Source organism: Panicum virgatum, chromosome 9K (assembly GCF_016808335.1).
Source record: "Panicum virgatum strain AP13 chromosome 9K, P.virgatum_v5, whole genome shotgun sequence".
Taxonomy (NCBI): domain Eukaryota; kingdom Viridiplantae; phylum Streptophyta; class Magnoliopsida; order Poales; family Poaceae; genus Panicum; species Panicum virgatum.
Genome location: NC_053144.1, coordinates 59,549,052 through 59,669,791, shown reverse-complemented (window position 1 = coordinate 59,669,791; position 120,740 = coordinate 59,549,052). Strand labels below are relative to the sequence as shown.

General features: G+C 49.3%; 15 protein-coding genes, 3 long non-coding RNA genes and 1 pseudogene across 25 annotated transcripts; 12 read left to right on the top strand and 7 right to left on the bottom strand.

The window, feature by feature from the left end:
* Positions 1 to 4,664: 4,664 nt before the first annotated feature.
* LOC120652872 (AT-hook motif nuclear-localized protein 19-like) lies at positions 4,665 to 6,840 on the top strand. Of its 2 annotated transcripts, none has more exons than XM_039930806.1 (2): positions 4,665 to 5,838; positions 6,532 to 6,840. In XM_039930806.1, the coding sequence occupies exon 1, from the start codon at positions 4,972 to 4,974 to the stop codon at positions 5,785 to 5,787; it is 816 nt and encodes a 271-aa protein (XP_039786740.1). In that variant the 5' UTR covers positions 4,665 to 4,971; the 3' UTR covers positions 5,788 to 5,838; positions 6,532 to 6,840. The 2 variants fall into 2 exon arrangements, with proteins under 2 accessions (XP_039786740.1, XP_039786741.1); XM_039930807.1 differs by lacking the exon at positions 6,532 to 6,840 and adding an exon at positions 6,064 to 6,520.
* Positions 6,841 to 14,243: 7,403 nt separating this feature from the next.
* Positions 14,244 to 21,111, bottom strand: LOC120652871 (serine/arginine repetitive matrix protein 1-like). 4 transcript variants are annotated; one of them, XM_039930803.1, is made up of 15 exons: positions 20,913 to 21,110; positions 20,701 to 20,790; positions 20,471 to 20,593; positions 19,693 to 19,860; positions 18,944 to 19,030; positions 18,689 to 18,813; positions 17,927 to 18,220; positions 17,498 to 17,836; positions 17,302 to 17,418; positions 17,049 to 17,189; positions 16,860 to 16,934; positions 16,646 to 16,768; positions 15,287 to 16,202; positions 14,789 to 14,935; positions 14,244 to 14,683 (listed from the first exon to the last, which is right to left on the bottom strand). In XM_039930803.1, the coding sequence occupies exons 1-13, from the start codon at positions 20,931 to 20,933 to the stop codon at positions 15,467 to 15,469; spliced, it is 2,439 nt and encodes an 812-aa protein (XP_039786737.1). In that variant the 5' UTR covers positions 20,934 to 21,110; the 3' UTR covers positions 14,244 to 14,683; positions 14,789 to 14,935; positions 15,287 to 15,466. The 4 variants fall into 4 exon arrangements, with proteins under 4 accessions (XP_039786737.1, XP_039786739.1, XP_039786735.1 ...); XM_039930805.1 differs by having other exon boundaries at positions 17,996 to 18,220; XM_039930801.1 differs by having other exon boundaries at positions 17,498 to 18,220.
* Positions 21,112 to 22,520: 1,409 nt separating this feature from the next.
* Positions 22,521 to 30,060, bottom strand: LOC120652867 (annotated as a pseudogene).
* A 474-nt stretch (positions 30,061 to 30,534) lies between these two features.
* Positions 30,535 to 31,450, top strand: LOC120652870. Its single transcript, XR_005666667.1, has 3 exons — positions 30,535 to 30,610; positions 31,008 to 31,147; positions 31,244 to 31,450. It is a non-coding gene; the product is annotated as an uncharacterized LOC120652870 (long non-coding RNA).
* Positions 31,451 to 43,630: 12,180 nt separating this feature from the next.
* LOC120652868 lies at positions 43,631 to 45,933 on the top strand. The gene is made up of 2 exons (XR_005666666.1): positions 43,631 to 43,711; positions 45,239 to 45,933. It is a non-coding gene; the product is annotated as an uncharacterized LOC120652868 (long non-coding RNA).
* On the bottom strand, positions 45,116 to 48,160 carry LOC120652866 (ent-kaurenoic acid oxidase-like). Its single transcript, XM_039930800.1, has 8 exons — positions 47,855 to 48,160; positions 47,249 to 47,726; positions 46,907 to 47,170; positions 46,162 to 46,251; positions 45,994 to 46,072; positions 45,795 to 45,901; positions 45,542 to 45,663; positions 45,116 to 45,371 (listed from the first exon to the last, which is right to left on the bottom strand). The coding sequence occupies exons 1-8, from the start codon at positions 48,148 to 48,150 to the stop codon at positions 45,269 to 45,271; spliced, it is 1,539 nt and encodes a 512-aa protein (XP_039786734.1). The 5' UTR covers positions 48,151 to 48,160; the 3' UTR covers positions 45,116 to 45,268.
* Positions 48,161 to 51,758: 3,598 nt separating this feature from the next.
* LOC120652865 lies at positions 51,759 to 53,848 on the bottom strand. Of its 2 annotated transcripts, none has more exons than XM_039930798.1 (2): positions 53,416 to 53,848; positions 51,759 to 53,348 (listed from the first exon to the last, which is right to left on the bottom strand). In XM_039930798.1, the coding sequence occupies exon 2, from the start codon at positions 53,324 to 53,326 to the stop codon at positions 51,920 to 51,922; it is 1,407 nt and encodes a 468-aa protein (XP_039786732.1). In that variant the 5' UTR covers positions 53,327 to 53,348; positions 53,416 to 53,848; the 3' UTR covers positions 51,759 to 51,919. The 2 variants fall into 2 exon arrangements, with proteins under 2 accessions (XP_039786732.1, XP_039786733.1); XM_039930799.1 differs by having other exon boundaries at positions 53,514 to 53,842.
* A 5,093-nt stretch (positions 53,849 to 58,941) lies between these two features.
* On the bottom strand, positions 58,942 to 60,430 carry LOC120652864 (translation initiation factor IF-2-like). Its single transcript, XM_039930797.1, has one exon. The coding sequence runs from the start codon at positions 59,892 to 59,894 to the stop codon at positions 59,379 to 59,381; it is 516 nt and encodes a 171-aa protein (XP_039786731.1). The 5' UTR covers positions 59,895 to 60,430; the 3' UTR covers positions 58,942 to 59,378.
* A 3,798-nt stretch (positions 60,431 to 64,228) lies between these two features.
* Positions 64,229 to 66,824, top strand: LOC120652861 (RNA polymerase sigma factor sigB-like). The gene is made up of 6 exons (XM_039930794.1): positions 64,229 to 64,586; positions 64,711 to 65,244; positions 65,510 to 65,740; positions 65,833 to 65,973; positions 66,089 to 66,286; positions 66,382 to 66,824. The coding sequence occupies exons 1-6, from the start codon at positions 64,392 to 64,394 to the stop codon at positions 66,673 to 66,675; spliced, it is 1,593 nt and encodes a 530-aa protein (XP_039786728.1). The 5' UTR covers positions 64,229 to 64,391; the 3' UTR covers positions 66,676 to 66,824.
* Positions 66,825 to 67,308: 484 nt separating this feature from the next.
* LOC120652860 (protein TOC75, chloroplastic-like) lies at positions 67,309 to 72,125 on the top strand. Its single transcript, XM_039930793.1, has 7 exons — positions 67,309 to 68,702; positions 69,079 to 69,300; positions 69,438 to 69,545; positions 70,115 to 70,309; positions 70,400 to 70,648; positions 71,019 to 71,273; positions 71,446 to 72,125. The coding sequence occupies exons 1-7, from the start codon at positions 67,431 to 67,433 to the stop codon at positions 71,683 to 71,685; spliced, it is 2,541 nt and encodes an 846-aa protein (XP_039786727.1). The 5' UTR covers positions 67,309 to 67,430; the 3' UTR covers positions 71,686 to 72,125.
* Positions 72,126 to 72,141: 16 nt separating this feature from the next.
* On the top strand, positions 72,142 to 74,214 carry LOC120652862 (pentatricopeptide repeat-containing protein At5g59600-like). The gene has a single exon (XM_039930795.1). It carries the CDS (start codon positions 72,494 to 72,496, stop codon positions 73,901 to 73,903), a length of 1,410 nt encoding a protein of 469 aa, XP_039786729.1. The 5' UTR covers positions 72,142 to 72,493; the 3' UTR covers positions 73,904 to 74,214.
* On the bottom strand, positions 74,190 to 77,492 carry LOC120652863. The gene is made up of 6 exons (XM_039930796.1): positions 77,239 to 77,492; positions 76,971 to 77,116; positions 76,355 to 76,405; positions 75,187 to 75,408; positions 74,996 to 75,098; positions 74,190 to 74,901 (listed from the first exon to the last, which is right to left on the bottom strand). The coding sequence occupies exons 1-6, from the start codon at positions 77,322 to 77,324 to the stop codon at positions 74,367 to 74,369; spliced, it is 1,143 nt and encodes a 380-aa protein (XP_039786730.1). The 5' UTR covers positions 77,325 to 77,492; the 3' UTR covers positions 74,190 to 74,366.
* Positions 77,493 to 78,043: 551 nt separating this feature from the next.
* On the top strand, positions 78,044 to 86,130 carry LOC120652858. Its single transcript, XM_039930792.1, has 3 exons — positions 78,044 to 78,393; positions 78,529 to 78,695; positions 85,847 to 86,130. Exons 1-2 carry the CDS (start codon positions 78,082 to 78,084, stop codon positions 78,661 to 78,663), a joined length of 447 nt encoding a protein of 148 aa, XP_039786726.1. The 5' UTR covers positions 78,044 to 78,081; the 3' UTR covers positions 78,664 to 78,695; positions 85,847 to 86,130.
* On the bottom strand, positions 79,048 to 84,905 carry LOC120652859. 2 transcript variants are annotated; one of them, XR_005666665.1, is made up of 5 exons: positions 83,526 to 84,905; positions 80,705 to 81,321; positions 80,590 to 80,644; positions 80,425 to 80,505; positions 79,048 to 80,180 (listed from the first exon to the last, which is right to left on the bottom strand). It is a non-coding gene; the product is annotated as an uncharacterized LOC120652859 (long non-coding RNA). The 2 variants fall into 2 exon arrangements; XR_005666664.1 differs by having other exon boundaries at positions 80,590 to 81,321; positions 83,526 to 84,898.
* Positions 86,131 to 88,157: 2,027 nt separating the features above from the next.
* Positions 88,158 to 89,597, top strand: LOC120652857 (E3 ubiquitin-protein ligase RDUF2-like). The gene has a single exon (XM_039930791.1). It carries the CDS (start codon positions 88,379 to 88,381, stop codon positions 89,213 to 89,215), a length of 837 nt encoding a protein of 278 aa, XP_039786725.1. The 5' UTR covers positions 88,158 to 88,378; the 3' UTR covers positions 89,216 to 89,597.
* A 3,542-nt stretch (positions 89,598 to 93,139) lies between these two features.
* LOC120652856 (aspartic proteinase PCS1-like) lies at positions 93,140 to 95,267 on the top strand. The gene has a single exon (XM_039930790.1). It carries the CDS (start codon positions 93,675 to 93,677, stop codon positions 95,004 to 95,006), a length of 1,332 nt encoding a protein of 443 aa, XP_039786724.1. The 5' UTR covers positions 93,140 to 93,674; the 3' UTR covers positions 95,007 to 95,267.
* Positions 95,268 to 96,892: 1,625 nt separating this feature from the next.
* LOC120652854 (E3 ubiquitin-protein ligase SDIR1-like) lies at positions 96,893 to 101,719 on the top strand. 2 transcript variants are annotated; one of them, XM_039930788.1, is made up of 9 exons: positions 96,893 to 97,047; positions 97,283 to 97,469; positions 97,579 to 97,636; positions 97,728 to 97,780; positions 97,917 to 98,145; positions 98,233 to 98,368; positions 98,527 to 98,575; positions 99,032 to 99,145; positions 101,322 to 101,719. In XM_039930788.1, exons 2-9 carry the CDS (start codon positions 97,389 to 97,391, stop codon positions 101,445 to 101,447), a joined length of 846 nt encoding a protein of 281 aa, XP_039786722.1. In that variant the 5' UTR covers positions 96,893 to 97,047; positions 97,283 to 97,388; the 3' UTR covers positions 101,448 to 101,719. The 2 variants fall into 2 exon arrangements, with proteins under 2 accessions (XP_039786722.1, XP_039786721.1); XM_039930787.1 differs by having other exon boundaries at positions 98,527 to 98,605.
* Positions 101,720 to 102,336: 617 nt separating this feature from the next.
* LOC120652855 lies at positions 102,337 to 105,549 on the top strand. The gene is made up of 3 exons (XM_039930789.1): positions 102,337 to 102,605; positions 104,468 to 105,105; positions 105,200 to 105,549. Exons 1-3 carry the CDS (start codon positions 102,514 to 102,516, stop codon positions 105,259 to 105,261), a joined length of 792 nt encoding a protein of 263 aa, XP_039786723.1. The 5' UTR covers positions 102,337 to 102,513; the 3' UTR covers positions 105,262 to 105,549.
* Positions 105,550 to 108,121: 2,572 nt separating this feature from the next.
* On the top strand, positions 108,122 to 114,171 carry LOC120652853 (probable tRNA (guanine(26)-N(2))-dimethyltransferase 1). Its single transcript, XM_039930786.1, has 12 exons — positions 108,122 to 108,471; positions 110,567 to 110,833; positions 110,932 to 111,019; positions 111,109 to 111,230; positions 111,785 to 111,924; positions 112,015 to 112,087; positions 112,247 to 112,335; positions 112,442 to 112,547; positions 112,657 to 112,869; positions 113,133 to 113,327; positions 113,439 to 113,516; positions 113,626 to 114,171. The coding sequence occupies exons 1-12, from the start codon at positions 108,379 to 108,381 to the stop codon at positions 113,929 to 113,931; spliced, it is 1,770 nt and encodes a 589-aa protein (XP_039786720.1). The 5' UTR covers positions 108,122 to 108,378; the 3' UTR covers positions 113,932 to 114,171.
* Positions 114,172 to 120,740: the final 6,569 nt, after the last annotated feature.

The following is a 120,740-nucleotide window of genomic DNA, read 5'->3' as shown; positions in this document are numbered from 1 at the left end:
AGTTGCATGACCCATGGCGGAACAACGTATTCATCTTCCGATAGATTTTAGCTTCCACAACATCCACTGTTTGAGATTCGCACACAACCACGACCTTTAGATCCACTTCAAACCCTAGTTTATTCTCTACTCAACCTTCTCCTTTGCCCCCACGGCTGCCCCTGCGCCCTGCCTTGCCGCTGTGCCACCACGCACCTCGCCGGAGAAGATGCCCTGTTGCCAAGACGCAGTGTTGCCATTTTTAATATTTCAAATTCAACATTTTGTGCTTCCAGTTTTAACATTTTGTCTATACAATTTCAATATTTTGATCGTTAAAGGGTGAACTTGTTTAATAAAAATATTGAATTAATCATATTAAAATATTAAACATTCCTTGTAGAAGTCTACATTGGATAATTGAACCAAAGTGGACTTTAAAAAAAGATGTCTTATCTATCTTCCACCATATAGGTACATATATAGTGATTAGTGACTAGTGAGTAGCCAGTCCCACCGTGTGAGCACCCGAAGCATCGTCGTTGGTTGAAAGAAAGAGCATGGGGTAGCGCTAGTGAAGATTTTAGAAAAGGCAAAAGAGGAGGAAATAAAATTGGAGGCGGCATCCCAGTCCCTTTCAAAGCACCACCCAAGTGGGGAGCAGCGTAGAACAAGGTCAAACATCCAAACCGACCAACATTGTGTGGCTCACATTTCCCGTGGAATTATCCACGAGTTTCTTGGTAGCATACAGGATCGGATCTACTTGCCCTGTCCATTTAAAGAAAGTCAATCTGGTCAGCGACATACTCCAATGTAAAACCAAATTAAAGACATATTAAATTCGTCACACAAGACTTTGATAAACAATTACTCCATGATATATTAGTTCCATGACAAAAAAATCATATTAATAGATTGTTGTATTAAAAAATACCTTTCTATGGATGTACTTTTGTATCACAAAAATTATATTGATTGTTGGTCAAAGCCTTATTTTAACGAAACGAAATACACCTTGTAGAGAATAAGAGAAACACCAGCCAACCTACCCGACGCCTATGTGGTCACCCCTGTAGCTAGACTGCAAGATCAAGTCATATACTATAATTTATTTTACAAAATGTACTGCAAGATCAATTCAGGTAATATTTTTTTGAGCAATTTGTCGTATATACTATAATTTCTTTTACAAAATAGACTAAGATCAAAAGTCTTATAGTATAATTTCTTAAAAAATGTCCAGTCGCACTCGAACAGTGCTCCTATCAGATATTTTCACTGAATTTGTACGCGCCTACGAATACGAAACTATCAACACTTTGAAATCCAGGTAGGAGTACATGACATCTGATCTCGACAAAGCAGTGGCGGAACCAGGATTGAGTTGAACCCCGAGCCGAGTTTTAAATATAGTTGTGACAAAAACCAGACGTTGACAAACTCATAGTTCAAAAGATACACGAGAACATAATAGAAAAATAGAAAACATACAACAAGTGTCATCGCGAAGTAGTATATTTATTCTTCTTCAGCAATTTTTTATGCTTCTTCAGCAATTTTTTGGGCCGAACCCCGGGCCATGGCCCGGTTGGCCCGGGGTGTACATCCGCCACTGTCGACAAGTAGTACCACCGCTATCCTTTGCTCCGCTGGAAGTCAAACACAGGTATATGCATGCATGCGCATGGCAACTTGGAAAGCTATAGCCAGCCGAAACACGCAAGCGTTCGTCAAAACTTGTTTAAAGAACAAGTCTGCGGACCACGCACGACGTCGCTGAAGACGTTCGAACTGACGCCGAGCATGTGGATATACACGAGCATTATTTTGGCGCCACATGGTAGAGCGGCCGGACTTGATAAGTTCGTAGCTCCCAGCTCGACAGCTCGGCGTCGTCGTCGTTGGCTCGACGCCGCCGCGCGCGCCAGTCGCGGCGATCACCGTCAGGCAGCGTAACCTCTGATGTCGCCGATCGAACATATGGATTGTACTCCGGCCGGGGCCGGTGCGCCGCAAAGTCTGAACATGCCGGATTCGATTCGTAAGCGCGGCGGCAAGGAAGAAGCAGGGCGACGACGACCAAGTGCAATAAGGCGAGGCAAGTGGCAAGAAGGCAGCTCAAAAAGTCTCGTGCTTGGCGGCCGGCCGCCCCGACACGGCGGCGTATGTTCAGCTCAGTGTCCATGGATGATCCATGCCGACGTCGGCGGTGCGGACATGTTTGTCAACCCCCGTGCTCTCCTTTGCTTCGTTTGCAAGGGAAGCGACGAGCGAGGCATCGATTCCTCACTTAGTGCCTGCGCTGAAGGCAGAGAAATCTATAGCTCGAGTTCACATTCTCAGGTGAGGAAAAAAATTGGGAGACAGACAGTCATGGAGCCATGAGTGGCTACTGGTCTACTGGGTTTTAGTGGGGGGTGGGGGGGGGGGGGGGACAATCAACGATCCTGACCTCCTCATCAATCAGGACCTAATAAGATTCAGATCTAAAAAGGAAAAAAAAGGATAGAGGTAAGACCTTTGCAGGTGAGGGTGAGAGCGAAGCATCTGATAGCAGTCTCTACGGTACAAGGCTTTGGTTGATGACAATTATGACCTAAACAGCTTTTCCGCGTAACAACGGAGGCTAATGGCCCCCGCGTCTGCTCATCGACGGCTACGGGTGAGTCATCGGTCGAGAAAAACCACGGCCGGTGGCGGCCCCACCAGCGACAGCGAGCCGCTCCCCCAAAGTTCGCGAGCGACGGCGACCACCGGAGATGCATGTTCTTCCCGGCGGGGGGCTGATTAATTTCCTGGCACTGCACTGCACTGCACGGCCCGCCGGAAAATCAAACCATTAAAAACTACGGGGAAACGAGTCAAGGTCGAGGCGTCACGTCGGCGATGGGGGTGGATCGGCGGGCATCGGATTAGGCGCGGGATCGGGGGCGCGCCGCGGCAGGAGGCAGGGGCCCGCGCGCCCCATCGCCCGACCCCGGCCGCCGTCGCTGTCGCCGATCGCGACGCGCCAGCTAGCTAGCGGCCCCATGGGCCGTGGCGCTTGCCGTTTGGTTTTGGCCATGCGGCGCGGTAACGACGACGCCGCCGGGCGGCACGAAAGCGAGCCGCCGCTGCCGGGCGTGTTTGTCATACCAACCCTAGCTAGACCATCAGCCCGCGCTAATTGGTGGAGTAATCAGTGGATTGCTAGCTGCTGCTTGTTGGCCTGCTTGATTATTTTTTACCCGGCAGGAGGGATGTCACTGTTGGTTGCTGTGACTGTCAGCAAGCATTCCAGTTGGATTACTCTGCCCGGTGTCAGTCGTCTATCGCAATGATCACTCTCTGATTAACTGACGATTTATCGGTGCTTACATTTATACACATAAAAAATTGCGAGTAAAAGATACTGGATTTCTTAATTAATACTAATAACGGGGGAATCGAATGGATGGATGGATGGATGGATAGAGGGACAGTGTGTTTGTCCTCGTCCTCTGTCCTCTTTAACCTGCGGCATGGCAGGTCTTTTAAAAAACAAATCGCGGCAAGAACGGGTGGCTAGCGAAACCTAATAGCATGGCATGAATGCGGACATGCACCACCGGTATGGCAGCGCCCTGTGCCCAGTAGTCCCCGCTGCGGAGTCCCTACCATGACATTGTTTTCGGCCTTATCTTTCCAACCACGAGGCAGAGACCGTGTGGAGCGTTTTGTGCAACTGCTCGTGATTGAATGCCATGTAACAACCCATGAATTCGCGCAGGAGGAGGTTCTCAACGCCGCCATGTGTAAAGCAAATTATTTCTCAGGATTGTAATTTTGTTTCTGAATAAATAAAAGAGCTCTCTTTTCCTCGAAAAAAAGAATGCCATGGAAAAAAATTGTTCTACGAGCTTCGTTGGATATCGTAGTCCGTCCTAATCTAAAAAAGAGCATCAGTTGTATGTACTCCGACAGGGGGAAAAAAAGAGCGACAAGACAAAATCAGGTGGGCCATTTCTTCGTGCGGCTGTAACCGAGTAGTAGGCAAGTGTGTCAGCGTCACGCTCCGTCCGCCCGTAGTTCGGATCGCGAGGGAACGGCCACTAATTAACACTAGGACACTGCGGTACACCGTACACGGTACACGGGGTTCCGGTGCACTACACACGCGCCTGATGATCACGACAAGAGATGGAAACGGTCGTGGTCGCGTCCAAAGGCGCACGTGGTTTTCGCGCCGCGCGATGCATGATCGATCGCTGACGACCAGTTTTCAAACCCCGGCCCATCTGCGCTGCGGCGATCGGCAGACTAGCCTTGCCGCGCCGCGCCGCGCCGCGCCATGGGCAGCACCGGCCGGGCCGCTCCGTAACCCCCGCGAGCCTTCCCCGAACCTTCACCATCTCTGCTGATTAGCGTAATTGCGTACTCCCTCCGTCCCAAAAAGTCATTCTAACGTTCAAATTTTGTCCCAAAAAATAAATCATCTTATTCTATTTAGAAACTGTAAGTGCATACAAAAATCAATTAGTGCTAAATATAAATAATAACTAGAGGCAAACATTGTCATTTTATTTTCTTATTAATTTGTCCTAAAATCTCTAGAATGACTTGTTTTGGCGCTACAGATAGTGCAAAACAGTTGCAGCTTCGCCACCAGGCATGAAGGGCATCCACTCTGACCGTACCGTGTATATATGTTGTCTCGGTTGGGGACGGAGGCCAGGCCTTGCTAGCCTAGGAGTCGGTCACTTGATTCTCCGATCCGTGTAGCGCGCCCCGGAAGGTTTCTCAGAGTGGAAACGAACAGGAAAGCCGCGGGGAGAAGTGCATTCATTCCAGAGAAGAGATAGGCATAGATAGCCACGCGCGGCGGAGAGCGAGCTAGCTAGCAACGCACAGGCTGCCTGCTTCGATTCCTGGTTGCCGCCTCGCGTCGTCGATCACGCGGTGTTTCTCACGGCTACCAAGATAGTAGGGCTGGCAAACCGGTGGCCGGCCGCCGGCGCGGCGGCCGAGGAGATGGGGAGCCTCGACGGCCACGCGCTGCAGGGCCGCCACCACGGCTACGCCCACTCCCATGTCGGCGCCGACAGCGGCGGCGGCAACAACAACAACGACGAGGACGACGCGTCGCCGCCGCCGGCGTCGTCGGGTGGAGGAGCGGGGGCGGGCCCGCGCCGGCCGCGCGGGCGGCCCCCCGGGTCCAAGAACAAGCCCAAGCCGCCCGTGGTGGTGACGCGGGAGAGCCCCAACGCGATGCGCTCCCACGTGCTGGAGATCGCCAGCGGCGCCGACATCGTCGACGCCATCGCGGGCTTCTCCCGCCGCCGCCAGCGCGGCGTCTCCGTCCTCAGCGGGACCGGCGCCGTCACCAACGTCACGCTGCGGCAGCCCGCGGGGGCCGGGGCCGCCGCCGTCGCGCTGCGCGGCCGCTTCGAGATACTCTCCCTGTCGGGCGCCTTCCTCCCGGCGCCGGCGCCGCCGGGGGCCACGGGGCTCGCCGTGTACCTGGCGGGAGGCCAGGGGCAGGTGGTGGGCGGGAGCGTCATGGGCGAGCTCATCGCGTCGGGCCCCGTCATGGTGATCGCCGCCACGTTCGGCAACGCCACCTACGAGAGGCTGCCGCTGGACCAGGACGCCGACGAGGGCGCCGTGCTGTCCGGGTCGTCCGAGGGCGCCGCCACCGCGCAGCAGATGGAGCAGCCGCAGCAGCAGAGCAGCGGGGGCAACGTCGTGCCGCCGTCCATGTACGCCGTCCCGCAGACGCCGCCACACGACATGTTCGGTCAGTGGGGGCACCCCGCTGTGACGCGGCCGCCGCCGACGTCGTTCTAGCAAGCAAGCGCTTGCTGCGCCGCCCGGCCGGCGATTACCTTTATTTGCTAGGTAGATCTCTACTTCTTCCGTAGCTGCAGGCTAGTTGTTTGAGTAGCTCGACTACCTTGTTAATTAATATGCTATGTCATGCTGCATATGTGTGGATCGTCTTTTCATTTCTTCTCTTCTACTTGGAAGCCTGTTGAATTAATGTACGATTCCTGCTAGTACTTAAGTGTGTATCAGCAATTCAGCTTCGACCATTGTTTACTGGCCTAATCAGTCCATCTGCAGGTGGCGTCTCTGCAAGCATGCATCAACGAGCCATGCGATCGATTCAGTTTCATGTGAACTGCTAAATTAATCTTCATTCTTTTCATGACCGCTACTCGAATCAGTTCTGCTGTATATCTTGTGTGGGAATGCCTACACTACACAAGTTAGATGCCTTACAATATTGGCATATGGCCATGAACTGATCAGATGTGCATGTTTTCTTTGCTCTTCATCATACATACCTCGATTTGGCCCGTAGGTTTGATCATTTCAATGAACTCAGAAGGATTCTGAAAATTCAAAAAGTAATAGTACTATGTTCTTTCAAAATAAACTATGTTAATTGCTGACTTCTGAACTTTACTGCTGTCAGGAGATCTACTGATCTTGACATTCCATTTTGCTAGTTTATTATTTCTTTGATCACTCTGCCTTTCCGCTGACTGATACATCTAATGCATATAACTGTGCCTACCATTATTTCAGCCTCTGGTGTTCTTCGCTGCCATGCACCCTAAACAAGTACACTAGTGCTTTACAGATTAAGCCATCTACATAAGTCAGAGGTACATGTGATTGCTCAAGAAGTGGTGAAGAAGGTACTTATCGAGTACGTAGCACGTGTTGAGAAGATGTGGCGGAGGTTATATTAGGCGTCCGTGCTAGGTAGGTTTAATTTCGAGATGGTAATGGCATGCGCATTGCACGAGGTGGTGACCAAACAGGTGGAAACTTTGTGATTTCGTTGTATCTCGATGAAATTCGGGCTTCGATCTCCGTTATTTTTTTTCCTTCCATATGGTTTGGATGTCTCTATACAGATGGGTAGGGGTGTGAAGAAGGGAACGCATGCTGATGTGAGGTCACCAAAAATTTTCAACTTCCATTTGAACGCATGTATGAAGTACTAAATATAATTAAATAACAAAACTAATTACACAGTTTGAATGTACACGACGAGACGAATCTTTTGAGTCTAATTAGTGCATGATTAGCTATAAGTACTACAGTAACCCATATGTGCTAATGATGCGGTCAAAAACCTCAAAAGATTCGTCTCACGGTTTCCAAGTGAGTTCTGAAATTAGTTTTTTAATTAGTGTTCGAAAAGCTCTCCCGACATCTGGTCAAACATTGACGTGACACCCAAAAAATTTCACCAAAAGTAACTAAACGCCCCCTAAGTGCACCAAATCTTAGAAAACTCTTGGTATATATAGTGCTACGATGGATGCAAATAGTTACAAAACTGTGTACAGGTATTTCAGTTTCTGTGTGGTATAAGACTAATGACTAATGCACAATCATCTGACTATGGATTGTACGACAGAGAAAAAAACTAGACAGCAACTGCTGGCTGACGAAATTACCCAAGCAAGGCAACGCACACGCACCTGATCAGTATGCGAAAAATTGACGTAGTACTAGTAGCTAGACCGTCTTAAGAAGCAAAGTACAACGATCAACAACGCAGTGGCAGGACAACAAATTTTGCCATTTTTAGTTTTTCACGATGCTCCCGAGCACAAACTGGGAACATGATCGGGAGAACCAGAAGAAAAGGGTGCAGCCAAATTCGCCGGTCTGCAAAATTCCAGCCGCTCCGAATCCAGCGCTGGTGCTGCATTCTTGTCTGCCCCCAGGAAAAGACCCGTCCCGTCACGAGCTTCCCCTCCACTCCACTACTGCTCGCCCCATTCGTTCCCTCCCCTTTTCCCATTTCAGTTCACCCGGACAGGAAGAAATGCTCTCATCTCAATCTCATCACGGAACAGTGGCAGCAGCACCGGCTGGCCGGGGTTGGTTGGAACTTGGAAGGGGCATGGCCGCGTGGATGGGCAGGTGGCGCCATGGGGACGGCGACATGGCGCGGCACTGTGCCCTGGCCCCCCACCGGACACCGGGTCGGGTGAGGTGAAACGAAACGAAACGAAACGAAGTGAAGTGATGGGTGTGTGAGTGCGTGTCTAGCTACATGCATGTTCCAAACCCGCACGAAACGAAAGGGATCGTTCCTGTTCGCTGCCCTTCTTTGGATGCTCGGAGGACATGGCACTGCATCGCCTGCTCACTCTCTCACGGCGTCTCCAACGCAACGCAACGATTCTGCGGAAACGAACCTTCTTCGTTCCTGCTGGTGCTGTGATTTCGTGCAGGAATATCCCAACACACACTCTCTCTCTCTCTCCAAAGGCAAAGGCCAAAGGATGGAATTGGTAGGGTGGGTGTGACTCCGGTAGTCCGGTATGGGCGGGCGGGCGATGTGTCTGATTTGATCTCTGAAGTGTGATCCAAGTTGGCGATGCCTGTCCCGTACTCCCGTCCCGTTGAGAAGGAGGCGGCTAGCGGTGGTTGGGCTTTGGGCGCAGGCATTCACATCGAACCTGACGCTGTCCTGCACGGCGGCCGCGCCAGCGGGGCCCTGCGCCGCTGTGCGCGCGCCCCGCCCTGCCTGCCTAGCCCGTTCAGGAATAGTCTCTCCCGAATCAGGTTTGACTCTTCCACGGATTTTTTGACCTCACCAACTCCACCGCTGGGCGGCGCACGGCCGAGCTGCAGTTCCGCAACCACGACGCGGCGTGCGCTGCTGTGAGCCTGTGACTCGCGGAGACAGCACGGGGGCACCGGCACGGGCACGGGCACGGGCACGGGCAGGCGCGCGGCGGTGAGCATGGGGTAAGGCTATCCACACTCATCTTCTTCTATTTCTCTTCTTTATAAGAATATTTCTAATCTGATCATCGAGATATTCTCCTCTATATTAAATTTTTCAGCATCCATACATCCTCTATACTAACTCCCAGCCACAGGTCCCACGTGTCAGAATTTTTTATACCCTCACCCCCACCACCGACACCTCCTCCCTCCCATTCTCTCTCTCCCCACCACTCTTCCCCGCAGTCCTCTCTGCCCGCGCCGCCCGCCCGCCCCCTTCCTCCTCTCCGCCGGCGCCCCCAACCTCGCCAGATCCAGGGCCCCTCGCCGGTTCCATGGCGGGCGCGCGGTGGTGACACGCCATGGCCGCGGCGCGCGGCCGTCCTCCCTCCCCCTCCCCCCTTTCTCTCTCCCTGCTCCCACCCCCGCTCGCTCCGCCGGCCTCCCTCCCTCTCCGCCCCGCCGCCGGCCTTGGCTCCCTCCCTCCCCGCGCGTCCGCCGGCCCTGGCGTCCTCCCTCCTCTCGGGCCGAGCGGGGCCATGGTGGCGGTCGGATCTCGCTCCGGCGTGGGGCCATGGCGGGCGCCTCGAGCTCGGTGGGGTAGCGGGGCCGGCCGGCGGGAGGGAGGAAGGAGGAGCAGGGTGCGGGGCTGGATCTGCGGCGGCCATGGCGTGTGGGCCCGGGTCCTCGCCGACGCCATCCTGCCGGTGATGGCTCGGATTCTGCGGGGCCTGCAGCCAAGCGGGGGCCATGGCGGTGTGGAGCGGAGGCGCGAGGCGGGGCGCTGCGGCGGTGCGGCCTCTCTCGCTGGCGCGCGTCCTACCTCGCTCCTCCTATCTCTCTCACGGCGGGCTTCCATGGCGGCGGAGGAGCAGGCGGACCTCCACGGCCGCCCTCCGTGGCGGCCTCCCTTCCCTCCTTGTCGGAGCGGCCGGCGACGGGCACGACACAGTGGGGCGGCGACCGTATGCAGGCGACCAAGGCGGTAGCCCGTCCTCCGCTCCGGTCCCTCTTACCTCTCTGGGTGCGAAGGCGAGGCTGCTGGAGCGGGCACGCAGGCCCAGCCCGCCACGCTGGCCGATTGGGGAAGTCCTGCAAGTCCCCTATTCCTAGGGAAAACGAGATGTTCCCTTGGCTAGGAGATGCTTCAAAGTATGGTGCTGCAGGCTTTTTTTTTGGTACAGGACTCCTCTAGGATCCTTTAGAGGATCCCAGTGTGAACAGCCTAAAGTCACCGAGGCGCGCGCGCCGGGAGTTTTCTCCCGTCCCGACCGTCGGCTAGCGCGGCGGGGCAGCCGGTGTACGCGCGCGAGGCACGGAACGGGACGGGACGGGGTCGCGGGACCGGCAGCGCACGCGCGCAGCCCAACCTGCCCACGTGGGAGCAGTCGCGCCATTGAAGCCGGGGCACTGTTCGCCATCGGCAGGGGAGGGGACCCTCTGCGACGCCGACTATGTCCCAGAGGATCGGTGCGGATGCAGGCGGGGATCGAGACTGGCGTTTGGCCTGCGGGGGCGAGTCGCGCCCGCGGCGTTCAATTCGGAACAGCAGCTTGCCAGCTACCACGGACAGCTATGGGTCAGCGTCGCAGGCGCTGTAAGACAGTGAGAACGAGGAGGTCCGGTTCGATCCATCCCTACCGGGCACGACACGACGTGTCCCGGTGCAGCGGTGCTACGCATTCGCGCCACGCCACGGCTCCGGGTCCAACCGGCTCTCGCTTCCGATACAAGGCACGATCCGAAATAGTCCAACCCAACTTGGCATGCTGCTGCAAGTTGGGCTACTTGCAGGGCGCGCGACAGGAGCCGTGACCGTGACAGAGCCCGCGGCCTGAGAATATAGCGGGCGGAGCGGGGGGACTCTGGCTGGCAGGGCGACAAGGTCCAAACATAGCTGGGACAAAGCGGCCGCTGAGCACAGCGCCGGGCGTCTGCGGCTCTGCGCGGGTGCTACAGGGGACGATGGGTTCTTTGGGAAGCAATCATAGCACCGGATGCCACCAGATATGGCGAGGCGTGCGACGGCAGGCGGAGCAAGCGTCAAGCGTGGCTGCTGAACGCAGCCACAGGTGTGGTGCAAGGGCCAAGCGCTACGCAAAAAGGCAACGGCAAATTTGCACTGACGGGGAGCGGTTTCCCTGATGGAAAGGGACACCAATGATGGCGTGGCTATCATACAGGTTTTGAGCATAGGTCACGAGCAGTTGTTTGGCCAAACAGGAACCATGTCTACCAGCATCAAAAGAACAGGGCACCAACACTAGGCCCCAGCCCGGATATAAGATATAAAAAAACGCATTTTGATAGACAAAAATATGTATGTACCGTTCACAAGTGTCAGCATGCCGGCAAACACAAGTGTCACGTTGTGATTGTGATTACAAGATCATCATGGGATACGATTAGTGGCTCGGCCAAATAAGAGGGGCCATCTTATGTAAGTATTGCGAACTGGCTCACAAAAGAGGCGGGGAAAAGTGTCCGAAAAGGAACACAAATATCTGTTCGACGGTTGGACGACTTAATATTTTGGGGCACAGCACATAGGTTGAGGGTATCCAAAGAGTGAGATGGGTTAAGTACATTACACTATAACGAACTTTAAAATAAGAGAAGGATTCCACATTAAATTGCATTGCCAATTGAATCAAATTGAACGTGAGGGTATTTTTGTGTGCGGGGGGTATTTCATTGGTAGGTCATTTGGGAAGCCAAAATATACCTTACATTTTCAGCATCATTGGGGAAAAAAAACAGGAGAAGAGAACACCTGCGACGGAAAGAGATACGCAACTCGCTGGCAAAAGGAGAGTCCTGTTACAAGCCGAAAGACGACCACTGATCGTCGATTAGCCCCACCATCAAACAACATACTTGCCAGTTACCTTGTGGCCATTGCATTCCCGCACTGCTCCTCGTAGCTACGCCCCTCTACTGCCCCCCTCCATCTGAGGGACAATTGGGGACTAAGAGTGGTGCATGACACGCAAACCACATATTTATGAAAACGACGGCTTCCTTTAAATTGAAATTGATGGTGACACCTACAACACATCCAGGCTCCATTTACAGCCATCCAACGCCATCCAAGGGGAGGAACCCATGATGGGGAATGACGGAAGCAGTGGAAACACCACTCGACAATTAATTTACTAGCACCACGAAGGAGAACGCCAACAAAGCAAAGACGCCAGAGGAGGACATTTGCTGAACACGATAGCAGCCAATGGCCAATGAAGAGTTAGGAGAATGAGACATGTATACCGGCAGCAAGCAGCAAAGATATCCAAAAACGGTGCCTACAAGTAGGGAGCAACATCAAAGATGTCGTCGCCGTTTGCTCAATAGAGTAGGGTTTTCACATGGAAATCTTGCAGGAGGAGTACGACAACGCCTTCAAGATGCCGCCGTCGTTGTCAGCGCAAAGAGACAAGCATAGCTTTCACCAAGCTCTCATGCCCCGCATGACACCATCGTCCGCGTTATCACCGCCAACACCGTGCACACGATACATCTTCGGCGGTAGGGCTGATAGCCGTGCGCAACCACCGCCAGCATGAGGAGCCGACCCTGTGAGGGTGCCTGGGCTGCTGCAGCGAGACGAGTGCCCCGATGCGACAGCCAGCGTGACTAAAGGAAGCAGGGTCGGGCGTCGTGTGTGCGTAGGAGACAGTGATAGAGCCCAGCGACGGTGTACATGAACACCAGACCAGTAGAGCGCTGGTAGGGCAACGTGCCCGCGCGTGACATCGGCCACCCAGGGCAACACTCTGATGCAGGAGGCAGGACGGCTTCGCACTGCAACTGTGACGAGTGCCTCGACATTGCACGGCCAGCGGCATGGAAGGACACCAAGGAGGCATAGATGGCCCCGAGCCGCCAGTGTAACTGTCCACGGCACCGTTGGAGAACGAAATGCACAGACTCGGAGAACGCCAGCCCACAAGCCGCACCAGCCACCGCGCCCCCGGGCAAGGGGCAGCCCCAACACGCCACCAGGCAGGGGGCAGCCCCAACAGTCCAAGAGGTGCCAAAACTATGACTACCAACATCAGATCTGCGCACCGCCAGCAAAAAGGACAGCAGCGACCACCAGCCGACACACCAACCCAGCAAGAAGAGAGAAGGGGCCCGCCGCCACCCTCATCGCAACCGAGAGGACTTTCAGCTACAAGCTCCGGCGGCGGCGATGCGAAGAGGGAAGGAGGGGTGCTCGGGGTGAAGGGGCAAGAAGCCATGAATTTTAGTACTCCCTACCCACTAGCTGGAACCAAGTACCGAGTTCCACGCCCTGGAGTAAACATGACACTAAGTTCCAGAATTTTCAAATCTTTCCTACTAAATTCTGGGGCATTCCCTTACACTGTTGGGTGGCCACATCATCCCAAATCACCTCGGCTGTCGGATTAGCCGATTCGACAGCCACAAATAGTTGGGACATAAATTTTGCAAAATCCCCGAGAACTTTGATGAAATCAACCCGCAGTCCATGAGTGGCAATTTTGTGAAAGAGTCCTCAAAACTTTGTGAATGTTAATTTTACAAAAAAACCCTGAACTTTAACAAAATCAACAGACTCTATTAACAATAATTTTACAAAAACCCCATATATTTAGATAAAATCAATCAGCACTCTGCCTACGTTGCTTTCACATAAAACCCCCTAAACTTTAGCAAAATCAATTTGCACTCCATGAACATCAATTTCAAAGGAAACCTTCAAGACTTTTGCAAAACCCACCCATTTAGTGTGTATCGGTGACAGGTTAAATAGTCTCCCACACTTACACGCTGCATATACCACAGCATCAACACTTATGATGACTTCCACGTACATGCTTTCTCTCTACGGACACATCGACGATCCATAGACATTTTAACGCTCCACACCTCACACACTTACATTTGACAACATAAATCAAATTTGATCAAACCCGCAACAAAATTTTATAAGCACTAATATATATGTTCGTGATGAAACTCTCGGGCCAGAATTTTCAAATGCCTATGTTCAAATTAGTTTCATTCTTTTCAAATGTGAATCCATGACTAATCACAGCAAGTCGGAAATCTCTATCACAACCCAAGATTTTCTAAAATAAAAGACTTTGGTCACAGCAACATGAATATAATAGCACCCCATAAATGCTACATTTAAAATATACCATGATTAGTATGTCTACAGAAGACACTTGTACTCTAAGTGTGCTAGTGTCGGTAGGATGCCACATCCTAACCAACATAGAGAAGGGAACAAAAGTTCTTGCTACACAGCATAAATGGTGAAAAGAGTAACCTTAGCAACAGTGATCCGCAAACCAATAGTGAGCAGATGAGATCACGATTTTGATTACACATTTTCTGCCAAAAGCAGTAAAGGATCATGTACACAACTAGTATTGAATTGGGCACTCGGAAGCTCTACCTCTTAAAAGAGAAACAGCACTACAAGTCTAGAACCCTATACATGTTGTCAGTTAAATATACTTATTCCCCTCAGTTTTGATTTACTGAGTACTTTAGAAATGGGCAGACTGACATTTAAATTCACAAAACCAATATCACGAATTCTCTTAACTGGGTATACAAAAAGTTTGCTAGATCCATTGTTAAGATGAATATATGGGAAAGTAATAAGAAACACTCAAGGCAAAAGGAAAAGGGGAAAGAAACCATGGTATTACCAGTCAACAAAGATTCTATAAACTCAGGGCACTATTCAACAAATGGAGAACAGGAAATTCCGCCTGTTTTTTCCTTTTCAATAGAGCACGCATGGTCATGCATCATCAGACAGCAATAGCCTAAGTTGGTGAACTAAACTTGGAGGCCATTAAATTCCTCTGATGCTATGGACTGTTGCACTTCATCCCATGTGGAACATGGATTCGGCAGATACTGTTTGTAACTTCAGCTGATTTGGTGGTTCCATATTCCAAGCATAAAAATTTTGTCATGGTACTTTTATTTTTCACTTTCCCTTCAGTCAACGTTAAAAGTTAGTTTTGGAAAAGTAACGGCAGCTATGGCATCCATATGTACTTGCCTGAGCAGAACATAGCAATATATTGGCTACTGCACAAACCTGAAACTAAGCAGCACTGACCAAACAACTGGAAAGAAGGAATGCTTTAGCAGACTTTCCAATCAATAATGTTACCAACTTGTTTTTGTTGAGGCGCAGATCATATCATCCTGAGGAACATAAAAAGCCTGTGCACATGGTGCTAATCTGCCAATAATCCAAATCCGAATCAACAAAGTGGCAAGTAGCAGGAAGGCGTCCACAAAAGTGGAAAAAATAATAAGCAAGTATCATTACACAAACAAGCCCACGACAATTCTGTCGTATCCAAAACCAATCTTATTACTTCCCAGTAAATGATTAATTTAAGAGAGCTGTGCTAGGGTTCAATAATATATTTTTTTTTTAAGAAATTGCACAATGTACGCTAGTAAAGAACTTATCAGAATATCGATTTCCAGTTAAGTAAAGGAAACAAAGACAAGCAAATGTTCACAAAACATAAATATCTCCATTTCAGTGTTATGGTTCATACAAATCTGTAGAAGCAAACATTACCAGATAACTGGCAGCTAAGCCTGAACGCAGCTGCATCAAGGAAACAGATCAGGAATCCTCAGATCAACTGCCACATAAACATACAGAACATTAAATAGGCATCATATAAGCACACCTCCATAACATTGAGATAAGCACTTGAAAATAGAAACTCAAATGCGTCAAAATAAATTTCTCAGGCTAGTTGTTGATGGCTTTCTTTGCTCGAAGAGACTCAAGGGCCTTCTCACGAAGCTCAATTTCAAGTTTCTTCTGATCAGACTCTTCTCTGCCAGCAGGTGAACCTCTTTTCCTAACATCAACATCTGAATTAGAATCCCGATCCTTCTCAGAATCTGAGGGCAGTGCATCAGCATGAGTCTGCTTCATTTTTTGTTTGCTGGCATGGCGTTCTGCCCTTCTGCGATGCCGCTCTTCACGTCTTCGACGTCTTTCTTCTTTTCTGAGTCTTTTTTCTTCCTTCCTCCTCCTCTTTGCCTCTTTGCCATCTGACTCGGTATCAGACTCAGAACTATCATCATGTTTCCTCTTATGCCTATGAGCCTTCTTGTGCCTTCGCTTCTCAGAGTGGGATCTATGTTTGTCAGGTTCTTCAGACCCTGAACTACGAGAATCAATGTGGCTTTTAGTATCTGTTCTTTTCTTGGGCTTTTTGACAGGACTTCCATCTTCTGATTGGGAGTCCCCATTGACTTCAGAGATAAATTTCTTTGCCTTGATAGCATCATCAGATTCATCACGTGAATCCATCATGGCATGCTCACTTTCCCTCCCATCCTTTGGGTGCAAGTCATCCTTTTCAATTCTAGGTGGGGAACGCTCATCAGGAGAATCTGTTCTGTGGCTTCTACCAACAAGGTCATCTTCCGATGATTCTGATAGTTGATCAGGGTGTTTCTTCAGGACACCCTTGCCACTGGATAACAGAAAACAATATCATACAATTGCTGAGAAGATGCACATTGTGCTACAGTGAAATGGTACACTCTGATAGATAGATAGAAAAACGCACATGCATACAACTAGATCAAACTTATTTTACGATACATCACCATGGTTATTAAGCGAATTATATAACAATAATGAATGGCACATCCATCAAAGCATGTATAAAATTGTCAACTGCATGCCATATACTCAAAAAGGTTAAAGAAGGCACAATCAGGGTGTAAATTTTCATCTGAAATTTATCTAGTACTATTCAGTTTTCAATAAGGAATTAAATTAAAACATTTTAAGAAGCTATATATTAGGGGAAAAGGCAGTGTTGCAAAGCGGTGAATACTAAGGAGCACACAGGAGTCTAGTGACCATTCAATTCTCTCAAGAATCAAAAGCAGTTTCAGAAGGGAATCCAACCTCTGTATCATGAATGGTGATTTTTCCCCAGGGCTTGAGGCACCAGCTCCAATTTTGTTCAGTCGCCGATCTGCGGAATCCTTAGTTTTCCTACGTGCTGAATTTGCTTTCCGTGCATTCTCTCTGAAACATAAAAAGAGAAACACCATTAAATATGAGAAAAGAGAAGGAAAACAATCTTGCAAGCGCAATAGAGGAAACTATGGCAACCTACCTAGCACGACTGCCTTCCTCCTCATCTCCACTTGCATCTGTGCTGTCCTGACTAGGTAATTGTTTACCTGAGCTCCTGAAAGAGATGCATAAATGTTTACGAGGCCTTTCAACATTCAAATATGTTCACTGATGTGTGGGACAGAATATGGAAGAAAGAATATACAACACAATGCGGAAGAATACACACCTATCACATGTGGAGTTCCTTTCTTCATTGTTAGGCGACCTCAAGGATTTTAACAACCTATGTTCGGAATCTGTGGAACGACCATCGCCAATCCTTGCACCATCCCTATCATTATCACCATCTGATCTTCGTTCTTGGTCCCTAAGACAATATTGGCTGTAAGGTAATTGTTTCTGAATACATCAAAAGAACATATCTAGAAATAATCTTTAGTTCCTGATAACGTGTCTCTGAATAAAACACCGCATATTACCTTTCAGGTACAACTCTGTCCTTAATGGAGGGGGTGCCATCTGTTCTTTTGTCAGCCTCTATACTCAAACTCCGGCGAGAACGATTAGGACTTTTGCTACTGTACGGACTGATACCCCTGCTAGTATTAGTATATCAGAATTGGTGGCTGATTCCATGCAGATAGAGGTGGAAAAGGAAGTAACACTGCGCTTTACCTTCTCCTCTGTGGAGACGGACGTCGATTTGCATAACGAGTTCTTGGTGATGGGGATCTCCTCCGGCGTTTTGGAGATGGGGACCGACGTTTTACTGGAGATCGAGACCATGGCCTATGTCTTCCAGGAGACGGGGAGTGTGGTCTGTGACTTCCAGGAGATGGGGACCGTGGCCTGCGCCTTCCCGGAGACGGCGACCGTGGCCTGCGCCTTCCTGGAGAAGGCGACCGAGGCCTGCGCCTTCCTGGAGATGGGGAGCGTGGCCTGCGCCTTCCCGGAGATGGGGATCTTGGCCTACGCCTTGCAGGAGATGGAGATCGATGTCTACCTGATGAAAACCTGCGTCGGACAGGCGACATTCGACGTGCAGGAGATGGTGACCTCCTTGACACATGAGCTGGCGAACGACGATGGCGAGGAGAAGGTGACCTTCGTGACCCAGACGATGGTGATTTTCTGCGAAGAGGAGATCTCCGGCGTGAAGATGGGGATGGATACCTTGGCAATGAAGGTGAACCTCTCCTTGAATAAGGTGATCTCCTTCTTGGAGAATGCCTTCGGGGAGAAGCAGAGCGTCTAGGTGAAGTTGAACGCCGTGACGATCCACGCTGTCTATCAATTGAGCGGGAACGCCTGGAAGGAGATCGAGGACGCTTTCTGGGAGAAATAGATCTTCGCCTACCACGAGGCGACAAAGATATGCTCCTGGATCTGCGACTTCCCCTGGAAGAAAAAAAAACAATAAGCATATAGTCCACAGTAATTCCACTTCCACCTACAACAACCCTACAACGTAATCAGGCTATTTGAGAAAATGTAAGTCAATGTAATTCCACCTAGAACGATTTATCTTAAATATCATGGCAGTTTAGGGCGATTTCAGATCCTGATCTAAACACCCTTACTGAACATATTTATTTAAATATAATTAGCTATTTTACTGTTCTCAGAATTTATACCAAAACATTCAAAAAAATGTGTACTTAGTGAGTGGCCGAAACTTTGATTTGTAAAGACAGCTTCTTACATACATATGTTACAAAGGGTGGCAACCGACAAGCTGTCACAACAGGCAAAACACTAAGATTGGAAGGATCTTCTAAATATAGGCACACATTGATAGCATAGTGTGAAACATGCATTAAGACGTAGTTAAAGCCATTAAAATTATCTGAGAAATTAACAACTGACCGGTTCTTTGTTCTTGAGCTGCGTTTGAAGTCCAAGTCCATTTCTTCCTCAGCATTGACAGTTGTATTATTTATAGCAGAGCCAGTTGGATCGCCAGAGGATCTTGAGTTGCCAGCATTACCATCCTACAGTAGTTGAGGTAAAGAATGATATGAACCCAAATAATCGGAGAAGCTATCTGAATACCATCAGAAACACAAAATGTCACAATATAACCAAAAAATCAATGATACAAAAAATGGTTGAAAACCTCACCATCCTTTTCTGCTTCTCCAATTCTAAGTCTCTTCCCTCTTTCTCCCGCTTCTTTTGGATCTCCTGTGCAATTCTATCATCCTCCGCCTGTGTTGAATAGAAGACTTTAAAATGTCTCAAAACTGAACTAATGACTAACATTTCGAATGATGTCTGAAAAATATTCTGGTATCATGGGACCAAAGATAATACAAAAGACCCTGCTAAACACAAACTATTCAATAGTCTTAGAAACCGCATAAAAAACTAAGAAAAATAATGTCCTAATTGCCTTCCACAGTATTCACTCAAAATAGCCCACAAAAATATACATCCTGCCATATAAATCAACATCACTCTTGCACACACAATGCTCAAGGGCCCCAAAAGGCCATAAACACCAATATCAGTGGTCTGAATTAACTGAAAGGTACATTGCATATCTGCCACTACTTTGATCCTCTAACTTGAATTTGCCATTATAAAATTGCAAATTTGCCATCAAAACCAGGCTTGCTGCCCTCTGTCTGCCACTACTCCATTGACAATGCATCCGCTTGTGAAAACAGCATGGTCGGACAGAGGGGGGCATTTTGTGTCAGTCAAACAGACATCATGAGGTGCGGTCGTGTGGAGGTCCAATGGCAAGTTTAATGTTTGACCAGCCCATCCGATGACAAATATGTAATTGGCCTTAAGTGAAAATATCATATCCAGCAAGTAAAAGCCAAATCGGTGACAGTATAGTAGTATTGTTTAGTCAAACAAACCTTTCTCTGCTGTATTTCAGCCTCCTTTGCATCTAGAAACTGTTGAGGTACCCCACTTGCATTCTGTTGCGCACTTAGGAGGAGGGTCCAGAGCTCCTTCATGAATTTCACTGTGTTCTTCTCCATGAACCCTGTCAGCTGGATCTGAATCTTCTTCCCATCCGCCTCCTGCCATTGAAAAACACACCTCAGCGGCATCAGTTGTCATCTATGTTACACGTGAAATAATATTAAACATTACAAAAGAAAACAGTAGAGCTGTACTGTACTTGATTTTGGATAACATTAAAAAATTAATTCTACAGCTGAGCAACATTGGAGTACATAGCAGCCAGAAATAAAACTTCCCAACAGAAACATTTATCATTAGGCACAAGCAACTGTTACACTTGACCAAAAGGCATAACTGAATCCATTTGGAATTTTGTGAAATCAGAAATTGGACAGGATTATTTTCACATGATTGGTTGAGTTCCAAGTTACTGTACAAACAAGCATGCCTGTGTTCTCAGGTTTGAGTCGACTCCTAAACTGCACCATAACACCAAACAGTGTTTCAGTTTTAACTCCTGAACTAGGTCACAAAATATATGCTCTTTAGTTTCTGAGCTACATTACTCGAGCTGATTAGAATAAATCCACATATCCTACAGGTACCAAGTAGGAGAGGCTGTTTTCAATGAAATTCAATCAAATTTGTTGCACCATGCACACAATTTAGTAAGGAAAAAATAAACAAGCGACATTGCTAGACATGAATAAACCGTGTAAACTTCACCTTCTCTTCGAGGAGGCCATAGATGAAGTTGATGAGCACTTCGTCCTCGAACCCGAGGAGCTCAGTGACCCTCTTGGCGATCCAGGGCTTCATCACATCCATCTTGACCTTAGACATGTCCACCTATCACAAACCCCAAGCACAAAATCCCCGAATCAGAGCAAGCTCTTGCAGATAACAGCTACATCCCAAAAACATTATGAAGAGCATGAATGGACGAAAGAACTAACCAAGTGGTCAAGCTCAGGCGCGAACTTCTGTGTCTTGAGCAGCTTCGCCTGCTTGTTGGAGAAGCGCGTGTCCTGGTCAGCGGACGTCCCCTGCGAAAAAAAAACGGGGAATCAGCGCGGCCCTTCCCAGTCACAGATCCGACGACCCCGAACAGCGACGAGGAGACGAAGCGCGAGACAGATAGATAGAGGCAACGAGTTGGGCAGCTTACCCGGAAGAAGCCGCCCGACATCTTCGCTGACGCCGATGCCGCAGCCGCAGCCGCCGCCGGGGGCAGGAGGCGGCCGGGGAGCGCAGGGGCGGCGCGGGTGAGGGGTGACTAGGGTTCGAAGGGGTCTGCCGTCTGCGCGTGCCGCTTGGGTGGGTAGGCGAGGAGAGTCAGAAACCGACTAACCGACGGAGGGGTGGCCGCCGGCCGCGGAGTGGGGGCTGCACGTGAGATATAGCCCGATCCAGTTAAGCCATCTACTACATGGGCCGCAATGCTGTGGGCCATTATAGACCGCCTGAGCCTTTCTAGTTCTAGCCCGTATGGCCAGTTCAAAAAAAAAAAAACAAGTTCGAGACCGTTGCGTTGCGTCCCGTTACGTGATTCGTGTTGTTGTAGCAGGTTATAGGTTTGATAACGTTTGATAACACGCTTGGGCAGTGTCAGTTCAAGACTCAGAAAAAGCCGAAAAATAAGATTCAAGAGTTATTTACAATTATTTCAATTCAAGAAATAGTCATTTAAAAATTGGGGGGGAGTCATGAGGCATTTGCAATTATTTCAAAAAAATCACTTTGTTGATGCCTTTTACGGACCAACACACGATCGCGCTAGGTCGCGCGACGCGAGGAGGAGCTCCTTGCAGCACTTCCTGCGTGGAGCGGTCAGACCGGTCGCCGTGCAGAACGGCGACGATCTTACGAACGCTCGCCCGGGAGGGACCCCGTCGGGGCAAGCGCGTGTAGGGTTGCCCTAGACTCGGCAAGCCAGCTAGGGCGTCCTCAAACGCCATGGAGACGAGAGAAGAACAGCATGTCGAGGTTGGAAAAGTAGGGTAAAGATAAAAAAGATAAAAGATGTGTTTTTGATAGATTCGATTGGGTTCTTCCTTCAATCGACCGTGACCCTTTATATTTATAGGGTGGGGAAGACTTACCCCGCAAGAAATCCTGTTTACAGATCTAAATCTATTAAGAACTCTAATTGTACTCGGACTCCTAGACGGGTCAAACCGGTCTGACCGTCTACAAACGTCTAGACCGGTCAGACCGCCTAGACACACCGGTCAAACCGGTCTGTTCAGGTTACTGCCAATTTTGGTCGTTAACACACTTACAATTTGGATATAACTTCATCTGCTTTGTTCGAAGGAAATTCAATTTATTTATGATGATGCAACAAAGCAAGGACATGAGTTCGGGAACGCTAATGCTAATGTCATAATTGAGAATCCTTGTCACATGATGTTCAGACAATGCAATGCATTTTATTTATTTATTTGCAATTACACAGTACAACTCAGACGTTTACAAAGCACGCACACTCATCCTATGAACGCATGTATACAAACTCTACCCTTACGAGCATCTTCGAAGTTTGAGCCAGCAAATCCTCGAGATTGGTGAAGCCACCACAGGTGTCTCGCTGTCGACGGGAACATCAACAACGTCACCTATCACTGAAAACATAACACCGTTAAATCCTATAACATTCGCTCCTATGGGAAGTCAAACTCAGGATTTGAGGTGCTACAGCTCAAACATAAAAGTTGATTTTACAGAAAATCCTTATTTTTACAGAAAGTCCTTATGAAATAGTTTGATACAGGCCTTAATGTTCATCAGAAACTTCGGTGATCTTTCCCAATCAATTGTCCCACGGTCTGGGGTGGGGCAGGTATCTTATCCGGCAGCTTGGATTTCTCCTGGTGAGCCTGCGAGCAAGAAGAAGAAAAACACAAAGACAACTTCATTTGAGCATTTGGTAAATTTACATTTGGATAAAGTAACGCTCATTTCTTGACCATGAATTAGAAAACCAGAACGCTAGATCTAGATGCGAGCCTGGGATTACTATTGTTTTCTGTATAAACAGCTTACTTGTAACCAAGGAGGAAATGGTGGAGGAAGACGGAGATCTCCAACTTTCCAAGATCATTTCCAGGGCACAGTCTGGTTCCAAGTCCAAAGGCAAGGAACGTGCCAGGTCTCGGCGAGTTACCCTGAAAATAGTTCAATAAAAACTTCTAGTTCAGGTAACTTATTATCATTAACAAACAAGTTCAGCATTGCAGTTTGATGATTCTTGGATTACTAGTGGGAATGAGCGTCATATGTAAATTGAAATTATATGTACCTTCCATCTTGATGGGTTGAACTTCTTGGGATCAGGATAAACTTCAGGATCCATGTGCACACTTCTGTACCACAGCTGAACCTTCCAACCCTTGGGTATCAAGTAGTCTGTTGTCATATGTAGCTAGTTGAGTTGCTGATTTTATTATTTAGAAGTGTTCACTAGAGGAAGTGAACGTGAGATTTCTTAATTAAATGCACCGTTCACAAAGATGTCTTTTTTCACTTCACGGAACGAAACGAATGAAATGTTGACAAAGCGCAGCGTCTCATCGATAACCTTCAGCATATTTTATGTGTCGAGAAATGTCAAGGCGAATTGCCGCTTAAAGTGTAGGGAGTATTTTGTTGAGCTCGGGACTACTGTACCTGGGAGAGGTACTCCATCTTCCTGAAGTCCCTCAGGCTAACCCCCTTCTGTGTTGGTGGAATGTTCCGAATAATCTCCTCTTGCTCGGCCTGAAATTGTACCACACAACTATCAGTTGAAAAACTCAACAAAAAAATTGTGCATCCATGTATGGATGCATTTCCCTTTCGTTTCTACAAAAAAAAGAATTACAAATAGCTTAACGTGAAAAAAAACATATTTTGCTTACCTTTGCCATTGCAAATATTTCTGGATTTTCCTGCAGGAACACCGTAGCCCACATGGAGATGTGTGCGGAGGACTCATGCCCCGCATTCAGGTACATGATGAGGATGTCAATGATGTTGGCGCCGGCTGCCGGAATGGCTGCGCCGACGGCGATCGACAACGCTCAAGGATCCGCGGTGACCGCGAACGCGACGTCGCACGGGGAAACTCTACCTCACATGCACGCGAGAACGAACTGGATCACACCGAAAATGGCGTCGCCAAACGTTGCGTCGTGCCCGCCTAGAGCGCAGGAACGTTTCATGCGTGGCGTGGCGAGAAGTCCGCTGAGCCGCACTGTGAACGCAGCACGGCCCCGGCTCTGATACCAAAAACAACCAGAAAAGGTCGCAACGTTTGGCGACGCCATTTTCGGTGTGATCCAATTCGTTCTCGCGTGCGTGTGAGGTAGAGTTTCCCTGTGCGACGTCGCGTTCGCGGTCACCGCGGATCCTTGAGCGTTGTCGATCGCCGTCGGCGCAGCCATTCCGGCAGCCGGCGCCAACAACTGGCATCAGAGCATGGTTCATGTTCTACAGCGGCTCGGTGAGCCCACCTCGCGAGCCCTCGCGGTAGAAGCACGTGACCTCACGCGGAAGACCGGCGGCGGCGACCTCGGAAGAGATGACCGGCGAAGACTCATCGTCGAGCTCCATGGTGGGCGGCTCGTCAAGCACCATGGCGGGCGGCGCTCGTGAGAGTTCTCTCATGTGGCCGATGCTAACATGATCGAATTACTACGAATGGGTAATGTTGATGCAGTGCAATTTCGAAGCAATGGAGATTTGGGAAGCCATTGAGCCAGGAGGTGCCGGCGTCAAGCGCTCCCAAGATCGCCAAGCCATGGGGGCGCTCCTGCGTTCTATGCCCAAGGAGATGTGGGCGACGCTGGGGTCCAAGAAGACGGTGAAAGAGGCATGGGAGGGCGTGAAGAGCATGAGGCAAGGTGCAGATCGGGTCAAGGAGGCCCACGCACAGCACCTGCTGCAGGAGTTCGAGAACTTCGCCTGCAAGGATGGCGAGCTGGTGGATGATTTCGCGATGTGGATCAACACGCTCGCGGCGGAGCTTCGGGTGCTCGGTGAAACCATGCCCGAGAACAAGGTTGTGAAGAAGCTGCTGAGAACACTCCCAAAGCGTTTCAGCCAGATCGGGGTTTCGATCGAGACATTGCTGGATGTCAACACCATGACGATCGAAGATCTGGTGGGGCATTTGAAGGCCGCTGAGGATCGGCTCGACGTCGACTCCGTCACGGAGCGAGCCGGTCGTCTTCTATTGTTTGAGGAAGAGTGGCTGTCCAAGTATCGCCATCGCCTGACTCCTAACGGGTCGTCATCCGGCGGCGGCGAGAAGAAGCATGGTGGTTCAGGCAAGCAAAAGGGCAGTGCGCGCGGCGACAAGAAAGAGCCCGTGGTGAAGTTCACGTCAGAAGGTACTCCTAGGCGCAAGGGTCGGTGCAGGAACTGTGGCATCTATGGCCACTGGAAGGAGGACTGCAAGAGGCCTAAGAAGGAGCGCAAGGAGGAAGCACACCATGTGCAGACGGAGCAAGAACAGCCGCCATTGCTGCTGGCCACCGTGAACGCCGTGGGCATTCAGAAAGGGGCAGTTGGAGCTGTGGTGTGCGCGACAGGGCAAGTCGTGCACCTAAACGAGGAGAAGGTGTACCCCGCTGATTGTGATGCAGATGGTGATGTTTGGGTCCTTGACACAGGGGCTAGCAATCACATGATGGGGCGACGTGAAGCACTGGTGTCTCTGGACATGTCGGTCCGCGGCACGGTGCGTTTCGGCGACGGCTCTCTCGTCGAGATCGAAAGCATTGGATCGGTGATGCTCCAAACAAGAAAACATGGGCACAAGGTACTGACTGAAGTCTACTTCATTCCCAAACTTAAGAGCAATATTGTCAGTCTAGGCCAATTGGAAGAGGGAGGCTGTAAGGTTGTGCTTGAAAATGGTTTCTGTAACGTGTTCGACGCCGAGCGTTCCCTGCTGGCAAGAGCACCGAGAGTTAGGAACCGTCTGTACCTATTGAAAGTGCATCCGGCAGCTCCTGTCTGTTTGATGGCTAAATCAGATGACAAGGCGTGGCTCTGGCATGGCCGATATGGCCATCTGAATTTCCGGGCGCTCCGAGAGCTCGGCACGAAGGGAATGGTGGAAGGTCTGCCCGTACTAGATCGAGTGGAACAATTCTGCGATGGCTGTGCACTTGGCAAATAGCATCGGCATCCGTTTCCACAGGTAGCAAATTATCGAGCCAACAGTCCTTTGGATCTGCTCCATGCTGATCTGTGTGGTCAGATAAAGCCGAAGACTCTGGGGGGTAAGAGCTACTTTCTGCTCATTGTTGATGATCATACTCGGTACATGTGGATAGATCTTCTGACGAGCAAGGATGAAGCATTTGAATGCTTCAAGCGAGTTAAGGCGCTGGCAGAAACGGAGAGTGGTGGCAGGCTCAAGGCTTTTCGCAGTGACCGTGGAGGAGAGTTCAACTCTATTGAGTTCAAGGAGTACTGCGATGAGCATGGCGTCAAGCACTTTACCACCACGACGTACACACCGCAGCAAAATGGAGTGGTGGAGCACTGAAATCGTACTGTCGTCGAGATGGCAAGATGTCTGCTTAAAAACAAGAATGTACCGGGAGAGTTCTGGGGAGAAGCAGTGACAACAGCAGTATATCTGTTGAACCGTGCCCCAACAAAGAGTCTTCAAGGGACGACACCCTGTGAGGCATGGTACAACAAGAAACCGAGGGTGCACCATCTCAGAACCTTTGGTTGTGTTGTTCACGTGAAGCAAGTAGGGCCAGGCATCTCCAAGTTGTCAGACAGATCAACACCAATAGTGTTTATCGGCTATGAGAAAGGAACAAAGGGTTATCGGGTGTATGATCCATTAGCCAAGAAACTTTACATATCTAGAGATGTCATATTTGAGGAGGCCAGGGCTTGGGACTGGAAAGAAAAAGCTCGGCATAATCCTGTGGCATCAGTGTTTGATGTGGAGTTCTACACTGTTGCCGGACCAGGAACAGTAATTGGAAATGAAGCAGCACAGCCTGCAGATCAAGATCAGGGTTCACTTGCCCAAGGCCAGTGGTCAGTCAACACTGGCTCAGATGCTGGATCAAATCTAGCAACACCTCCAGTGAGTCCTCCAGCACAGGCAGTAAAATATGCAACACCACCAACTGGAGATGCAGTGAATTCAGAAGGGGTGCCAATGAAATTCATAACACTGTCAAACATCTATGACCCCACTGATGAAGTTCAGAACTTTGAGTATAGTGGGTTGTGTTTTCTAGCTGTAGAGGAGCCCAGGAGTGTGGATGAAGCACTGAGTGAGAAGTGTTGGAGAGAAGCCATGGATGATGAAATGAATTCAATTCAGAGCAATAAGACTTGGGAGCTGTCTGCATTACCTGCTGGACACAGGGCAATTAGGCTTAAGTGGGTTTTCAAAGTGAAGAAAGATCCAGAAGGCAACATCATCAAGCACAAAGCTCGGTTGGTTGCAAAAGGGTATGCTCAGCGTGAGGGGGTGGACTTTGATGAGGTCTTTGCCCCAGTGGCAAGAATGGAAACTGTGAGGTTGTTATTGGCTCTAGCTGCACAGAAAGGGTGGCAAGTGCACCACATGGATGTTAAATCGGCTTTTCTGAATGGTGACTTGAGTGAGGAGGTTTATGTTCAACAGCCTCCTGGATTTGTTGTCGAGAATGGCAGTGGAAAGGTGCTCAAACTGAAGAAAGCTCTCTATGGGCTGCGTCAGGCTCCCAGGGCATGGAATGAAAGGTTGGACAAGGAGTTGCTGAAACTTGGCGTTGCAAAAAACCCACAGGAGCATGCTGTGTATAGAAGATTTGATAAAACAAGCTTGCTTTTGGTGGGTGTTTATGTTGACGATCTTATAATCACTGGGTCAAGTAGAGCAATCATTGATGCATTCAAGAAGGAGATGATGGGCAGTTTCAGCATGAGTGACCTAGGACTGTTGAGTTACTACTTGGGTATTCAGGTTGAGCAGAAAGATGGAATGACTATATTATGTCAGAGCTCTTACACTTTGAAGATTTTGGAGCAGGCAGGAATGAAAGGCTGTAACCCCTGCAGTGTTCCAATGGAGAACAGACTGAAATTGAGCAAGAAAGATGAGTCATCCCCAGTTGATAAAACAAAGTTCAGAAGCATCATAGGAAGCCTGAGATACCTGGTGAATACAAGGACAGATATTGCCTTTGCTATTGGGATAGTGAGCAGATTCGTGGAAGATCCGAGAGCAACACACTGGGCAGCAGTCAAGCAAATTCTCATATATCTGGCAGGGACAGTGAACTATGGCTGTGTTTACAAGGGGCCGAGTGTTGGTGATCCTGAGTTGGTTGGATTCAGTGATAGTGACTTGGCTGGCGATGTTGATGACAGAAAAAGCACAAGTGGTTCAGTGTTTCTGTTGGGATCAAATCTGGTGACTTGGGTGTCATAGAAGCAAAGAGTAGTGGCACTCTCATCTTGTGAGGCTGAATACATTGCCAGTACAAATGCAGCTTGTCAAGGGATATGGCTCAGTCGGCTTCTTGGTGAATTGCTGGGAGTCCAAGCACCAAAGGTGAGGCTGATGGTTGACAACAAATCGGCAATTGCTTTAAGCAAGAATCCAGTTCATCATGACAAAAGCAAACTTATCGACACTAAGTATCATTTCGTTCGAGACTGTGTTGATAGAGGGGAGGTCGACATTGATCATGTGGGCACTGCTGAACAGCTAGCAGACATCCTGACCAAGGCGCATGGGCGTGTCAGGTTTGTGGAGCTTCGCCAGCAGCTGGGAGTCGTCGAAGTGCAGCGAGATTAGGGGGTGAAATGTTGAGTTTAATCTCGTGCATTGTAATCATGTAGATGCATGTTAGGATCGTGTTTCATTTTCCTTAGCTGCATGTTTTGACTCGGTGTACAAGGCCAGAACCGTGCTGCGTTCCCGGTGCGGCTCAGCGGACTTCTCGCCACGCCACGCATGAAACGTTCATGTGCTCTAGGCGGGGCACGACGCAGCGTGAGCAGGCGTGGCGGGGTTCTCGGATCTTCGATCGTGGGCACTGATGAATAAAAGGGAGAAAACAACCAGAAAAGGTCGCAACGTTTGGCGACACCATTTTCGGTGTGATCCAGTTCATTCTCGCGTGCGTGTGAGGTAGAGTTTCCCCGTGCGACGTCGCTTCGCGGTCACCGCGGATCCTTGAGCGTTGTTGATCGCCGTCGGCGCAGCCATTCCGGCAGCCGGCGCCAACAAATGATCTCCTCATCGTCCAGCCTCTTCCCATGCTCATCCTCGGCCTCGTTCAGACGATCCATCATGTCCAAGTTCGACTTGGGGAGACCCTTCGTCATCGCCACCCTCCTGTTGTTCAGGACACCCTGCAGCACAGATACGAGCTTATTGCGAGCCTGAAATATTCGGCGCTTCTGTTAGCTCCGCGCGTCAATGTCCATCGATGTTGCTAGCAAAGATCGGGCATTAGCGACCTTGAAAGCCTTGTGGAAGGCGAAGCCTGGAAGGTTAATGGCCATGGCTCTAATCCCGTAGTTGAGGTCGGTGTAGCTCCTCTCCAGCGCCCGCATGGTGGCGTCATCGGCCGCGGTCAGGAATATCTGCACGATGACTTTGAACGTCACCCGCCGCAGCTCCGTCAGGAACTCGATGTCGCCAGCCTGCGACCACCGGCGCAGCGACTCCGTCACGGTGCGGTCGATGAAGCCCAGGTATGTGCTGAGCGCGTCAAAGCCGTTGATGGGAGCGGCCGTGAGCTTCCTCAGCCTCTGGTGCTCCTCTTGAGGTAAGGTGAGGAAGGACTTCCTACCGATGAGCTCGACGGAGGCCTTGGGCCACCCTTCGGTGAAGCTGTCGTCGTCCATGAGCACCCACTTGCACGCGTCCGGGGTGGCCACCAGGATCGTCGGACAGCTGAACATGAAGGCCCTGTACATGCCAACGTGCCCGAACCTGCAGCATGGCGAACACCACACAAATGCAATCGATGGTGTCTCATCAGGGAGGTCAGACACTTATGGATAATGCCACATGCAGCGACGGCCAGCCAATATTCATGCAGGAGACGAGGAAGGACAAGGTAGGGTTCACCGTTGGATGAAGGAGTCAGGGTTGCCGGACTTGAAGGCCCGGAGGAACGCCCACATGGCGCCGACGACGGGCCACCCCATGTCCCCCGGGGGAAGCCGTGCCCGCCTTGCGGCGCGCCGGCGCCGAGGCAGGCCTCCCTAGCCCACCAGTGGGCCCTGCATACGACGGCGTCGATGGCGACGACCAGCACGGTGACAACCGCTTCCCACAGGCCCGGGCCTGCCATGCCCTCAAGGCCGGAAGGCAGAAGAGCACAAGGACGAGGAACACTGTCGGTGGCTGGTTACTGGTGAGAGTGGTGCTGCGGTGAGTGGTTGACAAAATGGGAATTTTTTTATTTTTAACCTTTTTTAATAATATTTTAATTTCAACCCGTATTGGTTTTTATTTGCAGGAAGTAGCCCGTTTGGTCGCGCCACTTGCCCTGGCACGACAGATAGCCTCTGTCGCGCCAGTGCATGTGGCGTGACAGGGAGGTCCACGTCATCGCCGACGCGGCGCAGCGCTGGCTCGGGCCGCCAGCGTGGCCACCCTGTCGCACCACATGCATTGGCGCGACAATCTTGTCGCGCCATGCGGGCTGGCGCGACAAGGCCAATGTTCTGGGCCCGCGCCGGCCCCTTCTCCCCCACCCTCCCTTTCTTTCCCTCCTCCTCCCCGACCAGAACTGCAGCCAGGGCGACGCCGCCGCCCGCCGCCGCCCAAGACCCCCCCCCCCAAATCGGATTTTTTGAGAGGAAAAAGTGCGGGGAATCGTTCCCCATCCTTGTCCGAAGGTATTGCCCCTAATATCTCATCGTTTAACGTGCATTAGTAGTTATTGGTGGTTTTTTTGATTAGGGTTAGGTTCTTGATATGAGAAATGGTGGTGTTGTTGATAGTTTTATCATGATTAGGATTTTAGATGATACGTAGATGGTACTCTGCTCTCGATTTGGACGTGAGGTAGTACGTGCATGCATCGATTAATATGATTTCTAGGATTGAGTGGTGGGGATGTTAATATGAGTTACATGTAATTTTATTCCATAGTTTTAGGAATGTACATATTATATTTTGAGCGCTGGTATATTGTGCTTAATTAGTATATACTTTGTTTCCATAAATATTTTCTTTTTGTTTACATAAGTATTTTGTTTATTTCACATGGCAATTGAATTTATGTATCTGCAGTGCACATGGCAATGAGCGATGCCCGGTACAAGCTGCTTGGTGGTGGACAGTACCCATCCGAGTGTGATGAGGATGCCCCAGTCCCTCCTGCCCTTCCAGTTCCATTCTGTCGTTGTGAACCGGGCAATCAGCTGGCAGAGGTGAAGCAATCGAGGCATCCCAAGACGGCCGGTAGAGCATTCTACATATGCAAGTGGAATGATTCATTGATTCCTTGCCACTGCTTTTTCTTTCAGTGGATCGATGGTCCGGATAAGTTCGATCCTAGAATTCGGCTGTTCCCTTATTATCGGTCAGAGTCGTGGGCGTACAATGAGTTTAGACGATGGGTCCCTCCCCCACCAAATCCACCACCTATGACAGAGGAAGAGAAGCAAGAAGCTGCTATATATCGTGTGAACAATCCTCCCAAATGTCATTGCGGTGTTCGTGCCAAACTTCAATGGCCTAATATTGGTGTCCCTCCAAAGTTTACTCCCTTTTTTAGATACTCGCTAAAGACTAGAGTAAGTGTCATGTACCGTAGCATTGATTCTTTAATTTTGCTGTAATTATGTGGCTAATGTTATTTGTCATGCAGGATGGATGGCCAGTATGTGACTTCAATGAGTATATTTATGGTCCTAGATCTCATTAGCCGACAGAAGAGGAAGTGCGAGAATTTGAGAGTGGGAAGAAGCCATGGCCATGTACAACTACTCCTAGTCTTCGATGCAAGTGTGGTATTCTGCCCACAAAAGGCATAGTTCCTTCTGAGCTTGGCTACGGATATTACTGTGGCAATAGCTACGAAGAGTATTAGGTTCGTATATTAACCACAAAGTTGAAACTCCTTATGATTCTGTCATTGTGCTAGTATTTGGTATATTAACATTTCTGAATGTTTGGCTCTCAATAATTTTTTAGGAGGGAAGGACATGTGATTGGGAGTGGTTCGAAGGCCGGTATGAGCTAATGTTGCAATTGGGCAGAACAAAAGAGCCTTGGAAATCTCGAGACACTTTAAATAGAAAACTGAAAATAAGGAAGGATTACCAAGTTACTTTGCCCCTTGAGTCATTTCTGTCAGGGCCTGTACTCCAAGACCTACGGCGTGAGTATGGAAAGAAGGCAGCAGAAAAGGCAACTCTTGAGGATTGCATTGTTTATTGGAGGAGGAACCGAAGCAAGTACCCACGGCCCCTCACAGATAGGGAGGTTTTGGCAAATTATGAGAAGAAGAAGGAGGAGGAGGAGATGGAGAGGCAGAGGTTAAGGGAGGAAAGAGCAAAGAAAGGTTTTACTGTTGATCCGGAAGCTAAATACCCAAAGGGTTCATAGGAAGAATATTTTCAGAAATTGGAGGCTAACAAGAGGATGGGAGAAATGGAAAAGATGGAGGATTTAGCTCAGGAGGATCAAATGGAGGCAATGCAGGCCTGTGACACCTCTGGTGTCAGTTTAACCAAAGCCAGGCAATTAACATAACTTCACACACAAATGAGCTAAGAAAACTTAAATAAGAATCCTATATCTAGTTTTTGCAAACTTGTGTGTAAATGTATGAGTGCAATGTGCTTGAAAAACAATATTTGGTATACTTTTAAACTTAACTTGACATGTGTGGTAATAAGGTAATAAAATACACATTTCATAATGATCTATAAACTTTCTCTGCAAATCAAATTCAAACTGGAAAACCATCACATGAAATGATTAATGGAACCATTCTTTGATTTGTGAAGATCTACTAGTTCAAACAAAATAATAAAATGAGGCCACAAATATTCAACGCACAAGTATTTTGAAATCTTGAAATTTCTTTAAGGAAGAGAAGAAATAAAACATACTTACTTCGGAGGTCTAGTAAGAAAATATTTAGTTCTTCCTTAAATGACAAATTGGAGTTGTGAACAAACTGAAATTTTGAACAAGGGACCATAAACATTCCTTTGGCTCATGATAACAAAGATTTATACAAAACACTAATGCATCCTTGTATAAGAGTATGTGTGGATATAAAACTTGTTCCTTTAATATTCTTGAACTTTCATGCTCAACTGGTCATAAAAATGTAGAACAAAGACACACTCATATTTTTGTGACACATAGTTTAATTTAAAAGACTTTTTGGCAAATTCAAGATTTAAACAAATCAAATAAATAGGAGTTCTATTTCTAGTGTTAAGGAAGTTAAAATAACTTCAAAACAATGCAAGGAAGCCTATGAAAATGAATAGGCATATTCACCATGTCATGATAAACAAAAACCTAGTTGAAGCCTAGGAGTAAAAGTGCCAAAATTCACATGAAATGATAAGTACTTTAAATGGCAGTTGTTGAAATAATTAAATAACTCTTAAACCGTTGCTCGAATGAAAAAGTACATAACATGAAAGTTGTAGATCTCGAAAAACTGAGCAAAAGTGGTATTCAACACTTTTTCATTTAAGGTCAAGAAGAGGGAGAAAATTTGAAATTACAGAACTGATTTTGGAACTTTGGTTTATTTACGAAACTGCCACCGCCAGCACACCTCTCTCCTCTCACGCCGTCCGTACTCCGGCGACGGCAAACCGCCCCGGGAACGGCCGTAAGGGCCTGCGCGCCCCTGGTTTGGCTCGGAACCGCGTCGTCCTGGCTCGTCCTCCGCTTGCCACGCTCCCATGGTGACCTGGACGGCCGCCACGACGCCCGCCATGCGCCACGCCGCCCAAACGACGTCGCCGCTCGCCGTCGCCTACCTCCGCCCCTGCCCGGCCGAATCAACCTCCCCCGGATGGCGCACTGCACTCCCAGGAGCTCCCTCCCTCTCCTTCACCGCCTATAAAACGACCCCGAGCCCCCTCGCGCGCCCAGACCCCATCCACCGCGGCCATTGGCGCCGGCGAGCTCGAGCTCGCTGTGGAGCCGCCTCCACCGCCCCGCATTGCCTCCTCCGACCCCGTCCTCGCGCTCCTCGTTGACTGGTGGTGCTCAAGGACCCAAGAACCGCCACCCTGAGCCACCAGAACCCCCTCGCCGGCGGCCACCGAACACGAGTTCCGCCCCTCTCCATGGAACCGTCTCCTCCGTCCACCTCCCGGCGAGCCAAGACCACCATTAGGTGCGGCGTGAACCCCTCTCCCTTTTCCCCCTGTTTCCCCTCGCCGCCGGCCATCCCCATCGCCGGGAAACGCCGCTTCCGTTCCCTGCTCTGTTCTGAAGTTCCGCCAGGGACCTCATTTGAGAAGAACCAAAACTTCCAAGGACTAATCTGCAAAATGTGCTTAAACATAAAACAGCAAACTTAAAAAATGCCTAGAAAATCGTATAAAAATCAGAAAAATACAAACTAAAATGTTTTGGAATCCTTGAAACAAGAACTACAACTTTTGTTACAGTCACACGTTCATATTTTGCTTTTATTTTAATCTAAGAAAAAGACTAGTTTAAATGGCACATAAATGTTCTAGGAGTTTAGTTCAGAAACTATGCTTTATTTTTGTATATGTTGAACGTAGTACTGTTATAAGAACCTGGTAAAAATATGAGCTCTGTTTGAAATCTTTTGCTTGCTCAAATGATCAAGATTCCTAAATCTATTAGTATTGCTCATGTATTAATTTTGGTAGAACTGTTAGTGATCTGTGTATGAAACTTTTTCTGTGTATGAATGTTACTAAATCATTACTGTTGTGAAAGTTTGAGAAATTATTGAACTAATTAACTATATATTTGAGTTAATGCTTGATAAGTAGGCTTTATTTGTGATATATAGTTCCTTTGCTTAGAAAAATCTAGTTTTATTTCTGAAACCTTGTTTTAGTCATGTGAACATGACTGCAAAGTTTGAGCACCATTTACTGAATATTCTTACAGTTATAATCCATGCTTGAGATATCATGTTTAGTTTTGCTATTTTTGTTCTGGAAGAAATATGTTATATCTGGTATTCATATTTGGATATGTTACTAGTTTGAATGAGTTCTAGCTATGGTAAAAGTTTCACATGCATTACTAGTCATATTAAAATCCAAATGATTATGCATGTTCATATATAGTTTAATGCATGAGTAATTCATATTCCAGAAATAATGCCTGAAAATTTTACTGAAGCATGTTTAGTTCATGTTTAGGCTCTGGTAAAATTTTGAGAAACATAACCTGTGCAGAACTCCCTGTGGAATTTATTCTTAATGCTAGCATGTTACTTTTGTTAATTTTATAACTCCGTTTTTATGAGTAGATAAAATCTGGAGAAATTTCAGTACTGAGTAGATGCTTTTTTTATGCTCCCATAAAATTTGTAGCACCAGAACCCATGTCAAACTTTCGGTGCAAAAAGGTGAAGCAACTAGAGTAATCTACTTCATGCTTTGTATGGTTAATTACTTTATGGTTAGATGCTGAAAACTATACCATAGATGCTAAAGTACCTGATCTGAGTTACTTTAGTTTTTCATCACTAGCTCATGAGTAAATGGGTTGCTATGAAATAGTGAAAGTCTGCTATGTTCTAATGATAAGAATGAAAAACTAAACACACAGCTCTTTTATGAAGTAAAGTGAATTTAAGAACTACTCTATAAACGATTGCCCAGAAAATAAAGTTAACTAAGACCACCACAACAAACACGTGCTATTCTGGACTACAACTTTATAGTGAAGGAAAGAAATATGTTTATATCATGTTGTAACAATATCATTTCTGCATGCATATAGAAACGGTAAATCTACTCGACGGTGATTACGAATTGGTGTCCGCGAATACTACCACTCCGGAGGTTGTCTCTCTTATTTGTACTGACTTGAATCAAGACCCGAACCAATGTTCGGAAGAGCAAAAGGCTACTTTTGAACAGTGCCCAAGAAGGCAAGCCCCGGTGCATAATCCCATTATTTTACGCATTATATTCATCTTACTATTTGTGTATGTTGTAATAATTTTATTGCGCATTTACGTTTTCTAGGAGTTGATCGAAAACCTTAGGTGCATGATCCCTAGGTACCTATGGTTGTTATCCGGATCTTTTTCTCGACTAGTTGCCCCGCTAACTAGGTACGGTAGAAGTCGAGGGGTTTCCTGCCTCTCGCGAGCATATAGGAATTTTACTGACTTTAATTCCTGCTGAAATATAAGGACAACGGGCGGGGTTGTGTAGTTGTGATACCCCGCTGGTGTAGGCAAAATGGCTAAGGTCGCGGTGTGTGGCTCATTTCGTTAAGCGTTTGAAAGTACTAGCCACATGCCGAGAAATATGGTAATCGGTAAGCTGAAGTACCTGATTGGACCAGCGAGTGGAACGATCTCGCACCCTCTTGGTAGAAGTAGGTTTTATTTTTTTTGTCCGGACGTACGGGTGCAGAGACGTCGGGCTCTGTAGTCGGGGAGGGTGTTCAGGATCCACGGACTGGAAAGAAAGGGGAAATGTTGTGTGGGTGACTTGGTTCCCATACGTGTGGTCTAGGTTCCCCTGACCAGGTTGAAATCCGATTCAGAATCGTCCGCCTCTCACGGCATGAGTCTGCTTAATGTTTTCGGTCACACAGAGTAACAAGTGGAACATGATGATGATAATACTGCTGGTTGATTAAATGATTGCTCTACCATGTTTGTGTAGAGTTAGTTGCAAATTAGAATGGTTAATCCAACTAGAAGATGGCTAGATAAAATCTGAAAATAAGGACCAACTCTTAGTGGCATTTTTGGCAAACAAACCCCACAAACCAAAAAGCCTTGCATGTCTAGTTATCGGACTATGTTATATCCGGTGACGGGTCAGTCTTGCTGAGTATTAGTATACTCAGCCTTGCTTGTGGCACTGTTTTTCAGGTACTAACTTCGAAGATCTGTTTGCAAGTCTTGCTTGGCCGTGTACCTTGCCTCCGGGCTGGTCTTTTGAGTGGGATGGTCCTTCAGCTAGTGCTAATCACCCTCCTGCTGAGTGACGCTTTCGTACGGGCTTTATCGATGCGTCATGTTATTTCGCTAGTTACCTTTTAATGCTTCCGCTGAACTATGACACTTGAATAATTTGTGTAGTTTGGAACTCTGTAGTACTTCGCTACTCTGAACATGTTTTGTAATAAATTTACTTTCCGCTGCAAACTCTGAGATGTATGAAGTGTTCTGTGTTGTAATCTCTGGGCTCACCTTCGTGTGAGTGTTGTCTGCTGATCCTGGAATAGCGTGGCTTTAATCGAGGCTTCACTCGAGGAACTACCGGTGCGTGCCGATTTGGGTCAGAGTTGCCTAGCAACAAATATCAGTGCACCCGGGCCCAGTTAGTTTTGGTGGTTCCGCCACAAGGCCTTAGTTGCCGATCTGCCACACAAGGTGCCCAACGTTGAGAAGGATGTGTCATCCGCGAGCACGGAGGTTTTGGGTGTTAGAGCTACTCAAATTGAGGCAATGAAGACACTTGTAGGAGACTTACCTACCCAGGATCACCCGTCTGACAGGAAAGGAAAAGCAGTGGACACACTTGTAGTCCATAACCAAGGGAACAATGCAGTGCATGACAAAGGGAAGAGTGCTTCTAAGCATGACCACGTTCCTGATGATGGAGATGATGACGAGTGGTGGTCAATGAATGCAGTGGAAGTAGATGTCATAGTGTCCCAAATTGAGGTAAGAAAGGGGACATAAATATTTATTTAAAAACCTTGGATGCATATAGTACCTGATTTTGTGTGAGGCAGTCTAGGTCGTCCATGTAACGCATGTACCGGCGCAAAGGATCCCCTCTGACAGCTCCAATGTTCTTCCAGCAAGCAATGGTGGGCCTCGACTCAGGATCATGGTGCGGCCACGCCTGCAAAGGGAGGCATATTAGGGTTAAGAACAACAAATAATGTGCACTAAACTCAAAATTTAATTGTAAGCCAAGAATTACCTCTAGTTCACTACGGTATGGCCGGCCGACTGGAAACCGTTCCCAAATCCAGATTTGCAAGAGGTATGCACAACCTCCTAGGTTCGAGTCATTGCCAGCATGCCTACATGCGTCACAAAGCTGCCGGTAAAGCCAACCTAGTGCTGCCGACCCCCAGCTATACTGAGCGATGTTCTCCCACTGCTGTCCAAGAATTGGAAGGACCATCCGTGAGATGGTGTTTCCAGAACCATCGGGAAACAGGAAGCCCCCTAACAGGTGCCACAACCACATGCGAGCATACCGCTCTACAGCCTCCTGAGGTGCTCCCTGAGGACAATGGTTGAAATTCTGCTTCAACCAAGCCAAGCTAACCCCTGCGGTCTTCCTATCCTTGACTCCCTCGGGTGGTTTTGGAGGTCGAATCCCAATGTGTGCCTCCACCATATCCCTCCGTCCATCAGTCTGAATCATGCCGATCACTGCATTGCCCTCTAAAGGTAGCCCGAGAATCATCGCCACATCTTGCATACTGATGTTGACCTCCCCGCAAGGTAAATGGAATGAATGTGTTTCCGGCCTCCATCGGTCCACAAAAGCAGTCAAAAGAGGTGCATCCATAACTGGGAGCTCCGCACAGACAACACGCGCCAGAGGAAGCATCCCGGCCCGGTGAAGGTACGGCACGTACTGCTCATCCCACCGAAGTGGGGAGTGGGTACGTGGGCGGAGGGGCTGAAGCGCCTGATATCATAACAAACGAGTCGTTACAGGGCAGGAAAAATTTTTATAAATGAAGGTGTGCTCGGTAAAACAAATACAAACCTCACCGCAGTCAACTAGGATGTGTGCTCGGTGGTTGGAGTCATAGAACGTCTCCAGTAGGGGGAACCTGGGGTGCGCCATCCTGCAGTGACAAATCAAAACATGATCAGTTAGAACCAACAGAAAAATGAACCAAAAAAGTATTTACAATGATCATGGTAATTAAAACAATAAATATAGACAATCATTAAATAATATTGCAACAACGATTACTGAGTAATACTGAACTCTATTTAAACTTGTATTGCTAATTATTATTCATACTAAGCACAAACATGTGTGCTATGCCTTTTTCTCTTTCTCGGGGTAGGTTGGGTCGTTCTTTTTTGTTTAGATTTCTTTTTCTTCTTACATTTGCACTGAGAACAAAATCTATGGCACTTGGAGCAACAGTTTTGGCTCTTGTCCTCATCAAAGTCACCGGTTCCGTAGTCTACACTAGCCCGACCTTGCGCCTCATCCATATCACCTTTGAGCCTTTTCTTTCGCCTCCTTCCTTTCTTAGGTTTCAACAGTGACGCATCCGGCACGTACTCTACTCCCTCGTACTCCGGCCATTGAGATGGATCCAGGTAAGGTTCAAAACTAGCCTCCCATATTTTGATTGTGTTCGACCGAGCGTAGTACGGACTCAAGTAAGTGGGGCTTTTGAAACAAAAACCGCGGGCCCTACATGCCGTTATTATGTGCGAGCATGGAAGGTGTAACAATTGTGGAGTCATACAGGTACAGTCTCCAGGTCTGAGGTCCACTTTGTAATGGCGTCCTCCATGACTCTCACCTCCTATATTTGTACCACCTGCTCCTCTAACACCATAAATCATTCTTTCAGGCCCGTAAGGCGCTACAAGTTGGTTCACCGATCTATTCTCGGCATCCCCAAGGTGTTCATGCGCTATTAGTCCCCACTGTTGACCCTTGTCCAACAAACTCCGAGCTTTCCCCCATCTATCGACGAAGTACTCGTTCAACTTTTCGAAAGAGAACTCTACAATGCCAGCAACAGGTCTTGATCGAATACCTTTGAATATATTGTTCACTGACTCAGCGTTGTTTGTGGTTATGATACCGTACCGCCTCCCCTCGTCATCAAAAGCAAGAGCCCATTTGTCCTTGTCCACCATTTCACCTTTCAACCACTCCTTGGCCCTCTCATTCATGTCCTTTTCTAAATCAGCAAGTTTTTCTTCAAAAGCTTTCTCCGTGTGCACTGAACACAACAACTTCAGTTTCCCAATTAGTTCTTTCTTTTTCTGACGCCTCCACATATTTGCTGCAAAGTGTCGCATGCACCACCTATGCACAAGAGGTGGAAATCCATCCATGTGCTCTTTAACACAGTTTAGGAGACCATGGTGCCGGTCAGATATCATACAAACTTGCCTCGAGGGACCCAACACATACAGCCGCACCAGCTTCATAAACCAAGATCAGCTGTCATTGTTTTCTCCTTCGGTCAAAGCAAATGCTAGAGGGACTAGTTGCCTATCAGGGTCCACGGCAACAGCCATCATTAGTGCCCCCTTATATTTACCCGTCAGGAATGTGGCGTCCACGAGAATCACAGGTTGGCAATGCTGGAATGCTTCAGCACATTGGGGAAAATACCAGAACACCCTTTGTAAAACATGCTTGTACACTCCGTTATGAGGGAGCATCATGTTTCCCGTGTACGTGAACCATCTTATGCCTGGATTGAAGAGAGACATGCCCGTCAACACCCTGGGCACCCTGGCATATGACTCTAACCAATCTCCCCACAACAGAGCTATAGCATGTTGCTTTGCACGCCACGCTTTGGAGTACTTCACCCGGTAAGAACTTAAAGAGAAAATAGACTCCATAAAGCGATGGAACTGAGGTGTCGCTGTCCTTCTGAACAATACCAAGGATCCGATGAGCAAGGTAACGTGCGGTGCACTGTGCATGAACTTGCTTCAGCTTCGACGATGCACATGTGTGAGGCTGTTTTACATTGGTGATCTTCCACTGACCGGTGCCACTAACGATACGTGCCCAAACACCCCAAAGGCATCCCTGCTTGCATAGCACATCGTAGCATACCCTCTTGTCTGAATGAACCACATAAAATGGTCGGTGGTGACGCACTGCATAATCAGCCAAGAAAAACTGCAACTCTGGAAGGGAATTGAACTTCATGTCCTTTCGAATCTCCGGACAGTCACTATCAATTACACACTCACTTTCAAAAATAGTTGAGTCACAAATGGCTCTATCGATCCTGCTAAGGTCCTTAGCATTTGATACCGCAGTGACTTCAACGTGGGCTAACTTCAACATGCGCAACTCCTCGGTGGTATAAATAAATCGTTGATCATCATCAATTGCGTTGGCTCCATCGCCGGCATCATTTTCCTGCTCTACTTGGGCCTCTACACCATTACCCTCCCGTTCTTCTACCCCGGTGTCTTCACCATCGTCGTCCTCATCACTACTATCGTATTCACTGTCCTCTGAACCTAAAGAAATATCATCATCATCTGCAGCATCCATGTCATCTTGTGCCTCGAAGCTATCTGGCCCCAAATGATCGGAAGCGACTGCCATATCGTAATCCGAAGCACAAGTGAGATTTGGGACATCTTCTACAAAGGTTGACTCTTGAGTCATATTCTCAATAGGAAATGGAATTTCATCTACTCTCCCAACTGGTTCTTCTAATCTTGTTCTATGGGTTAATTCAACAACCACCTCCAAACAAATCACATTTGCACGAGCTACTATATCCTTGTAATTTCTCCAATGCATCTCAGATTCCAATGTCATCAAAACATAATGTGCTCTAGCTTTACCACAATCAAATCTACCCCTCAGAGATATTTCATCAATTCCACATGAATGTTTGGAAACCACCCGGTCTACCAAATCCTTTAACAATGGAGGACTATCGAACAGTTCGATATCCTCTACCATATTCTCAAACTCTCCATTTTCCTTAACCATACCACCATGAAAAACCCGAACTAATTCGTCCATCTACAACAAAAAAGAAATCGGAGTACCTTCATCACTTATACAAAGAAATCAACTACAAATACAATTCTTCACGGTGCCTAGTATCCATGAGTGAAACCCATATTAACATCCCCACTACTCAATTCTAGAAATCATATTAATCGATGCATGCACGTACTACCTCACGTCCAAATCGAGAGCAGAGTACCATCTACGCATCATCTAAAGCACTAATCATGACAAAACTATCAACTACGACATTATTTTTCAAATCAAGAACCAAACCCTAATCACCAAGAATCGCTAATATCTACAAATGTGCATGGTTAAAGGAGGAAAAAATGGGAGCAATACCTTCGGGGAAGGGTGGGGAACGTTTCCCCCACTCCCCCCCAAACACCGGATTTGGGGGGGATCTGGGAGGGGCGGCGGCCGGCGGCGACCCTGGACGCGCTCTGGTCAGGGTGGAGTGAGGGAAGGAAAGGGAGGGTGGGGGAGAAGAGGCCGGCGCGGGCCCAGGACATTGGCCTTGTCGCGTGCCAGTGCATGTGGCGCGACAGGGAGGGCCACGTCATCGCCGACGCGGCGCAGCGCTGGCTAGGGCCGCCAGCGTGGCCACCCTGTCGCGCCACATGCACCGGCGCGACAGAGGGGCAAGTGGCGCGACCAAACGGGCTACTCCCTGCAAATAAAACCCAATACGGGTTGAAATTAAAATAATATTAAAAAAGGTTAAAAATAAAAAAAATCCCAAAACGGGTTGTGTTGCTCTGCTTGGTTTGGGAGACGGATGGCAGCTCTGCATATATAAGGGAGCGTTGTTGTCATAGACATAACATCTTTTCCTTATCTTACTACGTCTTACTAATTGAGGCTCAAAAGCTTCCACATGAAGTCATATAGAATGTTAGGTGGACACTCTAAAAATAGAGAAATTCTATAAATTCTCACAAACATAAGAAATATTTATCCATTAATCCACAACTCTAATCATAATAGTTATTGGATATATTATTCTTTTTAATAAACTATCCAACTCTACCATTATAAAATAGACTAACCCCTAAACATGTATTTAAATTACCCACCTTCGCCATTATAATAAAAGCTAAACTAATCCCCTAATCTTAGTATAATTAAATTACCACCTATGCCATTATAAAAATAATGCAAATAACCATCTAAATTTGCATATAAATTATCAATATCATTATTAAAGGTTAAAGTAACCCTTAAATCTGGAACTAAATTATGTAATTATAATAAATATTAAAGTGCACTAATATAAAATTCTAAATTACTATTTCTATCATTATTTATGCTATTTTTATATAAAAATACTACCCACAATATGTATCACTATGTATTCATGTATGATGGAAGAGATAAGAATAGCAATTTACAAATAAATAGTTCAATTAAATATACATCAAATACACATGGAGGTGTGATGCAAAATAAAATCTGTTGCAAATAGATAATGATAAATATGTATTTTAGAGTATGGTTTAGAATCTTTAATAGATGAAAGAGAGTGCGAGATATAAAATTATAATTATTAGCAGCTATAATCTTTATTTTTATACTAATTCTAATTAGCCCGTGTAGGAGCACCAGTTCCAAGATTAGTTTAATTAAACCTCGGTACACTTCTAGTTTTAGCTTACGGATTCCGACTTATCTTCTCTACGCAGAAGAGCCTGAACAATTCCATAACAAAAGTTAAACGTGGCATAGTACGTCTGCGGCGCATCCACTCCCTAATTACGCTAGGCGCGTCTTCAAAATTGTTACCATGCGCGTCATCCCTGTCTCTGTGTGAGGAACCGACAAACCGTGGCGTAGCTGCACGGGCATGGTATCTGCGTCTGGCATCTTCTCATGGACACATCGCGGGATTCGCGGGGTCGCCACTCGCCCCTGCTGGAATTGAAGGGCCGAGCGCTGCCTTTCGTTCAAGTTGTGCAGGAGTGGGTGGGTGGGTGGGTGCTGGGTGGTGGCTCTCGTCATCCGCGAGGCTTTGTCTGGCAACTGCGGAGCACAATCCAAGATAGAATCAACTGCGAGGTATTGGGTTGATCCCCTTCCATGCTGAGGTTTTATCCGTTGTGTGATCGTATCATTTGGCATGAGTTGGATTGACGAGGTTTGTTTTCTGACCTGTGAGATAGCCATGTCTCTACTCTCTAGCTACTGGATGTCTACTCGACGACGTACTGCAGTAGCATGCATCTTCGTCTCTTCATGCACTAGAAATACAGCAATTTAAGATTCACATGTTTGAAAACTACAGGGCTAATTCAAAATTTTATTCGGTGCCATGATCTGAATACAAGATATGAAAGGCATAAGTGCATGTATATCTCTATTTTGATCAAATATGGCCACCTGTAGATCTGTACCATAGCAATCGAGCATGCCAATAATTTAGTAGTTAAGTACAGAAATATGGATACTTAATATTTCTGAATCTGATACAAGATATCATCACAATATGTTAAGCCTGTTAGGAGTGTTTTTTCCTTGACAACTTGGCTTGTCTTGAGCTGGGATAAGAAAGACGGGGTGTACGTGTGTGTGTGGAATGACGCCAGGAAGAAGAGAGGACCAATAGGAGAAGATAAAACACTGCAGATGAATTTTTGTGAATGTTCATTAGTGTGGCACCACGTGGCATGCCACGTCGGCGCTAGGAGCTCGTGTGTCATGTTTGGAACCTGGATGAACCTCTATACAGCTAAGGGACCTAAATATGTATTTTAAAAATTTAGAGACCTAACTGACACATCAATACAAGTTTGAGTACCTGGGGTGTATTTTTCTGTTCTCTAATCTAAGTTTGCATCTATTGGGAGAAAAAGAGAAGCAAGGTCGGCCCATCTTCAGCAAAAGGGCAAAATCATTCAGCTATTCTATACTGCTATCTATAACATCGCTCAAAACAAAATGGACTGTCAGCTTAGGTGTTGAGTATTGCTAAGGTAGAACCCTCAGTTTTATTGGTCATTGGTCTTCCATCCACCCGCGCCTGGAGCTAGCTCCCGCCGTGGGTCGGCCTCCTCCGCGCCCACCTCAAGCTGGGCACCCGCCTCCGCCCACGATTCAAGCTCCCGCCGCCAGCCAGCCACCTCCGCCCACGGTTTGAGCTCCCGCCGCCGGCCATCTGCCTCCGCTGGCGCTTGCAGCTCCCGCGCCCGCCGGCCACCTGCGGTCGAGCTCCCGCGTCGGCCGAATGCCTCAGCCCGGGCCTCGAGCTCCCATTGCCGGCCGATGCTGGCCTTCATTCACACCACAACATGCCCTTCGGAGGTCAAAAACGGTAAGCAAGGGGGCTATCCCTGTTTAGGAGGGTTTTGCCTGAAGCCGCTAAGGAGCCCTTCCAAACGGGCCTGACGAGTTGGAGACAACTTCAGCTAATTTTTTAAAGGAAGTTCAGTTTATTTGTGATGATGAAGCAAAGCAAGAAAAAAGTTCGGGAATGTCTTAGAATCCTTGTCATAGCCTCATGTGAGGCTCATCACGGCTCAACAAAGCGCGATAATAAAATACTATGCGTTTATTGCTGACAAACATAAAATGTGTTTTTTTTTACAGGAAGCCACATGCCATAGTTTGATCCAAGCCTTATTGTTCATCAGAAACCTTGGTGATCTTTGCCAAGCAATTGTCCACCGGCCTAGGGTGAGGGAGGTATCTTATCCGGCAGCTTGGAGTTGTCCTTGTGAGCCTGTGCGCAAGAAAGGAAAAAAAATGACACAGACAACTTCGATTGACATTTGGATATAACTTTCATTCGAACAAACTGACGATGATTTCTTGACCTTGCATAAGACTAGATGCAAAGCAAGCCTGGGAAATTACTACTATTAGTTTCTGTCTAGAGTCTAGACAACCTACTTGTAACCAAGAAGGAAATGGTGGAGGAAGATGGAGATCTCCAGCTTCGCAAGATCATTTCCAGGGCACTGTCTGGTTCCAAGTCCAAAGGGAAGAAACGTGCCAGATCTCGGCGAGTTACCCTAAAAATAGTTCAATAAAAGCTTCAAGTTCAGGTAGCTTGTTATCAATAACAAACAAGTTCAGCATTGCAGTTTGATGCTTCTAGGATTATTCAGAGCGGCAACCCTCTGTAAATTGAAATTATCTGTACCTCCCATCTTGATGGGTTAAACTTCTTGGGGTCAGGATAAACTTCAGGATCCATGTGCACACTTCTGTACCACAGTTGAACCTTCCAACCCTTGGGTATCAAGTAGCCTGTCGGCATGTGTAGCTAGTTGAGCTGCTGATTTTGTGATTCAGAAGTAATCAAAGAGGCAGAGAACGAGAGATTTCTGAATTAAGCGCACCGTTCACGAAGACATCTTTCTTCGCCTCACGGAATGAAACGAATGAGATGTTGACAAAGCGCAGCGTCTCATCAATAACCTTCAACATTTTTTGTGTGTCGATAAATGTCAGTGAGAGTTACTGCCTAGAGTGTAGGGAGCATTCTGCTGAGCTCAGGACTACTATACCTGGGAGAGGTACTCCATCTTCCTGAAGTCTCTCAGGCCAATCCCCTTCTGTGTTGGTGGAATGTTTCGAATAATCTCCTCTTGCTCCTCCTAAAATTGTACCGCACAACTATCAGTTCAAAAACTAAACAAAAAAATTGTTGCTTCCATGTATGGATGCATTTCTGTTTCGTTACAAAAAGCAGAAGTACTAATATGTATCTCCTTGTCAATTGATTGAGATTTAGTTTTCCATTAGTCACCCTTTCATAGTCATTGGATCTAAATCCAACCGTCCTGATTTACGTTCTCTCTATTATCTTTTTCTCTCCTGCATCCACTCGTTTTCCTCGCAAATCGTCTTCCTCGTGACTCCCCCGCCGCGTCCCGCTCGGCTCCGGCGGCCTCCGCCGCCTCCGCCGCCGCCCTCCTCCACGGCCCAACACTAACCCATTCGGCCAAGACGCCCCCGCCGCCTCCATCGCCCACCGGGGACCCTCCATCGCTCGGCTCCGGTGGCGCCATCGCCGCCTCCACTCGATCTGCTGCTGTCTCTCCCGCCTCCACTGCCTTCCGGCGAACCGCCGGAAGCTCCCTCTACAACATACAACCTGGCATCGAGGGTAGCCCCAAACCCCCAACTCTAACCTGAAATCTTCATCTTCATTCAATTTTTAGTATACATCTTGGTGTTTGATGGATAACGAAGATTTCAGTCGATTATTGACGAGGAGTAAATCTGAAAAGGGAACCACATTTTGCTTACCTTTGCCTTTGCAAATATCTCTGGGTTTTCCTGCAAAAACACCGTAGCCCACATGGAGATGTGTGCGGACGACTCATGCCCCGCGTTCAGGTACAAGATGAGGATGTCAATGATCTCCTCGTCGTCCAGCCTCCTCCCATGCTCGTCCTCGGCCTCGATCAGGCGATCCATCATGCCCATGTTCGATTTGGGGAGACCCTTCGTCGCCGCCACCCTCCTCTTGTTCAGGACACCCTGCAGCACAGATACTAGCTTCTTGCGAGCCTGAAATGTTGGGCGTGCTTCTGTTAGCTCGGCGTGTCAATGTCCATCGATGTTGCTTAAAGATCGGGCATTGGCGACCTTGAAAGCCTTGTGGAAGGTGAAGCCGGGAAGGTTAATGGCCATGGCTCTAATCCCATTGTTGAGGTCGGTATAGCTCCTCTCCAGCGCCTGCATGGTGGCGTAATCGGCCGCGGTCAGGAATATCTGCACGATGATCTTGAACGTTACCCGTTGCAGCTCCGTTAGGAACTCAATCTCGCCGGCCTCCGACCACCGGCGCAGCGCCTCCGCCACGGTGCTGTCGATGAAGCCCAGGTACGTGCTGAGCGCGTCGGAGCCGTTGATGGGCGCGGCAGTGAGCTTCCTCAGCCTCCGGTGCTCCTCGCGGGGTAAGGCGAAGAAGGACTTGCTGCCGATGAGCGCGACGGTGGCCTTGGGCCACCCTTGGGCGAAGCTGTCGTCGTCCATGAGCACCCGTTTGCAGGCGTCCGGGGTGGTGACCAGGATTGTCGGGCAGCTGAACATGAAGGCCCTGTACATGCCGATGCGCCCGAACCTGCAGCGTCGTGAGCGATGGTGTCCCGCCATCAGATAGGTCAGACACTCGCGGGTAATGCCACGTGCGTCGATGGACGGCCATGGTTCGTGCAGGAGAGGAGGGAGGAGACGGCCGGCAGCGCTCACCGTCGGATGAAGGAGCCGATGAAGGAGTCGGGGTCGCCGGACTTGAAGGCCCGGAGGAACGCCCACATGGCGCCGACGATGGGCCACCCCATGTCCCCCGGTGGCAGCCGGGCCCTCCTTCCGGCGCCGAGGGAGGCCTCCCTGGCCCACCCGTGGGCCCTCCGTACGATGGCGTCGATGGCCACGATCACCACGGCGGCAACCGCTGCCCACAAACCCGGGCCTGCCATGCCCTCGAGGCCGGAAGGCAGAAAAGCACAAGGACCACTGACGACGGTTACTGGTGTCCAAAACATGTGTTCCTAGTAGCTTGTGTCGAGAATTGGGACCTGGGAGACGGTGGCAGCCATTCATATATTTGGACTTGGGAGCGTTGCCACAGACTGAAGGACGCAGCGTCGTGATCAAGTGTTAGTCCTTAGTTTAATTTCCTTGTTTAACTTTGGTACACTTCAAGTTTTAGCTTACGCATTGAGACTTAATTATTATATTCAGGCAAGAGCGCCTAAGCAATTCGATAAAAGTTAAACGTGACACACATCTGATGCGCGTATGCTATGATCCTCTTCCTAGTTACTCGACTTGCGTCTCAAAACCCCAATTGTTATCAACTTATCATGCTCATCATCTCTGTCTGCGCAGTCAAGAACGAGCAAAGGGAGAACCGCCAAACCGTGGCGCAGCTGCACGGGCATGGTATCTGCGTTCAGCATCTTCTCGTGGACCTCGCGGGATCGCCACTGCTGGAGTTTTCAAGGACCAGACGCTGCCTTCCGTCCAAGTTTTGGAGGGCCCGGCGGCTATAGCTCACCCGCGTCATCGCCTCATCGGTGAGGGGGACACGGACAACGGGACAAGGACACTGGACAACAGGACAAGACACGCTGGCATGGAATCTACCGAGAGGCCTCCAACGAACAGTTGGTCTTCATTTTTTGAGTGCCTCACCTAGGTACAAATTGTAGTATCTGAACTCACTCCCTATCTAAACACCACACGCACTCCCTGACTAACTCGACACTACAACCCATACACACACGCACTTCCAGAGATGCAAGTTGAACTTTGAACTCTCCCTATCTAAACACCACACGCACTCCCTGACTAATTCGATATTACAACCCATACACACACGCAACCCATACACACACGCGCTTCCAGAGATGCAAGTTGAACTCTCCCTATCTAAACACCACACGCACTCCCTGACTAATTCGACATTACAACCCATACACACACGCCTTCCAGATATGCAAGTTGACGGGCACGTCATCTCATTATGATTCATAGGCGTATCTAAACACCACACGAGCTTGAGGCTCCCAAAGAAATTCTGGGGATTAAACCCCGGTGCAGCACCCAGGAACGTCACAGCCGGGGATCGAACCTGGGCGGGTGGGCTCCCAACCGGAGACTTCCACCACCGCGCTACGCGCGCGTCTGCGTTGGTCTTCATTTTCGTTCGTCCTAGATGCGCCAAGGTAGCTGTGTCGGACGATTGGTTGCGTTAACTTGGACGTGCCCCGGTGGTTGGAGCACACGTATGCAAGGAGAATATTAGCATGATTACATTTTGGGACTGCAGGAATTTGTGCCGCGTCTTTATAATTATTTCCTAGCGCACTAGCCATTTAATTTTTTTAAATTACATAGTACAACTCAAACACTCATAATGCACGCACACGCTTATCTCTATGAATGTATATACGTAAGTTCTAGTCCTATGCTAGCAAATTCTCAAGATTGATGAAATCACCACTGGCGCCTTCCTGTCAATAAGAAAGTCGTCTACCACTGAAAGCACAACGCCGTTACATTCTAAAATATTCGCTCTCATGGAGAGTCGAATCGCAGAATCTCTAAAGTGCTACTGAGGCTCTTGTAATCACTAGACTACACGTCTTTTCGCACTAGCCACTTGAGCTTGAACGTGATTGAATATGAGACTTTGTAACAACGAGCACCACGAGCAGCTCCTACTAGAGTAGGACTGTATATATCTTCCTAGTTACTTACTTTACTTTTTTTTAAGGAGAGTTACTTACTTTACTTTATCGGGTGGGTATGTACAGTATCTACATGACTACTTCAGTTCTCATGGCTGGATCTAGCGGTGGGGTAGACGAGGCTCGAGCCCCCTACTGTCTTCTAGGCAATGGAGCCTTTCTTAAGCCCCCCACAATTTTTGAAGAAGAAGGAAGAGAAAGGGAGAGAAAGAAAAAGTGAAGGAGAAAGAAGAAATTGGAGGAAGAATGAGCCCCTCCTTGACTCGTTGGCCGGCTCTGCTGCCATTGTCCCTTCTCAAATATATAACGTGGACAAATCAACCAATAGACGTCATATATGTTTAAGCGCGATGAAAGGAGTTTTTTTTTGGCAAAACTATGTTCACCTTTTTAAGAGTGTATGATATGATTGGTTACTTGGTTTATTTCTAGCATGGCTAGGATCTAGGAGCTATGTACGGTCAGCCTAAGCCAAGCTTACATAGTATTACGATTTGTTTGGTTGGCTGCTTATCTTGTCTTGACCCGCATAAGATTTTAATTGGATGGGTGTATTGCTCCCTGTTGTAGCTACTAGCTAGGATGGCGCCAAAACTTGGCCAGTCGGGGTGTTGTGCAGCCTGCACAATCAGAGACGAGCCTTATTTGTGTTTTCCATTATGCAAATTGTACAGAGCCATTTGCACAACCGGAGTCTGGCTAATGGGCCTATTAAAATTACCAAACATCCAAGTCTACATTATGCAGGTCTGGATAGTCTCTTATGCAGCTTGCTAATCACAACCTATATTTAAAAAAAGAAAAAGACAGTACATGGACAAGATGTGCAAAATTTAATTTCGCCAGGCGGGCCGGTTTGCATTTTTTTCTTTGGTCTGCTTCGTTATCAGGCCTTAGCTACTGGGCCATCGCTGCTTCGTTCTCAGGCCGAAATGATGCCGCACCTTCACAGACCAATTTTCAAGCCCATTCGGTTTCTATTTGCTGGGCTGACTTCCATTAATTTTTTTTCTTCATCTAATCAGTCGCCACACCAAGCATAGCATCTAGCTGCTACTGGGAAGAAGAATAGGCAAGGAAAGTCATTCGAACTTCATCAGAGGGTCTCGATTGGATAGACCGAAAAGATTAAACCTATAGCATCTTCCAGAAGAAAAGAACAACGCAGTCCTTATGTTGGAACTAGCTCATCAGAGACCGGTACAAGATGGAAAGATTGGGGAACAAGTTATTGGCCAAGTTCGTTGTTCTATCTAGGTTTTGCATTTGCTGGGAGGAAAGAGAAGCAAGGCCAGGCCAGGGCATCTTCAGCAAAGGGTCAAAATCACTCGACTAAAATTTGAATCGCTCAAGATCACTCGGTTCTTCTCTATTGTTATGCATAGCATCGACCAAAACAGCAGGAACTGTCTGCGTATAGTTGAGTATTTTGCTAGGGCAGAACCCTCGATTTTCTTGATCATTGGTGTCTTCCATCCAAAGGCTACACAAATTTTCTTCTTCCAGCCGTTCCATGTGCTCGTTACTTTGTCCCTGCTCGTGGTGCCTATACCCTACCACAGCGGTCAGCGTTCTGGCGGAATGTGTCGGGTCTCTCCAGGAAACCTCACCGCTCTCGTCGCACCACTCCCGCCACTATCTCCCACCGCCCTCATGGTCGCCGTCGTTGGCCCCACCCACAGGATGTCCTCCACGTGCAGTTCCGGTTGGCAGCGATCCGAGTTGCATTGGGAGGCATGCTGCGGAGCACCAACCATGGCTCCAAAACACCCGAGCTTCTTGTAGGTTCGACGAAACAGAAACATCAATTCAATTGTTTATACTGCTCCATCTATTTTAAATTATTAGTCGATTTGATTTTTCTAGATTCATAGCAGAAGTCATAGCAGAAGTCTATGTATTCAGCAAGGTCAAAATGAATAATTTTGGATGGAATAATTTTTACAGATGGCTCGCAATAATTTTCACATGTAGTTATATATACAGATGCCTCGTAATAATTTTTCACACACACTGCAATACTGCAATCCACGATCCGCCGCTCAGAAATCAGTAGCGGCTACTCGTCGTCCCAGTCCACGGACTCTAGCCGGCGCCGCTCATCGTCGTACCAGCACACGCAGCTGAGGCGGACGAGCACGTCGACGATCGCGGCATCCGCCTTTCTCCGGTCAGCGAAGTGCAGCGTCTGCACCATCAGCGCGCGCGGCTGCATGCTGAACCGCTGCCCCTGCTCCATGCTGCGCTCGTCGCTCCACCGCACGGTGTCGTGCGCCATCGGGCCCAGCCACCGCAGCACGGCCTCCGCTTCGCCCCTCGACGCCGCCGCGGCCTCCTCGTCCACCGCCCGCCCTCTCCAGCTCTCCCTCAGCTTCGCGTTCACGGCCTCGCGGATGCTGACGGGCAGCATCTTGTAAAGCCCGTCTCTCTTGGACAGGTCGATCATCCCTTCCTCGCCGTCACCTGCCGCCGGCCTCAGCGCCGCGAGCAGCGTCTCCACCGACAGGATCACGTTCGCGTACCGCAGCTCCATGCCCGAGCCGCCGACCGTGCTCGCTGATGGCTTGATCGATTCCAGTACGGACGTGGCGGCGTCTTTCTGGCCCAAGATGGGAGCCGAGTGCCGGAGCGCGGCGCCAGGCGCCGCCGACCGGTGCAACGGGCCGGACGAGCGGCCGAGCGGCCACGTGCGTCCCGCCGTCAAAGGCGGCAGACCTGGGACGAAAGCGCCAAAGGCAATGGAGATGCGCGCGAGCACGGCGAGGACTGACTTGGCCATGAGCTTCGCCGCCTTGCCGGCGTCGACGCTCCAGAGCGATCCCTTCATGAGCCGTCGCACCTTGTGCCGCTGCGCCCTGAGCGCGCGCATCAGCTTCTCGCCGGACTCGGCTGCCGGCTTCTGGCCCTGCGCCGGCTGCGCCGGGATGGGGCCGCTGTGCTGCCTCCAGTGCTCCATCCGCCGCTCCGACGCCTCCAGCTCCCTGAGCGCGTCCATTTCCTCGTACAGCTTCGCGGCCGCGGCGACGTGGCGCTCCATCTTCCGGAACAGCTTCCCGGCGGCCCTGGAGAAGCCGACCGCGGCGTCCAGCTGCGCGAGGCGGCCCCGCTTGGCCTCGGCGTAGAAGCGGTCGAAGTCCCGCAGGAGCGGGGCCGGGGCCTCCGAGCAGGCGCACCGCGCGCCGAGGCGCGCGACGGCGCCGGCGGCGCGGTCGAGGTCCGCCGCGAGCTCGCCGCACGCGAGGCGGAGCAGGAGGCTCTGGTCCGCGGACGTCAGGCGCGCGACGCCCTCGGCGCGCAGAGCGTCGGCGCGGAGCCTCCGGAGCTCCGCGTCGGACAGCGTCCGGTGGAGCGAGACGAGCCGCGACATGGTGGCCGCCGCCTCGAAGGCCAGGATGCCGAGCCCGTCGGCCCTGGCGCCGGCGCCGAGCCGCGACCGCAGGTCGGCGAGCCACGACCTGGCCGGCATGGCCGGAAACCAAACCGCTCGCCTGTAGTACGTTAGTAGAAATTAAATCCCAAGAAAGAAACAAGCAAGCAGCTCTGTATGCAGTTGACCTTAGCTGCAGCAGCAGCGGCGGCGACTGAATGGAGGTTTATAGTTGGAGAATGGCGAGAGATCATACGTATGAGATGAGGGAGTCAGGAATTCTCACGTGGACACAACGCGTTTAACAGCAAAGAGCAGCAGCAGAGCTAAGCAAGCGAGCAAGCTCCCACGCAGCAGGCGAAGAGCAGACGGGCAGTCGGCCGCCCGAGCGCGCGACACGGCCGGCAGCGGCAGCCGCAGCCCGGGTCAAGAAGCAAATCCCAGGCGGCCATGTGCGCGCCGGCAGCGGCCCGCTGGCCGGTTCTTCGAGTTCGACCGCATGCAGATGCAGGCGAGGCGCGGTGCAGCACAGCTCCCCCCTACCACTCAGCAAGTCTTTCTTCCGGGTTACTATAAAGAAAGAAGCGACGGGGCCGGCCCCGCCGGAGACTGACTGGGATCCGCCGCGCAAGTCTTCGGCGACGGCGACGCTTCGCTCCCCCCGTCTCGAGTCTTTTCCTCGTCTCGCCGGAACATGTCCGATCCGATCCACGTCCACGACCACGACGCGTCCCTGGCGCTGGCACTGGAGCAGCATGTGGAGGGGCGCATGGCGCGTCCCGACATGTCGCCTTGGTCACGAGTGATGGCCGTCGTTTTCTCCCCCCTGCCTTAAGTGCGCTTTGGAAAAAAGAGGCGCACCGTGCAGGGAGCGCTGCACGGATTCTACCCACTGGAATCGGGGGAGACCTTTTCGTGCACTTCCATCTGCAGTGCACGTCAATAATCGTGCGCCGCAGCGGGTGCGTTGCGTCGCCCTTGTTGGTGCCGATGGACGGACGGGATCGAGCCAGCCAAAAGAGAGGCGCGCCACCAACAGGCGTCCCGTGGAAGTGGAAACCACCCGGGGTCCGGGCGCGTCGTCACTTGGGAAAAAGAAGGGCCAGGGGCTGCCCGCCCTTTTGAATTTTGACCACACCACCACGTACGTAACGTAGCGTACCTTTGTCCCCATCCCGGCCACGGGGCAGCATGGTCGTGTCCCGTGCTTGCTTTTTGCTCGCCCAAAGTCACGGTCAATGTGTTGTGCGTCGTCCTTGGGTACGAGATGTTCAACCCAGGAGTTTCATGAGATTTTCGCGCCGTTCAAGCCAGACAAAAAAAATGTTGCAGCGATTTAATATTGTCGTGGTGCTGCAAACCACAGTCGGGTGGAGGAAGGCACCCGCCTAAGTCCAGAGGGTGTGTACTCAGGGGTTAGCTAGTCCTAGTTCGATCTCGCTCAAGAACACGATGAACACAGCGGGATTAGAGTGGTTCGGGCCGCCGGAGCGTAATACCCTACGTCCACTGTGTGTTGTATTGCCTTGCATCGAGAGAGTTCGCGAGGGCTTGTGTGTGTCTGGAGAGCCTCCCTCTGTACAGCGAGCCCCTTTTATATCTCAAAGGGGGCGCGTACATGGCCGTTGGGACCCCGACAGGTGGGCCCAACGATGCAGTACAAGTTAACGTACTGTTCATAATCATGGCGTCGCAGGCGAAGGAGATCCCTCTTCTGGATTCCATTGCCGGCTCCCGGAATCCTTCGTCCGGCGTGTCCAGGCGCTGTCTTGTCGGAGCGGCGGCAGGCATAGCTAGCGGCGTTGTCTGCCACGTAGCTGAACGGGCCGCGTAGCTTGCGGCGTAGGAGGCATGATGGAAAAGTGCCGTGCCGTCGTATCCAATTAATGCGGCAGACGGGCTCTGCGCGGGTGCGGCACAAGCGGCTACACTGTGTACCTTGGTAATACGCGGTGCACAGTGAGGCCTGACAAAGGCTGTCCCGCGTGCTGTGGCGACAGAGCACGCCTCAACCATCTGTCTTCCAGCGGAAGACTTGCGCACGAGTCCGCGCCCGTGCCTCCGGGCCACGTGGCGGCTCCGGACCTCCACGCGGGAAGGGAGGTCCGGATGGAGGCAGGAGGTCCCGGACCTCTATGGGGGGTCCGAGGCCTCGGCTGTCAGCTCGGAGTTTCCTTTTCTTAGGGACATGTGGCTTCTCCGGACCCATACCCCGGCGGAGGACGGGTCCGGGGCCATTGGCTTGGTGAGAAAAGAGCCTGACCCGTGGGGCCTGGCTAATCCGTCCTTTGTGCGCAGTTACGAATAACTACGCGGGTCCTATCTTCCCGCAGTAAGAGTGAGTATCTCTGTTACAGGTACCGACAAATATTGAATATCTCGATTCCCGTAGAGACGTGGAAAAATGTTTGCGACCAAAACAATCTCACATAAGAGAAGATGCAGATTTTTTTACACTATTTTGGAGAGTTTCTATGCATCATGGAGGGACCATATTATTATGTATCACGAATCCTTGTCATGGATGCATTAGGCCCGATAAGATACAAAGAAACACCGATTGCTGAATCCTAAATTTATGGGCCAGGGCGAGCAGGATGTTGCATTGGGCCTTTACGGCAAGAAGTACCAGATTGATTTAGCAGAAACCATTCCATTTCCACTCAAAAAAAAAAGAAACCATTCCAATTCTAAAAAAAACAGAAACCATTCCACAAAGTGAAAAGAATCAAACTTATCGTCTATCGATGTTTGAATCATAAATAAATAAGCATGGCTTCTTTGAAAATCTGCATAACGTTGTTATGCAAGAAGGTAAGCACTCAAATGGACATGAGAAGGTTCTGTTGAGAAACATTGTACAGATTCTGCTTCGATAACCTGATAATTGCATTATTTTCTGCAAGCCTCAGCAATGATGTGCAGTTGCATTATATTTCTGATGTATTAGAAATTTACGAGTGCACTCTCTTTCTGTGCAACGGTAATGTGTTCCAGAGTTTCAGTGATACTCAGCTTTGTATCTCATTATTTGCAGAAATTGAACTCTGAATATGAACGCACCAACAAGCAGGATTATTAGAAATAGGAGGCCTGCAAATCTGAGTAGAGTGCCCAACAGCTTATGCAAATCATCATGGATAGGTAAAAAAAGAGAAAAGATCCTAAAACTCGTTTCCAACAGCCTATGCAAAGTCATGGCGTCGCTATCTCCTCCGTCCCGGCTTTCCCGGTAGGCATCTTTGCTTATGCCTGCCGTTCGCCATCATCCTCCTGTTCACGCGTGGCCCACCCTTTCCCGCACGCCTGTCGTCCTCCCGGAGCTAGACCCGCGGCGGCGGAGGTCGCGCCCGGCGGCGGCCGCCGGCTGCTGAGCTCGCTGCGGGAGCTCGGACCCGGACCGGCGGCGGAGCTCGGACCTGCCGGTGGGGAAGCTCGCACCCGCCGGCGGCGTCGCGCCCGCGGCGGGAGCTCGGAACCGGACCGGCGGAGCACGACGCGGGCTGCAGCATTTGCGGGATCTCGACGAGAGGGTGGGTACGGGAGGGGACGGGAGGGAGGTGATTTGAAGAGCTAGTTTAGATAAACTGTTGGTTTTCCTACTCTTTGAGAAGCTATTTATTTTTTTACATAGTTTTTTACCTTTTCATTTAGCTAGATTTTTTACCTAAGCCAGACATGCTATTGCCCGGCTCCATATGTGTAGGTGTCCAAATGACGATGTTATACATATGTAAAAAGGTATACAGATGGAAGTTTTTTTTGGAGAATAACAGATGGAATATTGATGCTTGAAAATAATCGTTTTTTTTCAGAAGAGACTCTTTCTAGTGAAAATAGCAGAATGCGAGATTGGGGGATAATCCAAAGTAATAGATTGGTCAAGAAAATTTCAAATTCAAAATGTAACCTTGAACCTCTGTCAAATGCGGCCCCTATAAACATGTCCATATAAACCAATAGCAAATTAAAGATGATATCAACTGATATTTACGTGTACTTTCATTTTATCACGTGCAACAAGCGGCGGGTGAACAAAACACTTAGAGAGTAAATTGCATTCTAGGTCTCCAAACTTGTCCCGAGATTTCGCTTGGGTCCCTAAACTCTCAAATCGTGCATCTGGATCCCTAAACTCTATTGAGCACTTTTTTTTTGTTAACATTGTTATTGTTAAGTGCTTATAGAATTCTCCTTTTTTTCGCGACCGTGTTTGAGCACGTTTTTCATTAAGAAGAGAGAGAAAAAGTTACATAAGGCCAGACTTCGGGGAGAAGCCGGCCATACAAAAGAGTTCAAACAAAAAGACTATACAAGTACAAATTCGCGACCTGAGGGCACTAAGGAACCTGAGAAAGCCAGCTCTAGCTGCTTGTAACCCGCATGAGACCAGCTGTGATCTCATCTATAACACGTACCACGCCCCCATCTATCTTGCTAGTACTGCGATCAAAAGTTATATTATTCCTCTCCTTCCAGATCTGCCAGCAAATGAGGACAACCAAAGAGTCAAAACCACGTCTATTAGATCTGGGAATTTGCTTCCTTATATCGGTCCACCAGGTTGTAAATTTTTCAGTTTGCACATTGGGCACCGCAAAATCCCATCCGACCTTGTGCAAAACCTTGAACCATATCTCTCGAGAGAACGGACAGGTAATCAACAGATGATCAATAGTTTCTGAGGATTGGGCGCAAAGCACACAAGAGTCGTCATCCTGCAGGCCATGCCTTTTGCGCCTAGCAGCTGTCCAACATCGGTCATGCAGTACAAGCCAAATGAAGAATTTGCATTTGGCTGGCGCCCTAGTTTTGTGAAGCAGCTTCGCTCCCTCGATCGGGTGTTGTCCAATGAAGAAGGCTGAATAAGCAGAGGAGGTGGAAAATACCTTATCGGGAGTCCACTTCCAGCAGATTTTATCAGGTTGATTCTCCAGAAGTTGAATTTCCCGCGTTCGATCCCAAATGTGCAAGTACTCCAACAGGATTTGCACGGTCAGAGCCCCAGATATATCTTGAATCCATTGATCACCTTGCAGCGCCTGAGCCACAGTTCGTTGCTTTTTAATTCGAGCACCAACAGCATTACAAAGGCACGGTGCCAGGTCGAGTAGGGATTGACCCTGCACGGTACCAACAGCATTACAGAATTCTCCTTTGAAATGAACAAAATTGTGTTAAATCAGTTTTGTACCTCAGTACATGTATAATTTGAACGGTTGAGTACTCTCATATGTTCCCCCGCTTCCTCTCGTCCCCTGCAACAAAAATGCACTGTGGGTTGTGGCTGCCTCCCTCCATGCCCAACACCAATTGGAATCAACGATCCCCCCTTAGCAGGGACCGTATGCCTTCGACACCATCACTTGGTGACTCTTTCTGCTCCCACATCCACCCTGCTCCGCACGGAGGCTTTGAGAATGGAGGGTCATTCAGGTTTGATGCACGAAGGATGCCACCGATTTTGTTGAATCCTGAGGCAACTGTCCCTCTATATCCATTCTGGTCACTGCTGCTTGTGATGTTCCATGTCAAGATTCATCTCGTCCTAGATCGGTTCCATGCATGTATTACGTATGTGATGCACTGTTGTCAACTGCTTGTGATAGCAGTGCTAGTTCGTTATGAATTTCACTCTAGTTTTGCTGTTACCTGTAGTATGTTCTTGCCATGAGCTGACGTAAACCTGATATTTATATGGGGAATCAACGAAAGGATTGCAAACCGATTGTCATTTCTCTGATGTTTGAGCAATACTGGAGCGCGAGCAGCAGCCTGTGTATCGTGAGACGATGGCATGGCTCACTCCCCTCACTTAACTGTGAAACCTGGCACTACATAGACAGCTTGGGAACTACCGTTGTACGTGCCCTTAGCTGAATGCCAATGCTTTATTAGATCATGTCAACAATGGCTAAAATGACTAAGCTAGAGAAGCCATGTCAAATGGACAATTTCCCAAACATCAAGCCATCGCCGAAGCCAGAGAGGGTTGAAGTATTCACAAAGGGCTGCAACCAGATTGTACAGGCAAAGCTAGGGGAGAGATCACGCCGCCGGCCAAGACGAGAGAGCCGGCGGTGGCTTCATCGTCGCCGCGGCTCCTGCCACGAGAGCGCTTGTCGTCTGGTGGTCGAGCACCCGCCTTCCTTCATTGCGGCGCGTTGCGCGCCTCCACCGCGCACTGCGACTTGAACAAGGGCACGAGGGACGCCGGCTCCGCAACCGGCGCCTGGAGCGCCGGGTGCCGCCATCCCCCGCCGGCCGCAGGCGCGGGCGCGGACGACCTGGGGGACGCGTCGTGCGCCTGGCGCTCCCCGCCGCCGCCGTGCCGGGCGGCGCCACGCTGCTGCTGCTGCTGCTCGCCGCCGTTCCTCCCGTCGGCCTGCTCCCCGCCTCCCTCCCTCCTGCCGCCCCCCGACCGGTCCGCCTCCCACACCGGCATCGCGGGCGACGTGACGAGCGGCGACAGGAGCGGGATCGCCGCCCTCCCGTCGCCCCACGCCCCCGCGCCCGCGCCCGGCCCCGCGCCGGCGGCGCCCTGCTCCAGCTGCAGCGACGCCGGCGCCTGCTTCTGCAGCCGGCTGGGCGGCCGCTTCTTGGAGCCGGAGGCGGTCGGGGACGCGCCCCGCGCCGCGTCGCCTGATCCGGACACCTTCACCTCCATCGATCCGCAGCGGGACGGATCGCCGCGACGCGATCCCCTTCTACCTCTGCCTCGGGCGGCCGCGGCGAGACTCGCGCTCTGTTCGGATCGCGCGGGGGGGAGAGGGGCTTGGCTGCTTGCGTGCGTGCATGCGGGGCGCGTGGATGGCTATAAAGAGCGGCGCGGTGGCGAGTGGGCGGCCGGGTTTGGAGGCGACGCGGGGGCGGCGTGGACGGTGGGGAGCCAACGGCGCGGCGGTTCCCTTGTTTAGCGTGTAACGCTCGCTCCGTTCCGCTCGCTTCCCGCGAGCCGTTTCCGTTCCGCAGTTGTGAGGCTCTGACCGGATTTGGGATCGACGACCAGACTCGGGATGCGTGACAGCAGACTGGCGATTTGATCCCCTCGCCGAGATGCTAAACATGTCGCCTGTCACGTCACGTGCCGGTGCCGCCGGCGGCGTGGAGGTTCCGGGACGTCAAAACTTAGCCGAATTAGAAATTGCTGGGGCTGTACGACTGACTAGTGATGAGCCTTTGGTTCACTGAATTGGAAGCGCAACTGGGGAAGAAAAAATAAAGAGGGGTTGCAGTGCAGGGCAAGGTGGTGGGTTAGGTTAATCATCGCAAGTGCCCGTGCTATGTTCAATTTCTTCGCGGATACTTTTAACACGTCCTTTTCCATGCCATGCGAGAGTAGTTTTGTGCGCTACTCCGTAGAACTTGGAGACGCGTAGCCGATACGTCGTCAGTGTCGTGTCGGCGTTCATGGACAAGGTGGCCGTACGTCCAGACGTCCGCATCGGCAAGAACTTCCGCGGACGTGCCCGGCGTCGAGGTGCCACTCATCCTCGGCATGACGGGCGGCGGCAAGGGGCAGGGCAAGTCGCTCAGATCCAGTGCGAGTTCGTCTTCGCCAAGATGGGCATCAATGCACACAAGATTCGTTTATTCCTCCTTCTCTGCCTGATCCACGATTGTTGTGCCGCTGTGCGGATGCGATCTGGAGACCTATCATGATGAGCGCCGGGGAGCTCGAGAGCGGCAGCGCCGGGGAGCCGGCGAAGCTGATCAGGCAGAGGCGCCGGCAGGTGGCGGACACGGTCCGGAAAGGCGTGCGCTCTTCATCATCAACGACCTCGACCTCGACGCCGGCGCGACGCAGTACACGGTAAGCAACCAGATGGTGAACGCAACGCTGATGAACTCATGAACATCGCGGACAACCCCACCAGCGTGCAGCTGCCGGGACAGTACAGCCCGCAGGACAACCAGCGCGTGCCCGTAGTCGTCACCGGGAAAGACGTGTCCACGCTGTACGCGCCGCTCATCCGGGAAGAGGGTACAGCTGGCGGACAAATACTTGCGCGAGGCTGCCCTTGGAGATGCCAACAAGGAATGAATTACTCTAGGCAACAACATTTTTTTCCGAACAAATTCAGGGGGGGGGGGGGGCGGGGGAGAAATCCCCACCTACTATTTCATTGATCGAAAGAGTTCGAGACGGAACCGTTACAATGACGCTTATAAAGATTATCTCGGCAAGTCGAGGGAGAACAACATGAGGTCGGCTAGGCTGAAAAGAGAGAAAATACAGGAGAGGTTACATGGAAACATCACAATTCTAATGCAGCTCAAGAGTACACCAAATGTATTCTACCAAACGTCCATGGGACCAGCGCCGAACAACTTGCTTGCTAGGTTCACCGCAGCCAAAGTGCCACCACAACACCCCTCGCAACTACGCCGCTCTGTGGTTACCCTCCAACGATTTGGGAGGGTTTACCAACCGAATGGCGGCTAAGGGTAAGCGGGGCATCCTGACCAAAATGTCACCGGAAACGACGACTAGGGCTGGAAACGAGCCGAGCCGAGCCGCTCGGCTCGGCTCGCCGCGGCTCGGTCATCCAACGAGTCGAGCCTGGCTCGGCTCGGTAATTTCACGAGCTGTTGAAAGAGGCTCGGCTCGGCTCGTTATCGGCTCGCGAGCCACATCTAGTTATTGCATATTTGCATCACAGTTCACATATTCACAGATCACATACAAGAGTGCAACCACATCAAGATTTTAACAGTACTACATAAAGATTTTAACAGTACCATATCAAGATTTTAACAGTACCATAGCCACAACAAGGTAAAATGAAGAGAAAACATTTTAAATTACATGACAATTGACAAGTGGTCCATAGGTGGCTCAGCTCGCGAGCCGGCTCGCGAGTCAGAGCGAGCTGGCTCCGCTCGGCTCGGTATTTTAGCGAGCCGAGAAAAGAGGCTCGGCTCGGCTCGTTCCAGGCTCGCGAGCCGCTGCGAGCCGAGCCGAGCCGAGCCGCTCCGAGCCCGAGCCGGCTCGCGAGCCGCGAGCTTTTTTTCCAGCCCTAACGACGACCTCCCTTCAAGCTGACGGTACTACCAAATGAGGCACATCCAGACGCCGCATACCGCCATCCAACGCCCTTCGAGGGGAGGAAGCCCCAAAGGAGGGAAGGCCGGCAGAAGTGACGACTGGCATTTGATTTTGATATCCCGTCAACAAGGAGAGCACCGACGAAGTAGAGGCGCCATCATCTGGTACTTGTGGAGCAACAGCAGAATTCAAAAGGAACACCAACAGGCTTGTAAAATGGTTGCAGACATGAAAGGGGGGAGTGGTGGTCTTCCAAGGGAGCCACTGCCAAGATACTTACTTGGCAGGTTCACCATAGCCAAAGTGCCACCACCACACCCGTCGCGGCTACGCCGTCTTGTGACCACCCTCCAACGAACTGGGAGGGCTTGCCAACAGAATGGGGGCTAAGGGTGGGGAGGAGCAGCCTGACCAAGATGTCACAGGAAACGACGACCTCCCTTCGAGCTGATGGTAATATCAGTGGGGGCACATCCGAACGCCGCATACCACCATCCAACGCCCTTCAGGGGGAGGAAGCCCCAAAGGAGGGAGGGCCGGTAATGGCGACGCCCGGCATTTGATATGGTATCTCCAACAACAAGGAGAGCGTCGACGAAGTAGAGGCACCAACAGCGGACACTTGTGGAAGACAGCAATGGAGCAACGATCGTCACCAGTGGCAATGGCGCAAGGAAGAGGAGGCCCTTTGATGATGCCTTCAAGAAGGAAGACGGCATCCCGAGGACATCATCGTCATCGGCCCGCACAGGCAGAAAAAGGCTTTCGCCTAGACCTCAATCCTCAATCCTCGGAGGACGCACGGTGTGCAGGGAGACGACCAGAGCGGAGGTGGCGTGGAGGATGTGCGGCGCCCCTGCGGTGGAGCCACCAGCTCGCCTCCGGCGGCGAGGGGAAGAGTGGAGGGCCTAGCCGCGCACAGGACCGACGGTTGCAGGCCCCTTCGAAGCAGCGTGGCGGCGGCACCAGCCACCGCCGGGGGGCTGGAGCGCATCCAGCAGGACGTTCCAGGAGACCACTGTCCAGTCCGGCATTCCTTCGAACACCTTCCGCGCGTCACGCACGCGGCTGAACCGCGCGTAGGCGCGGACCAGGGAGGTGCACGCGTGGACGTCGGAGGCGGCCCGCGGGACGCCATACTTGACGAGGAGTGCGTGGATCTTCTCAGCCTCCGCCGCAGCGGCGGGCAGGCGCGCGCAGGCGCCGAGCGCTACCACCCGCGCGCGCACGCCGGCCGCCGGGGTAGGAGCCGGTGACGGGGAGGAGGCAGCAGCGCCGGGCTTAGGGACGGCGCGGGGTGGGTCCAGGCACCGGCACGGGTGACGGAGGTGGCGCTGGAGTAGGGGTGGCGGTGGGGGTTGGCGACGGCGGCATATCTAGGATTTGCTCATATGGGGAAAAGGTGAGGAGAAGGGAGAAAACGGGCGCGGGGCCACTGACCGCCCCGCCGCCGCCTTCCTGGCGGCCGCCCGGACTTCCGGCGGCCGCTAGGGCGACGGCTAGGCTAGGTGGGGGGCGGGCACGCGGAGGGTGGCAGCACGGTGGTGGGAGCGGCTCCGCCCGAGTCGCCCCTGGGGAGCCAGACACGGTTGCACGTGCCTGTTACTCCAGCTGGGACCGCGCAAAATCTCCCGTGGTTTCTCTAGGAAACAACATGATAACTAGGAATGGAATATTTATGTATGTTCAACGGTATAAATGCAGAAGGGGTTGATCGATCCAAGGAAAAAAAAATGTAAACAAACACGGTAAGGAACTCCTGGGCCGTGTACCAATCGTGCCGGACGGATCACACACAGCCTGGTCTTCTCGGCCCGGCCCACAACGTGGTCGGACAAATCATAGCCTGCTACTCTTGGCCTGGCCCATAACTTGGCCGGCGGCCGCGGCTTGGCCGCGGGAGGTGGCCGCTTCCTTTTCCGCCCGATCCCGTCCCGTCCCCAGCTTCTCTTATCCGCTTCCTCCTCCCGCACCCCTCCTCCCGCTTCTGAAACTCCTTCCCCGCAGCCTCACCGCGCCCCTGCTCGTCCACGCGTTCACTTTCACTTACGCCGCTCGGCCGCGACCCCCTCGACGCACATTTGCCGAGAGGCTGCCTGCTACGGGCCACCGTCGATGGCGTTCCTCGCGCCGCCGCGGTTCAAGTGCCCCACTTCCACCCGCGCGGCGGTGTTCAGGGAGCCCGCCGGCGGCGCAGGCTCCCGCCCCGGCCGTGTAAATTGCTCCGTGACATCCACGGCAGTCGTCGATGCGGAGCTTATCGAGTGCTTATCCGTCGGGTCGCCGCCTTCGCTTCACCGAACACTTCCGGTAACGTTAATCTCCATGACTCCGTCTCGTCTGATCTCTGCACAAGGAGATATGGGTTGGACTGGGGCATTCGGCATTCCTAAACTGTTCTTGTCATCTTCTTTCCTTCGAATGCGGCAACCAGGGGGGTTTCGGTGAGGCGCTTCTCAACAAGGAGGCCATGGTGACGGCCGCAGCCGCGGAGGCCGTCGCTCTAGCTCGAGCGGCGGCCGAGCTCGCCGGAGAAGTAGCCCGGATGGCGCGAAGGGACCACCGGACAGACTCGCCTCAGCGTGATGACTCGGAGGACGGCTTCTTGGCAAGAGAGGTCCGCCGCACCGAGGCGAGGTGGGAGTCCAGGCGCGCCGGCCTCGAATTGCTGGGGGGCGAAGAGTTCAGCAGCATTTTCAGCGACGAGTCCGAGGATGAAGGCGAGTGCACGGAGGGCGTCGTAGCGGTGAAGTCGGCGCGCCGGTCCGAGAGAAGGGCTCGGAGAGTTAGGGCAGCGATGAAGGCGGCTAAGTCTTTCAGCAAGGGTAAACCCGGCGGAACGTCCTCCTCGACCTCGAGTAAGAAGCGGTTGAAGGGTTGCCGGAATCCTCTGGGGTGCTTCTATAAGATGACCGGCCCGAGGCTTCTGACGGCGAAGCAGGAAGTCGAGTTCTCTGAAGGCATTCAGGTAATGAGACACAAGTTAAAACCCAATTTGCAGTATTATCCTGTAGTCTGTGCTCTGTACTCTGAAGTTCTTCTGAATTATGATAGCGAAATGCAGAGTGTTGCAGCAAGGTGCTGCTGATCACGAACTGACCTTTTTTCCAACTGAGGAAATCAACAAACCATTTTCTTGATTTTCATCACGTGTTTCTGCCAATTACTGTTGTTCTGTTGCTACCATACCATCAGGCTAAGCTTATCATGTATGGCGCAATGAACATATGCAGGACCTTCTGAAACTGGAGGCAATCCAGAAGGAGCTTGCACACTACAATGGTGGTGAACCAACATTCTCCCAGTGGGCAGCAGCAGCTGGAACCGACGAGCGCACTTTGCGGAAACGCCTGAATTACGGAGTTTACTGCAAGAACAGGATGGTGAAATCTAATGTGCGACTTGTGATCTCAATTGCAAGGGAGCATGAAGGCCCCGGAATGGAGCTTTCTGATCTTATTCAGGTGCTTCACATGTGCTTCTCCAGAAATAAGCGAAACATTCCTCATTTGTTCTGTTTGAATCTCACATTTTGCATTCCATTTCTCCATGGCAGGATGGGATGCAAGGCTTGATACGAGGTGCGGAAAAGTTTGATGCTTCAAAGGGTTTTAGATTCTCGACGTATTCTCACTGGTGGATCAAACAAGCAATACGCAAGTCTGTTTTAGAACAGACTCAGATAATTCGGCTGCCAGTATGTTCTCTTCCTCCTCCTTGAACTTTCATCTTTGGATTTCTTGATGCTGCTCACAGCTCAGTTTAATTTGGTGTTCCATGATGCCCACAAATTCTCTCATGCCGTTCCGCAGTCGCACATGGCCGATGCAAGTTCCCGAGTGAAGGAATGCTGGCGCCGGCTCCACCGTCAGCTGAAACGGCTGCCCAGCAACGAAGAGATCGCGCTGGACACCGGCATGCCGATCCGGCGGGTGGAGGCGGCGATGAGCCTCCCAAAGTACACCGTCTCCCTCACCGGCAAGGTCGGGTGCACGGACGTGACATACCAGGTTCGTTGTCCTCCTCCTCCTCCGATCCATGTCGTGTCGACGCTCTAGTAGAACACGCGATGGCAGCTGAGCTCGCTTCACGGACACTGCGGCAGGAGATCATGCCGGACGCCAGCGCGGAGACGGCGGAGGAGGTGCTGCACCGGTGGCTGATGAAGGAGGAGGTGGAGAGGGCGCTGGGCAGCCTGAGCCCGCGCGAGAGGCAGGTGATGCGGTACCGGTTCGGCATCGAGGGCGGGCGGCCGCGGACCCTGCACGGCATCGGGCAGCTCCTCGGGGTGAGCCGGGAGCGGATCCGGCAGATCGAGCTGGGCGCCTTCCGGAAGCTGCGGGGCAAGGACAAGGTGCGGTCGCTGCAGCACTACCTGCAGCCGGCGGAGAGCTGGTAGCGGCAGCGGCCTTTTCCTGACGACTATACGATTTCTAGTACGTGTATAATCGTATCATTTTTAGTACGTGTATAACTAACGTACATAAGATGTATATACACCATCTTTTTGAAAGGGATTTAACGTATCATTTTGCTGGTTCATGTAAAGTACGTAAAGAACGCACATAATTAAAGTACATACGATGGAACCGGCAGTGGTTTCTGTACACTACAGGTCACATACGCCCACCGCGGTGAGCAGCAACCTGCTCTGTACTGCACACAATGACACAACACACTGGAAATTGCTTCCAAGTCATGGCATCATCAGCAAAGAGCAAAGTTTCGAAGATTGTTCTGGCAGTAATCCAACAAAGGCACACACAAGGAGCACGCGAAAAAAAAGGAAAGAGGAAAAGAGGAAAAAAACCCCCCTCAAATCTGAAGTGAAGTGTTCAAACCGGTAGGGCGTTTTTTTGCAAGCCGCAATACGTACACGCCAGCACGGGCCGCCGGTGAAGGCACGCCGCCGCGCCCACGCATCGCGGCACACGGCGCGCGTCGCGCCGCGGCTAAACCCTCAACAGAAAACTCGAAAACGGGGGGCAAAAGATAGGTGGGGAGACCCAAACCCTTACCCAGGCGCCAGGCAGGCGAGGAAGGCTGAAGGCACCACCCCTCCCTGGTCTCTCTCTTCTCTTCCTCCTCCCCTCCTCCGCGGCTCCGCCTCCTCTCCCCACCCACGCCCACGCCGACACCTCCCCCTCGCCCGCAATGGCGCTGACCTCCCAAGGCATCTCGCTGCGCTCCCCGCCCGCGGGCCCCCGCGGCCAAGGCGGGAGGCGCTCCTCCTCCTCCGTGCCCGCCGCCGCCACGCGCGGCTTGGGGCAGCCCCCCGCGGGGCAAGCCTTATCCATCTCATCCGCCAGGTACGAATCCATCTCGCGGCGGGGAGGCGCATCCTCCTCCGCCATACGCGCCGCCGCTTCGACCGGCGCGCAGCCCGGCCGCGACCAGGTCCCCGCCGAGCCCAGAATCGAGCTCCCCGCGGTGTTTACCCTCTTCTCCGAGGCCGCTAAGACCGGCGCCGCCTTCTTCATCGCCTCGTCTGGCGCGGCCTTCCTCCTCGGCTCGTTTGGCGGGTTCGGCGGCGGCGGCGGGGGTCTCTTCGGCGGCGGCGGATGGGGCGCGGGGGGCGGCGGTGCCGGCGGCGGCGGGGGTGGGGGCTTCTGGTCCCAGTTGTTCTCGGCCGGCGCGGCGAACGCGGACGACAAGTCGTCGGGGGATTGGGACGCCCACGGGCTCCCGGTCAACATGACGGTGCCACTCACCAAGCTCAGCGGGCTGAAGAGGTACAAGCTGTCTGAGCTCAAGTTCTTCGACCGTGCTGCGAGTGGGGGCGGCGCCTACACGGGGCCGGAGGATTCCTTCTTCGAAATGGTCACCCTACAGCCTGGTGGTGTGTACACCAAGTCGCAGCTGCTCAAGGAGCTCGAGACGCTCGTCTCCTGTGGCATGTTTGAGCGGGTTGATCTGGAGGTGAAGCCCAAGCCGGATAACACCATTGGTCTCACTGTCTCCTTTGTGGAGAGTGTGTGGAGTGCCGCGAAGCAGTTCAAGTGCATCAATGTGGGGCTCATGTCCCAGTCGGGGCAGGTTGACTTCGACCAGGACATGACGGAGAGGGAGAAGATGGATTACCTCCGCAAGCAGGAACGCGATTACCAGCAGCGTGTCCGAGGTGCAAAGCCCTGCATCTTACCGGAAAGTGTACGTGGGGAGGTACTGGGAATGATGAAGAAGCAGGAGAAGGTGAGCGCCAGGATGCTGCAGAAGATCAGGGACCATGTCCAGAAGTGGTACCACAACGAGGGTTTCGTATGCGCCCAGGTGGTTAACTTTGGAAACCTTAACACCAATGAGGTTGTGTGTGAGGTGGTTGAAGGAGACATCACCAAGGTGGAGTACCAGTTCCAAGATAAGCTTGGAAATATTGTTGAAGGGAATACCCAGCTTCCTATCATAGACCGAGAGCTGCCGCAACAGGTATATTGGCTACAACCATCACTAAACATGTTATGATGATAAGCTTCTGGTAACCCTTGCAACATTCTATTTTGAGTTTTTGACTAATGCAACTCATTTACGAGCTGCCCTCTAGGAAGACTTATATGGATTTATAATGAAAACGGCCTGTAGCATGCAAACGTACTTACACTTGATGTTAGTCGTTAGGTTTGCTGCTTCTGGTCTTCAAGAAAAGGATAAAAATCTTTCTTGTGCTCACTATAATGTTTTATGTCGTGCATCATATTTAATTACGAGTCTCCGTATACTCATTGCCCTGACATGAATTTTCTCTTGTGTTTGTGACTTCAGTATTCAATATGTAATTACTCTACTAAGTACTAATCTTTGACAGCTTCGACCTGGCCACATCTTTAACATCGGAGCAGGGAAACAAGCTCTGAAGAATATAAATTCACTTGCTTTGTTTTCCAATATTGAAGTGAACCCACGTCCTGATGAGACAAAGGAAGGGGGTATAGTAGTTGAAATTAAGCTTAAGGAATTGGAACCCAAGTCAGCTGAAGTAAGCACGGAATGGAGTATTGTACCCGGTCGTGAAGGCAGACCAACTCTGGTAATGTACATTTTGATTTGCAAACATCTGTTCCTTCTGGAATCTTTATATGTAATTTCTATACAAAAGCTATTGGAATAAAATACCTCTTGTTAATTCCGTTGTGAACCTCATATCTTACGGCTACTTCCTTTTAGGCATCCATTCAACCTGGAGGAACTGTGTCCTTTGAGCACCGGAATATCTATGGCCTAAACAGATCAATTGTTGGTTCTGTTACCTCCAGCAACCTACTGAACCCTCAGGTTGGTTGGTGATGAATTTTCTTTTGTGAGCTAGGTTGTTTCCAGCTTTTGGTTACTACAACCTTCGTGACTTGGTGCTATCTACTTGTAAGAGGAACATGTTTAACAACGAGCGAGTCCAGTGTGGCATTCTTGATAATTTATGTTAGTTTTTCTATTTTGTTAGACCGCCGTATTTAAATGTACATGTGTCATTGTTTACAAGTTCATGTCTAATTCATAAACAATTAAAGCATCTGAAAGGAATTATATTTATTTAACACTTGTCATACAGAAGCCTGAAACTTCATTACTTTTCTGTTGAAATATGTTTAAGCAATATGGGCCTTAATACCATTCCATTATGATGGAAATGTAGCACACTGGCAAGCGATGCAGTTCTCTAACAAAAAAACAGTCACTGTTACTTTGTCAGCATCATTAAGAAGTACCTGTGTGTTTGTTGGTGACGTACTCTATATGTGCTGGATAGGCTAACATCTAAGTGTCTTGTTGTTGGGTTTATACTAACACATTTATATATAGTTTTTGCTCTGTGCACTTATCTGTGTTTTTTCTTTGATCTATAGGATGATCTTTCATTCAAGCTTGAGTATGTCCATCCTTACTTGGATGGTGTGGATGACCGTAGTAAGAACCGCACATTCAAAACTAGCTGCTTCAACACCAGGAAATTGAGTCCTGTCTTTGTTGCTGGTCCCAACATGGATGAAGCTCCACCTGTTTGGATTGATAGAGTTGGATTCAAAGCCAACATAACAGAGGTTTGCACAACATTATGTCCACTCAATCTTATGCATGGTTCTGTTCAAGAAATATTTGTAACATGATGAACCTACTATTTGGATTCTCAGAGCTTCACGAGGCAAAGCAAATTCACATATGGCCTTGTGGTTGAAGAGATTACAACGCGTGATGAAACTAATAGTATCTGTACCCATGGTTCTCGAGCAATGCCTAGCGGTGGTTTGAGCATGGATGGACCTCCCACAACCCTCAGTGGCACTGGAGTTGATCGGATGGCATTCCTACAGGCTAATATAACTCGAGACAATACTGAGTTTGTAAATGGTGCAATTATTGGAGACAGATACATTTTCCAGGTACACTATCTATACCCTCGTGGTTTCAAGGACGTACATTACAATAAGCTTTCAAGGCTCAATCATTTTTCTTGTGGCTCTAAGTAAGACTCTTTTAAAATAAGACCCAATGTTACTTAATTATTTGAAAAGAGACACATTATACCTTCTTTTATTTCATCTTTTGATTTTTTTTTCCAATTCAAGACTTGGTACAGTGCACCAAATGTTTTGGTGAAAGCTTGCAATTAAATATTTTTAGCTCTTTTTTGGCTCAATGTTCTAATTGTTTGTGAGCCTCTATGTTGAACTATGCACTGGTTCTTATTACTGGCTATTAGAGTTTCTCATGGTAAAATACATATACTAATTTTTTTCCCCTTGGCTGCAGTTGGACCAAGGTCTTGGCATTGGAAGCAAAAACCCATTCTTCAACCGTCATCAGCTTACTCTGACAAAGTTCATCAATTTAAATAAGCAAGAGAAAGGTGCTGGCAAGCCACTACCAGCTGTCTTGGTTCTTCATGGTCATTATGCTGGGTGTGTGGGCGATTTGCCAAGCTATGATGCATTTGCACTTGGAGGGCCTTACTCTGTTAGGGGCTTTAGTAATGGTGAACTGGGTGCTTCTAGGAATATTCTTGAGGTATTCATTACCATGGAATTCTTGAATTTCATATCATGCATCATTCCAATCACTATAAAGATATCTTTGCCATACATTTGTTTTTCATCGCGTTTGAATTCGTACCTGTATTGACACTTGGGCATCGCAATGCGTTGCAGTAACTAATGTTTGTATCTGTTAAACTATGCAGCTCGCTACTGAGTTGCGCATCCCTGTAAGGAACACCCATGTTTATGCATTTGCTGAACATGGCACTGACCTTGGGAGTTCTAAGGATGTGAAAGGGAACCCTACAGAATTCTTCAGACGTGTTGGTCATGGATCTTCATATGGTGTTGGCGTCAAGCTTGGGTTGGTAAGGGGAGAGTACATTGTAGATCACAATGCTGGTACTGGGACCATTTTCTTCAGATTTGGTGAAAGATTTTGAGTGCACTTTATTCCGCCACTTGGGAAGTTACAGATATTTGAGGCATGCCATTTGACACAGCTGAATCCTGAAGAGAGATGCTTGTGGAATGTGATAGAATTCAAATGGCATTGGTGCTCTGCTGAAATAATGAAGCTCTGTTATTTTCTGAAGAAGAGGGATAGAGGGATAGCATAGTGTGAGATGAGTTTCTTTTTTTTTTTATGTAGGATGTAAGGTCAGTTATTTAGGAGCTCGGAGCTCATAAAAAAAGATGAATGTTCAGAAATATTGATCATGTCTCCTGTTTTTACCGTCAATCTGGCAGCGCTTCTGTCACATTGCCAAGTCGTTTTGCCGTGTACCTTTTGTTCAGTTGGTTATTAGAGTTTTGCTCCATTCTCGGATTGTGTATTCTAGCCACGCTATGCCTTGTGTTGGATGATCTGAATGTTGTCATTTGTCTGCGGCTTGTTTATTTTTTCTAAACCAGGATTGCTGAGTACTGGCTTCAAATTCAAACTCAGAACAGACAAGAATTGTGTTGCATAGTTATGAGTATGATTATTTGGTAGAGCTGTGATATTATAATCTATTTAGTGTCAGAAATCAACTTGTGTATGTTAATTTGGTTGCCTGATGCCTATTACAGTACTTAGGAAAGCTACAGCTGCAGGGCGAATTCGAGAAACAATTACAGCAGAGATCAATTTCACTGGAACATTAGGAGTCTTGGTACCATTCACAAGAGGAACGTCAGTTAAGATCGGCTTGCAGTTTCCCGTTCGAGTTCCATGGATGAACGCGAACGGGCGTAGAGGTAGAGCTCATGTGCGCAGGCGCATCATCCAACAGTCCATGGATAAAGCAGCTGACGAGTGCTTCCCGGCAAGGCCACCACGGCCGCGTCCTCCACCTCTTCTTCACCCGCCTCCGGCCCGGCGACCGCGGTGCGGCGGACCCGCACCCCGCGGCCGTCCCCACGGCACTCCGCGCCTGCGCGCGCCTCGGGGACGCCTCCTCCGGCCGGCTCATCCACGCGCTCGTCCTCACCCGGTTCCCGTCCCTCGCCTCTGACGCCGTCGCCGCCACAGCGCTCCTCGACATGTACGCCAAGTGCGGCCTCGTCGCCAGCGCCCGCAGGGTATTCGACGAAATGCCCCGCGGTGACGACCTCGTCGCCTGGAACGCGCTGCTCGCGGGCTACGCGCGCCACGGCCTCCCGGAGCGTGCGCTCACGCTGGCCATCAAGATGCGGGGCCAGGGCCTGCGCCCTGACCTGGTCACATGGAATGCCGTCGTGTCCGGTTTCGCTCTGGCCGGCGACGACCAGATGGCCGAGGACTTGGTCCGCGCCATGAGAGATGACGGGTTCCGGCCGGACGTGGTCACCTGGACATCCCTTGTCTCCGGATCGGTGCTGAACTTTCACTACGACAGGTCGCGCACACTGTTCCGGAGAATGGTGACCGCCGGCACCCGCGTCCTGCCAAGCTCGGCCACGATTGCCAGCATCCTGCCTGCCTTCGCCAATGTCGCCGACGTGAAGCGTGGTAAGGAAGTCCACGCCTACGCAGTCGTAACCGGCATCGAGCAGGACCTCACAGTAAGCAGTGCTCTGGTCGACATGTACGCGAAGTGTGGGCTCGTGCTGGAAGCGCACCGGCTGTTCGACAAGATGGTAGAGAGAAGCACGGTGACATGGAACTCCATGATCTTCGGCCTGGCGAATTCCGGCCACTGCCAAGAAGCTATCAGCCTCTTCCACCGGATGCTGTGCGACGGAGCATGGCCGGACCACCTGACGTTCACCGCCGTTCTAACGGCTTGCAGCTATTGTGGCATGGTGGAGCTCGGGAAGGGCCTGTACCGCGCCATGAAGGAAGAGCACGGCATCGAGCCGAGGCTGGAGCACTACGCCTGCATGGTGCATCTGCTTGGCCGAGCGGGGATGCTCGCCGAGGCGTACGATTTCATCAAAGCCATGCCCCTGGAGCCTGACTGCTTCGTCTGGGGGGCGCTGCTGGGGGCATGCCGGAGTCATGGCAACGTCAAGCTTGCCGAGCTGGCAGCGTCCCGCCTGCTGACAGTCGAACCGTCTAATGCAGCTAATTGCCTGCTGTTCTCAAACGCGCTGGCGAGCGCAGGCAGACAGGATGATGTCCTGAAGATGAAGAGGTTGGCTAAGAGAAGGCGCATGAAGAAGCTCGACGGCTGCAGCTGGTTGGAGTCTCCATAGGCGAGGGCGTTATCATTCGTCTGACATCAGAATAACAGAATTGATTGATCATAGATTTACTTTGGGTTGACCCTAGCTTCGCGGTTCCTCAGAATGGCAGAAGCAGACGCGCAGAATTGATTGATCATTCATGGACCCCAGGTTCGCAGAAGCAAATGCGCAGGAGGGTTTTGGCTAACCTCGTCTAATCCCCCTTCCTAGATGACTGTATTGGATGGTACCGTGACTATTATGGAAAGAACATGCTATGCAGACTTCTGAAATTAGCAGAAATGTTTACTCAACATTTAGACACAACATATTTATAACCACTGAAGTATAGCGTAACTGGGAGTTACTATACAAACATAAGCAACACCGAGGTAATGTCGGAACTGGATGCTATTTACTTATAATTTACAACGTAGTAGTATGATCCCGGCTTCCTCTCTCATGCATGGTCTACCTCCAGAACGATCGATGACTAGTTTGATCCACCATCTGGAGCTAGACCCAAAAGCAAAATCATCCCACCCCCAGTTTCATCTCCTGGGTCTGATCTCTCAACAGGGGGTGCCCTCCTAGCAGAAGCTTGGCGCATTGGCTCGAAGAATCTACCAGCCACATCAGGAGGTTGCTCGAAAGATTCCTCCCCAGGCAGAACGAGGAGTCCTTCATTCCGGAGCATGGATGGTTCATTGTAGCATGCGATCCACAATGAGTCAACAAGGTGCCTCTCTTCCTGTGCAGCATCCAGATCTTCAGGAGTCATCATCCTTATTCTTTCCATGCGTCTCCGAAGAAGCCATCGTAACCTGTCATGCTCTGCTAGTAGACTCCTATTCCCCAGTGTTGTGTCCCTTGCAAGCTCAAGCAAGCCCCCTAATGCTGCTTCTCTAACACCAGAGTCATCGCTGGATGCCAAACGCATCATAAGGTGGGGGAAACCTAATTGTGCAAATACTGAGCAATCTGAATGGCTTTCGCTGAGCAGATAATGAATCAGACTCAATGCTTTCCTGCAAAAAAAAGAACAAACATCTTAGTCAAAGAGCATGTTGGCAAGGCATTTGCTGAAAAAAATATCGCACAGAATCAGATCAATTATGTTACCTCTGAAACCTTGCACTCTCTGAATTCAATGCATCTCTGAGTCCTGTATATCCATTGGCTAAACGAAATGCAGCAACTCCTGGTCTGTTGTTGCGTATCAATGCTGAATATTAAATAAAGGACACCATCAGACAGAAAATTTATGATAATAATATACCCTTACCATCAAAAAACGTGGACAAAATACTTACAAGATAGTGCACCGAGAGCCTTTGTGCGAGCAGTAAGGTCAGGATCTGATCTGAAATTGGATAAGAGGGGCTCAAAACCACTAGCTTCCATGACCAACTGCTGGCTGGTTGGATTGTTCTGAACAACTGTTGTCACCACATCAGCTGCTTTTGCTCGGATACCGGCGTTAGAATTTCTGAGGTACTTGATAACTGGAACCAATCCACCAACAGCGTGCAGGTCTAGAACGAGAGCAAAAATAAAATAAGGAATTCAAATAGCAAATCATTAGCATAAAATTATACAGTTTCACGTAAATAACATTTTAAATTAGATCAATGGATACTATTGCTTCATTGTAAACAGTCAGTTCATCACCAAGTCAATTTTATTTTTTTTAACGGATCAGCTCCCTTGAACCTTAATAGGAGCGCTTGGAGACTAGCTATCAATGTGCCTGAACCTTGAACTTATTTCTTTCGGGTTTCATCTCTAGCCTACCCCAACTTGCTTGGGAAAAAAGGCTATGTTTTTGTTGTTGTTGTATCAGCTCCCCTTGAAAATTTGTATGGTAGCATATTGAAAGGGGAAGCTGAGAATTCACCTGAACTGCAATATTCTATTGCCAATAAACCACTATTAGCTGCCTCCATCCGTTTGTTTAGCCACCTCAACAGAAACTACTAATGCCATTGAATCATCCAATGATGTGAATGCATTCAGTTTGACACCAGTAATGCATGCCTCCAAGTGCTACCATGGTCTCCTACAGATGGAATTGTAGATTCACTTAAAAGCAAATAAATTTGAGTTCATGTATGTATAAGTGCAACATTCATAAACCTTAATTCATGCAGCAATTACCAACTGATGCTATTGGAGTTCTAATGGACATACACACATTACACATATCAGATAGTTCCCAAAGATTTTAGGGTAAATGATGGGTAGAATATTGCGCAAAGATGTGATCCCAATGAGCCATCCACATCAAGGACACTCAAGAATCCCACGGAGGTACCATGTTATATGCCACAATTGGAGCCATATTTAGGCTAGGGTGGGGGTCATACTAAGATTATAAACCAGAAGTTGATTGCAAAATAAGATACCAAACATGTAATTCTGTGAAGTTTACTTAACGATAACAAGACATGGGAAAAAATTAAACATGAACCTGGGGCATACCATTTGCCATGTCGATAGACTCAACATGAACCTGCAGCTCACTCAGCAAACCTGCAATTTTCAAAGCACTTGGATTAGTACCAACCAGGTATGAGAACACCATCAGATACATGCCTACAACCCTCAGATATCTGATGCCAGTTCTTCAAACATCCTATATCAGGTACTAAGATTAGAAGTATGACGGAAAGGTGAAACTGGAATATATCTCTACCAACCTAGAAAAAGGTGAAATTGGGAATAGCAGTGGTATTTGATATCTCGAACCACAGAATATTCAAAGTTAGGGGAACAACAGAAAGACATATAGTAAACTCTTTTCCGTTTCGAGAGGGAGGATCATTCCAACCTATAAGCTCCTAAAGTAGAATCGTCTATTCGTTACTGTGAGCTTCAATTTAGGATTCGAAGTGTGCATAAGTGAGAAATACCGCTATTATTCCAACCTATAAGCTGCCTAAAGAAAAATTGCTCGCCCGATTATATCCATTACCCATAACTGAGACTCATCAACCAAACTAGAATTTGACCACTCGAATCGACACTTGTAATTCTAAAAACCAACACTAGCATACGTGCTCAGCGAATCCCAGCCACCGGTAGTTGACGCTCGTACCTTCGATGTCGTCGTGGGTGATGCCCTGCGCCTCCAGGACGGCGTGCGGCGTGCTCATGAGCAGCGCGATCTCCCGCATCCGGCTCACCACGTCCACCATCATGTGCCGCTCCACCACCTCCGCCAGCCACTGCCGCTCCTCCTCGCTGCCGACCGGCGCCACCGGAAACCAACACGCGCTTCATTCAGCCACAGGCCACCCACAACCAGAAGAAGAAGCAACGGACACACCCCGCCTTCCCACCACCAACCGAACGCCCCACCTTACCTGATGGCGCGGGACGGCCCCGCCCCGTCGACGTAGGAGAGGCTCCATTTCAGCAGCCCCGCCCAGCTCAGCCTATCCCCAGCCATCCCCCCCCCCCCTGTCCTCCTCTTCTTATCCTCCCTTGATCCCGCGGCGCTGCCGGTGCCGGCGAAACCAAACCACCGCGCGTCCGCTGCGGTTGCTCCCTGCGGTTCCCGAAGCCGGTGATGTGCGTGCGTGCGTCTCCCTCGTGTCGGTCGCGTGCGTTCGTTCGCGGCGATGCGAGATATTTCCGGTTCTGGATAGATCACACAGCGATGACGACTCGGGGGGACAAAACGCCAAACGGACGCCGAATGCGGTGGATAGGGACGGATACTCCTGCTAATAGGGCGGGGTTTGATGGGTTTTTTGGGTGGGTTTTAATACGGGTACTATTGGATGGGTGGAAACGAGTGACACTATGAAATGGGTTGGGGCGAGTTGGGTTGACGACATAGACGGGTTGGGACGGGTTGGGGCGCTATGGTAGTAGATCGGCACGTAAGTCGCATATCATCTTCTATCGTGACTTCGGATTGGGGCATTGGGCCGACGGGGTGGGTCGGGGCGGGTGGTAGTTAGGACTCTTGAAATATGGGTAGGGGCGGATTTGGGGTGGGTTCAACCCCATTAGCAAGCGTAGGGACGGATCTCTCTGGAATTTACTCGGCTGTTCGGGCCCACGCGCAGAAGCTTAGTGGGCCCGAACGGCCCGTGTTGGGCTTGGCCCAGGCCTAGGTTTTCTGATACGGCCCAGGCCTTTCTTCCACCCATATCTCTTTCGACCGTTCATTCGCTTCGACGGGCGCGAGGGACGGGATAATGGCGGCAGCGGCAGCGGCAGCGAGCTCGCTCTCCGTGCTGCCCCTCGCGCCGCGGAGGCGCGCTGCGAGGAATGTGGAGGTAGGAGGAGGGGGAGGGGCTCCGAGGCCCCTGCGCCTCGCGAGGTTGCGGCTGCGGCGCGGGCGCCAGGAGGCCCAAGCTGCTGCCGCCGTGGCCGGCGACGCGGAGTTGCCGCTGGAGGAGGCGGAGGCCTCGATGAGGGTGGCGGCCGACGACGACAGCGTCACCGCCACGGTGGTGTCGGCGCTGCTCACGCTCGCGTTCGTCGGCCTCTCCCTCCTCACCCTCGGGGTGCGTGCCTGGGCCTCCACGAGTGCCGAAATACTCCTATTGGTCATGTTGCGAGCCGGTGTGGTGTTGGGATGGTCGGTGCTGATCTCGCCAGGCTGTGTTTTTGGCTGGCTCTGGTTTCTTTGTGCAATGCAGGTGATCTACCTGTCGGTGCAGGACTTCTTGCAGAAGAGGGAAAAGGAGAAGTTTGAGAAGGAGGAGGCCGAGAGGCAGAAAGAGGAGGCCCGGAAGAAGAGGGCCAAGTCCAGGAAGAAGAGAAGAAATTATTGATTTCTGCCTCTGGTTTGTCTGGCCACCCCAATGTGAGCGCTTGTTCTTCTCTTCCGCTTTAGCTTCCTGTAGCAGCAGTGACAGTGTAGGCAACATCGCACATTTAGTTTCACTTGCTTCCTTTTGCACTTTAGGTTAGACTAGGTCTGTGCCCGTGCGTTGCTACGGGTGATAAAAAAAATTCATAGCAATACATAAATTATGGAAAATATGGTGTTGATAATAACATATTGGTTGCATGTATGATACACCAGCATGTGGATACATCACATACAAGGTACAATACGATAGTCTCTTATTTAAGAAGTGCAGCAAACAAAATAAACGGTCTGCGGTGAATTCTCCCCACTAAACTATCACAGGCAAATAAGGCTCCCAGAGAAAGAGCCAAACACTTACACTCTATGCAGGAATATGTATAGCTCAGTTAAGAATATAGCAAACTCCATATACATTTAATTTTTCATCAAATAAAAGATTGCTCCATCAGGCCTTCCTAACTTCCATGGAACTGACTCATAATATATTGTTTATTACATCATTAGTTAGAGCACCATCAGTATACAATTGTTAACTCTTGGTGGATGAATAATCTATTTTCCTCAAATATAGTATCTCAAATTGTGGAATTTTGTCATTGCAACTCGATACATCTTGATGAATTGGCGTCACCTCCATCAGCTGAATGACCCCTAGAAAATATATTGGCTTGCAATGATTTAGATGACACAAGAGAAAATCTATTGGCTTGCAATGATTTAGATGGCACAAGAGATAACCCGAAAGAAGAGAAAACATACACTCTTTCTAGTCTTTTTTTTTAGTAAAACACATGAAAAAACGGCATGAACCACATGCTATTGGGCATATGTGCATTCAGCCAAAGAAGAAAATGCTTAGTTCCAGCTTCGTAAACAACAGGAAAAAGCATGTATGGAAAATATGCCAAACATTGTATTCGATGATAAGCTCAACTTGAAAACGACACAATGATGCCACAGTCAGATACATTGCATGAAAATATATGGAGATTTGCAGCTTAAACATTTTTCTTGCTAGGGTGGAAACCCATTTCAAATATCAGTATATTCAGAGGTACGGCAAAACTCTTGCAGAGTTAGTTGTCAGTACAGACACAATAAGTTAATCAAAGTTTAGAGTATGCAAAGTGAGATTGGAGAATTTTTTTTCAAGACTTCTTAAGAAAGCAGGTGAACCATGATCATGCCAGGACTCTGAGTAAGCGAGTAATAAGTGCACAATGTCAATATATAACAGAATAAATGGACTTAGCGGTAATATGAAAAAGAATTGAGGGTCTTGGCTCCTTCCCTATGATAAAGTGATCTGCATTGGTGAGCCAGAACCAAGAAGCCTAGACTCATGTCTTTTACTATAGCTGGGCACCATCGAACTATAATTAGGAAATAAAAGGACAGGATATACCATTGCAATTTATTCAGCCATATCATGGTTTACTTCTTCAAAGATGTGAGTCCTTGTTTCGTACTCTCATCCTGTGAAAATGGAGTTAACATAGTCAAAAGCATCTCGTGGCTTGTATTAACTGGCAATCTGGCATTGATATATTAGAGCAAGTCCACAAATGGATAACAAATGTTATTGACATTTATAATCTGTAGAGAACTCATAAACTACTTTTTGAGATAGGGATTTGTAGAGGACTCATAAACTACTTTTTGAGATAGGAAGAAATGCTCATGCTATCCATCGGGTATATCCATCATAATACAAACTAACCTGAAATCATCGGCTGAAATTTGAAAAATGAAAATATGGATATGCCATCCATCAGTTCAGTCAATTAGAACACAAACCAACCTACATAATAAAAAAAATATGATTGAAGGAACACTGACGAATACATTAAATCCAGAGTCCATAACTTGGCAATTGTCTTTGTACCTCGAAGCTACTGCATATAGCATAATCCGCCTCCAATCGTCAAAATGACAGTGCTCTGCACGCAAAATGCAAAAAAAAAAATGTTGCAAGTCAAAAGAGGTCTATTAACTTTTACCAGAATTTGAATTAGGTGGGCGACGAATAAATCACAATCCATATTCTGCAAAGAAACACTTTCCCGCAACCATCCAATCGAGCAATATTATCACCAGCCACCCATTTAACATCAATGAGAATACACGTATATTTTTCATCCCTTTTTCTGTACATTGAAAAAGAAACTGAAGAGCTTATAAGCCCAACTATCAAACAAAAGGAAGGAATCCTACATTAGCAAACCAAGCCAGTTTTTGGCCAAACCAAATTTCACACTACTCAGCACTGGTGCACACTGCAGAATATTATGACTGAACTAAGACAATGATAATTAGGCACACGATAAAACCCAAGAATTAGTCCCTTGAGTATACCTATACTTAGCAAAGGCCTCTGAAGCAACCGAGTATAGAATGCATTTTTGTCCTCAAATTAATAGGCAATCTGAGCATAACTCAAGGGACACAAGTAGTTCTTAGCCAATTGCATCAATGTACAGGCCCACTGGTAAGTGTTAAACAATTTACAACTTGCACAAAGAAAATATTAGGCAAGAAGAGAAATAAGTCACATAACTGTCCTGTCCACCATCGGATAGTGTGTTCAGTTCACTTAGTACCATAATTGATAATTCTCCTAAAAGGAGAATAAGTCACAGACATGAGCAGTGAAGTCAGAAATCATAGTTTGCACATATGTCTAAATCCAATGTTCAAAAAGGCGGAATTCCGCGGCCGCCTAAGCGCGCTTACGCGCTGGGCGGAGGGGTCCCGCCTAGCCTAGGGGGGTAGGCGGTCCCCTAGGCGCCCCATGGTGGCGGCGGAGGTCAGGATGGGCGGCGCCGGAGGAGGAGGTTGGGGGCAGGTGCGCGGAGGAGGAGGCCTGCGGCGGCGGAGGAGGCAGGGGACGGGCGCGGCGGCGGCGGAGGAGGTTGAGGCAGGTGCGCGGAGGAGGAGGAGGAGGCAGGGGACGAACCTCGGCGGCGGCGGAGGCAGGGGCGCGCGGGCAGAGGAGGCAAGGGCGAGCGGCGAGGACGACGGGGAGGTGTCGTCGCGTCGAACCAGGTGACGGGGAGACGACGGGTCACGGGTGGAAGATAAGGTGGGGGAGGTGGGCTGGTGGGCTATTTGGGCTGTTTTGGATCTTTCTTTTCCATTCAAAGCCCACTAGTTCCTTATTTTTTCTTTTCTTTTTAGAGTATATGGTGAAGTATACGTATTATATTGTACCGCCTAGAAAAACGCCTTGAAACGCCTAATCCCGCTTAATCCCTAGGCGGTGGGTCACCGCCTAGCGCTTTTTTGAACATTGTCTAAATCTATGTTAAACAGATGGCATTACCTAAAAAGTACAGTGCACATTGACAGCGTTAAGTAGTATTTAACAAAAAAATTGGGTTCATGCCTGGAAGATCAACCATGTAGACGATTTTCTTAATACGACAATTGATGGAGAGATATAGGGAGCAAAAGAAGGACTTGCACATGGTCTTCATTGACCTTGAGAAGGTATATGACAAAGTACCAAGAATTGTCATGTGGTGGACCTTGGAGAAGCACAAAGTCCCAACTAAGTACATTACCCTCATTAAGGATATGTACAAGGATGCGACGACGTTTGTCCGGACATGTGATGGCAACACCACTGATTTTCCTATTAACATAGGCCTACAAGGCCTACACCAGGGGTCAGCATTGAGTCCTTATTTATTTGGTTTAGTGATGGATGATGTCACAAGGGATATACAAGGTGAGATCCCTTGTTGTATGCTCTTTGCTGATGATGTGGTGCTAGTTGACGAGAGTAGGGCAGGGGTTAATAGGAAGTTAGAGTTGTGGAGACGCACGTTAGAGTCGAAAGGGTTCAGACTTAGTAGGACCAAGACCAAGTACATGATGTGCGATTTCAACGCGACTAGGCATGAATGGGGAGACGTTAGTCTAGATGGGCAAGTGGTGGTCCATAAGGATACTTTTCGGTATTTAGGATCGGTGCTACAAAAGGATGGCGACATTGATGAAGATATTAGGCATAGAATTTTAGCTGGCCGGTTGAAATGGCGGCAAGCTTCTGGCATCCTTTGTAACAAAAGGATGCCACAAAAGCTAAAAGGCAAATTCTATAGGACAGCAATTCGTCCGGCGATGTTATACGGTGCTGAATGTTGGCCTACAAAAAAGCGACATGTCCAACAACTGAGTGTAGCAAAGATGCGGATGTTGCGGTGGTTTTGCGGGCACATAAGGAGGAATAGAGTCCGGAACGAAGTTATTCGGGATAGGGTCGAAGTGGCACCAATTGAGGAGAAACTTACCCAGCATCGGCTGAGATGGTTTGGACATGTCCAACGAAGGCCTCCTGAGGCGCCGGTGCGTAATGGGGTTCTTGAACGGGTCGATAATGTAAAGAGGGGTAGAGGTAGACCTAAACTGACGTGGAATGAGTCGGTTAAGAGAGACCTTAAGGATTGGAATATCTCTAAAGAGATAGCTTTGGATAGGAGCGCTTGGAGACTAGCTATCAATGTGACTGAATCTTGAACTTATTTCTTTCGGGTTTCATCTCTAGCCTACCCCAACTTGCTTGGGAAAAAAAGCTATGTTGTTGTTGTATAAACCTATGGCTGCGGTGCGGCGCCGGCTTCTGAAATTCTCAGCTGTGCCTGAATCTTGAACTTATTTCTTTTGGGTTTCATCTCTAGCCTATCCCAACTTGCCTGGGAAAAAAAGCTATGTTGTTTTTGTATAAACCTATGGCTGTGGTGCGGCGCCGGCTTCTGAAATTCTCAGCTGACGTAGTGAATCTGCAACATGGTATGAGCTTCAGTAGCTTACACATACCTCAGTAAATGGATCCTCGATTTCCTGGAGCTTTCTGAGGCGTTTAATTTTGATGCCTGAAAAACCAGTTAGGTGTTTACATAGCCGCTGGAGTGAGACAAGTTCTGGCAGAGCCCCCTCTTCAACTTCAGGGAGGATAGGGTTCTGATTTCGCACGAGAAAACACAGGCGTCACAGGCTTTAATATGTCCCACCTTTAATGACAAAACCAATAATCTCATCGGCAATCAGTTTGAGATAAAGCAAGAATGGCATGGCACTAATCACAGACAATGATCCACAGAAATAGTGGCAGACGAAAGGCACGAGTCCTGAAAGCATGCCAATTTATGTTGGGCAGTATCTGTGTGTTAATAATTTCATAATCCATGCTCACAAGAAGAAACAGAGCATCTTTTTAGCCATTGCACCTGTGCCACTTACCAATAACCTTCATCCACAATTAGTTGTTAAATAATGTTATTCTAGTAAGCAAAACAAACACCATGCAATCCACATCCCATCTAAAAAATCAGACCACAACAACCACAAAGAGTGTTGGTGCAGAAGTGCCATGGACCACCGTACGAGGGGGCAACAGTAACAGAAATGACATGGATTGAAACAACTAAGTTTTGATTAATGCTCCTCAATAAAAGAGTGTTGGTGCAGAAGTGCACCAATCTTAGAGTATACCCCCATTTGCATTCAGAAGAACAAAATGCTAAAACCTGGCGTAAGTATGTAGTACACAACAAACAAATTGGACAAGGAATCAGCGGTCTCCCCCGGTGGCGTCAAGAAGATCCCTGGAGATCTTCACCTTCTTAGTATGGGGAGGCCACGAGCGACCCCCGCCGCCACCTCCAGGACGAAGTAGGACCCTTCCTTCCTCTCCCCGCTCGCGTCGCCGGCGCCCGCGTCACACACCCGCAAGCGCACCCGCAAGCGCCCTATCTGTGGCGGCGGTTCCTCCCCCGCGTCATCGTCCCCGGGCTTCTCCAGACTACAAGCCAGCTGCCGCTCGATCGTCGGCGCCTTCCTCTGCAGCCCCGCGCTAGACGCCTCCCCTAGCCCAGCGGCGCCGCCGAATCTCGGGAACCAGGGGGGGAGGGGGGACGCCAATCGGACGGGCGCGGGAGTCATCGAGGAGGCGGCGGCGGCGGCGCACACAGGCCGGTGAGGGTCTGGGGGAGATTTGAGAGAGTTGGGAGGAGATACGGGGACAGCGGCGAGATGGGGGCGGCCGCCCGGGGGAAGGGTGCACAGCGGCGAGGATCGGACGGGAACGCTGGTTCAACGGGTGATCTGCGACCGCTTGAGGCAGGACGAAGCTGGCGGACGAAAAATCGCACCAGGGCAACGTACGACGAAAGCGGCGTCCCGCTTAGAGAATTTTTAGTAGTAGAGATGTGATCAGTTCAGCTTCTGGTCCATGCTAAACCAAATTACCCTACGACTAATGTGTTGAAGTGTGAGACTATAGAATTCAGACCTAGAACACACAACAATATAGGTGGCCTAAATGACAGATTCTCAAGTTCAATTGACAAACTGCGCCCACGAGGTTTAAATCACACACTTACATTTGTACTTAAATGAGATTATTATGCGGTTTACTCTTAGGTCAAATCATTAGCCGAACAGAAATGTTAGCTGTACTTCCTACATGAACACTTGCCTTTTTTTTACATTTTCTTTTCTCTCATTTCTTTCGTTGTCTTCCACTATATAGGGGGGGGGGGGTAAACAAACAAAATATTTCAAGTTTTTATGCCTTGCATATTGAACTGTTGAGCCAAGATTTTTTTCTTAGACTTTTCATGAATAGTCGTTGGCTCCTCCCTTTCTCAGTGAACCATAATCCCTTTATGATGGCCGACGGAGTCAATGTTTTTGTTCCTCATCTGAACCCTGACCATACAACTTCCTCCATTCGAAATTTAGATCATTTTGGTATTTCTGAATACATATATTTTACTATGTAACACTCCCTCCGTCCCAAAAAAATAAATCACTCTAGGTTTCAAAATTTGTCCCAAACAAGTCAACTTACCCTATTTAGAAAGTGCATGTGCATGCAAGAATCAATTAGTGTCAAATAGGGGCAATAGATAGGGGCAAACATGGTCATTTTACCTATGTTAATTTGTCCTAGAATTCCTAGGATGACTTGTCTTTTTAGGCCGGAGGGCTAGGTGCATAGTAAAATCTATATACCTAGAAAAGTGAAAACCACCTATAATTTGGAACGGAGGGAATATATATCTACCATATTTTGATTATACTGCATATTTAAGAAAGTCTTGACTCCTATGTCTATTGCATTTACTTTCATACAGGTTATGTGTGCTGCGTGCCCTAACTATGCTCGTCAGATGCAGATCAGACTTCAACATGTGCTTTTGTAAGATTTTATGCCATTATGAAGGCTGATTAACTCCTTGCTTTTGTTAGCTCTGTTCAAATTAGCCCCCAATTTTTCCCATTTATTCAGGTTGTGAGTAAAAGTTATTGTACCACAGATGCTTCACAAATTATATATCTCGCTTGAATTGTTTTGGCAACATGTTGCACTTCAATCTGAACCCAGAAGTACTGACATGTTTTTGATGAGTTTGAGTTTTCTGGGGTCTCCGGATATTATTCTTTTCATGCCAAAAGGTGCTAGTTGTGTTAGCGGTGTTGGGGTGAATGAGCAGTCTGTGATTTGCTCGCTAAAATTTCCTCGAACTGTGTGCCGCTTTAGTTGAATTTAAGATGAAGCATCAAATCTGCCTGAATTGTTGAATTACATACCAATAACTTTGAAACTGAGGTCTTATAGATTCTTTATTGCTTACATGTTGAAATAGGTTGGATTTGGGCTGGTTAGGCATTGACTTTTGTAGAGGTGTCTTGTAAACAGAAGCTACATCTACATCTATGTTTTTTGTATTCTTCTAGAAGAGCAAAATAACTTGGCAGTTCCTTTGTGAAATGTGCCAAGTGAGTTGTGAGGTCTGTATTGCAAAGATGGGCATGAACTGGCTGTGTTCTGGATTATGACATTTGCAGACTCGGCATAGCCTGGAAAGGGTTTGCCTTGCATGGTGATTGACGATGGATATGTTGTGTACCGTACAGGACAACTATGCATGTTTCATCTTTGGGGAAAAAACTCTTTAGACTCTTCAACGACAATGCCTTATACCATTTATTTCTTAAGCTTTTTTAAGAACCATTTATTTCTTAAGCTAAGGTGATATCATTCTTTTCTGAATTAAAACCAAGTGATCTACATATATTTAGTAGACAATTCCTGTGTGTGATTTTATTTTTTGGTGTTGAATTGCTCTGTTCATAGACTTAAGAATAGCAGAAGCAGACCACAAGGGATGGGTAGGAAGTTTCTCATCAGCTCTCTGTCATCCATCAGCAGACAAGGAGTCATGTAGCGTGTCTGATTGAGCATGACAGCTTATGAAGTTTCTTTGTTCGTTCTGTAAATCTGGGTTGTGTTTAGTTTCCCCCAGCTCCTCCAAACTTTTCAAACTTTCCATCACATTGAAATCACATCGAAACATTAAATATAGCAAATGACTCATGTATGGAATACTAAATGTAGTTAAATAAAAAAACTAATTGCATAGTTTTGATGTACGTTGCGAGACGAATTTTTTGAATCTAATTAGACTATGGTAGGACAATATTTACCACATACAAACGAAAAGCGCTACAGTGCTTTTTGCAAATACTTTTCGCATACTTTTTGCAACTAAACACAGACCTGATCTACTCCGCTGACATACATGTCAAATTTTTCCGACTTTTGGCATCTAGCTATTTTGTGCCTGTTACATGTAGGCACACGTGGAGGTCAATATTTCTGCGGTTCTTTTTTTTATGAACCAGGCAAAAGCGCTGTAATTAAGAAAGGAATTGAGGTGGCAACAGCAGGAGACCTTTGACCTCTGTATTCACCGATGACCATCTCGACATCTAGTGCTGATTCGAAAGCGACTTAAAGTGAAGTTGTTGGAAGAACGGCGACCATTCGCAAAGCTGGGAATCGTTTCAGCAAAAGTCAAAAGTAAAATATTTTTACAACATATATATTTGAAAAGTTAGAAACGAATTTTTGCTAAGTGTTGAGAAAATGAAAGAGCGAGAACGCATGTGCGCCATTTTTTTTCTTTTTTGAACCAATAGTAAATTCACGTGCGAAGAAATTCAGTAGTGCAATGACAGTGTTCATCCTTGCTGTCTGTGCCAAATTTAGATGGGTTGCAATCAGCAAGTTTAACAGATCTATTTATTATTCTGCAAATTCATAGAGGCCTGCCGTAGTACTGTTTCCAAACTGGTGGCCAGCGTCAAACCAAAACCGCAATCAATTTAAACCTGCCTCCTTTTACCGCGCAAGTCAAAACCGCCTCCCTACTTCCATCCACGCGGCGGTTTGCTAAACCCGCCCTGGCGCCGCCGAGCGCCCGAGCCATCCATCCCGGCAACCTTTGACCTTCCTCGGCAGGCTGACCGGTCAACGTCACCGTGGCCGCTAGCTAACGGCGTGAGTCTCCCCAATCGCCGCGCTCCACGAGCAGTCGCCGTCACCGGCGACGTCACTGCCCCGCCGGACGCCGTCCCACATAAAACCGCCCCACCCACTCACCCACCCCGCAATTCCCCTCCCCACTCCTCATCCCCGCTCCCCGAAAGGCCGAAACCCCCCGAATCGAATCCGGCGGAGTTCGATTTGGGGATTTCGACGCCTCGCCCCCGGAAATTTCTTGGATCTGAGGCCGGCCGTCGTCTTCGATCTGCGGCTGGAGCGAGTCGGCAAGTTTTCCGGCTCGATTTTGGTCAGGGGGTAGGGGGTTTCGGTTGCGGAGATGGAGTCGTCTCCGGTGTCCTACTGGTGCTACCACTGCAGCCGCTTCGTGAGGGTGTCTCCGGCCACCGTCGTCTGCCCGGAGTGCGACGGCGGCTTCCTGGAGCAGTTCCCACAGCCACCGCCGCGGGGCGGCGGCGGGAGCGGCCGGCGCGGGACGATGAACCCGGTCATCGTGCTCCGGGGCGGATCGCTTTCCGGATTCGAGCTCTACTACGACGACGGCGCGGGCGACGGGCTGCGGCCGCTGCCCGGCGACGTCCAGCACCTCCTCATGGGGTCCGGTTTCCACCGCCTGCTCGACCAGTTCTCGCGGCTGGAGGCGGCGGCGCCGCGGCCGCCGGCGTCTAAGGCTGCGGTGGAGTCCATGCCGTCCGTGACGATTTCCGGAAGCGGGGCTCACTGCGCGGTGTGCCAGGAGGCCTTTGAGCCCGGCGCCGCCGGGCGGGAGATGCCGTGCAAGCATGTCTACCACCAAGACTGCATCTTGCCATGGCTATCCCTCCGCAACTCGTGCCCCGTTTGTCGTCAAGAGCTTCCGGCCGCAGCCACCCCAGATGCTGAGGCGGATGCTGGGCTCACCATCTGGCGACTTCCGCGCGGTGGATTTGCCGTAGGGAGGTTTGCCGGCGGGCCCAGAGAGCAGCTCCCGGTCGTCTACACCGAGCTAGATGGGGGCTTCAGTAACGGAGTCGGCCCGAGGAGGGTGACATGGCCAGAGGGAGAAGGGCAAGTGGATGGCGGTGAAGGTCGGATTCGCCGTGTATTTAGGAATCTGTTTGGCTGCTTTGGTCATGGCAGCCGCCAAGCGAGTTCGTCGCAATCTCGTAGTGGCTGAGCACAGTTTTCCTTGGTAACTCATTTTCAATTGATAGTGCTGAAGAACTAGGGTTAGTGTAAGAAGGGAACCCAGATTATAATTTCTTGGGACTTTTGATGTAAATGAAGGTCTTGCATTATCCCCACTTTTGTCCTATTTAAGAATTACAGAGAGATGGTTATGAGTAAACATCTTGGAGTGAGCGTGACAAGCAAACTAGTTCAAAGAAGCACTTCAAGAAAGTAATAGCAATGAATGTTGGGGAAATCAGTCCTTGGAAAAATTGTAGTTAGAGAGAATTTCTGTATTTACATCCCTACTATTTGTGTACATACTGGATCAAGATGAACTGCCATTTGGCTATATCTTATATTGATATAACAATCCAAATTTTTTGTGATGTTACTTTTGTGCATCAGGCCAAACCCCATCATGTTTGAATCCAAAAGAATATATGTGCATCATACATTAGTCATAAGTCATAACAATGGCAGAGCACTAGCTAATGCTTGGTCAAAGATTAGCCTAGCCGTGCTCCTGTTTCTAAGTAATGGCCAGCCAACTCTTCTCTCTTAATTTCTCTGGTTGTTTCCCACTGCAGTTTTAATGCTTCTGTTTCGTCTGATAAATAGGAAAACCTCAATTCTCCATACTCTTTATATGATGGTTTTAAAATGTTTTTTTCAGTGTGTTCAACTTGTGTGGGTGCGTGTTTAGATTGGTGCACAGTGATCAGTGAGTAAAGGTGATTGCAAAAAAGCTTCTAAATTTAGCATTGTTGTGTGTATAGAAAAACACAGATTAAATTACCACATGTCCAATTATAGATGGTTTGATGAATTTTTTGATACAATTATACAGCACATATCCAGATGGAGCTCACTTTGCTGCAGAGGTAAAAGCCCCTACTATCTATTTTCAGTTATTAGTGTACGAATAAAACAATGGGGCTGCTATCTTGTAGTAGACTTCCTTTGTCTACGTCCATCCTTGTAGCTCTCATCCATCTTGTTTGCGAGTCATATGGGTTATACATAGTGGTTGGCCTAACTGTGAAATTGATCCTTATTTTCATCTGGATGTCGTTTCAATGATGATTTGATTTGTACACACTGACAAATTGCCATAGCTGTTGTGATTTTCATCTATTTGGATTTTGGTTATCTTTCATATCTATTGCTTTTGCTTCATTTTTTGTTTCAATATGTCACAACTCAAAGAATAGAAACTTCATTTGTTGTTTGGAGCACCTCGTGCTGCCTCATTATCTTGTGTTGCCTTTATTTTGATAATATGAATGCATTTATCCAGATCATAATCTTTACTTTGCTAACTTGAGTACCATATGTATCATTTGGCCTAGGAAAAACCTGCTATATAGTGCAGTTGCATGTCTTTGTTGTCTGCTTCGTTTACATCTTTTCTGGTTACTATGTGAATGCTCAAACAACATGTGTGGAAGGATTCCCGTTATCCCCAGATGGAAAATAAACTAACATGAATCGAATATCTTTAAAGTTAGGGCAAATTCTCATTCTTCATATCTCAGTACATGCGACTATTCAATTGCTGCTAGTGAAGCTTGTTGGTATTTAGTTCATGTCATTTTCCTTTACCCCTTGTTTGGGCTGTCGCATATTATTATTGATATAGCTGTAATCCATTTACTGCTCCTTCACCAATTATTCGATCATTATATGTTACAGAAAATTTCTATATATTAGCTAATAAGTAACTGACAATGGATCATAACTAGTTACTTTCCCTGCTATCCTCTGAGTAGTCATCCAGTGAATGTATATTTTTGTAACTTTTCAGTTGTTTGCTTGCCCTTTACACTGGTTCTTTGTCTTGCTACCTTTAGTAGCTAAATTGGTTTGGAAGAAATGTCGATCTATACTATGCTTCTCTGTTGCTGATGGTATCTTTTGTGGGTTCTGGATGAAAATGAAAATTATATTTTCTTGATAATTACCCTTCATGCTTCTTATGGTTGCAGGTTGACATGAAGAGTTTCAGTGCAGGGGCGGAGCTGCAGCCAGCCGTCGGGGTCCGTCGGGGTCGACGACCACCGGCAAATCCCTTTAAATTACTGTTGCTCTAGACGAAATGACCCCGTAGAAAATCAAAATTACTTCATGTCGACCCCGGTGCCGAAGGTTTCTAGCTTCGCCCCTGTTTCAGTGGTCCATGTGACGGTGGTGATGGTCATTGTGAGGCTCCCACAGTTGGTACAGTGTGGGTCTACTTCTTGTTGTGTCATTACTGGGAATGTGGGGGGTTGGGTCGGTATCAAGACTACCCTGCCAGATTTGGCTTATTCATCGTTATTGAGTTGTGAGCTCATTAACATTTCATGGCAAATTCAGTTACACCCTTGCTGAGCAGTTTTGTTACTTGTCAAGATGAATGTGTTGTCTTGGTTGTTGAGCAATCAACGTCCATGAATGTAGGTTGATTCAGCAGCCTGTCTGTGCAACCTTGCATGCATGCAGCATAGACCATGGTGATGATCGAGTATTGGGTCCGTTCATGACAAAGATTGGATGGCAGCTGTCAGGTCAAGCAGGACTGGACCCATTTCAGACCATCTAGTCTGCTAATAATGAGTGTTCATCTTCACTCGGGGTAAGGTAAGCACCTTCTGTTAGGTACCTGAGCTTGAGGCTGGCTTAATATCAATAGTGTAATGTTTGGCAGGATGGGTCAGTGCACTGGAATCTATTGGTGGTGGACCTGGTCCTGGAGGGCTTTCGGCATTCTAGGCATCACTGTGAGTGCTCGAGGAAAAGGACTGCCGCCGAACGAGCGCCCAAAACTGCTCACTGTGCGATGCTTTGTGCCCATTCCTGACCTTTTACGACGCCTTGGGAAAGATTGCTAACTTTTCGTCTATGTGCCAATTCTGTGCCGCTAGAAGTGCTGGACGATGTGGATGTTCTGCGTACCTTCGTGCAATACAGAGAATACTTTTGGTAACGCAAGATACGAACCTTCGTCCACTTCCATGCTTCTGTGCGATGAACTCGGTTTCTCGGCAGCACGGCAGAAGTTGGGTGTGAAACTGTGGGATCATCCAGTCCTCTCAGAAACTCGACGGCTGTTAACACAGCATAATGTAGCGCACACTTTCCAGTGGCCTGCACTATAATGGTTGCTTCAGAGGGAATGGTCCTGCAGCAGCGTCCTTTCAATGCTTTGGTGTGAGGCTCCATGTTTTCTGAAAGCCTACTCCACTTTGTTGTTTCCAAGATCCGAGTACTCCATTGTGTGGCTGTCTCCGAACAACGCTGCAGGATTGAACAATCAGGGCGTAAAGAATGCCGTGCGAGCGCGCAGGGTACAAGCGTTCCTGCCGTGCAGATCCATGTGTGCTCTGTGGAGCGGAAGTGGATTGGATGGTTTGCTGGTATGTTAATTCGCCCCGGCAGTCTGGCACCAGCCTTCAGTTGTGCATGATTGGTGCACCATGTGTGTGTATCATGATCGCTTCCACTTGAAAAGAAAGGCGAGTGGCCATCTGTGTCGGGTCAACACATGTCTGCAGCTAATCATTTGTGAAAACAGAACTGGATACGAGTCATACGACGAGGCTGCTTGACGCCTCGTGTATAGATTCTGGCGATCATGGCAGCGTTTTGACTGAGTGCGAGCCACGTATCTCTGATGCATGAAGCATGAACAACACTTTGCTACTTGGAATCTGAAAAGAAGAAAGAATCTGCATCTCTTTCTGAGTTCACCTGGCCGAATTTCAGAAGCAAAGTGTGCGCATTTCTCTTTGCGCGGCTTTCTGCTGAGAGCTTGTACTGGATGGCACTGTGCCGTGGTGCGCCCGTTGCTTTCCCTTCACGTATCGGAATGTGCCGCCCCTGCCCTGGGAACCACTCGTCACTGTCGGCAGAGGCAGCGCCATGGCCGCCGTGAAAAACCTGTACGATATGGGCGATGGGCTTCCCCGAATCCGAGATTCCCAGGTAGATTTTCACGGCAAGGGAACGCGAGGGTAGGAAGCGCGGCCGCGCAAGATTGCAAGAAGATGAGGGGCTTGTGGATGTGGTTGCACCTGATTGGCAGGTCTCTAGACTCCAGCTGTCGGCCACGGGTTTCTCAACCGCAGGCACGATGAACTGGCGCGCGCTGCACCTGACGCCAGGGCCTGGTGGTCTCTTTGGCAAATCTGACAAGAGATCGTTGGCGAGGCAGCTGCGCTGAAAGCAACTCGTCGCGTCCGAGGATCCTCGGCCGCTGAGCTTGTCTCTGAGCACCAGCGGCGCCACCTGGCCGGACGTGTCCCCAAGCAGTGAGCCAGTGAGTACGCGTACTGGTCACGTCGCCGGCCACTCAGGGGGGTCGGTGAAGAAGAGGAGGGTCGAGCCTGTGGAGAAGCGAGGGCGGGAGGGGATGCAACCTGACGCAGACACGCTGCCGATACGCTGAACGGTGGGAGAGTAGAAACGGAGAGTGACCGCATGCCATGCCGCGAATCCTTCTCCTCTGCCTCTTTCTCCTCGCCCATGCGGCGGCGGATGGGGAGGCTCGGTTCGGAGGTGGAGTGCTGCTTCCGCTGCGGGTGCAGGCGGCGTCGCTTGCGCCGCAGGCGCCGGCGAACAAGCTCCGGTTCCGCCACGACGTGAGCCTGACCGTGTCGGTGGCCGTGGGCACGCCGCCGCAGAACGTCACGATGGTGCTCGACACCGGCAGCGAGCTCTCCTGGCTGCTCTGCAACGGGACCGGCGCACCGCGGCCCGCGGCGGCGTTCGACGCGCCGGCTTCGTCCACGTACGCCGCGGTCCACTGCCGGTCGCCGGAGTGCCAGTGGCGCGGGCGCGACCTCCCCGTCCCGCCGTTCTGCGCCGCGCCGCCGTCCGACTCCTGCCGCGTCTCGCTCGCCTACGCGGACGCCTCGTCCGCCGACGGCGTCCTGGCCGCCGACGCGTTCCTCCTCGGCGGCGCGCCGCCCGTGGCCGCGCTCTTCGGCTGCATCACCTCCTACTACTCCGCCACGGGCGGCGGTAGCAACGGCACCGACTCCTCGGACGCCGCGACGGGCCTCCTCGGCATGAACCGGGGCAGCCTGTCCTTCGTGACGCAGACGGACACCCGCCGCTTCGCCTACTGCATCGCCCCGGGCGACGGGCCCGGCCTCCTCGTCCTCGGCGGCGACGGCCTCGCCCTGGCGCCGCCGCTGAACTACACGCCGCTCGTCGAGATCCCGCAGCAGCTGCCGTACTTCGACCGCGTGGCCTACTCCGTGCAGCTGGAGGGCATCCGCGTGGGCGCCGCGCTGCTGCCCATCCCGAAATCCGTGCTCGCGCCGGACCACACGGGCGCGGGGCAGACCATGGTGGACTCGGGCACCCAGTTCACGTTCCTCCTCGGCGACGCCTACGCGGCGCTCAAGGCCGAGTTCGCGAACCGGACGCGCGCGCTCCTGGCCCCGCTCGGCGAGCCGGGCTTCGTGTTCCAGGGCGCGTTCGACGCGTGCTTCCGCGCGCCGGAGGCCCGGGTGGCCGCGGCGCTCCCGCGGCTCCCGGAGGTGGGCCTCGTCCTGCGCGGCGCGGAGGTGGCGGTCGCCGGGGAGAGGCTCCTGTACAGGGTGCCCTGGGAGCGGCGCGGGGAGGGCGGCGCCGAGGCGGTGTGGTGCCTGACGTTCGGGAGCTCGGACATGGCGGGCATGTCGGCGTACGTGATCGGGCACCACCACCAGCAGAACGTGTGGGTGGAGTACGACCTCCAGAACGGCCGCGTCGGGTTCGCGCCAGCGCGCTGCGACCTCGCCACCGTGCGCCTCGGCAGCGGAGCATAACGCTTTCGACACAAGCAGCAGCAGGGCGCGAAATCGTTGGTGGAGATGGTCTCTCCGATCACCTGCTGCTGTGGTCAACTTTGTATTCCGCCAACAAATATACGAGCCAATGACAAACTGAAATACTACTATAGTTTAGTTGTTCACACACCTAGTAGTTTTTTTTTTCGCAAAACAAAATATTCATCAAGTTTTGAATCTGCTGAAAAAAAAAGAACTTGGAATATATTTGGACAGTGATGTACCAGCATCCCGGTGACATCTATGCTCCACTGAATTTTACAGGATTCTGAATATTCAGTTTCAGTCTTCGAGTTTCAAGAGCACCGTCCATCACCAATCGAACGGCCCCGGTAAGGCCACGCATCCTCCACCAGGCAGGCCCAGCAGCACCTGCGGCGCCCGAACTGGAAACCGGAGACATATCTGGTGCAATCACGGAACTGGTGAAATCACCGTGCAATCCGACTAAAAAGGTCTTCAAAAAATTCTGAAAAAAATCATGAATGTACATCTCGGTCTACCCCATCTACATATAAAATTTCATGGTCAAATTCATCTTACTCTAGCAGTTACAAAAAAGACAAATTTGGGCTGCATTTGAACGTTACTGATTGTCAGAAAATTTGTCTTTTTTGTAACTGCAAGTGTAAGATGAATTTGATCGTGGAAATTTATATGTAGATGGGGTAGACCGAGATGTACATTCATGATTTTTTCAGAATTTTTTGAAGACCTTTTTAGTCGGATTGCACGGTGATTTCACCAGTTCCGTGATTGCACCAGATATGTCTCCATTGGCCAGTATGGCATCCGACGACGTACTAGGCCATGCCTGAGCCTGACTGAATGAATCCCGTCGTTGGATTTAAAAGCCGGAGGTCGGCGGCGCCTTTTCCTGACGGGAACTGTCACGGTCACGCTTAAAAGATCTTTTTCTTCTGCCATGAGATGGGCAGATAGAGATGCAGATAACGCATCAGCCATGTTGTGATGTTGCGCGCATCAACTTGACCGTTTTTAAGTAGTTCTCCGATCGATTGCAGAGCCCGCGCATCCAGTACTAGCGGACTGTAATGAAGGGTCGAGAAAGACTAAACTGCTCCAAGTTGACAAACTGCAGAGTCCGCAAGGGGGAAGATTGGAAGGGGAAGGGTGACGCACTGACGCGGTCGCTGCCCTTTCCCCAACGCGAATCGTAACGGAAAAACGAACATCAGCTGAATGCCTGAACGCATCTGGACTCATGGGGCATCTGGTGCACCGGCCAACCAATGAGAAGCTGGTTTTCAGTTACGATGACCGGTGCTTCTCGATCGCCGTCTACTGCATGTTCAGTGAGTAGCTAGGTTCAAACATCACATGCGCAAAGATTGGTTCCAAGGTCATCCTTGGGGATCGGATACGGAGTCCGGAAAAATAGAGTTGTTGCAATCTTCACTATTGTAACACCCCAGTGTTAGTTTTGGCATTAATATCGTGTTTAATCGCTAATCAGGGTTAATCACCGTCATTAGCGTTAACCGAGTCCGCGCGTTAAACATCGGTTTAGCCGAGTTCGAGCGCGTTTTTCTCCGTGATCCGAGCTTCAAATCAAGTTGCGCCCAAAAGCAAAGTTGTAGATTTTCTCGTCCTCTACAACTTCTATTTTGGCCAAATTTCATGTTTCAATGTAAAATTTGGAGTTTTGGGCGGTCAAACTTTGATCAAAATCATTTCAAACGAGGTTCACTCGCTTACTGTGTTCTCCAGTGAAGTCGTACGCGCGCCCATACCGCGACCCCGCGTCATCGCCGGCGACGCCACGCGTCGGCCGTCGGCGAACCTCGCCCTCCGTGCTCGCGCGCCCGTCCTTATCCCCACGGAGCCGTGTCCGTTTTCCTCTACCCTTCTCCTTCCTCGAGCTCGCAACGAGTGGAAGACCCACGTCTTTCTAGCTCCTAGTCTTTTCCCCATCCGCGGCCGCTGCTGCTCTCGTCCTCCGCCAGCGAGCGAATCGCCAGCTCGCCGCGGCGGCTGGAGGCGCCTCGCCTTCAATCAGGTGCGCGCCCTCCTCGAAATCATCCAATCCCTCCTCATCCGGCTCCCGATTCGGTCCGGCCGGCGCCCAAGCCGCGCGCTGGGCGAAGCTTCCGGAAGCTTCAGGGTTTATCCCGGCATTTCATTTCCGCGCCCGGATCGCTTCGGGATGCCGGAGTTTCTAGCTAGGTTTCGGTTGGGGCGTCACTCTCCGTCACCTCTTCCATTTATACTGCCGGTGATTTCTTCTTCTTCAGGTCCAGTGGCAATTTCATTGCTGCGAGAGGCAGAAGGGGGGCGGCGGCTTTGGACTTTGGAGTCAACTGTCCTTGTTGCGGTGGCGGTGGCTGGCTATTCGGCGCCATGAGCTTCGTGTTCCGGGGGAGCAGGGCGGACATCGAGGCCGGTGGCTTCCCGGGGTTCGCTCCCGACCGCCGCGCCATGGTGAGTTTCTGCCTGTTCATTTTGCTAAAATGTGGCTGGTGCTAGTGTAGCTTAACTGGATTCCTTGTCATGGGTCTCTGATTCCACTCATATGTATGCATGGGTGTAGCGAATTCATGCAGGGGGCAGGCCAGTGCATAGCAATTCCTTGGCTTTTCTTGTCACAGGTAATTTGGGCACGCCCTATCTATTGCTAACCCTGCTGAACTGTTAATGGCTAGGTTTGTTTTTTATAACATTGTGGTTTTCCTTGGGCAGTTCTTGTTTTGTTCATGGTACTGAACTCACACCAGATGTCTCCCAATTTTTTGGTAAGTTATTCATGATGCATGCATGGTGTCTATGAGTCGTTTATAATTGGGCTCTTATTCTTTTGAACCCTACAATTGTATAACAGTTTGATAACTATATCTTCGTCGGATTGCGTGATATTATCTTTTCTTGTAGCTTTGGCTTGTTTTGGGGGTCTTCCTAATGGCCACGAGCCTTAGAATGTACGCCACGTGCCAGCAACTCCAAGCGCAGGCGCAAGCTCATGCTGCAGCTGCCAATGGTTTCCTTGGACACACTGAGCTGCGTGTGCATGTACCTCCAAGCATAGCCCTTGCTACAAGAGGCCGGTTGCAGAGCCTTAGACTTCAACTGGCTCTCCTTGATCGCGAATTTGATGATTTAGGTGTGCCAGTACGATCCTTTCAATGCGTTTGATAGTTTGTAGTGTTTCCTGCAAACTTAGCCCCTTGAAAAATATTTTTTGTTTCAGACTATGATGCTCTGAGAGCATTGGATGCTGACAACAGCCCACATGTTCCTTCTATGAGTGAAGAAGAAATAAATACTCTCCCTGTCTTCAAATACAAAGTTCAGGCACAGCAGGGTAGTGCCTCGGCCCAAAAAAGGTAAGATGGACAATCCATTGTGTAATTGTGTTGCATTGTTTATATGGCCCTATCAAATTGGTTGCAGTATCTCCCATCATCAACATGTGACCAACCATTTAATTCTGAACTAGAGCAAATTGTATCAAAAATGTGTTTCTAACCATTTTTTTAAATAGTGACGGGCCACCTCAGCTGTTGACTTCTTTGACTGGGTTTGGCAATGAGGTATTGACAAACACTGACCTGTTTCTCAAGGTGTGAATACTTTGAAAGTATATTATTTGCATCAATCATGTAGGTTGTTAAAAAGTCATGTTATTTGTGATGTCATAGTTGTCAGTCATATGTATATGCAATATGTTCTTACCATATTCCTTTTTAAAGCTAACATATATGTATTTTACATTTTGGTACAATTTGGCAATACATTTTTGTCTTTTCATTCCAGTCTTTCTTTATTAAAGTTATGGACTTGTTGGCTGTCTAGCTTTGGGATTTATATGATATGCTGTGTTAATGGTTTTCTAGTTTACACTTATAGGATGTAATAGCTATTGTTAAGCACCATATAGCCAGTATGATAGCCATCAGCCTCTTTGTGGTAGCACATACATGGTTCAGAGTTCGGACTTCAGACTTTGGGCCATGATTGTTATTGTTTAACTTGTTTCTATTGTGCAGAAAAAGCAAGCAGATAGAACCAGCAAAACTCCAGAGGATGAACTAACATGCAGTGTTTGCTTAGAGCAAGTCGCGGTGGGTGATCTGTTGAGAAGCCTACCATGTTTGCATCAGGTAACCATGCTCATTATCCTACCCTTGGTTCTCCTTGTATGGCAACCACAGATTTCTCGGTTTTGTTTCTGAGATGATCCTGGTAACACCTGTTAGCTCTAGCTTGATATGGACATATGGTAACTTGGCACGCTGTTTGCCAACATCCTAAAATCATACTGTGAGACCAAAACCATGATTGATGTACCAACACATTTGACTGGTACATTTAACCCGTAAGTTGTTTTTACCAGTGACCACAATAAATAAAGTCAAGGCAAAGTTGGGTGCCCATTTCTTCTTAATATAAAGCCACCTAGTTCCTCCTAGGTTCGTCTAGTTTTAGCGTGTTTGAGAAAAACAATGACCAGTATTTTTATGCATGTATCATATTTTCCTAGAATCCCAGGGGGAAACCCCCTGTCCGTATTCATTGCAATGGGACCCAAGCCATCGTTCAACACATAATGTGTCTCGGTTTTGTATGTCCCCTATTTTTGCGCGACTAGCTTAAAAACAGCACCTCATTTCACTCATTATTAATTGCACTCGCTAATCACTCACTACATGCCATATTCTTCAAAAACACTGGCATGAATGGAAGCTAGGAACCCTTGTCCTGCCAGACCATACTCACTCACTGTGATATGCATATATCATATCTTACCTTACTATGACATCCGGCCCAATTTGGATGGCCCAGTAGTGGCCCATGAGTGTTGCGTGCACATGTTTAGTACCACCTTGCTAGTTGAGCAAGGGTGGAGCCAACTTATAAGCCTTTGTCCTCCAGCCATAGCACCTTCGGATTAATCTTTTTATGCGAAGCGAGGACGAAAGCGTAAGTGAGGTGCTATGTGTAAGCGGGCTTGCCCCTCGGAAGGGCTGGGTTGTGCGGTGTTGGGGGGCGGGGTGTTACAAATGGTATCAGAGCCGACCCTCGCGGTTGCGCGTACGGGTCAGTGTGCGGGCATATGGCGCATGACGCGTGTGTGCCCGGGTAGGGACACACGGCATGGCATATGGCGTCGGCACTGGACGTGCGGGCGTGCGCCAAGGGGGGATGTTCCTGGACATTTGCCCAGTGTGGGTGAGTTGGACCGACGAGGACGTCGGGTTCTTTGAGGGGGGGGGCGGGTGTGACATCCGGCCCAATTTGGATGGCCCAGTAGTGGCCCATAAGTGCTGCATGCACATGTTTAGTACCACCTTACTAGTTGAGCAAGGGTGGAGCCAACTTATAAGCCTTTGTCCTCCAGCCATAGCACCTTCGGATTAATCCTTTTATGCGAAGCGAGGACGAAAGCGTAAGTGAGGTGCTATGTGTAAGCGGGCTCGCCCCTCGGAAGGGCTGGGCTGTGCGGTGATGGGGGGCGGGGTGTTACACTTACAGTTTACAATTCACACTTGTTGGCAATTTGCTTCATACTCCTTCCAGTCACAAATAAGTGATACTTCGGACCTGCTTCGGACATCAAGACGACCTCCAAAATACAACTTTGACTAGTACATTTTGTTACAAAATATTTTATAAAACATAGAAAAAAGTATAGTTCTATGAAACTATTTTTCGGGGCAAATCCACACACATCATTTCAAGATATCCAAATTTAAAACATAACAGTAATTTCTAACCAAAGTTTTAGTGAACGTGTCACTGTAACTACTTTTTACTCAAGATCTGGAAATATTTTTGGAGCGATCTTGAATTCTACTGCTAGTTGACACATCAATGACTCTCCTTTTCTTCTGTCACGCGTTACCCCCATAGAGCTTGGATTTGTCATATTTTTTTTTATCTTTCTCGAATGCTTGTCATATTTTTTATCGACATTCAAAGCCATAGTATTAGGAACCAGATGTCTCGAAACAACGATGTATATTTGGAATCACAAACGAAATGGCATCAACGGCCAAAAGATGTGATCCCAATCCCCCCACTCCATGCTGCCACACCTCTAGCCTCCTCCCGTATTTGAGGGTTGGTAAGAACCTAAGAGGTTGTTGTGCAAGAGCTATGTTGGCCTTGTTCATGTAGATGCTTGCCGCTTGTGCTGAATGTACATAGGTTTGTCTTCTGGAGGATTGTTGTTGCTACCAGTGCATTGATGAAAATGCAATGGTCTAGCATATTGCTAATGTGATGTGCCTGATGCATCACCACAAGATTTCTTACTTAACCTTTTGTTTTACACAGTTTCATGTAAACTGCATCGACCCATGGCTGCGCCAACAGGGTACATGTCCAATCTGCAAGCACCAGGTGAGTGATGGGTGGCATGGCGCAGGCAATGGCGAAGAGGATGCTTCTTACATGGTGTAACTAGCCGCCTAGGAGCATGCCTTAGCTAATACTTTAGCTGCTGACGAAACCCGTAGAATGCTGTTCCAGGAGGCGATGGTTAGACCGAATCCCTTCAGATTTAGCGGTGGTGTGCTGTGTGTGTGCGCGCGTGGGTGTGTGTGTGTGGCTATCCTAACAAAGCTGAGTGTGGAACCAGCTGTTCAGTGTGCTGGGTTCTTGTACAACTAAACACTTCTCTCTGATGTTTATATGGATCTAAAGGTTGATGATATGTTTTCTTCCCGGTCTTATTATGCTCTATTTCTTAATTCAGATGGGACTTTTTTTCTTTCTGGGAGAATGTTGATTGAACGATTGGCTGCATCAAGCTGCAAGAATGTTTTGACCGGGTAATGCTCAAGTTACCGAAAGTAGACACCGCACCGAGCAATTCTCAAGCAATACCGGAGTCTTAGCCGATGCAAATTCCTCGAGAATTGACGGCTGACGCTGATTAGTGATTGCACTGGATTCTTTTCTTTTTTATGATTAAAAACTCGGTACCTTGTTTTTGGATAACTTTGGGGTTTGTTTGGAGGGAGTTTTGGAGGCGACGCATATGCTGACACGTTGAATCCCTCGGTCTTCGATTTGTCATGGGCCGGGCCGGGCCGGGCATCGGCTGCGAAGGTGTGGGCCGTAGAGGATAGAAAGGCTCCTCAATCCTCATGCGGGGCCATCTAATTGTCTTCGGGGGGAGAAAAAAAGTTGTCTTCGGAAAGCTCGGTTCATTGGGATCTTCTATGAAGAAACTGTACCACTGCAGGCATGGTCGCATGTTAGCATCGTCATTCCGGGCAAGTGCCTACTTATTTACTCCGCAGAGAATCGGGTCGCAGGAGAACCGGTGGAATGGGATTGGGATGGGCTTGTGTCACCTCTGGCCCCTCCTACTTCTCCCACAGCACGACACATGCACCCCTCTCCCTCCCCATTTCTTGCAACTGTTCCGTCGAGGTGGTGGCAGTTCTAGATTAGACACCACTTGCGCTCTCTCTCTCTCTCTCTCTCTCTCTCGGATCGCGGTTGGGGTTGGGGTTGCGGCATGGGAGCGAAGGAGGAGCCGGAGTATGCGGCGGCAGCGGACACGGAGGAGTCAGCTTCCACCAATCAGCGCACCCTCAGCCTCGAAGGCTGGTCAGTACTCAGTACCACACCCTCTCTCCACTCCTCTGCTGTGTTAAGCTTGCTTGGAATTCGTTTTCTTGATTTGCCTGCCATCAGTTGTTGTTGGTCGTTTAGGAATGTGGGGGTGTTTTCTCCTGTTCTTGTTCCTGTATGCGGTGATTAGGCAAGAGCTTGAGGTAGAACGAATGCGTAGTCAGGCGTGATTCCGATGAGATCTCTTTGCATAAATGGAGAAGCGGCAGGCTGGCCTTGCAATGGGTTATGGATTTATGGTTACATACCTAGAGCTAAGCTTTTAAAATGAACCGAAATGATTCGTATCTTTGTGCATATATTCTTGTTTCGCATGATCTCACGTTTGGGAAGAATGACGAGCTAGGATTTTGGGGAGAACAACGATGACACTACACATCTCGCATATTTAGTGCTTGTGGTCTATCAGGAGATGAAACAAACAAGTTGTAGTCTTAAAAGAGTACTACAACTTCTTCAAACAGGATCTGTGCTCTATGTTTAGCACTAGCAAAAATAAAGAAAAAGAAAGACATTAAAAACAGTTGTTAGGCAGTTTATTTTTGGATAATGGAGGTGTGAAATCCCCTCGTTTCTATTAACAGAAAAAACGTCCACCCAAAATTCAGAGAAGTTTAGGTGGAATTGGATCAGGGCACATCAAAAGCACACTTTCCATGGTATTGAAAAATGACCCGAACCATCGCCTTATTGAATCATTAGAAAACAGTGCATGTTGGTTCTCTGTTCCTTTTTAGTTTATCTTCACTTTTCTAACCATTGGGTTAAACTCCAACAGTTTGGAACATCCCTCTATATAAAAAAAAGTGAAATATGGAGCAATTTGTCAACTAGGAACATTTTCTTCACTGTTGGAACATTGTTTTCTTAGACCAAAACATTACAAATTTGACAGTTTTTTGTGATTTTACGAACATTCTATTTCACAACCTGAAATATTCCATTTCAGTGCCAGAACATTTTTTTTTGAAAGTTGCCAGAACATTTTTCCTTAGGCTAGAACGTTGCGAATCTGGCAGGCTGTCGAAAGATAAATAGTGTTTCTCATCTTTTAATCAAAAGGGATGACACATGGTACTTTATAATGTGGCCTGCAGTAAGGCTGTACTTCACCTTGCTATCATTGATTACGATGCATCATATTTAGCACAGTCTGGTTTGTGGTCCTCAAATCTCAAGGGCAAACCACAATAGTAAGATGAGGATCCCATATGCTCCTATTTAAGTATTTGTTATATGATATGTGCTCCAATATTGTCACAACAATCCAATTCAATAAATGCAACTTGCACTTGTGCTCAAATTCAGATTTGTGTTGCTACAACTTACTGAAAATCTAATGATTTGAATGGCATGTTGGTACGGTTGAGTGTCCTGCTGTGATAATGCGTAATCAACACCCAATGTCCCACCTTAGAATCCCGCCAGAAAGAAATGGGAAGAGTAATTTGTGACATGTTTGACTTTTTTTCGTATGATCTCCATTCCTGCTGCAGGTGCATGAAATGACTCGAGAGAAAGTGTATGAGAATAGTAAATAGCCCACTATGGCACTATGTGGACTGGACTGGGTCACCTCAGCCCAGAGAGAAGAGATGATAAAAATGTCATGTGAATTATTGAGAAATGATATAAAATGCTGATCGATGATGTTAGTAGGTACATATAATGATGAGATACTGTGTAACCTATTGAAAATAAAACTTTAGATACATGAGATGCCAGCTTGTTTTGATACTTTTTATAACTTCCTTTGTTTTCTAGGTGATTGCTTACTGTTATGTGTCTATGACAAATGAGGTTCTAGTTTGTAATGTGCCGTACTATTTGTTTTACAGTTCCAGCAGCGTGGAAAAAGTTTACACCATCAAAAGTCCACATAAGAAAAGGAAATCACAGTATGAGCTGGTTGATCCAAGGCTGTTATCACTTAAATACAAGTTTCGGAACCGCTTATCTCGTCAGGAAGAGGATTCTGCAACTACAAAAAGCTTAGGAAATGATAGCATTTTCAAGAACAAGAACTCTGGCACGGACATGGTCAGCATACCTGAAGAATTGGACTCTTGTGAGAACACTCTAAGCCTATTTGGTGGGTGCATCGAAGTGGATTCTAAAAATGGAATTCAAGGTCAGTCTATGAGAAAAATGTATGAGATACGGACATCTGCATCCAGTAGCTCAAGCAACAATTTTTTGTCTGAGGCTTTCAGCTCTTCTCATAGCAGCGGCACCAGAGAAACTGACAGTTGGGTTATGCATGATGTAGAGCATGATCATTCAAGTCTGATTCTGCAACCACATGATGACCTTGAGAGGATATATAATGTACTCGAACAGTATGATGATCTAATGAAGGACGAATTAGTGAATGGCAATGTCTATGGTTCTGCTGGTCATATCATGGATGAGAAGCTTTACTCGAATGGCGTTGATGATTTACAGATCTTGCCAACAGGCCAGACTGGCTGTCATGGTAAGCACTCCCACACATGCTTCGTTATGAATTTGTTTGATTTGATTTAGATGCTAACACCATGGGGTTGGCCGTGTTGATGACTATAAATCAGGTGAGAAGAAGCTGACCATTGATCAAGAATTTGAGCAGTATTTTTCAAACCTCATGCTTTAGAATGGAATGGATAGTTTCGCGACAAAAATGTGGCGCTAGACCTGAAAAGGTGGTTTGCTTCCTGAGCAAAGTGCGAGCCTTACTGTTGAAGTTATCGGTGTATTTTGTATGCCTAATGCCGTCACTGAATGTACATATGTGTGATATGTGCCTCCTTTTCAGTTTGCCCTTGGCATCATCATGTATGTGTATGTATGCAGATAAGAACTTTTTTTTTTTTGAAAACTAGGGCAGGAGCACTGCCATGTCATATAACTGTCATATAAGAAGAGGAGAATGCCAAAGTCTTACAAGGTTGTGATTACATAAAAATTAGATAACTCGAAACTCAAAAAACTACTTAACATTGAGAACTAAGATACAATCGGGGCCCCACACGCCCGGGTTCGTAGATTTACTTCCTCCGTGATGAGTTGCAGCACCATCCTTGGATTAGCAACTTTGCCTTCAAAAATTCTCCTATTTCTCTCCTTCCATAGGTTCTACACTGTGTACATGAGTAGGGCTGCCACCTTCTCTTCGGCTTTGGCTGTTGGGTTATAGCTTCACACCACCAATCCTTGATCGAGAGCTCCTGCGCTGGGACAAACACAACTCCACCTAACCAATTGCTGACCAACCCCCGAACTTCTACAGCAAACGGGCAGTGAAGACACAAGTGTGTTGCAGTTTCTGGATGATTGGAACACAAGGAGCAGACTGGATTGCACGGCCAGTTCCGTGCTTGTAGCTTATCAGCTGTCAGAAGTTTTTCTTGCACTAGCAGCCAAGTGAAAAATTTGTGCTTCCCTTCCGCATGTGCTCTCCAAATGTGGTTAGGCCTGAAACTGCAGAAAGAACCTTTGAACTGGACTTCATAGGCCGATTTTGCCGAGTACATCCCGTCTGCAGACCACTTCCATTGAATTTGATCCTCTTCTGGCGTGAGTTGCACATTCTGCACTAGATCCCACAGCACCACAAACTCGGCCATTTCTACAGTTGACATTCTCCAAAGCCCTCGTGTCCAACTTTGGTTCAACAACTAGTCCTTCACTTTCAGATGCTTCCTCCACGCTAGTTTGTATAGACTTGGCGCAATGTCCCGTGGTGTCCTTCCCTGTAACCAACTGGCCTCCCAGAACTCAGCTTTCTCTCCATTGCCAATTGTCACAATTGTAGACACTCTGAAAAGTTGACGATCAAGATCATTCACCGGTAGTGCGCTTCCAACCCAAGGTCTGTCAAGTTCTTTCCAATCAAACCACAGCCACCGCAATCTGAGAGCCTGACTGAATCTTTCTAGGTCGCACACTCCTAACCCACCCAGTTTCTTCGGCCTCTGAAGTTTCTTCCATTGCACAAGGCAGTTTCCACCATTAACTGAGTCGGTTCCCTTCCATAAGAACCCCCTCCGTACCTTATCAAGTTGCTTAATCGCCCATTTTTGCAGCTGGAACACGCAGATAAGAACATGTCTAACCTAAATAGTTTGTTCCTTGTTTGCTTCTCTTTGCCTAGCAAGTTTGAAATTGTAGAGGATGGATTCACTTGGTTACGAGGTATAGCCAAATTGGATTTCCTCTCCTAGCAAAGGTGCTTGCCTAGCATTCCCAAGGAAAGCTAGTGTTTTTTTTGTCTTGTTTTTTGAGAGACGTAGTGTTGGCACCTGGAGGCAATCAAATATGTCGTTCCAGTGTTCCCGAATGGATCGATATGATCAGTAACCCTGGAATGGGGACGTGATATTGTGGACTTGTGATTGAACTTGCTGTAGTCGCCACGGAAGTTGAGATTGCTATAGTCGTCACAGAAATCTTGCCAAATAATTAGTAAAAGAAATATGACCATCTATACTATTTTAAAAACTCGAATCTAGGTAAGCAGATTCTACCGAAAAGATGAAACTAATCAAACAAGTTAATAAGCATCTCCAGCAAAGACTCTCAAATCATAGTTCTCGTATAGCCTTTGGGGGTTAAACTGCCCTACATCTCACGACCTCCAAATAATGCATGCAAATTCTGCAAAAGCATCCATATTGCAGTCCCATTCATCCAGCAAGAGGCTGTTGAATGAGGTTCACAGATGCAGGGCTCCTTAAAGACTCTAGGCCTAGGGGGTGGAAGGGGAGATTTGGAGGTTTTTCTAATTTGGGTACTCAAGTAGAGAGACTATTGGAGTTGTTTTTTTTAACTTTACCCTTTAAATTTGGGTAGAGGGATTAATAGAGGGTCTGCTGGAGTTTCTCTTAACCATCGCATGTCTTTATTGTCAGCTACATGGTCGGTCAACCATAGGGGAAGCTTTATTAACATTCAAAAGCAAAAAGAGTAGCGACATGTCACCGATAAGCCACAATTGTAGAAGTGGTGGTGGGATGGTTAGGATTTAGAAATCGGATCTAACTCAACTTGGTGGAGCGAAAGGACTTGTAGTTTAGTGGTTACAAGAGCATTATTAGCACCTCAGTCCTCATATCCTTAAAAGGCTTGAAGATTGACTCCAATGTAGCCAGTTCTTTGGTCATTAAATGGGATCTAACTCAACTTGGTGGAGCGAAAAAGTTTGAAGATTGATTCCAATGTAGCCAGTTCTTTGGTCATTTCTATAATAAGGAACCTTTTTATCATAATTCTTATTTATATTCCTTAAAATTGTTACTGTATATTTTTGCAAAAAATTTAATGTTTAGTATCTCACTATTTTTTCTCCATTAGGAAAAGCTATACCGATTACAAAACGATTACCGTACACAGTGCTCTGAATAATAAAATTCTGCGCGCAGAAGTCCAGGTCCCTGGTTAAAGGTCTGTTTGTGTAATATAAAAAAGTACAATGTTTTCAAATAAAGAAACAGCACAAAATCCATACCTGAGTTTGGCTAGGCGTCAGTTCCTCGTCAGTTTATATTTTCCGAAAAAAAAAAGTTAGGGTTCAACTAAACCCCGCAGCCGCCGCCTCTCGCTCTCCTCTCGCGCCGCCACCGCCATACACCTCCGCTCCGATCCGCTCCTTTCCTTCTCCGCTCTACCTCTCAGATCCAGCGCGGCGATTCTCCGCTTCCTAGCCCGGCTCTCCCGGGCCCCTTGTGCTAGTTTGGTTGCATTCAGGGGGCTAGGTTTTAGATTCGGAGACATGGCGGAAGTGGAGGACTACGAGATTATTAGGGAGGGTGAGGCCGAGATCCTCCAGCTCAAGAAAAACGCCGTCTTCTTCAATCCCGTGCAGGTACCTCCGTCTTCCATTTTTTGTGTTGACTGTTTGGATTCCTTATCTGCGGTAGCTTGGGGGCTTACAAGCTGTGGATTGGGGATACAGTCTGTACCCTTGAATTAACTTGTAGCAATTTACTGGAGTGACATGCTGACTTCCAGTTGATCGCTCTCTAGAGCTTTGAGGTATTCTGGATGATTCCAAATTGAGTATTGGGCCGCGTTTGCTCTGCGGTTGGGTCCATTGGTTAAATTTTATCCCGTTCTACCATCAGGGTGCTTTGTGCCCAGCTAAATCTACTTCGTTATTGCAATTCATTTGCATATACTAGCCCCTCTCATAAATTGGAAACATTTATATTTTGTTAGGAGATATGTCAAAGAACCCAAACAGATAGTTTATAGCGCTTTTGTTTGCTGGATCAGGACGTCCGGGTCTGGCCCGTTTTGGACAGCGTGGTCCACTGATTTTAGGCCTCACGAGTTGATCACGTAAAGAACTGATGAGCTAGTTAAGAATGCCATGGTGATGCTGCAATCCAAACACGCTGTTAGTATATATATGTTCGTTCTCTCATTTTGCCAACCATGTTTGGGTGCCAGCCAGTCGGTGATCAAGTCTTTGCCTCCAAGTTTACCTAATTCTGCCATCTAGGTGGTTTTTTGGTAGCTAAAGGAATTATCTATGAAACAATAGTACCGTGTCACAGTATATGGGAAGCAATATAAGTTTGGAATTGCATAGATATATGGTCAAACCGCTATCAGAACATTCTATATCATGGTTTAAAAGGTTTCGCCTAGTCGTCGCCTCGGCATCTAGGCGCTAAAAGTTTCCGGTTGTCCGGATCACCTAGCTCTGCGTGCGTAAGGCATCCATCTTGCTCGATTTGGTGTCCGCCTTGCTCGATTTGGCGCCAAGCGTTGCCAAGGCGCCCCTGGCTGATGCTTTACACATGAAAAAAACAGGGGGTCTGCGTGAGGAAATTGGAAGAAAATTGCTCCCACGTGGAACTTCGCCCCTTCTGCCTGCCTCGCGGGAAGAAACTGAGGGCAAGAAATAAGGACTAAAGGTAGGGAAGAGAAGGAGAGAGGAATTGGACCTTCTAGAGGCTAGCGCCGCCAGAGCTCGCACCTTCCCGGCAAGATCCTGCCGGCGCATACAGCCACCGCGGACCAAATCCCCGCTGAATTGCGGGTGCGTGGGCACAGCCCAGCCAGCGATGCTGCACATCTCTGCCCGTCGCTCCTCGCATCCCCTCCAGCAACTCGATTGGAGCCCTGTCGTCCGCCAGATTGAGCAGTACTGCTCCACCCTGCCTCCTTGCTGTCCGCCTGCTTGAAATCGCCTTCTTGCAGGCCCTTAGTTCCTGCAGGCCCACAGGTCTGACCTCCCTTCCGCTAGGCATTAGAGACTAGTTTTTATGGCTAATTGGCTTTTGAGAGATTAGACATTATACATTTTTTATTTGCTATCTTACTACTAGTAGTCTAGTACTCTATTAGCACTACTTATTATGCTTATTTTTTTCTGGATACTTATGCTAAATATTGGTAATATTAAGGTCTGATTAGCTTCTGAATTTTAGTGGCATTATATTTTGAGATGTTTGTATGGTGTCTCCATACTTGCCAAGGCGTCCTGAAAGGCCCGCCTCGCCTTGCCTTACTGCCTTTTAAACCGTGTTACCCGGACACCCGTGTCTTAATTTTTTTGCCGAGTCGGATACCCCGCACCTGTGTCGGATTCCGACACCCGTGTCGGATTCCAAGTGTTATTTGCCGTGTCCCCAAAAATTCTAACAAATCGGACACCCGCACCCGAGTCGGACACCGACACCCGCACCCGTGTCCATGTAACACTGCTTTTAAACCATGTTCTTTATGTTATATTCTTGTGTACTATTGACAAAAAAACATATATCGAATGGGTTCAAATAGGTCATTGAAGAAGATAATTAGGTTACAAATTATGAAGTTCACATGGCTATGAATATTTTGCTTTTCTAGTGAAATAGTTACTTTTCTTGATATTCAAGAATTCTTTCGAAGATGGTATATTGTAGAGTAATTAAATATGATTCAAAGGTCAAATTTTACTGCTTGATTAGGTTCACAACAGAGACATGTCCATTGCTGTTTTAAGGGCCTTTGTTGCCAAGCGCAAGGAAGAACATGAAGCGCTGGCGAATAAGAGGAATAAATCGCATCAAGAAAACAAACATAGTGAAACATCTATTCAGAATGGAGAGGATGCTTCAACTAGCCAGCCTGATGAAATGGATGTTGTTCCTGAAAAGGATCAAAGTCAAGCTCAAGCGACAAAAACACCTTCCTGGAAAGTAACCAGAGAACTTAAGCCGCCACTTGTTCTTGAGGTGACACATCTCATATTATGGAAATGCAGTATCTATATACTTCAGTTTAACAATTTAACATTAACTGATATCTAGTATGCGACTAATAAAATTTGCAGGCTTTGGCTGCTTCTGGGTTGAGATCTCTCCGGTATGCCCGTGAAGTTGATGGCTTAGGAAAGGTAGTTGCTCTGGACAATGATAAAGGTAATGTCACATTTTTCTAAACTTGCTTCTCACATTCCTAATATTTGGTGCTTTCTGGCTCGATTTCATTGTGGTTCTTGTTTCTCCAGCTTCTGTCGATTCTTGCAAGCGGAACATAAAGTTCAATGGTGCTTCCGCAACTAGTAAGATGGAAGCTCACTTGGTTGATGCTAGAGTTTACATGCTCACGCATCCAAAAGAATTTGATGTGGTAGGGCATTTGAGTACACATAGTTGTAAATCTGATGTTTTATTACCCTTCTTCTTTTGGCCTTATGCAATACAGGGTAGCTTTTGATTGGAATGGTAATTTCTCTAGGTCAGGGTGTGGGGGGTTTGCATTTAATTTGGTTATATCTCTAGCTAAGACTAACTATATATGAGGCTCTAAAATTTGAAGTTTGTGGTTTTTATTATGCAAGGGTAAACCTTGCGGTTAAAAGACTCAAAATTCATATTCAGACATGGCTCTGAAATTTGCATTGAGTAATAATGATTCTCTGTAAATCTGTGTTACCCGGACACCCGTGTCTTAATTTTTTTGCCGAGTCGGATACCCCGCACCCGTGTCGGATTCCGACACGTGTGTCGGATTCCAAGTGTTATTTGCCGTGTCCCCAAAAATTCTAACGAATCGGACACCCGCACCCGAGTCGGACACCGACACCCGCACCCGTGTCCATGTAACACTGCTGTAAATATTGCATTAATGTGGATTTGCTTGATTGCTTCATTGTAATTTTTTTTCCTCATCCACATTCTTAGGTTGATATTGACCCTTATGGGTCACCATCTGTATTCCTCGACTCAGCTGTACAGGCTGTTGCTGATGGAGGGCTATTGATGTGCACTGCCACTGATATGGCAGTTCTTTGTGGCACCAATGGAGAAGTTTGTTACTCCAAGTACGTTAAATATAGTTCTTTGTGGCCACTTGTTCAAAGGAAAGTTCCAATTGTGGAGTTTACAGCGTAATGATCAATTATGTTTTGTAGGTATGGTTCGTACCCAACCAAGGGCAAATATTGCCATGAAATGGCTTTGAGAATCCTCCTTGCCAGTATTGAGGTACATAAAATGATTTGCAAATTTCAATATATAAACTATGTATCTTTTCCGTTTGAGGCTTTTGCTAAACGATGCATCAATTCCATTCTGCAGTTTCCATGCTCCATCCTTTGAGTATCTTAGTTCTTCTTGTCCTTAACACTTTATTTTTACCCCCAGAGCCATGCAAATCGGTACAAGAGATATATCGTGCCTGTTCTCTCTGTGTTTATGGATTTTTACGTGCGTGTTTTTGTTCGGGTGTCCACGTGAGTTTCTAACCCTGCTATTTCCTTGTTCCTACTTTTGTTCAATATTTGGTTAATAAAGTACTTAATTTGACTAATATGGCATTGTATGTCGTTCCACGTGCAGTTCTCCAAGTGAAATAAAGAATACTCCTCTTAAACTTTCTTACATATATCAATGTGTTGGCTGTGATTCGTTCCATCTTCAATGTCTTGGGAGGAGTATTTCTAAGGTGTGTTTTGAATAATGAATACTATTCGTCTCCTTTATACAGCAATCCCTCAATTGTATCTTGACAATATCTTGATTTGCCTTTTTCTTTGTTTTTACTGTATGAACAGAATAGCACTGTGAAGCATGCACCTGCAATTGGGCCTGTTGTCCCTCAAGAATGCAGTGATTGTGGAAAGAAATTTAATGTGGGTGGGCCAATATGGTCTGCTCCTATTCATGATCAAGACTGGGTAGTTTCTACTTTGGCAGGTGTTAAGTCAATGAAGGATAGATATCCTGCATACAATAAAATTACTTCAGTTTTAACTACTGTATCAGAGGTATTTCTATAACTTCCATCTCTTTTACCAAATTGTTATTGTCATGCCTATGCGACTACGAAAGCAAGCCTTTCAGGTTTTAATGTTAATATTGTTTTATTAGTATAAAATCAGGTTGCCATACACTTGGAAGTATATAACTTACCCTTTTTTTTCTTTACGCAACCAGTTATTTCTTTAATTGATAAATTATATTTCTCGAGTAACTTTTGTGTGTACTGATTGAACGCTCTAACTCCATTTGAGTTATTCTTGTGATGCAGGAGTTACATGACATTCCATTGTTTTTCAATCTCCATAACATAGCTGGCACCGTTAAGTGCACGTCTCCATCTTTGGTTATGTTTCGGTCTGCGGTTCTAAATGCAGGCTATCGTATCTCGAGCACCCATGTTACTCCACTTGGTGTAAAATCTGATGCCCCTTGGGATGTAATTTGGGACATCATGCGCTGCTGGGTAAATTTTGATTGTCCCCTTTTATCAGAAGTTTATTTCATCAGCTAGCCTAAAAAATTAGTGATGTTATCCATATATGCACTTATAAGCTTTTTGCACACATCGACACAGGTGAAGATTCATCCAATTAAGGAACAGCCCCATGACTCTCCAGGAACGACCATCCTTTCAAAGTCACCAACGATAGAAGTATGTTCCTCTATTAAGCGCTTACAATGCTCCTTGATATGTGTTTTTGTCCTCCTGCAGCACGTGACAATATAGTATTTTTAAATTCCTTTTTTGTGTGTTTTTGTAGGTGGATTTCTCTAGAGCAGGGGCTGCCCTCAGCAAGGCTCAGACGAAGAAGGTGAAGCGGTTCCTTCCAAACCCAGAACGGCACTGGGGTCCAAAGGTCAGAGCAGGCCGGAAGATCACGAGCAAACATGTCTCTCTCTTGGGCCCTGAGGCTATCAATAGTATTCTGAATGGAGCTGTCAGCCACGAAGGTGGAAATGGAGCAGCGCCAGACAAGGCAGCTCCAGAACCTGAAGGGATCAAGGATGACGAACCCTCAACCAAACGCCAGAAAACTGGTGATGACGAACAGGCAAACGAACCTTGATCGCCAAAACCACCATTAATTTTTGTTTGCTTTACCTTTATATGCTTCCGAGCTTTACTCTGTTCGTGTGGTCGATTGGTTATCTATATCACCTGTTGCTGGGACAACAATGAATTTTGATCGGTCAAGTTTTGGGCTAGGATGTGCTATGCTTTGCTATGCTCTGTACGACGCGCCAAGTAAGGCTGTTTAACTTGTGGCGAAACGTATAAGGGAAAGCATGCGTCTTAACCAATTCTACAAAACAAATGAATTTTGCAAGCTTTATATATTATGGCGCTTTGAATGCAATACTGAAGGAACGAATTCCTTTGTCATAGAAATAAACCAGTAATCAGACCTCTCTACAGTTCAAACTTTGGCCTGGGAGCAGCTGCTGCTATCCAGAACCTCCTGCATACGGGATTGGCAATTAAGGGGTGGTTTGGATGTGCAAAAATACGAGTGCTGAAGTTTAGCTCTACATAAGCTAATCAAAGGATAAGGATTCTAATAATTCACCATCATCTGTGCAATTAGATTAACAATTAGCTCATATTTAGTTCTAACTATTTGGTATGTAAATAATAATAAATAGGCTAAAATTTAGCAGCATGAATACAAACAGCACCAATCTCGCCTACCCACACCCTGCCGGTCAAGAATCTACGCCTTCTGGAGTCTAGTCGCCGGCAGCAGCATCTGCGACGGCGAGCAGTGCAGGGCGGCGGCGTGGGGTGCGTGCGCGGTCAGTCTCCACTCTCCAGACAGAAATAGTCAAAACCACCAACTCCCTGCCGCTGCCCGTCGCCGGAATCATGACCCCCGCCGCAGCATCCCCGCGCACGGGGGCTCGTAGTCGCCACCGTGTCAGTCATCATGCGCACGGTCGCATGGATCCAAAACGGCAGCGCTACGTGCGCGCGTATCCCAGCCCAGGCGCGGCACCTGAATCCCCTCGGCACCCCACCGGCAGATTTTCCAGCCGGGCGGGAGCCCCCAGGAAAGATCGGCGAGAAGCTAGCGGCGCCCGAGCGTGTGAAACCTGTCGCCGTTCATGTGAGCCACCCGTTCCGGCGCGGCCGCTTCCTCCCTCGTCGCTGTCTCCCCCGGGCGGCGAGCGCCAGCGAGCGCGCCGAACAGCACCCGCTGCCGGGCCCCGCCGCACGTGGCCCGGCTCCCCCGCCCGCCCCGACGTGGCGGGCTGGGCCGCGCGGCGGGCGACGTGACCCGCGACCCTCGCAGTCCGCCCGGGCGCCGGAGGAGGTGGGGCCCGCTTGCGGTCAGGTCCGTCACGCCCGGGCTGATCCAGGTCCGGTTGGTGGGGGAGCGCGCGGGGCCGCTCGGGCCCACCACCCCCACGTGCGATGCTGCGGCCCTTCTCTTCCCCGCTGCCGCCGGCTCGACGACTCCGTCCGCGCTACTCGTGGGCCCAGCAAGCCTCCTGCAAGTGGGATCTGGACTGTGGCAGGTCAACGGTCAGCGTCACGGCACGGATCCTGTTTCCTGTCGCGCGCACGTTCGTTTCGGCCGGGCGGGCAGGGCACCAGCGCGACCGCGAGAGGGGCGGTGGGGCGGGGAGCCCCTCGGCCCGGTGGGGCGCGCGCCGCCGGCGCCTCGCTCGTGAGGTTTTGGGCGGCGCCGGTGCCTCGACGCACGGGTTCCACCGCCGCCCCCAACGTGTCCGCACATGTTGGAGGGAGGGGGCGTGCCGTGCCGTGCCGTGCGCGTGAGAGTGTGTCCGTGCAGCGCAGCTGCCGCCGGCGCTTGCTTGGTTGCCCGCCCGGCCGCGCACGGCGGCACGAGGGGGGTGCGTGTGGATCGGAGCGCGCGCGGTGGAAGGGCAAGGCAACCGGCCGCGCCGGCGAGTTTAATGCGGCGCGGGTCGGTGACGAGACAAGACCGGCCGGTGCGGAGGGGAATCGGGTGCGGTAGAGAGGAGGAGCCCGCGCGCAAGGCAAGTGAACATACAGGAATGGTCTTCGCTCCACGCGCGCGCACGGAAGGTGAACGCACGGGCGCGAGCTCGCCGATCGGATAGGCTTTGATTCGACGACCGCGCCGCCGTGCACGCTCATGTCCCACGTTACCAGTTCGCCGATTCATCGCGCTCCTGAGTTTTCACGTCCCCCGCCCTCAGCCTCGGGCCACACGGGCCGGCTGCTGGTGGCACGTTCCATCAGGCGCACGGGGGGGTCAAGGGGGGTATGGGACTCGAGGTTGCATCCGGCAGGGAGTCGGGACGGGAGGACCATGCTGCGTTGCCGGGTGGTTGCGGACCTGTGGGCTGTGGTTGCCCCCGCCGCCTGGTCCTGGCTTTTGCGTTGCGTGGAGTGGATCGTGGACTCTGTTCAGAGAGCTCGGGGTGATCCTTGAGCTGTGCGGTCACCGCGGCAGTGCCGACTTTTTTCGTTCTGGCACGCGTTCTTTCTCGTTCCGGAGGGCGAGCTCGCTTGCAGGAGACCACAACAGGATCACCGGATAACCCCCACCGGCTTTGCCCTCGTGCTATTTGCCTATTTCTCCTTCCTGTCTTGTCGCACTGCTGTTGCCGCGGAGAGGAGGAGCTATTCAGGCCTGGCCGCCTCGGTGACCTGCAGCTGGTTGCCACCAATACGCTTTGCTGGATGATTGCTATTCACTGGGGGCTTGGCCACTTAGTTTTGCAGATGCAACGGAAGAGCTAAGAGAAGAACGGACGTGTTGCTCTGCTGCTCCCGAACTCATCCCCAAGAAAAAGGCCTAAAAAAGAAACATTGCAAAAGGAAAACTGGAAGAAGAGGCTACTACGCTAATTAATGTGGTCAAACGAACGTGGGGGCGTGAAGTTCGGGCTCTCGGGCTCTTGCTGATACTAGAAAAGGTCAGAATTCAGAAAGATTCTGTTGCCACGGGCGGACAACATTTCCCTTCCCCGTTACCAAAAGCAAAGCTACCGATGATGCCATCTCCAAGTAACTAAACACGCCATCTCGTAGTATAAGTGTCTGTGGGATTTCTAGGAGACCCACTGCCGGGTGGCGGAGCCCACCCGTCTATTCCCAGAGAGGGGGTACTCGGGAAGGTACTAGGTGATTGGGCTGATCTAGCTCTGAGACAAGCACACAAGAACACACGATCTAGAGTGGTTCGGGCCGCCGGAACATAATACCCTACATCCACTGGGAGAGGTATTGATCTTGGTTGTGTATGAATCTATCCTCTGCCGGGCCTTGGCTTTTACCCAGCCTGAGTTTTTCTTCTAGCGGGTGCCCCCTTTTATAGACCAAGGGGTGCGGATACATAGGACGTTGGGGCCCCCGACAAGTGGGCCTAACGTGACTGTGCAGCATACTGCGCAGAGTATTTAAATGGCTACAGTGGTTACGAATCTTTCCTCCGATATGCTTCCATGCCCTGCTGACCCTCTGACGAAGGGTGGTCTTCTCTTGTCCCGTCAGCAAGGTGCCCGTTGGGGGAACGTAGCTTGCGGCGTGACCTGTTGAGGCTATTATGTAGGCGTCATAATGGGTGAAGCCGAGCCGTCGTATCCATCTGTTATGGCAGACTGACAGACGCGGCGTGGGCGGCGCCAGCAGCCCCACTATGCATCTTGGTAATACGCGATCAATAGTGCCCCCTGGTCAAAGAATCGCCTCGGCTTCTGCTACATCAATGCGGACCGTCCTCCTACCGCAATGAATACAGCGGTAGGTGAACCTTAATATGGAGACCAAGCGGCTTTATATACGTGTCTGTGCTTGCAGACACGTGGCAGCTCCGGACCACCCCGAGGCGGAGTGTCGATTCCTTCCCTTGGCGAGGGGTCCGGGGGGTCCGAGACCCCAAAGGGGGTCCGGGATTCCGCGGGGATCCGGACCTCCACGGGAGGTCCGGAGCCCCGGCTGTTCGGGCTGAGCGCCTGCTTCTTCCGGAACACGTGGTGCTCCTGGACTTTTCCCAACCAGAGGACGGGTCCGGGACCGTTGTCGGGTGAACAGAGCTTCCGGACCGCAGGGGTTCGGCTGCTGGACGTAGTTAAGGATAACTACAAAGCTCTTCTTACCTATAGACACAGCAAGAGGGGTACCCAGTCCTGGGTACCGACAATAAGCAATCAGCGAAATGCTGAAACGTATCAGACCGAGCCAGCTTACACGCCTGTCTTATCCACCACCACCCAATCCATGAATCTAATCTCCCGCGATCGGCGACGCGTATTCGGCGAAATGCCCACGAACACCGGCGCCTTTTCCTCCCGGTGGCCATGAGTCCATGAGCACTGCCGCGCTTCGGCGATCGCCCGTAGGCCCCAAAAGAGCAGACACGATCAGCACACCAGCCAAAAAAACCCCCAAAGCGCCGTGACGAAAATTTCACCCGCTTTGCCTGCGCAAACAAGTTGATCCACGCAGCACTCCCTCGGTCGGTGTCGCCGCGGTAGGCTTCGCGGTGACACTGTGTTGTATCGCTGCGCGCGCGATCGGTTGGGGGATAGGATAGCAGAGAAGAGAAGAGAGCGCTGCCGTATCGATGAATGATTTGAGCCGTAACGCCAGGCGAGTTTTCCATCGCTGGGCGGGAGCGAGGAGCGAGCTGGGGGCGCGGGACGTCGCGTCAGTGTTTGGAGCGGGCACATGGAGTGTCTCGCGGCTAAGGGGTAGGGCGTGGGGAGGAGACACGGGAGGGGCAGCTGGGAGGCACACCGTGTTCAATCACTCGTGCCCTTTTGCTCTACCGCTGAGAGCACTCCTTAAAGGAGGGGCCAACGTTCGTAGGCTCCCCGTTTCAAAAAAAAAAAAGAGTTTGTATTGAACATGTTGTGCTTCGAGATTTGTAGGAAAAGGTTTCGAAGACATTTCCGCGGTACATTTGCACGAGCAAGTTCGATTTTCTGTACAATTTGATAGGGAAAAACATCTAAACGCAGCTGGCAGCTGCTGTGCGCGCTGTTGGTGTTGATCCTTCTGCTCGGTTTCGTAGGAAACGTATCGTGCCCATTTTCATGCGTGGTCTGAAACTTCCATCTCATGTTCAGATCGGTGCGGAAAGGAGGCGTCGAGGATGGGCAGCCTCGATCGCGCGCCTAAAAGCGCACGTCTCCTTGACCCGACTTTGCTACATTCTGCAAGGCGATTCGGGCTGTCTCGTGGGAAATCGGGCAGGGGCAGCCGCAGATATCGTAGAATACTGCGTTGGGCGTGGGTTTCTTTGCCTTCAGAAAACGAGCCCTCTGCGTGATCCGAAGATGAAGTGCGCGCCGGAGCTTCTTCCAGCTCGCCACGACAGCTCCCCAAGCTTCGCCGGCCACCAACCCCTCATTGCTTGCGACTGCTGGATTTGCTGCGTGCGAGCCCAGGATTTGGACCTACATGCTCACCGTAAGGTCAGTGTCATGTTCCCAGCTCCTGTGGAAAATACAGGGAGATTTCGCTTTTGCTGGTGGCCTGGCACCATTCGGGTGTGTTTAGTTGGTGAAAAAGTTTGGGTTTTAATACTGTAACATATTTCGTTGTTACTTAACAAATAATGTCCAATTATGGACTAATTAGGTTTAAAAGATTTATCTTGTGCTAATCAATTAGACTGTGTAATTAGTTATTTTTTAATTATATTTAATACTTCATGCATGTGTCCAAAAATTCGATGCGACAAATACTGTAGGAAAAGTTTTGGAACTAAACGGGGTGTGCTCCGCTGAAATTTCGATCGGTTTTCAGTCGAGAGCCTGTAAAAAGTTTGTTTTGGCAATTCGGTCTCGTACATAACTGCTCCAGAGTCCAGAGTCCAGAGTCCAGGCCAGTGCGCTAAGGTCAGGTTCTGCCGTGCCCTCGCTTGGCGAGAAGATGCCACCGCATCATCGAATCAGACCAAGAGATCCGCCACCGGTCGCGGCGACGGCAGCCCCGTATCTTGGCGGGAGCGCACGGGCACAGTTGCCCGTCAGGCAGGCAGTTTCAGGTGTATCCGTCGGCGGTAGACGCCTCTCCTGCCGCTGCCGCTGCCGCTGCCGCTGCCTGCCGCGCTGTGACTGTGAGGTCACGGGTCGTCGTGTGGCGCTGCCTGCGCCAGCGCCGCCCATGGATCCACCACCGGGCAAGCGCAGGCGGCGGCAGAGAGGGCGCAGGGGAGCTCGGCCAATGGCGGCGCCGCCGTGCAGGTGGGTGGCGACACCAGCACACATAATTTCGCCTGCATGCATGCGGGCGCTCTGTTGATCAGCAGGGGAGCGCGCGGGGGGGCCTCTTTTTACAACGGAGAGAGGCTGGGACTGTGAGGAGGAGGAGGAGGGGAGGTGGCCCAACTCACCCTGTCACCCACGGCCAAAGCCGAGGCAGGAGCACATTGTTTGATGCCCCCAAATCGACCGTTCCAACTCATCCCCGGCAATTAACAAATGGGATCAAGGCACTGGCGGCTGACGTAATCTGATTGCCGCGGCCAATTAACAAGTGATTTGGGCTCAGATCAGCGTGGAGGGCTAGTACATCCCCTGCAGTCTTCTCTCGCTGCTAACATGTGCGCCTCTGCGTGCTTGCTGGGCGGAGAGCCAGAGAGCTCCAAGGTGAGGTGAAGATTGGAGATGAGGAGCTGCTGAACGAGGAGCGGGAGCAGCAAGCAAGTGCAATAATGGAGGTCGTCAGATGGCCACGCCGGAAATGGCAGTCCCAAAAGGGTGAGGAAAAAAGGGGGTGCCATCACCGTCACCAGCCCCATTTACTGCCCTGGCTGCCTGCTCCTGCTCTTCCTCATCCGTATGATGCCTCTTGCTTGCATTTGCCAGCTCTTCTCCAGTCGTCTTCTCCCCTCACTATCACCACCCAGTCATGCATGAGTCATCCATCCCTGGG

Bases quoted from the DNA above. Each gene is read 5' to 3' on its own strand.
- LOC120652854 (XM_039930787.1), top strand. From the start codon at position 97,389: ATGAGCTTCGTGTTCCGGGGGAGCAGGGCGGACATCGAGGCCGGTGGC. The intron at 97,637-97,727 runs GTAATTTGGGCA...TTCCTTGGGCAG, and splicing joins CTTGGCTTTTCTTGTCACAG to TTCTTGTTTTGTTCATGGTA. The intron at 97,781-97,916 runs GTAAGTTATTCA...CTTTTCTTGTAG, and splicing joins AGATGTCTCCCAATTTTTTG to CTTTGGCTTGTTTTGGGGGT.
- LOC120652861 (XM_039930794.1), top strand. From the start codon at position 64,392: ATGGCGTTCCTCGCGCCGCCGCGGTTCAAGTGCCCCACTTCCACCCGC. The intron at 64,587-64,710 runs GTAACGTTAATC...TGCGGCAACCAG, and splicing joins CGCTTCACCGAACACTTCCG to GGGGGTTTCGGTGAGGCGCT. The intron at 65,245-65,509 runs GTAATGAGACAC...GAACATATGCAG, and splicing joins AGTTCTCTGAAGGCATTCAG to GACCTTCTGAAACTGGAGGC.
- LOC120652857 (XM_039930791.1), top strand. From the start codon at position 88,379: ATGGAGTCGTCTCCGGTGTCCTACTGGTGCTACCACTGCAGCCGCTTC.
- LOC120652856 (XM_039930790.1), top strand. From the start codon at position 93,675: ATGCCGCGAATCCTTCTCCTCTGCCTCTTTCTCCTCGCCCATGCGGCG.
- LOC120652864 (XM_039930797.1), bottom strand. From the start codon at position 59,894: ATGGAGGTGAAGGTGTCCGGATCAGGCGACGCGGCGCGGGGCGCGTCC.
- LOC120652871 (XM_039930802.1), bottom strand. From the start codon at position 20,933: ATGTCGGGCGGCTTCTTCCGG. The intron at 18,814-18,943 runs GTGAGGTTTTCA...CAACTACTGTAG, and splicing joins TGGAGAAGCAGAAAAGGATG to GATGGTAATGCTGGCAACTC. The intron at 17,419-17,497 runs GTAAAGCGCAGT...TAATACTAGCAG, and splicing joins CCGTCTCCACAGAGGAGAAG to GGGTATCAGTCCGTACAGTA.
- LOC120652872 (XM_039930806.1), top strand. From the start codon at position 4,972: ATGGGGAGCCTCGACGGCCACGCGCTGCAGGGCCGCCACCACGGCTAC.
- LOC120652865 (XM_039930798.1), bottom strand. From the start codon at position 53,326: ATGCCGGCCAGGTCGTGGCTCGCCGACCTGCGGTCGCGGCTCGGCGCC.
- LOC120652862 (XM_039930795.1), top strand. From the start codon at position 72,494: ATGTGCGCAGGCGCATCATCCAACAGTCCATGGATAAAGCAGCTGACG.
- LOC120652866 (XM_039930800.1), bottom strand. From the start codon at position 48,150: ATGTTTTGGACACCAGTAACCGTCGTCAGTGGTCCTTGTGCTTTTCTG. The intron at 46,252-46,906 runs GTAAGCAAAATG...GTACAATTTTAG, and splicing joins AGATATTTGCAAAGGCAAAG to GAGGAGCAAGAGGAGATTAT. The intron at 45,902-45,993 runs GTGCGCTTAATT...ACATGCCGACAG, and splicing joins GAAAGATGTCTTCGTGAACG to GCTACTTGATACCCAAGGGT.
- LOC120652853 (XM_039930786.1), top strand. From the start codon at position 108,379: ATGGCGGAAGTGGAGGACTACGAGATTATTAGGGAGGGTGAGGCCGAG. The intron at 111,925-112,014 runs GTACGTTAAATA...TATGTTTTGTAG, and splicing joins GGAGAAGTTTGTTACTCCAA to GTATGGTTCGTACCCAACCA. The intron at 112,088-112,246 runs GTACATAAAATG...TTTTACCCCCAG, and splicing joins TCCTCCTTGCCAGTATTGAG to AGCCATGCAAATCGGTACAA.
- LOC120652858 (XM_039930792.1), top strand. From the start codon at position 78,082: ATGGCGGCAGCGGCAGCGGCAGCGAGCTCGCTCTCCGTGCTGCCCCTC. The intron at 78,394-78,528 runs GTGCGTGCCTGG...TGTGCAATGCAG, and splicing joins TCTCCCTCCTCACCCTCGGG to GTGATCTACCTGTCGGTGCA.
- LOC120652860 (XM_039930793.1), top strand. From the start codon at position 67,431: ATGGCGCTGACCTCCCAAGGCATCTCGCTGCGCTCCCCGCCCGCGGGC. The intron at 69,546-70,114 runs GTTGGTTGGTGA...TTTGATCTATAG, and splicing joins GCAACCTACTGAACCCTCAG to GATGATCTTTCATTCAAGCT. The intron at 71,274-71,445 runs GTATTCATTACC...TAAACTATGCAG, and splicing joins CTTCTAGGAATATTCTTGAG to CTCGCTACTGAGTTGCGCAT.
- LOC120652855 (XM_039930789.1), top strand. From the start codon at position 102,514: ATGGGAGCGAAGGAGGAGCCGGAGTATGCGGCGGCAGCGGACACGGAG. The intron at 102,606-104,467 runs GTCAGTACTCAG...TTTGTTTTACAG, and splicing joins ACCCTCAGCCTCGAAGGCTG to TTCCAGCAGCGTGGAAAAAG. The intron at 105,106-105,199 runs GTAAGCACTCCC...ACTATAAATCAG, and splicing joins AGGCCAGACTGGCTGTCATG to GTGAGAAGAAGCTGACCATT.
- LOC120652863 (XM_039930796.1), bottom strand. From the start codon at position 77,324: ATGGCTGGGGATAGGCTGAGCTGGGCGGGGCTGCTGAAATGGAGCCTC. The intron at 77,117-77,238 runs GTAAGGTGGGGC...GCCGGTCGGCAG, and splicing joins GGGCCGTCCCGCGCCATCAG to CGAGGAGGAGCGGCAGTGGC. The intron at 74,902-74,995 runs GTAACATAATTG...TTTTTTTTGCAG, and splicing joins GAGAGTGCAAGGTTTCAGAG to GAAAGCATTGAGTCTGATTC.